The sequence below is a fragment of the Eriocheir sinensis genome, chromosome 26 (assembly GCF_024679095.1).
Source record: "Eriocheir sinensis breed Jianghai 21 chromosome 26, ASM2467909v1, whole genome shotgun sequence".
Classification (NCBI taxonomy): domain Eukaryota; kingdom Metazoa; phylum Arthropoda; class Malacostraca; order Decapoda; family Varunidae; genus Eriocheir; species Eriocheir sinensis.
Window position 1 is genome coordinate 6,816,214 of NC_066534.1, and position 117,500 is coordinate 6,933,713.

The following is a 117,500-nucleotide window of genomic DNA, read 5'->3' on the forward strand; positions in this document are numbered from 1 at the left end:
AGCAAAGAGTAAAATTTCGGGAATTGACTTGACGCGAAAATACAGAAAACAAACAAATGAAAATCAATCCCACAGATATCATCTTAACCAAAACACAATAAAGTATAAAAGAATCCCAAACACTTAACTTTCAAATATGATAATGTACAGAACGAGACGAGGTGTGCAGTAGGTTAACGAGAACAAGCGGGATAATTCAACGACTCGATATATGTAATTTTTTTTTTTAGGCCAGGACAATGACGACTGGTTTGTGTGTGTGTGTGTGTGTGGGGTGAGGCAAAGGAGATGGAGGGCGAGGGGCAGGAAAAGTTCGAAGAGGAGGAGGAGGAGAATAGGTGGACAAAAAAGGGAAGGGAAGTAGGAGAGTAGAAAGAAGATGATCTGTTAGGAATAAGGAGAACAAGGAAGGGGTTAGAGGGGAGATGAAGAAAAGTAAGCTTTGAACTGGAAGGGAAAAGGAGAGAGGAAGAGAAACTAGGAGAGGAGAAGAAGGCAGATAAGGAAGGGAGGTGAAAAGTGAAGACTTTTGGAGAGGAAGAAGGAAGGTAAAGATGAGATGGGAAAGGAGGGAAGGAATGAGCTTAAGGAAAAAATGAAAGAGTGAGAGTGACCAGGAATTTGGATATGGGAAACAGACATAGAGCTTTGAAAAGACATAGGGAGGAGAATGAAAAGGAGGAAGACATGATATACAAACGCGAGGGGCATTTCCACCTTAGATTCCTCTCCTCTGCTTTCTGCCTTTTCACTCCCTCTTAACGCCCAACCTTCATAATCAATCTTAGTGCGATTGCGGATTATGGATACCCGTCTTTAGGACTGCTCCCTCGCCAACTGCGGCTTAGGCGAGGCAGGGAAGGCAAGGTGGCAGCTGAACGAGCGACGGAGGGCAGGAAAGCGAAGGTAGCGAAGGTAAGGTAAGCAAATCGAGTGACGGCGACGGCAGGGAAGAATGGATAGAAATTAATTTGTGGTGGCAGCGCAACGGGATGGAGATAAGTAAGAGAAGAAGTCGAGACAATACGGATGAAGGATAATGAAGAGGACGACTATGAACGTTTTTTTTTTTACACAATGGAAGCAGCTCAGGCCAAAACATGAAGACAAAAAGCCCACAAATTACTGCTCCTATAAAAAGTATATATGAGTTGCCAAAATAGGTCATATTTAGAAGAGGTGACTTGATACTCCTCTCTTGAAGGATATAGTCGTAGGCAGGAGGATATACAGAAGAATGATGGCTGCTCCACAGATTACCAGTTAGGATGAAAGAATGAAGATACTGGTCAACTCTTGCAAAAGGATTTGGACAGTATAGTGATGAGCTAAAGCAGAAAGTCGTGTGCAACGGCCACGGGGGTGGTAGAAAATCTAGAAGAGCAGTCAGCATTAAAATTGAGGTAGAATATAGACAGATGTATTTCACTGCAGCGGAATTTAAGAGGTAGGAGACTGTCAGTAAGAGGAGAGACACTCCGTCCAAAAGGGCTGCGTGTGAAGCCCCCCCTGACATGAGACGCATACTCCAAAAGAGGGCGGACAAAGCCCATATATATGGATAGCATCTGGGAGGAGGAAAAAAGGAGGCGATACAGAACGCCCATACCTTATATATAAGCTGATATATATATAAGAGATATATATGTATATATTTTCCAATCAATATTTGAGTTTAGGACTAGGATGTTAAACTGCATGACCAGTGACAACTGAGTTTTGTCGAGGAACAGGGATACGAGTTTGGAAGATTGTGTTATTTGACGATATGTGGAGAATCATAGTGAGTCATTTGAGGCTGTGTGCGATGAGATTAATATAAAAGACAAATGAAGATGAAGACAGAAGACCACCTCAATGAAAGTCAGTGAAAGAAGAAAACAAAAACGGAAACGAAGAGCAAGGCGAAGAAAGAAGACAAGAGATAAAGATGAAGAGGACTAAGAGTACGATGAGAATGTGAATGAGGCAGTAGAGAAGACAGGGAGAAACCCAAAGAAGAAGGATGGGGAAGAAACGATGACTGGCACAATGAAGAACACGCTGAAGAACGTCAGCAGAATATTCATGGAGGAAAAGGAGGAGGAGGATAGGAATACATAGGAAGAACAGACACCAGAAGACTTATCGGTCAATGGCGAGGGTGTCTGTTTACTACCGCTACTACTAGTAATCTACATGTGGTAGGATAGGACAGAAAAGATGAAGGCTGCTCCCCACCTACCTCTCCCTCCGGCAACGTGCCGGCAGGAAATAGTTAGAAGAGAACACCATGTACCTTTAAGGAAGAAAGGGCCATGGAAATTTTACAGTAAAGAGAGAAATAAGAGGAAATTACTACCCATAACCTACACTACTGGTAACCTAAGCTGTGGGGGAAAATGACTTCATTACATAAGAACATAAGAACATAGAAATACAGGGAAACTGGAAGAGGACGAGTGGCCTACACAGGGCAGCCCCAAAATACCCCCTAATACCCACGATGGATGAGGTGTAGTTTCAGGGGCACAGGTGGAGGCTTGATCCTCGTTTTACCGGCGGTACTAGGCACGCACCAGTAACCTGTCACCTTACTGCACCCACACCTCACTCCACCTGTCATGCGGACATTAACTGTTGCTTTACTCTATTGTTACTTTCGCTACTTGCAATCTAGGTTGTGGGGGAGAATTATATGAATGTAGGTTGAGGTCTTGCTGCAATCTGTCTGAAAACATGCGAAAAATGGTCAGTATAATCTTATATCCCTGAAGTACTTATCCAAAGAAGACTTAAAGCTATTGATAGTCTGTGCGCTAACTACTGACGGTGGGAGTCTATTCCAGTGATCGACGACTCTGTTATTGAAAAAACTTCTGCGCACCAATGTGTTACATCGATTTCCCTTTAACTTCATACCGTTGCTGCGTGTTCTTGTGTTGGTGTCTCTCTGAAATAGACTATCTGGGTTAATGTTATCGAATCCATTAAGGATTTTGAACACTTCAATTAAGTCCCCTCTTATCCTTCGCTTTTTTAGGGAAAACATATCTAAACGCTTTAAACGCTCGTCATATGGCAAGTTTCGGAGCGCTGGAATTTGTTTGGTTGCTCGTCGCTGTATCTTTTCTAGCAAAACTTGATCTTTGATATAGTTCGGTGACCAGAACTGAACGCCGTATTCTAAGTGTGGTCTTACAAATGCTAAATATAATCTCTTCATAAGTTCGGGTGATTTATAATCAGAGTTTCTTGAGATTAATCCCAACATCATATTGGCTTTTTTACTCGCTGCAGAACATTGATCACTCATTTTAAGAGTGTTACTGATAATGATACAAGATCTTTTTTTTGTTTTACTTCGCTGAGCTCATGTCCTTGAATCTGATATTTAAAGTTAGGATTTTTTTCACCTATGTGCATTACTTTACATTTATCTATGTTAAAACTCATTTGCCATTTTTCGCTCCAGTCGGCAAGTCTTATTAAGTCTGATTGAATGTTTTCGCAACTTTGACTGTTCATTACCGTACCTCCTAATTTGGTGTCGTCGGCGAATTTGGCTACTTTTGATAGGATATCAGTTTCTAAGTCGTTCACGTATATTATGAATAGTGTTGGCCCCAGGACCGAACCTTGGGGAACGCCACTGGTGACGGGTTGCCAATCCGATGCTTCACCATTAAGAACTACATGTTGTTTTCTGTCGGTAAGCCAGTCATGAATCCACGCACATAGATGGTCGTTAATACCGTGGGAACGCAGTTTTGAAATAAACCTAACGTGAGGAACTTTATCAAACGCTTTCTGAAAATCTAGGTAAATTACGTCATATGGGCTTCGGGCGTCCCAACATGTATAAACATCGTTGAAAAAGGTTAATAGGTTGGTAAGGCAAGACCGATTACTACGAAATCCATGCTGACTATCAGTTATCAATTCATTTGTTTCAAGGAAAGTGGTCATTTTATCCCTGATTATTTTTTCGAATAGTTTAATTAGGACAGACGTAAGGCTGATAGGACGATAATTACTGGCTGGTTTTTTGTCTCCTTTTTTAAAGATCGGGGTAATATTGGCCTTTTTCCACTCGAGAGGCACACTGGCCTGTGATAATGACTTGTTGAATATTAATGTTATGGTTAATTCTAGCTGTTGACTACATTCTCTTAACACGCGAGGAGATAAATTATCGGGGCCCGGAGATTTATTTGGATCTATTCTCTGCAGGTACGCACGCACTTCGCTGATATCAATTTCGGTCAATGCAAGCTTATGTTCTTCAGGGCCTTGAAAAATTTTCTTCGGGGCTGGAATTGATGTCATGTTCTCTTTTGTAAATACGCTACTAAAGGTTGAATTTAGGACCGACGCCATGCCTTTATCATCACTAATCGTATTGCCACTTAATAGTAGTGGGCCGATATTATTTTTAACAGTTTTTTTGTTTCTTATGTAACTGAAAAATAACCTTGGATTTTTCTTGGCATCAAGTGATATTTTCATCTCATATTCGCGTTTCTGTTTTCTGATTTTCCTTTCGCACTCTCTCTTGACATTGATGTAATTAGTATGATCCTGTGAATTATGTGTCAGTTTATATTTCTTATAAAGTTTTCTTTTTTCGACGATGATTTTTTTTAGGTAATTATTCATCCACAACGGTTTTTTATTATCAGTCCTTCGTACCTTGAGTGGTGTGAATTTATTTACGTTCGCTGTAATTTTTGCAGTAAAACGATTATACATTTCTTGAACGCTGACGTTGTTGAGCAAATGATTCCAATTTACTGAAGCCAGTTCTCTTTTTAGGTCCGTAAAATTTGCTTTACTATAATTAGGTATTAAGAGTGAGTTTGCTCGTGCTTTTGTTTCAATATTCAAAGCACATCTTATTATGTTGTGGTCACTGCTTGCAAATGGCTCGCCTACCTCACAGGCAGTTATGAGATGACTATCGGTCGCGAAGATTAAATCAAGAATATTATTTCCGCGTGTCGGCATGGTAACAGTTTGATTAAGAAATGAATCTTGTGCAAAGTCAATTAATCTCTCTCCTTCTCTGTCGCCAGAAAGTGCATTCCAGTTAACGGAGGGGTTATTGATGTCACCGCAAATTATTGCATTTTTATTTCTGATAATTCTATTTATCTCTGCTTAGAGATTTCCATCAATATCTTCATTTGATTTAGGAGGTCGGTAAATTACGCCCAGAACATACTTTTCATTATTGATCGTTACTTGTACGGACAAAGAATCATAAGCCTCTCTTTTGGCTATGTTTAGCTGAATGACTTCTAAATTATTATTCGCATACATATTATTACACCTCCTCCTTTTTTGTTTAGACGACACTTAGCAAACGCATTGTAACCATTTATAGCTACTTCACCTAAGTGATGTTTATCGCGCATATTCAGCCATGTTTCCGTGATCAAAATGAAGTCGGGTTTTTCAGTAATTGCATGTATTATCAAGTGGCTACGCTTCTGAGTGATTTTTACATAGATTTACATAGAAAATCAGACCACACAGACCTTTGGTTCATTAGTGGTCTGTGTCCTTAAACTTAAACTTATTTGTTTTTTATATTAATCAGAAAGCTCCAAAGATGCTAGTTTCTATTAAGTTGAATAAGTGTGATTTGTTGAGCGAAGGTTTCTTGAGTTAAAGAGTAGGACGTGTTACCTGGACCACTGGGATTCTTATTCCATTCTACAGGAACATTCTCGCACAGTGAAAAATTTGAAAGAAAATTTGGTGCAGTCTGCCTTTGTTTAGAGTTTTTGTTCCTAGTTCGATTGTTCCTAGTTCGCAAAGTGTCACAATTTTATTTAAATCTGTATTCATTCGATTATTTTTCCTCCATTAGATTTTTTTCACTTCTCCTCCTTTTCCTCGAGAGAAAGAAGAACAAAAGAGAATGTTAGTGGTGGAAAGTACAATTTCGCGGCGTTGTGTTGGGATTTTTGAATGTCGAATGCAGACACCCGACAGTGAACACCTTCTAGTTTAGCAATGTCCGCAAATGGTGGGGAGACCAAGCGCAGTATTATACTAAGATTTTATAGAGCGGAAGTATTACATCTTTATTCTTATACAAAAGTTTTTATAATGGTATAAGTTTCTTTTGTGATTGCATGATTGTTCGCGCGATTTTGCTGCATCGATGAAGAACGATTTGAATTGGAGTTTGACGCGATTTTAATCCCCAGGTCCAGTAAGGTATGAGATGCTCATGTTTTCTAGGATATGCATAGATTTAAGATATTATCAGAGGATCACCATTTTTCAGGTGACAAAGTTGATGAAAATTTTGGAAATTTTTTTGAAATTAAATTTTTATAAAAAAAAAAAAAAAAATTTTTTTAAAAAATTTAAAAAAAAAATTTAAAGTTTAAAAAAGATAAATAAAAAGAGTTTACTGGGCTCAAAAATCAAAAGCAAAACTATTACTATTCTACTTTTTTATGTTTTTTTTTGTTTTTTTTTTTTTTGTTTTTTATTAGTTTATATTAGAAATTTTTATAAAATTTTTTGATGTAGCATTTATAGCTAATTTTTTTCTTTTTTCTGATTTTTCTTCTTCCTTTATGTTTGTGCTAGGGAAACGCTAGGTTAATCAAATTCAAATAAATAAATGATGAAATGAAAAGATCAAATAAAAAAACTAAAAGGCCTGATGTAAAAATTCGCCTCATTGTAAAATTCATTACACAATAGGGTAACTCTATTGCTGTTAACTTATTACAATGTAAAAATAAAATATTAAAAATAAAAATTGACTGCAACATACGACCATATTAGCACGCGTAAATGTATGGCAAGGTAAGTGACAATTTATATTATTTACTGTATGCTTGACGAAGTATTATTTAAAGGAAACAAAAGACCATTTGAAAAGTATCCCTGGTATGGTAACCCCATTGTATGAATTTCGAATTCAGAAAATTAAAAATAATTATAAAAATACCCCAATATTTCCCCAACAATTCAAGTATTCCCCTTCATTACTTTTGTTCCCTTGTGGTGTACCTCGTAATTACACTCTATCTTTTGCGCAACAATCTCCATGCATTTGATGTCTGCACGTGGATGTTTTGATCCATTTGTCCGCTTTGCCTGTCTTTTACTGTGAGAACCGAGTTACCTGTCTTTTGTCGATCGCTATTTTAACTATTAATTAAATGATCCACATCAGTGTGCAAGAGCATAATAATGAAGAGAGTCACCCAGCGAACCGAGCCCCTAGAGTGACCGGCACACTGGAGAGTTAAATCCGTCAATCACAACTCTTTGTTGTTACAACGGGTTGTTGCTACGGACATTTACATAAAAGATGTTTAATTAACTTATTCGTCGAGTGTGCGCCATCTATCAACTGTCGTATCACTGGAATAGGGCGTCAGACCTGACTATCCTCAATTACCCCTACCACACCAACCACCTGCGTGGCTGTTGACCTCACTGCTACCTCAGTACCCCTCACCTGTGGGTCTGGTGACCTGACATCCTGCGCAGTACTGTACACCTGCGGCCTGACCTCACTATCAGGGTGTGGTTTCCTCCTGGCTAAGCCGGGAGGAAACCACACCGGCTAAGCCGGAGAAAGACCTCTCGGCTTCCGCGTCGGAGACTGGAAGCGTCAAAAAAGTTTTCAAGAGAATGGCGAGATTGGGGAACATGCTGGTGCTGGCGTGTGCCTGGGCTTCTTTGATAGTTTGGAAGACCGGAACAGATAATGCCCAGCGCTCCGCTTCCGCCTTCACGAGTGTCAGGGATTCGATGTCAAGCTCGTAGAGCTTCGCCGCTTGAAGCACAGCCGCAACATCCGTTTCGGGGCCTTTGAGGAGTTGCTTGAGCTGAAGTGCGACAGGCACTGTGTCGTCGCCGAACCGACTCTTCAACTCAGCCAAGACGTGGTCCACGAACGGAATGTACACCGCCCGGCCGTAGTACTCCTCAGCATTCTCGCACGGAACATTTGATCGCTGGGTCTGTCGTCCACGGAGTCGTGGTGCAGGGATGGTGTCATGCGATGACCCCACCTCGACCAAAAGCTCTTCCGCTTTCATGAACACGTCGTGGAAATGATTCACCGCATCTGCTCTGAACTTGGCAAAAATGGTCTCGATGCCACGAATCGTGGCATAGGCTGACACCAGGTCGCCATCTTTTCTCTGAAGAGTTCGGCTCGGCTCGAGAGTATGCGCCAATATACACTCCACTACAACCAGTCCAACGAGAAAGCGGGGAACACGTATGGCGATGAGGAGCCCAGCGGTGGCGTCAAGTTCCTCCTCGAGAAAAACAGCGATGACAGGCAGAAATTCAACGAAAACCAGCACTGCGTCATGCCTCTCAATCCACCTGGTGGGGCACAGGGGAACAAGCTTTTCGCGCTTGGCCGAGGTAAGCTTGACAACCTCTGTGAAGCGGAGAGAGCGCATATTCGAAGAATGAACGAAGTTGTACACCTCGGTCAGTGTTTGAAGAGCGATCTTCACTTCCTTGACGTCACACGCCTTCGTCAGTACTAGATTCTGCCGGTGGTTAAAGCAATGGATTGGCTTGGCCAGGGTGTACTTCTTCATGAGTACTGCGGCACACCCTTTGAATATACCCATCATAGCACTTGCTCCATCGAAACCAAATCCCCTGCACTTGGCCATGTCCAATCCGAGGTCTTCAACGGTGCGCAAAAGGAGCCAGGCTAAACCTTTACCGGTGAGGTCTTGGGCGTGCACAAAGGCAAGGAAGTCTTCCCTTATTTCCTCTTCGAAGTGCCGAATGATGATAGTGGCCTCTACTGAAATTCTCTTTCTGCTTGCATGCGAGGAATGAGGTCATTAAGATTTTTTTTCCTGGGCCTTTAAATCTTACTCTATAATATTCAATATACGATTCCGTAACTTAAATACTGAAAATAAATAAAGAAAATCCTGAGTTCTCCAGAAATGCAACAGAAAGGTACCAGATTTCGTTTTGACTCTCTCAGAAAGTGGACACTTTAGCAGATAGGGGGGTCGTCCGACACCCCCGGCCCCTCCCCCCCATGGGTACGGCGCACTACGGCCCTGTACGAGTATATAGATTGTTAGAAGAGTGCGGGCCCCATAAGAGCGCGGGGCCCTGGGTACATGCCCGTTGTGCCCTGGCCCTGCAGGAGAGTGAAAAATTACATCAGACACCGAAAAAAAAAAAATCTTGCCTGAGCATCCCGTCCACTTCCGCATAGTAAAGCCCAAGGAATCTATAGCGGATAATTTTTTTAAAGTTTAGAGGACAGCGTCCAGAGCTATCTAGCGGCGGCCGGCTTCGCTCCCCAGCTCTCTAGCTTTTTAGGGATATCTTAAATATATTTTGTTTTCTCAATTTATGTGTATTTCAAATATTTTAATTATCCTAATATATTTTAGGGGGGACCCGGGCCATCTAGCTCCCCACCCCCCCCGTATCCGCGCCTGCATATGCCTACAGCAGGACGACACATTCCGTATTATAGTTGCAGCACATTATAAGCGAGTCAGCTCTGTACCCACTAAACGCATACACTCGAGATTTTCTGGGGGGGGGGGGAGATTTTTTTGGGGGGCCCGGGCCCCTTGGGCCCTCCCCCTGTATCCGCCCCTGCATGTATCCTTAGTCGTATAATCACACTCTGTACTGCCTGGGGGTTGGGATGGCATGCTCCTCCCTTCTCCTTTGTTGTTTTACTTGCAACAATAACTATCAATCAATCAATCAATCATGTAAACGTATAAGCTATCTACTTCTCAGTATGGAACAAAAGGCAGTTCCACTTTACTTAGCTTTAAAATTCAACCTATATTTTTTATAATGTCCTTATTCCAGAATTTCAGATTTTTAGTTTTGTTCTATTTTTATATATCTAAAAAACGGGTACACTTTTTTTTGTAAATTGAAAATAAAATACTTGAAATTATTGATCTTAAATTTCAGAATAAGGAAGTGTTAGGGACATGGCTCAATAATAGGTGTTGAGAAAATTGTACAGTTTGATAAAGAAATGAATTTCTGGTTAATTTTTAAAACCTCCAATAGTAGATTCCTGAGAAACTAGCGTTGAAAAAAAACATTACATATTACCCCATATCTCATAAAGTATTAGACTTATCTGGATGAAATTTGGTAGGTGTCATCTTTATCATGTGGTCATCTAACCCCGATAAAATGGTTGTAGCTGAATTATCTTTAAAAGTATGAGACTGATATATTTCTGGCCTTTCGCGGTAATGTTTTACTTTACCCTGGGGATCATCGGAACATATGTTTCATGAGGGTTTTTTGGTTTACCAGAGGTAGGCTGCTTTGCCACACTCCACCTAAGTTCCTGGCCAGTATTTATAAGCTTCCTGTAGCATAGTGAGCTGCAGATGCTTTCTTGAGCTGAGCCAGAGTGCATAGAAAAGTCTAAGGGAGTCATAGGATAAAAATCTACGTTTTTTCGTCTCCAGCTTGACAGAACACGTTCTCATGAAAAGGTGGACTAAATCAAACTAAAAGAAATCGAACAGACAGACGAAAAATCAGCAAATACCCATAATATTTCAGTCTCTTGCTCCTAGCGTCAAAATTAAAGGTCTAGTCACGTGCGGCTCGGCTTTTAAAAGTGGATTATAAACAACTTTTCATGAGCAGGATAGCTTTTTTTTCTTTTTTTTAGGCCTTTAACTTGATGAATCGCGAAAAAAACATGAAAAATGATTTTCTCAAAAATAATGCCATGAGAAATTCACCTTAACTAAGCCATATATTTTGAGATCAGCAGTGCTCTCAAGATCCATATAGATCTTGAGTGCTTGGTTATTTGGTTACCAAACACAGGTTTTTATACGGATATCTATTGATTGATTGAATGATAGTTTATTGCTGCAAGTAAACAACAAAGGAGAAGGGAGCAACATGCCATCCCAACCCTCAGGCAGTACGTAATGCGATTATACAACTAGTGAGACATGAGGAGGTACGTAGCACCAGGAAACTAAAAAGATACAATTAATGGTATGAACTAAAATCTAGGGGCAAATGCAGGATACTCACTGAGCACAGCTGAAAAAATATTATTGTTAATGAACCAGCCCACCAGGCCCAGCTCAGACAGATCCCAGTGGCCCTGTGGGCAGTAAGCACTAATAGCAGGACATTGCAGGACATTGTGATTGAGCGTACGTGTGACCCCCTGGCCTGGCACACAAGCTGCAAGGTATACAGGGTCAGCCCTACTGACCTCCCAGTAACAGCTGTAGCCCAGCCTCAGCCGCATCACCACCAGATCATAGGATGCACTAAGCTTGCCAGAAGTGTGGGTGCAGATAGGCTACTTGATACTTGGGCATAGTGAATGCTGGAGGGACGTACTATCCTGACACCTCAATGCAAGCTGATTGGTGACAGACTCACTAACAAGGGATCTAAGTCTACTCTTAACATAGGTGTACTCAACACCTGTCTAATGATGAGCTGTTCATATGAAATGCCCCGAGATTTGATTTTCTTTTTTCTACTATTCTCTCGGCCCCACACGTCCTCTGCGTGCATCGAAACACACGAAAAATTAATCAAGACAAGGAGAGGGTAGCATTCGCCGGCTACCCGGGATTGAACCCGCGATCAGCGTGACGGCAAAGCCACTCCTTACCGAGTCGGCCAAAGAGGTAGCCCACTCGCCAAATGGGTTATGGGAGGCTTCCTTATCAGGCCTAATCGCCGCACTACACGGCTTTCCCGCCTATGTAGATTAATATCTGTGTGTTGAGACCTTAGACAGTGACCACTATCGGTTCACTATTCCACAACGTCCCCGTAGAGACATACCTCTAACTCTCCCATTTTATATTACCCTCGGAGAGCATGGGCCATCCTACCTGTCGGGGAAACTCAACAGAATTGCAGGAGAGGATGCCCACCGCTATGCCACCAGTGAAATGCACCGTGATTTGATTTTCTCTTTTCTTTTATTCTCTCGGCCCCACACGTCCTCTGCGTGTATCGAAACACACGAGAAACTAATCAAGACAAGGAGAGCTAGGGTATTCGCCGGCTGCCCGAGACTGAACCCGCGACTAGCATGACGAGAGAGCCACTCCTTACCGAGTCGGCCATAGAGGTACCCCACTCGCCAAGTGGGTTATGGGAGGCTCCCTTATCAGGCCTAGTCGCCGCACTACACAGACTTCATTACCTCTTGCTACGGTCTTGCAGAAAGCGTATCTCTTGAAAAGAAGGAAGAAAAAAGTGAATGATATTTATTCTGGCGATTCAGTCTCATGGAGTTCACAACTTCACACGACAAATTGTGAAACATAATCTGAAAGTGAAACGTGGAATAATTACATAATACACAGGGTACAGTAACGGCTGGTTGCATTTTTAGCCCGTCCTCCCGCTTACATAATTGACCCTTGAGTTAAGTCTGGCTCATGCCGTTTCGCACCTTGATATTTTTCACAGCAGCACATAGTCTTCTAAATTTTGATAAACACAATCAGTTTTATATACGAGATACTCAAATCAACTAAGGAGATAATATAAATAATATTGATTTGTATATTTAAAATAGCAAATAAACTTATTTATAGATGTATTTAGCCTAATTGGGTGAAATAGTGTGAAGGCATGATGCTGTAGTGTTAAGCAAGATATGGAGTAAACAAAATAATTGAGGTATCAGCCATCAATGTAATGATATTATGCTTATTTTCAAAGCATAACTATGAAGGAAATGTATATTTCTGCCTAGTTTTACGGATCCCGGCTGCAATCGGCGCAGTGCTGGAACGGCCGTGTGGTACAGCAGCAGGCAGCAGGGAAGGATGTACCGGTGCGGGGGCCTCGTCTCGCGGGTCACTAAGTCCTCCAGAGCGGCGGACTGCGTCAGGAGGACTGGAGGGGCGACTGGTGAGCATCAGGGGAGGGCCTCGGTGTGGGTGTTGCTTGGTAGGGTGTTGTCCTGGCCTCCCCGCGGCGCCCTGCCCGTGCCGGCACGTACCCCAGGGCCGGGCAGCGGTGCACGGCGGCCAGGGCACAGGTGTCGTGGCAGGTGTTTCCAGGCTCACGATGTCTGGTGGGAAAAAAAAATTGGTATTAATTGGGAATCACTACTCATCTTTATCCCCACGAAAATAATTCCCTTAAAAGGAACTCATATTCTTGTTTTACCAACGCCTCATGCAGGGTTTACAAATTCATTTTAAATAAAGATATTATACCTCCACTCCAGTGAAGGGAAAACGCACGGTAGTGGGTTGGCTCTGAAGACCAGAGAAATTGAGGGGTTCAAGGAAGAGCTTGCTTCTTCTTCGTGGGTGTTTTATGGGGCTAGTTAGGCTGTGGGCCCACAGCCTCTAGAGCCCCGTCAGTGGTAGTTGTTATCAGGAGTCGTTGATTGTGTTGGCCGTCCTGTCACCAGGGCGGGAGTTAGATCCTGTCGAGTTGCCCCGACTTCTGCAGGAAGGTTTGCGTGCACTTGAGGGCGTGGAAGGCAGTGTTGGGGCTGAGGGCGTCGCTGCCCAGCAGGTCCTCTAGGGTTGGCCTGTGAATACGGAGACTGGTTAAGGATGCTTTGAGGGTGGTGCGGAGGGAGTGGAATCTTGGGCAGTGGAGGAGGAGGTGTTCTGGTGTGTCAGGTTGTGTGGGGCACCATGGGCAGTGTGGATCTCGGACTATGTTCAGTCTGTGCAGGTGGGCATTGAGGCGGGTGTGTCCAATCCTTAGATGGGTGATGGCTGTGTCCATGGGGCGACTGGGGGAGAAGGGGCGCCAGTGCTGGGCGGGGGAGTGTCTGTAGTGGCCGAGGGTGAGCTTGCTGCAGATTATGAAAAATTTAAAAGATTACATAAGTTTTGTGCTTTGGGAAGACTGTCAGGCCTAAATTTAGACATTCAGTGGCAGATTTTTCCTTCTTATTACGGAAATTGAAATTCGCATAGCTAGCAGGTATTTGAATAGCCACTGGGTGGGTGTGGTGCACCACGCACGGCAAGTAGTAATAGCTGCCATTGTCTAGTAGCTCTATTAATTTGTAATGTTTTCAACCCCAACATCACTCATCAGAAATTAATAGTAATATCTTGCTCTTGGTCAATATTGTGTGCTGGTTTCAATGATTGACAAAATCTCATGCTAATGCATTCATGTGAAAATGACAGTCATACTGGCGCCTTTGTGTGTTTCACTTATCTGGCGTTCAGGGTTCTAAAGGCTCGCTTACATGGCTAGTTCACAACTTGCCCGCCAAGTGTTTGTTGACACCTGAATGGTTTGGTGAAAAAATGTTTGCAGCCAGTAACATCAGCCGAGGTGACTTCAGACAAAAAGTGGGTAAAAAGTTGACATGTTGGTAACTCGTAGCCAGTTGCAACAAGCTAGATGATTTTAGTGTGAGAATTTGTCTTTTGCCTTATAGTTTTCGAATAAGAATGTTGTTTTCTTGAGACACGTTTCTGTTTTGAAAACAAGCACAATGTGTTTTTGAGATTTCGTAAAAATTTACCCCACTTGGAAAACTTCTCGTAGCAGGAACGATTTGTATTTCACACAACATCAAAACTAGAGAAAACAATCAGAAACATGGTTAACTAGAAAAGTTAGAATGATTCAGGGGTGCTTAACATATCCTACACACCTGTAAATGTCACTTGAATGGAGGCATGTCGAAAAATGGCTCAAAATGGGGTGACTTTGGACACCTAAATATAACTACATATTGTGGAGAGCTGTGAGATCGCTCAGCGTCAGACAGCCCTGGTCAGTGACGCCGCATCTCTTGTTTAACCGAGAAGAGAGATGGCGGATGTGTGGGCTCAAAACTCTGGCGGCCACGTCGCCTGCCCAACCCTCTTCGTGCACAAGTCAGCAGACTGGTGGGTGAGTTTCCGCGTGAGGCCTTGTCGAGGTACGAACGCACCACGGACACCAGCCCCAGCGCACCATCACCCGTCGTCGAAGCTGCGTCAGTGTGCACTTAAAAGAGCCCTAACACACTTGAATGTTGCCCTACCATTATAAAAATTTCTTGTGGTGATTATGTGATCATTAAGCTTCCCCCAAAAAACTAAAACTGTGCTCTACATCTTATAGTTTTTTTGTAGTAACATTTTTTTCAAAATTATTGACCATTTTTTACTTTTCTGCTACTACTGACCTGAAATGTGGGAACTTCTTTCCCAAGATTTTTTGCCATTTTTTTTTCCCGGTTCAACAGTGTCCGAAGTCACCTCCGGAATATGCAAACAGGCTCAGATACGTAAACCCAATGAAATATAGCCACTGTCTGAAGTCCCCCCAGACATGGGGTGACTTCGGACACCCATATTTTTTCACTTAGCACAAAAACTATTAAGTTTCGTGAAACTGTTGCACCATGTAATGTTAGCCATTAACAATACAGAGTAAATGCACACTCAGCATAGATCCTAGGCCTTGAAACAAAAATTTCATAAGCAAAAAACCTTGAAAACTGTCCGAAGTCACCCCGGTTGAGAGTAACCATCAAGCCTGCATTATATTTGGTTTATGGACAGGAAATCGAACAAAGTATGCCACAACAAACACTTGCCAAATTTGAGGCCGAAGCACCGTTCATGCACGACTGATTGTTATTCTTAGGAAGGTGCCAGCTCTCCTGAATCATGACAGTCAAGGATGATAAATGCCATCCAAGTCTGCTCCTCTATTCTTTGATTATTTTCAATTTTCATCACTTCCTGTCTATATACATTTTGATAACTAACCAATTTTCTAAGGGATTACTAATGAGAGGGTAGTCTACAAATTTTGAGGTACTGACTGCTTATTTCTGGGCAAAATAAAATGCAATTAATTATGGAGTCACTATTTTTTTCTGGAAATCACTAAATGATTGACTTTTCAATGCCTGTTGTTCACCCACCACCACCCGCTGCCAACCGTTACCACTGGCCCGCTTAGTGAACCACCCTCACTGCCGTCCTGTCCCATCCCGTGCCGCGTATTTCCATTTCCACTGTATTTCTGCCACCCTACACCGCATGCCGAATAAATTTAAACTAACCTAACAATGTGACATAACCTTCCTGACGGGGGTTTTGCCCTCCTATTTTCTGGAAGTCATTTGTTACTGCAATGGGTAAAGATTTGTTTTATTAACATTGCTCAAACTTGGATAAGAACATTTTTATTCTGGGTGTTTTTTGATGCTGTTTATCATGGAGATAGTATTTTTCTCTGGAAATCACTAAATGATTGACTTTTCAATGCCTTTTGGGGACCCACTGCCGCAGCCGCAAAATAGCTCACAGAGAGGTTCAACTTGGGGGACCTGTGGGAAATTGGGGTTTTTGGGTGGGGGAGCATATTTGAACTACTCCTACCGAACTTTACATAACCTAACCTCTAACTTTGCCCCCCTCGACCCCCCTCCAATCCAGGGGCGGCTGGACACCCCCACATGTATATGTGACTTATTTTTGCGAGGAGGTATTTCTCGCAACACCGGCTGGACCGCCGCCAGAAGAGGCTACGCTTTCGTGAATATTATCCCCTATTTTCAACAATAAAAAATGGTCCTTGATTTGTATTAAAAAGTGCTTCCATGATTGTTGAACGTTTGTAGAAAAGATATATGAAGAGCTAGTGATGTTTCATAAGGTAGGTAATGAAATACTGGCACACTAATTAAACGAATCTTAACCCTGCACTGCATTCAGGGACTTAAAAAGAATCCCTAATGTAAGCGTTAACTACGCAAGAGGTGGCTACCCTCTCATTAATATTAGCCATTTTCTGTCTCAAAAAATCAATAATCCTCGTAGATGTCCAAAAACTTTAAAATACTTTCAGTGTTCCACTTCTTATGCATGTTAGCATCTGGGTAATCTGATTTTACACGTGGACTGTTCTGTGATTGTGGCCGCTAAGAGTCATATGATTGACAAGTAGCTAGTAAAGTAGCCGGGACATCAACTCGTCGTACCACTATCCTGCCAAGTGGCAAGTTAACAAACTTTGTGTTGACATTGGGCAAGTATAAGGGCAGTTTATGGATCACTAGTACTAGCAGCTGGTAAACAAACACCATGTCAGCAAGGCTAAAGTGTACTGAAGTGTCATTTACGAATGAAGATAGGCTAAGATTTCTTTTATTCACCCTTCCAAATCTTGTTTCCCTACTTAACCAACTGCTCTCCTGTTGTCATATATGCCTTATACTAAAACCTTCAAACCTCCCAGAAAACATCAGAAAAGGGTGTAGAGAGCAAAAGTGTGAAATTTGTGTGGGAATGTGGGTGGTCGCGGATAGCGGAGTAGGCCTATGCGACGAAATGTGGAAACTCAGGGGGGGTTGAGTGGGGCAAAACCCTCCCCCCCCACATGCACTAGTAGGAGGTTCATGTAGGTTTACATGTCTTTATATACTTTTCATCTGTGCCCTGCCTCCTGAGTGCCTGCATGACAGCTGAAGTTTTGGGTGAAATGTTTGATCACAGTTCATGAAGGCACTGCAAAGCGGTTTATTGTACCCATCAAATTTTTCAACAACAGAAAATTAAAGGAGAGAGAGAGAGAGAGAGGAGAGAGAGAGAGAGAGAGAGAGAGAGGAGAGAGAGAGAGAGAGAGAGAGGAGAGAGAGAGAGGAGAGAGGAAAGGACAGGAAAGCCCCTCCCTTTCCTTTTGGCATCGCTGCAAGGAAAAAAACCGCCTCGGGCACCCGCCAGGATGGAGATAGGTCGATGAAGTGGATGTGGTCAGTTGTTGAGTATCCACTTGGTTCACTTGGCCGGCTTGAGTCTAGTGTTGCAGTTATTTTTTTATGATCTTTGTGAAGAGATTCTTGATTACTGAGAGAAGACTTGGTGATTAGTAGTACTTTGTCATTAAGGTCACATTTTTTTTGTGGATCTATATTTAGTATGAATTTATGAAATTTCCTGAATCTGATTATGTATATAAGTAGGTCATCTGTTTTACTCAATGCTTTCCAAATATCTTCTTTACTTCATCCATGGTTACACTGGAAACCTCAGAGCTCAACATATAATTCTTCTTACCACCATCTTCTCAACATTGTTATCCCAGATTAGATGGGGTTGCTGTTGTGTATAAACCTCCTCCATTTTGGTCTGTTTTGTGCTATTTGCTTATTGATGTTTTTGTCTTGCCTTCTGTAACAATATTTCATTCACAGCATCCTTAGGTTGGTATTATAAGACACTTTCGCTTCTCACATCAGCTATTTCTAAAGGTCAAAGAGGGGGTCAGTTCGGTTCTAATGAGTGTTTCTTCAGGTTCATGGTACAGAAGAAGGGGCAAACTACAATCAGGGTCATGACACTACTACTGTAAATACCCACAACTCCTATGAAAGCCTTGTCAAATATGTGTACTTGGGCGACGAAATGTTTAGTAATACGGCCCTTAGTCTCCCTCTCTTCCTTCTTCATTCTCATTGCTCGTCTTCTTACATAGTCCTCCTCTCTTCTCATCATAATTATGTCCACCAACAGTAGTCTTGCCTCTTGTACTTTCTTTGATGCTTTTGTAAATCTCTTACCACCATCCTTAGCTTTAATTCTTCAGCCAATTTGAAATTAATTTATTTAAGATGCTGATATAATTGAGGCTGGCAGTTTTATTCTACTTTTATTGTGCAAATATTTTTTCTTTAGATTACTTTATATTCTGTTAAGACTGGTAATATTGTATTTTTCAGTTCGCTCAAGCAGGGAATATGGCAATGTCCCATTCAAACCCCCCACCATGAATGACCTGCCCCAACCTCAAGGATCCTGGACTCAAAGATATGAACGCTTGCAAAGGAGGTACAACTTACAGCTGGCAGCCGGCATTGGAGTTGCTACTTTCACCCTCTTCTTTGTATGTATTGGTGCTTAGTGTAGTATTAGTACAGACTTTCGGTAGCTAGCTATTACCTTAATTTGGATTATTTTACCTTGATCACCTAGATCACACATTTCCTGTAGATTTTCATGCATTTCCAATAAATTTAACACTTGATAATTTCCATTTTCCCCTTTAAGCTTGGGCTGCGTTGTCAGCTGTGCTGTGGGTCACCTTTACTAACTAACTACCCCATGCCAGTTAATGAAACATAACTAGATATGTAATAACCTAGTCTCACTAAATTTGTAGCCAAGCTCCAAACAAATTAGCATGGCAACCTTGTCCCATTGTGTGAGTAACTTCACCTCAAGAAAATGGTGTGCATTCTTGCCAAACCAATTTGCACTCATCCCCAAAAATTTAATAACAAAGAATGGATTAGATGGCATTTCACTCCATAGGATTTCATCAGAATTTATTTGGTAATTCAAAATTTGTATACTTAATTTTTTAGAGTATTAGGGTCAAGATTTAAACTAATACCAAGCTAACTATGCATAAGTAGATTTCATAAGCTTATTGCTTTTAGTAATGATTATCACTGTGACAACATTTGCTGAAAGGCTATTAAGTGTTTGGTGTTGTCTGCCCTGTCTCATATGGAATGATGATTGCACTAATGTGAGCTGCCTTTTACTCTAGCCAGATTACCATATGCTAACTCTGAACCATTTACAAAGTGGTTCTATACTTTTCTTTGGAATCTCCATCTCACCACAAAATGTGACTTGCCAGAACTTTTGCACAGTTTGGCTTATCTTGAAAATGCTAATTGATTCTGTTTTTCTGTCAAGACAGGATTCACAACTGGAGTTAACCCTTTCATTGCGCGCAGTGTGGACGTGACTATCCCCTCAGGCGCAGTTGGGCAGCCCAATTGGGGGTCTCTTTTAACCTCTGTATCTCAAAAACTATTCATCACAGCTAAAAACCAAAAACACCACTGGAAAGAGGAGGTCCAGATCTATAGGAGTCGGTTATGTATGCCTCTCTTGCGAACGTACATGCACATTCAGGGAGTGTTGAATGTTAACACTTACGTCGGTGCGTGCATGATGATCAGCCATATTGAGGGAACTGCGGACATTTTTTTCTTCAGATTCTGGCAAGGGAGCATTGCCAACTGCAATATTTACAACTATATGGTCAAAGAATCAGTCGGTGATAGGTGAAGCTATGCAAAAATGCCGCTATATTGGGCAAGAACATCCACCAGTTACTCGTCCGTAGATTTGCCGCGCTGGGCTGATATGATTTTCCACCAAATTTAGTGAAGAATCCACTCAATTGGCAATCCTGTGTTGTGAGAATTAGTGTTGGAACACTCATACGCGGGAGATTTGAGTGCAGGTGGAGGTCGCAGCGGGCATTTAGCACCACCAGCAAATACGCCTAACGCCCGCTGCAAGCGTTTAGCAATGAAAGGGTTAAGGGGAATAAATCAGATGATTGAAAAGTTCAGATAGCTGTTCTTTTGTGTTGTATTCTAGTTGTTATGTGTCCTGTACAATGTATGCAATATATACATGTTGGGTCACTGACCATTATAGTGGCTGTTTCTTGGTATTGTAACAGTTTTGTAACAAGCGGGCATCCTAAAAGATGGTATCACTCCACATGGTAAAACCATTGAGTATATTTGAACCCATATATGAGCAGCAAAAGCTATGAATCTTAAGGTATTCAGGCTTAGCAATTCTAGGGTAGGCAGTGGTTGAGTGGTCAGTATGATGGTGCAGTGTTCTGGAGGACCCAGGTTCCAATCCTGCCTGCTGCCACAAGCTGACAATTTTCAGTTATCTCCGAGTGGCCTAAGACTTCCCACATGCTGTCCTGAGTACCACCTTTTAATGCAGACTCTAGTGCAACTCTGTAAAGAGGATCAAGTGGAGGTCTGGGAGGCAGCATGAGCTGAGCAAGAATGTCACCATTATAAAACACTTGCCTGAACCACTAACATGGGGGGGGGGGGCTGACCAACTGGCCACACCATGAAAGTTTACTGGCACTATAGACCAAAATGAAAAAAACAGGGAAAGGAAGAGAAATGGGTATTTGTGATAGGGCTGTAATAAATTGTCACAACACTCAGCCTTTGAGCAAACCACAACACTACATTTTATCTTTTACTGTACTTCACAAAAGATGGGCAAGGGGTAATGTTCTGAAGCAGGCTTGGGTCCAAGTACATGTACTCACTACTTGTACTTAACCTGTAAACTGCTACTGGGCCGTGGCGAGCTATCCTTGTGGTGCGGCAGTATTAAGGACGCAAGCCAGGATTTACTCTTGGTGGTGCAATCAAAATCATCCGATCATCTTGAATTGTGTCCACTCAATGACATAATAATTAATAGAGTACTTCTGACCGAAGTTCAGTTTCCTGCATAGAAAAATGATGACTTTATTAAAAGTATTATACTAAAAATATGTTAAAAATTGCAATATTTTGAAGCCTATCTTCTCAGTACCTATCATGTAATTTGATTTCATCTTTCTAGGACATGTTCTGTGGTCTTGTCCCTACAATATGCTTGGAGGAATTTATTCTAAATTGATTAGCTGATTTTTAACAAGCACGTATTCTCTCTGACATTTTTTAACTTTCTGAAATAGAAACTTGAATTTCAGGAAATATTTTGCAAGCTTACAATAAATATAGGATAAAGTCCCCCAAGTATTATTTAGTTTAGGATGTTATGTGTTCAAAAGAAAAATTTCAGTAAAAACTGATCATTATTAACAGAAGATAGCATTCAAAATTCAGTTTTTCTTTAAAAAAAAATTTTTGAGAAAACGTTTCCTTAAGATTAGGCATAGGTATACACATACCAGGTAGAACCATGACAAAATTTGTTACTTTCATTTTGAAGAGTAAGCAATGAGGATCAAATTAAGACCAGAACCAATGCAATTGGTCAATAAATAGTGAATGCATGGGCTATCAAGCATGACTATAACTGTGGCTTTTTTTTTTTTTTTTTTTTTTTCAGTCATGAGCACATAATTAGACTCAATATTGCTCATTGGGGTTATTTTGTGTGCATTTTGATGTGCCAACTTAAATATGAATATTTTTTTGGCTATATGATGAATAAAAAATAAGTTTTCCAGTTTTATAAAACCTCAAAGCTGGGGCATTACAGAATTTACGTGAGATGCACTAGACACATTGGGTGAAGCAACAGGTGTGGTAGGGGGTGGAGTAGTCAAAGGAAGTGGTGGGCAAGGTGGTGGGTGAGCTGCAAGTGGCAGAGAAGTGGTCAGTTAGTGGCAGGGAATTTTCAGTCTTTTTCCACCTTGCAGCCGAAAGCTTGTTCTTTTCTGTCTTCCCCTTATATCTCCTGTTCTTCTTAGGCATCTTGAATGTGCATAATATACACTAGAATGAAAAGCTCTTGAAAATGATAACACCGCGACGACTAGCTGTGTGTATGTTTGGTAGGAACACATGGTTGGGCCAGGCTGGCTCACCTTGAAGAGCACCTCATAGCAAGGCTAGAGGCTTGAGTTTCTAACGAGAACATAAACATCCCAATATTTCTAAATAAATAGCACAATAATAGCAAAAAATAGATATAAGAGGATTTAAAGTCCACTTGCGTGGCTCGCACATGATGTAAACAAATGCCCAACGGTGTGACATTTAAGTTTTAAATGGCCCATACAGTACGTAAATTTTGTGCTACGATGCTCAAATTTGGTGAAATGAGAGACCAAGGGTGATAGTGTATTTCATAATATTTTTTCCTGGTGTGCATCCTTAAAAAAAAAGGTCACAATAATAGTATCGATAAAGCAAGCATTCCAGTGTCTTAACCCCTTCGTGCTGGATGTTCAAAAAGCCCGCCTGGCTGATATACGGCGTGCTCGGCCGCGCGCGGGAAACCTGACCCAGCATGTATCTGCTTCAGTCAACATGTCACGGTCACGTCGAAAGGTAGATACCTCTCTCTTGGGAGAGAAGGTCGAGGTTCGGCTTCTCTCTCTCTCTCTCTCTCTCTCTCTCTCTCTCTCTCTCTCTCTCTCTCTCTCTCTCTCTCTCTCTCTCTCTCGAGAGAGAGAGAGAGAGAGAGAGAGAGAGAGAGAGAGAGGTGGGCGAGATGTGATGGTGTCGGCGCCTCGGTGTCTGAGAGAGAGAGAGAGAGAGAGAGAGACAGCCAATGAGACTTCCTAATTTTAGACACAAGGCGGGAAGAAGGCGGTGCATACTGTTGCTCATTTTTTGTGATTGGTGGGAACAAGGATGGTGGGAGGAGCAATAGGATTTCAAGGACAGCATACGGCATCTTTACTTTGTAACCAACACAAAGTACGGGACAACTCAATAGAAGAAGAAACAGAATAGAAATATGACGCCTACGTAGGCGTCATCGTATTGAAAGGGTTAAGAGGATGACACTGCATCTACTTGCAAAATAAAGTTGTAGTAGGTCTCTTTGTTTTCGTATAATTGCTTTTCAAAGTTGTATTTTGGTGCGTCTATATACTCTGTCTAGGTCTTTTTGCAGCTCCTCACAATCTTCCTCCGTCCTCACTTTTCTTATTAACTTTGCATCATCTGCAAAAAGGCTCATATAACTTTCTATACTCTTTGGCATATCATTTATATATATTATGAACATTATTGGTGCCAGAACTGAGCCTTGGGGGACTTGATTTCTCCTCTAATCACTGTCCTCATTTCTCTTCCCGTTAAGTAATCCTTCATCCACTCGATAACCTTTCCATCCATTCCTCCCCACTGCTGTAGTTTCCAGATTAAGCTTTTGTGCAGAACCTTGTCAAAAGCTTTTTTCAAATCGAGATATACACCCTTCTCTGCTTTTGAGTAGCAACATAGTAAGTTAGTGACACACGATTTCCCTTTTCTAAATCCAAACTTTCCTTCATTTATCATGTTTTCCTTTTCTAAATGTTCAACCCATTGTTTTTTTATTATACTTTCACAAATCTTGCACATCACACTCATCTAAAAAACTGGTCTATAATTTAGTGGTTCAGTTTTATCTCCACTTTTATAAATTGGTACAATGTTTCCTCTCTTCCATTATTAGGGCACTTTTCCTGTATTTATAGAGCATGTTATTATGTCATAAAGTGTCTCCAATAATTCGTTTCTACACTCTTTTAGCACTTGTCCTGAGATTCCATCTGGTCCCATAGCTTTCCTTCCATCTAAGGTTTTCATCAGCTATATCAGTTTTCCTTTATCAACCTTTACATTTTTTTTATTTACGTCTTCGCCTGTGGTGCCGGTAGGCATATTTTTTGGAGGCCCAGCTCGTTGTGGCGCAGGCCAGTGTTTATAGTGGCGCCATCTTGCATTGGCTCATGCTGCCCTCCCGGAGCTCATCTTCATCATTCATCATTTCATTGACGCCAACTTTCTCTATCCAGACACTCCCTCCTTGCCTGCTCAAAGTTTCTCAAAGATCTTTCCCCCCTCTCCCTAACGTACTCTTGCACCCTATCCCTCCATTTCACTGGAGGTTGTCCTCTAGCATTCCTTCTCTCTATCTCACTTACACCCTTCTGGTCATCTTTCTCTCCTCCATTCGCTCCATGTGGCCAAACCACTTTAAAGTCTGTCGCTTCACTTCTTCCACCACTCCACACTTCTTCCCTTCACCCCTGTGACACATTCCAAAATGCTCGTACACACTTTCATTACTCATTCCATCCATTCTACTCACACCACAAGCACTCCTCAAATAACTCATTTCCATTGCCTGCACTCTAGACCTCTGACTTTATTCCAGGCCCACGTTTCACTTGCATATGTGAGGGTTGATACTGTTATTGTATTTCTCAAATCCCTCTTTACCTCCATGCTCACACTTCTGCCATTCATGATTCGTCCCAAAGACCCTACCACCCTTCTTCCTTGCAATGCCCTTTCTCTTATCTCTCCCTCCATACCACCATGCTTACACATAAATGATCCAAGGTACTTAAAATCATTAACCTTCTCCATTTCTTCACCATTCAAAATTATTTTCCATTCTTTTTCACATTCAATTCCCACTCTATATGGGCATACAAAATCTACAACCTCACTTCTACTTCGCTCACAAACCATCACTTTATTTTTGTTGACATTTACTTTCAGCTTTCTCCTATTACAGACACTATCAAAAACACTGACCAAATTATGTAGGTCACTTTCATTTTCTGCAATGAGCACCGTGTCATCAGCAAACAGTATCGAATTCAGTACCCACTTCCTTCCCTCATCGAACAGTCTTACTCCAACTTCGCCCTTCATTTCTCTAATAACATCATCCATATAAATATTGAATAACCATGGTGTCTTAAGCCCACTTTTATCTCAAAATGTTCACTTGTTTCTCCAGTAATTTTGACACATGCAGATGCATCCTCATAGAAAGACTTTATTGCACTAAGCAGTTTTCCTCCCACACCATATATCTTTAAAACATCCCACAATGCAATCCAATCGACTCTGTCATAAGCTTTTTCCAAATCCATGAAGGCAGCGTTTTGCTATTATTTTTTCTACTTCCATCCTGAAGGCAAATATCTGATCCACACCCCCCCTTCCCTTCCTGAAGCCTCCTTGTTCTTCACTTGTTCACAGCTCATCTTTAATCGTAGAATCTAGAGTCTGGGTTGATAGGTGGTCTTCTGGACAGCATGTGGGTAGTTTTAAGCCACTCGGCAGCGGCTGAAAAATCCCAGCTTGGTGGCACCGGGCGGGGATTGAACTCGCGTCGTCCTGAACGCGGCGCTGTCATACTATCCACTCAGCCACCGCCTCTTTGATTCAGTTTTCCCTCATTCCAATTTTTGAGACCCCAGTCAAAGTCGGTTTCTTTTGTAAACACTTTATGAAAATGATTATTTAATATTTCTGCAATTTCGTTGTCCTTTTCGTAGATTACATTTTTTTCCTTTAGCCTTACCACTCCTTCATTTCTTTTTAACTTTCCATTTACGAATTTATAAAACATTTTTTGGTTCTTTACATTTAAAAACTACGTATTCTTCTTTCAAATTTAGCTTCCTCCTCTCTCCTTATTTTCACATCATCATTTCTTGCTTCTTTATATTTGTCCCTATTGTTCTTATTTGTTTTTTCTTTAAATACCTCCATGCCTTATTTCTATTTCTTCTTGCTGTCTCACACCTCCATCCAAACCATGTTTTCTCTCTTTCAGTTTTTACTGTATAGAGTGGAACATATATCTCTTTTCCTCCATTGTAAGTATTCATCAAAGTGTCATATTTCTCTTGAATATTATTACTCCTTTTCATATCAGTCCAGTCTACTCCACCGAAGAAAGTCTTGAGTCCAACGTAATCTGCTTTAGCGTAGTTTTTCCTTTTTTCCTTAGAAGCCTCTTCTCAATATTCACTTCCTTCCAAAGTTTTCATTTCCAATAGTTCATGGTCGCTCTTTCCTAAGGGGCACTCATGACTGACTCCTTTATCCAACTCTATGTTTTTAGTGAAAATTAGGTGTGTGTATTTACCTAATTGTGAAATAGTGTGTGTGTGTGTGTGATTCACCATGGCCAGATCATAAGCTGGACTAGACATTGTGTGTGATTGTGATTTTTTTTTTCCTCAAGTATGTTAGACAAGGTCTCTTAGCATCTGCTCTAAATCTGTCAATTTTGTCAACAGGTTAAGCAGAGTGGCCTGCTACCCCTGGCAACTGGACCAGGCAAACCAAAGTTTCCCAAGGCAGCACCTGTAGTTGCTGAAGAGGAAGAAGAAACTTCTGTAGAGGAATCTGTTGAGCCTGTTGAATCTCCTGCTGAAGAAGCTGCACCTGCCCCAGTTGAGGAAGCTGTACCTGCCCCAACTGAAGAAGCTGCACCTGCCCCAGTTGAGGAAGCTGCACCTGCCCCAGTTGAGGAAGCTGCACCTGCCCCAGTTGAGGAAGCTGCACCTGCCCCAGTTGAAGCTTCTGCTGCTGCTGTGGAAGAAGCCCCTAGTGCTCCTCCTTCCCAGGAACCTCTTGTACCAGAGCCATCTGCACCGGCAGCTACTGTTGAGGAAACTTCTGCTGCTCCAGGTGAGAATACTCCAACAGCAGAGACAGCACCTACTGCTGCACCTGAGGCAGAACCAACAACTTCTTCTGAAGGTAGTTAGGTACTTATAACATGCTCAAATAATTTGCTCAAATATTACCTCAAAAACATTCAGGGCTTCCAGAATCTTGTTTTTTATACTTGCCATAGTAAAAGAAGTGAGTACTATTTATATAGTAGGTTAGATAGTAAAGCTGAGTTTTATAGGGACTCTGTAACCCTGGTATAGTTAATGGCCTCTTACTGGAAATATCCTTAGTATTGCCATTGTTGTTTAAAATAGAGTAGTTTTTTCTCTTGAAATATTAATGTTTACATTAATGTTCTTTACTGAAATGTAACATTAAAGTATGCTAGTTGCCATATATTCAAGGTATTAACTTTATAAGTGTAATACCTTGAATTTATTATTGCATGCCCATGATAATGTGATCATCAGAGTTGTCTGTTATTGCTATTGATAACTTCTATATTTCAAAGAGTTTTATATTGATACAGATATTCTGAAGGATCTCAGCTTAGAAAATTGAGTGCAATAACAATTGTAAATATATACTGCACAATAAATGTGCAAGTTTGTTGATTGTTTCATTATTCACTCAGGGCTTTGTCCAGTAAAAGGCCATTACATATCCAGGAAAATAGGATAGAAGGCCATTGGATGAGACTGGCAGTGACAAGGTAGTACAAAGCTAAGTGTCAGTTAATCAGAGCAGGGCACTGCAAACAAGTGCAGGTCAAAGCACCAGGCTGTTTTGGATACCATGAGATGATTTTTTACAACACTATTCCTAAACTTCTCCCACCACTCCATACATGCAAGTTTACCAAGTTTGTATTATTCTAATAGGCGCACCTAACATCACCAAAATGTGGGGTACAAACTTGGCGCGGGGACTGTTTTGGGGGGCCATTGAAAGTAACGGACTAAAGAGTTGTGTATCCGGATATTTTTATTTATTTATTAATGATCCATGAGACATCCTAGAGTTAAATCAAAGTATGTGCTTATCTTTGTATTTATTCATACACACACTGGTAATATTTCTGTGGGGTCTGATTCACTTATTAGAGTGAAATTCTATTGTGATAAACAGTCACAAATTTGTGTCACTTGTAAAAATGAAACTAGTAATTTAAGTTTTGCCACCATGAAATATACACAAATAAATAAATATGAAAGCTCACGAAGTCACAATAAGTGACATCACCTGCTTTGCGCAGTACAAGTATGCTATTTCAGGTATCTGATACCCGGTAAATGGCGTGCACGCTGCCTCGGGCCTCGGAGCTACAGCCTCAACGTTGCCAGATTGTCGTACTCAGCCCATTATATTTCCCGACTTCCTACCTCAAAACTGTCTTCTGGGCTCCAATAATGAAACTAATTTATAGTTATCGTTAAAAGAGTTAGATTCTGATGTTTCTTGGCAATAGTTAGGCGTCAGAAACCGGTAAGTAGTACTATGCTCTGAGTACGACAATCTGGCAACGATGGCTATACATATTTTCATATTATAGTTCTGTTGTTTATTCAATGTTGTGTTCAAGAAAAAGAATACTCATAATTTTAGTTAGTTTTTGGTTATAAGGATTCTTTACGACATACAATTATAATGTTACCTCCTCTACCTTAGGAAATGTCCTGAATCCTGGATCGGCTAAGGTGATGTTAGGTGCGCCTATTAAGGTTTCACAATGGGTGGAAGTTTGGAAAAGTATGCAAATCCTGAGGCATTTATACTAGGTAGTTTCTGTGTGTGGAGTGGTAAATGTTGCATTGCCCCCCCAAAAAATAGTAAATATTAGTATTTATAAAAAAGTTTACACTACTTAGGCACATTATTTTATTTATTTATTTATTTATTTATTATTATTTTTTAAGAAGTTAGTGGTATATTAATCATTGTAGTAATATATGTAGTTTTGACAGAATCAAAAAGCCCATCCCATGAAGAAACCATACAGCCTTTATCAGTTGAGGAAACTAATGAAAATGTGGTTGAACTGACTGAAACACCAGAGACTGAAAATGCAGTTGTGTCTCTGCAGTCCATGTCCAATATTGAAGCAGAATCTGGCATAAAAGATGAAAGGTCTGCAGATCAACAAGATAGTGAGGGTGTAGTCTGTGTTGTCCCTCCAGCCAGTTCTCCTGATGAAGTGCCTTCCTCAGTAGATCCTATTTCTCCTGTTGAATCTGCTTCCTCCCCTGAATTGGCTTCAACCCCTGAATCAACACTGGCATGTTCAGCACCAGAACTAATTGAAGGGGATGAAACTGTAAACAAAATTGACCCCTCCCCGGAAGCTAAAGGTTTGGATAGTGGTTAAAGATATTCTTGACATTCCTGCTTGTTCCATTACACCAAGTAATTTAAAAAAACATGTTTTAAATTGTCACAACAGCATGGCAAACTTACAATGGTCAGACTCAGCTATCAAGTCCCTTTGGGCAGGGCTGGCACAGGGCCTCCCCTCTCCACTGCACTGCCAAACCTAGCCTTAGTTATTGAATTATTTGCCACCCCCACCCACATATTTTTCTCTCTCTCTCTCTCTCTCTCTCTCTCTCTCTCTCTCTCTCTCTCTCTCTCTCTCTCTCTCTCTCTCTCTCTCTCTCTCTCTCTCTCTCTCTCTCTCTCTCTCTCTCTCTCTCTCTCTCTCTCTCTCTCTCTCTCTCTCTCTCTCTCTCTCTCTCTCTCTCTCTCTCTCTCTCTCATATATATTCCCTGTTCCTCTTTTGGGCAGACAGTAGGTTATATTACTGATGATTCTAATTACCAGTTGGAAATTATAACCTCCAGTGATGACTGTGTGTAAAAATAACCACTTTGATGTCAGGGAGGTCAGGTCAGGCCAGGAAGGAACTGACATTGTGTCCTTGACCACTGATGTCAGAAACATCATGTTATGTAATTATACAATTCATTACTATTTTCCAAAAAAGCGACATGTTCATAGCACTATATAGCCTTATATATATGGAATATTTAATACACAATTTCATACAGTAAATAGCCGACAAATGAGGGAGAGAGAGAGATGCATTGGAGGTGATGCGGCAGTGCTGTGGAGAGGGGCTGCTCCATGCAAACCCTGCCCAAACAGGCCACATTTGAATGAGTATAGTAATGTGTGAATGGGAACTTATTGTTATTTTGTATCTTCTTGATGTTTTAGTATTGTACTTAGTCAGAAACCACCAGAAAAAGCATGATGCACAAGTCATTCCAAATGCTTCTAATTTATTTTGGAGGAGAATTATTCAAAAGCAGTTGTGATCATAACACAATTTTTTTGTTTCTTTTTGCTCTGTTGCATTGCTACATAATTACATTTACTTTTGATACTGTACTGTTTTGTAAGAGATTTTACCTTACTTCTGCTCTTACATGTCTGCACACCAGAATGTGGAATTATTAGGAGCGGGTAACGTTAAAGTACTGTCACTATGGATGTGGAACTGATGGACTGAAAAGGGGATGTGTCTGCCCAGTTTTAAAGTTTATTGATGTTGCTCACAGTCCAGTTAACAATTCACTTTTTGGTTCACATCACTGGAAAAATTCACAGCAAAAGCATTAAATGAGTGATTGTGCAATAAATTCATAATATATATGAACAAAATGAAATTATAGTTCTGGAGGCATACACAATATGAGGGATCATCTGACTTAAGATTTACTGCATACTTTACCATGAAAGAATGCATTGCTATATTACTGTGAGGAGGGGAAGGGTATTTCTTGTGAAAAAATTGATGGGTGTAACAGATAAATGGATGCCACTGATGACATGATTTTGACCACCTCAAGACAGGGAAGCATGGGAGGAGCCTGTCATGGCCTGAGGTTAAGCCACCAGGGAATTTTAGAGGCCTGGATGCCTATATGGGTTTGCAAGAATAAATTGAAGGACATAAATGCTTACTCTTCTATAATGCAAATGGGTGATCAATACAAGTTTGATTGACTGTTCACTCAAGAAAAAAAAGTTAGCATACAGAGGTGATGGGAAGGGGAGGAAAGACAGGTCACGGTATCTGCATGAACAAGTTCGAGGGCAGATTTTTATTTATTTTTTTATTACTTATTTCAGTATAGGAAGCAGCTCAAGGGAAAAACAAAATAACGAAAAAAAGCTCCCTGGTCACTGCCCCTAGAATAGGTTAAGAAGAGTGGCCAAAAGTGAGGTCAATTTCGGTAGGAGAGGTGTCTTGATACTCTCCTCTTGAAAGAGTTCAAGTCGTTGGCAGGAGGAAATACAGACGAAGGAAGATTGTTAAAGAATTTACCAGGATTTGGACAGTATTGGGATGAGCTACAGTAGAAAGTCAAGTGGAGCGGAGCCACGGGGGAGGCGGAGGCATGCAGTTAGCAAGTTCTGAAAAGCAGTCAGCATGAAAGTATCAATAAAAATAGAAAGAGGCAACATGGTGGCGAAATTTAAGAGGTAAAAGACTGTCAGTAAGAGGAAGGGAGTTGATGAGACGAAGAGCCTGTTATAATTCCTGTTATGGCACAGGCAAATGTTTATAATGACCCTATATTGCCATCTATAGGGCTAATTGGTTCTTCCATCCCAGGACTTTCACCCATTTTCTCATTTGAAACCCTCCTATTAATACCCTTTTTTAGCTGAAATAATAAGATCCCTAAATGTATCACCATGAGTAATAGGAAAGTCACAATAAAGGAGTTAATGAGGTGTTTGGTATGATGGTAGTTCTGAAGCTTCCTTGTGATGGCTATGTTGGAGTACCATTCACTCAATCCTCATCCTGGTTCCTCCCACCTGGCTTACCCACTTCCAGTAACACATCATGAACCTTGTCAAAGGCAACCCTTAAAACTACTGCATACAGAGGCAAAGCTTCCTCAGCAGCACACACACCGCTTTAACCCTTTCATTGCTAATCGCTCGCAGCGAGACTATCCCCCCAGGCACACTCGGGCATCCCAGCGTGGGGAGGGGGGTCTCTTTTAACCACTGAATCTTAAAAACTATTTGTCACAGCTAAAAAGCAAAAACATAATTGGAAAGAGGAGTCCAAGATCTATAAGATTCAGTCATGTAAGGCTCTCCTGCGAACATACAGGCACGTTCAGGGGGTGTTGCCTGTGAGTGCGATGGGACCGAGCTTTTAGCACCACTAGCAAGTGACGCTTGTGCTTGCTCTTTTAACCTCTGTATCTCAAAAACTATTCATCACAGCTAAAAAACAAAAACACCATTGGGGATAGGTGAAGCTTTGCAAAAATGCCGCTATATTGGACAACAACATCCACCAGTTACTCGTCCGTAGATTTTCCGCGCTTTTCTGCACTAGGCTGATATGATTTTCCACCATATTTAGTGGAAAACCCACTGAATTGGCAATGCTGTGGGGTGAGAAATAGTGTTGGAACACTCATATGCGGGAAATTTGAGTGGGAATGGCGCTCACAGCGAGCATTTAGCACCACCGGCAAGTTCCGCTGGTCCTCGCTGTGAGCATTTAGCAACGAAAGGGTTAAACCATAGAGTGTGAGAACTTTTGAGCTAGTGGGTTGCCTGGCCACACTTAAGAAGAGGCAATAACACCATGCATCAAGAGTCATCTGTGACTCCTGTCTGACATGTAAACAGCAACAAACACCAAAAACACTGCAGGAATGGTCATATTATGCAGATTAATGCAGTAAATATTTGGATGCCACTCAACACTTTACCTTGTATTTGGATTAGGAGTCACAGACGACACATACATTGTGGGTGAAACAAGGCTTGGTGAAATATTCTTATTGTCTATGGTTGTGACAAGGTCACCCATAGCTCAGGTTTTCTGGCTGTGTGGTTTAAAGTGGAGTCTGTAGTACTGTGTAATAGTTTTGCCTCTAAAACTAGTAGTTGTAAGAGTTGGCTGTTATGGGTAAGATGATGGATGTGTTGATGGAAGTGTGCAAGCCAGGTGTGAGAGGCCTGAGTGGGGTCCCCATCATTGGTACAGTGGTATGCCACATAACCTACATTTCCAAAGCTCAGATCAATCATCATGCCAAATACCTCTTAACTTTTTAAAAATGGGTTTTATATTACTCATGTTGATTTAATATTGAGTCATGTCATTTCCACTGTAAAAAAGTAGTAATAGGAGGGGTTCAAATGGGCAGTACTGGTGGCAGACCAAAAAATCCCTGTATACACATGACCACGGTGCAAGTCTGACTGCTGTGTCAAGATAGTGGCAACCAAACACCATCCAAGATGCCCAGATGCCTCCGTCTAACAAATAATCTGTTATTTGAAAGGATCCAACTTTGATCTCACCTGACATAAAATTATGATAAGAAATGGCATTTTAGAAATCTTAGGCAAGATCCTACTTAGGCCATATTAAGCCATTATTCCATTGCTAACAAGGTGTCTTCTGATAACATGATATTTTCTGCTGCCTTGTCAAGGATAAATTAAAGTCCCAGCCTCCATGATGAGGTTGGATGGTAGATACCGTATTTCCCACCATATAAAACGCACCGGCGTATAAGACACACCTGTAATTTGGCAAGATATATTTAGAAAAAAAAAAAACCTCCACAGTTTCCCTGAGCTTAATGTGTGTGCAGTATTACATTTGGTCACCTTATTTACAATTATGACTATGATACCGTATGTTGCTTTTGTGCCCTTCTCTGTGTTCAAAGTGTTCCACTGTTGTTTGAAGAATTGCAGTGCTCTTCCCCCGAGCAGCTGTGAGTTTGAAATGGTAAACAAAAGGGTTGGTTGGTAGATTCACTCACTGTGCAGTGTGCAGGCAGTAACTTTTGCCGAGCTACTGAGAGAACTAATCACATGGGGCAACAAAAAGATGTAGAAAAAAAAAGCCCGCTAACTGTTGCTCTCATATAGCAATAAGTATAGAATCGCCAAAAGAGAGGTGTCTTGATACACTCTTCTTGAAAGAGGTCAAGTCATAGGCAGGAGGAAATACAGATGAAGGAAGACTGTTCCAGAGTTTACTAGTGAAGGGGATGAAAGAATGGAGATGCTGGTTAACTCTTGCATAAGGGGTTTGGACAGTATAGGGATGAGCATGAGTAGAAAGTTGTGTGCAGGTGGGCTGCAGGATGGGTGGAGGCATGCAGTCATATTATGTTTTAATATAGTTATCTTTAAATGAGAAGAAAAAAAGCATTTACAATAAACACTTTAGTCATCCACGTATATCCCGTTCTTTTGAACATGTATCACAGAAAACGTCAGCTGAGCGGGCCGCTGCACAGCAGAAATACCTCCAGACTAATCCGCCCAAGTCCACCCCACGATCGCTGAACAGTCATGTCAGGCAGCACCCTGCTCCACCAATATTGTTCTCGTGTAATAACGCTTTACCCATCACCACCAAGGTGCCCGGCACACTGGTGACTGGTGTGCTGCGGCGGTGTTGTGTGTTGTTTCATGTTCACACCGCGCCTCGGCTCCCACGTGTGGCGCGTCTTATTCTTGTGACCTGTATGGTCATGTCCTCCTCCTCTCTTCTGCTTATTCATATTTTCCTTTTCTATTGCATCACACTATTCATTATTTAATTAAATGAATCAAAATTTGTACCTTTGTTGTATACTGCGCAGGGGTAACTTTTTGGCATTTTCTGAGTGAAAAAAAGTGCGTGTTACACACCGCAAAATACGGTATATTTCATTCTGGGGATATCTGGGAACTATTGTGTCAAATGGTTGCGTTTCAGGTGTTGGTCTCTTACCAGTAACAATAACCCCTTGGCCTACCAAAACCTAACCATCGGTGTATAAGATGCAGGGTGATTTTTCGAATCTTCTTTTTTGAAAAAAAGTGCGTCTTATATGGCGGGAAATACAGTATATGTGAGTCACTTTTAACCTCTGTGTGGGGGTTGGCTGAAGACATTGTGTTAGTGGGCTGAATATTGGCTGGGTTATTTCAACTTCTCTTAACCCTTTCATTGCTAAACGCTCGCAGTGAGCGGTAGCGCATTTCCTGGTATTGCTAAACGCTCGCTGCGAGCTCCAGTTGCACTCAAATCTCCCGCGTATGAGAGTGTTCCAACACTATTTCTCACAACACAGGATTGCCAATTCAGTGGGTTTTCCACTAAATTTGATGAAAAATCGTATCAGCCTAGCACGGAAAATCTACGGACGAGTAACTGGTGAATGTTCTTGTGCAATATAGCGGCATTTTTGCATAGCTTCACTTATCACGTGATTGATTCTTTGACCAGATACATAGTTGTAAATTTTGCAGTTGGCAATACTACCTTGCCAGCACCTCATGGAGAGATGTCCACAGTTGCCTCAATATAGCTGACCGCCGCGCACAAACTGACGTAAGTGTTCACAGGCAACACCCCCCGAACATGCATGTACATTCGCAGGAGAGGCATACATAACCGAATCCTATAGATCTTGGCCTCCTCTTTCCAATGGTGTTTTTGTTTTTTAGCTGTGATGAATAATTTTTGAGATACAGAGGTTAAAAGAGACCCCCCTCCCCCTGTTGGGCTGCCGGAGTGCGCCTGGGGGGAAGTCGCTTCCTCACCATGCGCAGCGATTGGGTTAATATGGCCTGTGTGTCATCAAACCCTGGGCTGAGATAGATTAAAGTCACAGCTGAATGCCACATTATGAGGTTTGGTGGGATGCAGGGTGAGTCTCCCACTTTTTACCTATGTCTGGATGAGGCAGCAGAAGACACCACATTAGTGGATCAAATACTGACAGATATCTCAACTTATCGTAATATGGCCCATTATTATTTTTTTTTATTATTATTATTAATATTATTATTTTATTATATATGTGCATTATGTGTCTAAGGTTGTAGAGCAAATGTATGTAGAATATGCTTTCATCAGGTGATAGGATGTCTTAGTATTACTGAAATATAGAATCCAAAGTGGATTGTCCGTGTGCAATCAAAACTTTCTTAAGTAAATACTACCCTCAGAATTTGCAGATATGTTCTGAGTTATATAATGCACAAGCAGAATAATTAAACTGACATATAGGGTGTTTACTTGCATCAACTGACATGACAGCACCTGTAGTATATTTAGAAATCTAGCTGGACTGTGTAGAATGCATTAATAACTTGCTCTTACTGTTAATGAACACTCAAGTATTTGCACACACACATAATTTTAAGTTAAGCATGTAAAATGTACTCCTTTATTTGTTTGGCTCATTTTGGGTAAATTTATATGATTTACAGCTTTAATTATAATTTTGGCTTGATTGTCTCTTGGTTGCTATATCTCGGTTCCATCAAGGGCATAGCCATGGTAAAGTCTTCATTTCTCCTGTTCATACTCATAATCCATTCACTTTGTTTCCCCTTCTCTAAAGTATTTTACAGCTCTGGCCTCCCATTTTACTACTCTAGGATAACATGTAAGTGTAGGAAGTTTGATAACCCCTTCATTACTGCGCGATCTGCCCCAAGCACTCCCGCTCACCCTGCGTCAAACTGAATTCAAGTTTGCGATTCACCGAGTTTGCGATAGGGACCCAAAAACTTAGATTTTTATTGAAAACTGAAATTGCGATATGACCTGAACTTTGTGGGTGGCGCGCGTGAGAAAGTGATGGTTTCCGCTCTAGTTAACAGGGTGGAGGGGGTCATGACGTCAGGGCGCACTGTGGCGTCACCACCACAACATTGCCATTGTTCAGCTCACCCCTGCGGTCCCACCCAACTAAGGATAGTTCAGTGAAACGTCATCAACTCAGCCATGACGTCACATGTTCTATAACGTCATGGCGGCGACGCGCGCTGGAGACCCTCGCCAGCAAGAGTCTCATTTGAATCTTTGTTTTATTCAAGGATTTACTCATCATATTATGAAGTGTGGTGTTCTCTGAAACTTCAATCCAGTGGTGCCGCGGCCACACGTGTGGGTCTCCAGTGACGTCTCTGTTTACATGTGATGTCACGAGTGCGGTGCGTTGTGGGAGAAACAAATGCTTAGCGAGCTATCCTTTATATGTCTCTCATCCTTGGTCCCACCCACACTTCTACCCCCATGTCATTTGGGCCCTCAAAGCCCCAGCATGGCACTCTCCGTTCGCTCACGGTCCTCCTCCGGCGTCCGCGCTAAAGCTGGCGCGGCGGGACAGCGGCAGGGATCCACCGCAGGGCTCATGCAGCGCTGGTCTCAGGCGGGACACGCTCATGCGGAGTGGGGCCAATGGCCTGGTGTGCTGTGGCTCGCATTTTGCGGTGGCAGTCAAGCCCTCTCGCCACTCGTGCCGAGAGCTCGGACCGGCGTGTCTTTGGCCCTTCCGTGGAATGCGCTAGGCTGTGTGGGCATGGGGGCCCCGGCTCGCTCTATCGCTGGCTTTCGGGTCGGCATTTCAGATGAGATGTCGACGGTTTTCAATTTTCCCCACAAGAATAATGGTTCAAAGTTTGCGATTTCAACGTTTGCGACCTGCAATGTCGACCTATTTATTGCAAACTTGGAAACAGTTGTTTTTTTCATTTTATATTAATTAATCCCCATCAACAGTTGTAGGCAAATAAACACGTTCGTATCACCCGGGGTAACATTACGCCATTTCAGTCCCATGAATTTGTGAGTTTTTATATTTTTTTATGGATTTTCCCTGAAATACTTCTGTGCCCGCTCATTGGTCCACAAACAGAGAGAGTCAATGAAATCATTGGTAATGAAAAGCTGAAAACAGTCCATATCACTCAAAGGTTTCTCTTTGTGGCATAAATATACTTCAGAATGTACGTCAGGAAAGTCCAGGTGAAGTGTAGGTAGTGGATATGGCCTTTGGTCAGCAAGCGGATCTGACAAGATTGTGAAGGCAGGCCACATGTCACCTGGCAACAATGGCAAGGTTACTAGGCTAGAATCTGAGACGGTCATCTCGCTCTCACCACTCGTAGTGTATGTATTACTCATTTTCTGGGATATAGTAATCGTCTGACTCACTCACTGATATGTCTGACTGAGTTTCATCGTCATTAGACCCTTCTAATTCGCTAGCAAACTGTGAATCTGACGAAGCCATTATAATAAGAAAAACACTCCATGACGCCACGCGACCTCACACACGTAGACTTAGGGGAGGCCAGTGGCCTTGAGGAGGTTGTGGGTGGCATGCATTGTGCTAAGATACCTAATGAAACTATTGTTTTCTACTTATTTTTATCATGTAGGCCTATATATATATATATATATATATATATATATATATATATATATATATATATATATATATATATATATATATATATATATATATATATATATATATATATATATATATATATATATATATATATATATATATATATATATATATATATATATATATATATATATATATATATATATATATATATATATATATATATATATATATATATATATATATATATATATATATATATATATATATATATATACAAATCATCCAAAATACCCAGTTGACTTCAATAAACTTTTATATGGCTGGGGCATGGCCATTACAAAGGAAATGATGTCAGAATCAAGGCTGCCAGTTCTCACTTGTATCTCAAATAATGCACAAACCAACACTCCTATCCTCTTATAACTTCCAATAATAATCAGGTTTACCCCCCGTAAACCTAACAATTTGCAGTTCCTTGCCCAAAGTTTTTTTAGGTTTACTAGAATAAACCTTATCGATTTCAGTAATGAAGGGCTTAACAGTTCAAGTCATTGTGGTGTTTGAAAGGGAAATGAGAAAGTTGATGTATTGCAACATAGGTTAATAAGTGTAGGAAGCTTGTTAACAGTTTAAGTCACTGTGGTGTTTGAAAGGGAAATGAGGAAGTTGATGTAGTGCAACATAGCTTAATATTTGATAACTGTGATACATATATCTTAAGTAAACAGCTTGTTGGACATGAAATGGATGTGTTTTAGGAAAATTGAACATATAGGGAAGTTGGGCTAAATATGAAATGGTTAATGATGCCTACCATGATCTAGAGTATATGAACTTGGGTTCAGTAAAAAGATCTGTATGAAGGAAGTTTATATTCTCTGAATGAGAGGTACATTGTGATAGGGAAAGAAGTGATAACATGTGAGGCACAGCTTTGCTTAGGAAAGAGGAGTAATATGATTTTGGGGAACTGGGGTTGTATGGAAGGAGATACATATAGATAGAAGTATTTGTCTTGTGTCCACCTAGAATTTTCCTGAAGTAATTAGGTGTCAATTGATATTCAGATTGAAGGATGCTCTTAATCAGGAAGTTTTGTAATGTGTGGGCATTGAATGTGTTGTTGGTGTAATGGTTTGCATTGATATTTTATTGATGATTTGTGAATGTTTCAGCTTTGCATATATTGAGTAGTAATGGAGGGTCATTTTTCACAGATTTGGGTGATATGATTTGCCAGAATAGATTCAGAAATTTTTATGTTACTGCAGATTGACAATGATTTATTTCTAGCTATTTTTTGGATACTTTGACTTTTGGTTTCATTCATATCTAGACTTAAGAAAAAAATTACCATAAAATCTCATTTTAATATAATTTCAAATGCTCTAGTATTATAAGATATTAGTATATTTTCATGCCTAAGTTTGATTTACCTTGTCATGTCAGGTGCAGCAAAGGCAGTACCAGAACATGTGACTTACCTCATCGTGGGTGCCGGCACATCCTCTGTAGCAGCTTTCAGGGCCATAAAGAGCAGGGATGCTAAAGCAAAGGTGAGTCCTTTGATTTTTTCCATAAACTCATGGAATACATTTCTTCAGAGATTAAGATATCTGAAGTTTCAAGACTATCTTTGATGAAAAAAAATTTTGATTTGTATTTACCTATATTTCCTGTGGTTTTAGGATACATTATTATCAGAAAAGTATATGTGAAGATAGGAAAAAAAAAAAAAAAAAAAAAAATCAGGCAAGCATGTGGCAGGGCTCCACCACAATCATGACTTACACTGGCTGCTTGAGGAGCCAAATCATAGGTGGCTGTGGCCCCTACTGCACATGTGTATGTGTCTGCATTTCATTGATCTGCCGCTCCTCATCAACTGACAACGTAAATAAAGAAAAGATGGACTCAGAGATTGACACAGAGAATAGCACACTCCCATAAACACACCACATCCTTGCTCCTGCATACACCACCAAACCACTCCCGTTCTGCTTCACAAACCATTATTTCTGCTGCACACACCACCATGCCACTATCTTGCTTCTATCTTTGAGGTAGTAAGTTTGTGTGTATGGCAGAGTGGTGATGTGTAGCCATGTGTGTGGATGTGCTGGTTTGTGTAATAACACATTACTCTTTGTGTCTCTCTAAATCTATCTTTGCATACTTCTATGAGGACATGAAAGTAGCAGTGAAGAAACATAAAACCAAGTTTTCAGTGATTATGGGATCTTTCAGTGCCAGAGTAGGGATAAAAAAAAAAGATGAATTAGTAACTGGCCATTTTCCAAAAGGTACGAGTAATGGGAGATCAACTTTTTGAATTTGCAAAGAGAAACAGAGATGTAGTTATGAACACATTTTTCATGAGAAGTACGAACAACAAGTGGACCTGGGAAAGCCCTAATGACAAGATGAATAAAATTGACATTATTTTTACTAGAAGTATGGATGTAGTGAAGGATGTAATTGTACTAAATATTGTATGATTGGTAAGATATGCCTTCATTGCACAGTGGTTAGTGTGACTAGCTATGAATCTGTGGACCCACGTTCAAATCCCAGTCTGGACAGTTGGTATTCGGTTCACCCAGCTGTTCATTCTCCCTATTGAGCTGGTTGATAAATTGGTACCTGGGAAAACATGGGTAAGGTAAACTGGCAAGCTGGATATCACACTGGAGTTTGTCTTGGGATAAAGGGATCTTAGCTTCTTACCTACTACAGACTCCAGGGCCACTCTGATGGAGATGAGCACTACGGCCATGCGCAGTTATAGTGTGTACCCCCAACTTTACCTTTACTTTAAGATGTAAAGCAGGCTTTAAGCTAAGTTAAGAGGAGAGGGAAAAATTATTGAATAAGAAACACCCAATGTCTTTGCAATTAGAGAGAAGGCTAAAGAATTTTGTTTAAAACTAAAGAACAAATTCCCAAATCTACTTATTGTAAATTGTGATGTACAAGTTGACTTTTTGACCCTAAAAAAATCCCCCAAAAAACTAGGGATCGATTTATACAGCTAGGATAAAATGTGAACCTTTATCACTGAGTGGTAACTGTGGTTGCCCGTACGCCCATTCGGGAGCAAGTTGCCGGTCATCCATATGGTGGAAAATGATTGTGGGTACAAGCAACCGCATGGCTGTATGTAAACAGACGACAGAAGTAGTTGAGTAGCAGTGGAAGATGGCCTAACAAGAGACTCGTAAAGTGGACTGGCAAAGCTCTTTGTTTACTATTTAATTGACAAGATAAGACAACACCCTGTGCTGTGGGACAACAGGCATGAAAACTTTGCCAAAAATAATTTAAAAAGAAGTGTATGATTCGTGCTTTGTTTACGTTGTGGATACGGGTAACCAATCTTGGTTGTGTGTGACGCACACCCGCAAAAATTGGAGTTGCCGGTTGTCCCTACCGCCATTGCGGTTAGAGGAAAAAGACCCGGTGTGACACCAGCTTGATATGTTTTTGTGACAGGTTACCGAGTACTGTACCATAGCCTATCCACATTTAAGTTTTGGCCTACCAGTAGTCTACCGTATTTTTGGGGCAGACTTATACGGCAAGTATAGGCCTAACCCATAATTTTGAGCTAATAATCTTGAGGTTGACTTGTACGCCACAATTTTCGGTAATGAGGTTAAAGGAGATGTACAGGCAGCAAATTACAAATTAACTAAGATTGTAATAAAAGCAGCACTAGGATTAGGAGAAAAGGCACCAATGAAAAATGTCAGTAAATTATCAAAGGAAATGAAAGACCTTAAAAATACACAATGATATGAAATTCAGAACTAGAATGAATGAGATAGCGTTGGCAGAACTTACTGACAGCAGGAATGTTAGTAATGTCTTAATTTAGCATGGATAGGATCAAAGAAAATCTTGTGAATTGCAGAAATTTGAAAACAACAGAGAAAGCTGGTCATTGGCAGACATCAGTTGTTATCTCTAAAAGCAAATGGCAATGTCACAAATAATATAAAAAAGTTAGAGTTGTGTGTCTCAACATAAGTTTCTTGGTAGTTGTATTAAAATATATCAAGTAACAGGGCATCATGTCATATTATAGTTTTTGTTCTGAAATCCGGAGACAGGATATCATGTCTCAAGTTATTCTTGTTTCTCAGATCCTAGTGGTGTCTGGGGAGGGCGAGAGTCCTTACATGAGACCACCACTTAGTAAGGAGTTATGGTATACTGAGGATCTTGAGGCAGCAAAGTTGCTTCGCTTTAAGCAATGGAATGGGAAAGAGAGAAGGTAAGCTCATGCGTGTCAAATGATCATGAATTAAAGGAGTTATGGTATTTTTTAATTCTTGATCCTTGGTGCTCATGTTGAATAAGAATTTTGCTTCCGTACAATAAAGATGACACCAAAATTTCTTTATTGTTAGTCATTGCTGTTCATGTCAATCTTTCCTTGATGAATAGGCATGTAGAAGCTTCAACAACTTTCATTCTTTGCAGTAATCTGTGCTCCTCAACAACACATGTACCTCTCTCAGATATTTGCTGTTACTAAGGCAATCTTGACATTCGTAGTATCTTATTATATTGAGAGGTGTCAGAATATTGGGATGGTGAGACTTAATATTCATAAACATGTATAGGATAATTTGTGAGATTTCCATAGTAACAGGGGTGTTGAATTACAGCATTTTCTTTGAGCATGAAGACTACTACACTCCAGTGACTGAATTGGATTCAAGAGAAAATGGCGGCATCTCTGTGCTGCGAGGACGACAGGTGGTCAAGCTGGATCCACACAAAAAACGAGTGTATTTGGATGATGGAAGTGAAATATCTTATGACAAATGTCTTCTTGCAACAGGTAGGTATCAAGATGTAACCATCTTCCCCACAAGTTAGAAAGCAAATAGGTCAGTGAAGATAATAACAATGTTCTGGGCTGCCAGGGTGGGGAAGGCAGGGGTATACAGTTATTATCTGTTGTGAACCACAACCTTTTACAGTCTTCCCTACCTTCGAACAGGTTTGATTCTGAGTGGTTGTTCATAAGTCCATTTGTTTGTAAGTCCATTTTGATGGCTTTGCACTTCTTACCACTACAACGTGCATCACCACTACTTTTAGCCTTAACGCCTGACCTATTGGGGGCTTAGTTATCACAAATAACATTGAATTTCTGGAGAGAGCACAAACACATGTATGAATGCTGCTGCTAGAGTAATGCACTACAGTGGAGACTCAATACTCAAACTTAATTCGTTCCAAATGGCTGTTCGAGTATCAAAAAGTTTGACTACCGATACCTATAAATCAGGTATAATTCGTTCTAACCTTAGCAAAACCTTAAGTTTACAAAAATTTCAATGTAAATTTTTTTATGATTTTGATTTGTACTTACTGTAAGTGAAGGCTGGTGATGGATAACGTAGAAGGGTGGGGAGGAGGAGGGAGGTTGTTCATTGGAGGACGAGTCACCGTCTGGTAACTCGTCTCCTGGTGTGATTCCTGTGAACCCACTAGTGGAGGGCTGTGGCTCACTAACACTTGCACTCTCACTAGATACCTTTTTCAACAAGAATCTGTCTAATGTGATCTGCCTTTGCCTTTTTTTCAAAACGTCTCTGAAATGCTGCATCAAATTTTCATCAAACTGGTTTATGTTTCTGTGTACGGCAGCAATATCAGGGTGGCACCTCTCCAAAAAGTTTCCCAACTCTGTCCACTGCCGCAAATATTTCTTGATCTCTGCAGTGAAGACTCTTTTCTTGCTGTACCCCTCCTCCTCCCCTGAAGACAGCTCCTCAGTTACCTCCTGCAGCTGTTCCTGGTGAAGTTGATGCAGTTCGTCAGTGGTGAGGTCTTCAGAGTGTGCTTGCATCAGCTCCACATCATCACTGTCCACCTTAATGCCTATGGCCCTCCCCAGAGACACAATGTCCTCCACCACAGCAGACTCCTGGACTGAAGGCTCGAATCCCTCAAAATCCTTGGCTGTCACACAGGTCGGCCACAGATTTTTCCAGGCAGACTGCAAGGACCTCACAGAAACTTGACCCCAGGCTTTATCTATAAGCCTTAGGCAGTGGAGGATATTGAAGTGATTCTTCCAAAACTCCCTCAGAGTGAGCTCTGTTTCAGAAGTCACCTCAAAGCACCTCTCAAAAAGTGCTTTTGTGTACAGCTGCTTCTTAAAGCTGGCGATGACATTCTGGTCCATGGGTTGGATCAGTGGCGTGGTGTTTGGGGTGAGGAACATCAATTCGATGAATTTATACCCCTTACCCAATTCTTCTTCCATGCCTGGAGGGTGTGCAGGGGCATTGTCCATCAACAGGAGGGCCTTGAGTGGTAGATTCTTCTCTATTAGGTATGTCTTCACTGCAGGTGCAAACACCTCCACAAACCACTCCGTGAAGAACTGCCTGGTTGTCCAGGCTTTCTTGTTTGCCCTCCACATCACACTGAGTTTGCTCTTTTGCACACCGTTCTTCTTGAATTGCCTGGGGTTTTCCGAATGGTACACCAGCAGCGGTTTAATTTTGCAGTCGCCGCTAGCATTGGCGCACAGAAGCAGGGTTGCCTGTCTTTCATGGGCTTGTGTCCTGGCAAACACTTCTCTTCCTTTGTTATATAGGTTCTGTTTGGTAGTTTTTCCAAAACAGGCCTGTCTTATCACAATTAAAGACCTGTTGTAGGCTTAAGCGCTCCTTATCCACAAATTTCTTAAATTCAGGCACAAACTCCTTGGCGGCAACTTTGTCAACACTTGCGGTCTCGCAGTGTCTCACAACAGAATGAATTCCAGTTCTCTTCTTGAAATTCCCAAACCACCCCTTACTAGCTTTAAAATCTTCACTGGAGTCAGAGGTAGTATCACAAATAAGATCACCATGGAGCCGCCTAGCCTTCGCACAAATTATGCCTTCTGACATAGAATCACCAGCCATCTGCCTTTCGTTTATCCACACCATCAACAATTTTTCCATTTCTTCCACTGCCGCAGGTCGCTTGAGTTGCTTTTTCACACCCATCGCCACATCAGCTCCCTTAATGGCCTCCTTGTTCTTCAGTATGGTGGCTACTGTAGATTTCGCCATACAATACTCAGCTGCAAGATCGGTGATTCTTGCTCCTGTCTCATATTTATCAATAATCTCCTTTTTCCGTTCAATGGTCGTCACTACATTCTTCCTTTTAGGCTTATTTTCACCACTAATAAGCCTCTTTGGTGCCATTGTAAGTTTCTAAATGAAAAACCACAGACAGAACGCAGGAGAATGTTGTTGTTCTCACGACCGTGGTGGGACAACTGGCGGCGGCGGGGAGGGAGAGGCCAGGAGCCTTTGTTTACAACCACGTGTGTGGACGTTCGAGTACCAGATATTTTTTTGAGTACCAAGTCGAGCTTCTGCGATTGAGTATCGAAAAGTTCAACTTCCAAGACGTTCAAGTATTGAGTCTTCACTGTATTGGTTAAATTGCAGTGCTTCCCTGAAGTTCCATCGCTACATTGCCACCACCAAGCAGTAGGCTTTAAAAACTAAACCTTATGGCCAAAATTTTAACCTCAGGGCAAATTATTCGTACCGTCAACAGCGTGCAACGTGAATATTCGTATATAGGAGAGTCTTTGTACTTGGCTACTGGTTTGAATTAGTAATTTTTAAAAATCTTTTACAATGAAAATTATTCTTTTGTCTGCTAATTTCCATAAGTTGAGTCTTCTTATTTAGGCATCTGCCTGTAAGTTTGTTTGTCTATCGTTTACCAAGATATTAAAAGTAGATTGATGTATAGTCACCAAATACAGTAAACCCTCGATATAACGAACCTGCTTATAATGGATTTCGGATGTAACGGACAAGGTCAGAGGGTCAGAAATATACGAGGACCGACCGAGAAAAGTTTTTGACTAAACTGCGCCCGGTAACTACAAAAGTGTCTGCTAGCCACCTTGCCCTTCTCCCTTTATCTGCTGTCCCATCCTTTGGTTTCTGTAGTCTTTTCAGCCCACCTGAAATATTTTCCTCCTTGTGGTTTCCATTCAAACGAAGAACGTATTTACACCACAAGAAAGTCTTATGCGTCAATCCAGGGGACATAAATGTTATGGAAACTAGTCAAGTGTTTGTGAGTGTCGGTACTGACACAGCTTAACCCATGAACTGTGGTATGCCTCTCAGGCGGCTTCTTCAGGAACATGCTGTACGCCTCTTGGAAGCGCGATTTTTACTTTGCTTACATAAAACTGCTGAGCCTTGTACACCCTCAAATCTTTTTTTCCTAGTTAGCATAGCATCTCATATTTCATTTTTCATCTTAGTTATGCAGATCTTGTCATTAGTTTGTCGTCTGTCACGAGTGATAAAGACATTTGTATGGGAAGCCTATAGAGTCACTGAATTCACGATCCTACTCACTGTCTCTTCTCTGTTACATTGTAAATATAGTTATAAACACAATGACATCAAAGTTCAGGCATAAAAAGAAACATGAGAAAAATTACAATTTGTAATGAATTCAGAAGGGAGGCGTTCTGTATGTTGGTAACACTGCCTCTCGCACACAATGAGTCACACGTGCCGCTCAGCCCAGCTAGTAGCTGGCAGCTACCCGCAGTCTCTCACCGCCAGGTATGATGGGAGGCAGTGCACTGCATCTCTCTCTAATGACATGAATGATGAATGCCCCCCTTCCTGTCAGAAAGAAAGTAGCTTTTTTCATAGTTATTTTTTATCACTCAATCTATTGCATATGGATGAATATTATATTGGCTTATCAAGAAAGCATTTTCTTTTATATGGATTAATGTCGTAGGCTAAGCATAAAAGAGGCATTTTCTTTGATATTGATCAGTTACATAGGCTAAGCATGAGAAGCGATCTATTTTATTTCCAATGAATTAGAATAAAGTAACCTAATAAAGAAAAATAATCTCACAGTGAAGCCCTAGCTGCGGCAGTTCAGAATACCTTGTGCAAGCTCATTTATATGTATATGTATATATATATATATATGACAAAGTCAAAAAGCTTAAAGCCATCTTGACAATAATGCGATTTTGTGGTATAACACTATTTTGACCCTTCCTTTATAAGCGAGGAATGTCGGTTTGTACAAAACTGCAGTGGAAATAGGCCTGGGAGTCCTTCAAAATAACCCTACATTATCACCTACGCAGTTGAAAGTGAGATAAGAAAGCAGTCGCGAGCGAAAATGTACAGAGCGCCAATAGCATCACTGCAAACGTGCAAGCTTTTCCGTCTAGCGCGTAGTGCAAACTCTTAGCATTTATTGTTTATTAGTATATTTTACGTTTTGTAACTTCCTTCATGTTCCGGATTATTATGAATATCATGAACTGTGTATGACATATTAAAAAGTTAATTAATATTGCACATCATGGATGTTTTGAAAACCTACTTTTTGGACCTATTTATTTATTTTTTTATAACTGAGTACATGCCAATATTCTACATACCTTAACCGTCATTTTGGTCTTTGAGTGAAGTGTCCACCTTAAAAACCAATGAAGTTATGAGAATTTACACAATGCAAAACTATAAACGCGATTTCTCGCATATAAAAAAATGGCGCTGTGTCCGTTTTTGCGCGCACGGCCTCATATATATATATATATATATATATATATATATATATATATATATATATATATATATATATATATATATATATATATATATATATATATATACATATATATATATATATATATATATATCTATATATATATATATATGTATATAGTGTGTGTGTCTGTGTGTACACACACACATATACACACACACACGTAAATACACACACGCGCGCGTTTGCATGACGTCAATTACCGCACCGTCGCTTTGTGATGCTGGCGCTGACAACGCTGCTGTCTGTCACGTCTCCATGGCAACAAGTCCCCCCACCCGTCCCTCCTTATTCACTTCCCCTCCCTCCCGCGCTGACAGAGGAGCTTTCATTCGCTCCAAAATACAACTTTGGAAAGCAATTATATGAAAACAAAGAGAGCAACTACAACTTACTTTTGCAAGTAGATGCAGTGTCATCCTCCAAAGACACTGGAATGCTATCTCTACCTATACTGTAATCACGACCTTTTTTTAACACTGCCGCATCACAAGGATAGCTCACCACAGCCCAGTAGTAGTTTACGGGTTAAAGGGGTCCCCCGTTATGTAGGTTAGGTTAGGTTTAAGTTAGGTTTCTTTAGTTTAAATTATTCGGCACGTGGGATGGGGCGGCAGAAATGCGACGCGCAAGATGGGACAGGGTGGCAGCGGAGGTGGCCTATTATGCCGGCCGGTGTTGCGAGAAATACTGCCTCGCAGAAATAAGTCGCTCTACTGTCCACCATGCATGCGCACTGGGGAAATACACAGCAGGAAAAACATTAATTTGCCTGGTTTTGTTCTAGTCTGTCCACTTGTGATCTTTGTTAGCGGTGAGTAAGATATAGAAACAATAAGCTAGTTGAACCTCTCTCTGCGAGCTATTTTGCAGCTGCGGCGACGGGCGGTGGTGTGTGCACAACAGGCATTGAAAAGTCAATCATTTAGTGATTTAATGATTTGCGACAGAAACAGTTTGCAGATTATTTCATAACACACCGAAAACTGGAAAAAAAAAAAAAGTTCTGTCTGCCAGTGCATGATAGGCGAACTTGTAAAATTATATCCATATCCATAAAAAATATGCCCTCCCCCCCCTCCCATAGGGCCCCACTGCCAACTTGGCAGCCTAAGTGCGTTGCCAAGTTTGATGTGTGGCTATGCAGACAACATGCATACAACATACACAATAAAAAGAAATATATACCTACGTTTATTAGGTTCGTCGGTATTATTATACGTGTTTTTAATTTGCCGCCGATTATAACGGACTTTCGGCATTAACGGCATTAACATCTCTCACTAAATCAGCTTCCTCGAGGTTGGGCATTCTGTATTGTCTCCACCAGTTATTTTGCCCTGCACAGTTGCTATCCTTCTACAGGGGCCTTGTCCGCCCTCGTATGGAGTATGCATCTCGTGTGGGGGGGCTCCACTCACACAGCTCTCTTGGATAGAGTGGAGTCTAATGCTCTTCATCTCATCAGCTCGCCTCCTCTAACTGATAGTCTCCTACCTCTTAAATTCCGCCGCAGTGTTGCCTCTCTGAGTCTCTTTCTATTTTCTATTGATATATTTCTTGCTTACAACTTTTCTGAACTTGCTAACTGCATGCCTCCCCTCCTCCCGTGGCCCCGCTGCACATGAGCTTACAACTTTTCTGAACTTGCTAACTGCATGCCTCCCCTCCTCCCGTGGCCCCGCTGCACATGACTTTCTACTCAAGCTCATCCCTATACTGTCCAAATCCCCTCTGCAAGAGATAACCAGCATCTTCACTCTTTCATTCCTCACGCTGGTAAACTCTGGAACAATATTCCATCATCTGTATTTCCTCCTGCCTACGACTTGAACTCTTTCAAGAGGAGAGTAGCAGGACACCTCTCTTCCTGGAATTGACCTCTCAGCCACTCTGGACCTTTTTTATTTATTTATTTATTTTTTTTTTTTATAGGAGCAGCAGGCTTTTTTTTTTTCATTGTTCCCCCCCCTTTTTTTTAAGCTGTTTCCTTTACTGAAAAAAAAAAAAAAAAAAAAACTGGCAGGATATTTGAAATGTCAACTTGTTACTTAAACAAGTATTACTAATATTATTGGCCTGGTCGTAAGTGTGAGCAGTTATAAGTTGCATACGAGGACTACATGTAAAAAAAAATTCTATGCTTTAAGGGAGGACCATGAGTATTTCCAGAGGGAACCTTGGGTAGTTTGACCCAGACTGTGGATAACCAGAGGGGGCTTGGGAGGTGGCATAGGCCAGATCATGAATTTTTGGTTTCCTGCTTCCAGTAGTGATCACATCTCATAAAATCCAATAAGAAATAACAGAATGCTGGTGCCCTTCTTCAAAATAAAATTTTGTTTAATATGGCAGGTGATGTGTATCCTTTGGAATATGCTGGTTAATTGAAATTTATATAATCTCATGCAAGTCTGTTTACTTTAATGTTGATTTATACTTTTTTCCTATTCTTTCTCCCTTTGACTTTTGGATAGAAATATTGTTAATTTTTTATTTATTTATTTATTTTTTTTTTTCTCAGCTGGAGTTGGAGGTGAGATGTGGAAATTTTGATGCCTTGGGTTATTAGTGTAGTCTATTTTTGTATGTGTGTGTGGAGGGATGCATTTATTTTGTGCAGATAATATTAATTTTGCGCCTCCATGGTGCAGTGGTTAATGTCCCTAACTACGAATCTGTGGGCCTGGGTTTGAATCTTGGCCTGGGCAGTTGGCACTCAGCCCACCCAGGTGTTCATCCATCCTTTAGGGCTGGTCAATAATTAGGTACCTGTGGAAGGTAAACTGAGGTAGCCTGGATGTTACACTGGCCCTGTGTCAGGTTAATGGGCTCAATGGGCCAACGGGACAGAAATGAGCACTGTCACCACGCGCAGCTGTAGTGTTTGCTCCCAATTTTATCTTTATAATTGTTTACATTGGGTTTGGTTGAAAAAATAATAAATACCCCTTGCAGGTGGGTCTCCAAAAACATTGTCAGTGTTTGAGAAGGCTGGAGAAGACATCAGCAAGAATGTTACTCTGTTCCGCACCATTGCTGACTACAGGCAGCTGAATGAAGTGGCCCAACAAGGCAAACACATCACTATTATTGGAGGAGGATTTCTGGGTTCAGAACTTGCCTGTGCACTTGGGCACAAATGTAAGAATATTAGCTTAATGAGCATTAAAACCTTTACTCAACCTTTCATCCTCTGGAAAAGTTTCCTCAGCTTATTTAGATCTAAATGTTTTACATTGCATGTAAACTTTTGCCCCCATAAAGTAGCTTTCTTAACTGACTTGACTTGGTCTTTCCTGTGAATACCTCCCATTATGAATGCATCAAGCTGTTATACTAATCACATTTTATCTCATGAGGCTTTACATTTATAAGTCATCAGTATCAGTCAGTAGAGATTTGTAAATTTTTAATGAAGGTACATCAAGATCAAAAATAATGTTACCACATCAAACTTGTATTTATAAATATAGCTTAATGAAAGAATTAACTTAGTGTATCTGACAACTTACTTTTCACGGTTCTTAACAATAGCCAAAACCACGAAGGGGTCAGTGACGCAAGTGTACCCTGAATCCGGGAACATGGGAAGGATCTTACCAGAGTACCTCTCCAAGTGGACCACTGAAAAAGTCAAATCTGAAGGTGTCAGTGTCATCACAGATTCTGCTGTTCAAGATATAAAAAAAACTGAAGATGGCAAGCTTTCATTGTCACTCAACACTGGCAAAGAGGTTGGTCCTATTGATTTGTTAAAATATATAATCTATTGTAGGAAAGCAATATTCTGAATAAAAGCATATATATCTTTTCATATAGAAAAATTATGTATCACTTTTGTTAACTGTTTAGTCATACCATGCTCCTTAGCTCAAAACACGTAAAATTTGATATTGGTAGAATTAATATAATCTTGATGGTAAACCAAATGCTATGCCATACTATTTTTTAAGCAGTATATGCCCTACCTCAGAAAATTATTCTTTGCTGGAAGAAGTCACACCATGAAGCCAGGCCAGAAAACAAGCGCTGTAGCATTGATTTTGGTTTTGATGGAAACAAGAATTACAAACATCTCTGGTGAGGTGGTTAGCATGCCTAGCTATGAATCCACAAGCCTGATTTCAAATCCTGGCCTAAGCTCTTGGTGTGCAGTCTACCCAACCATTCATCCTCCATTTTGGGCTGGTGGATAAAGTGCCTGGGGACACCTAGGGAATGTAAAATCGGTAATGTGTAACCCAGATGTTACGCTGGTGCTCAACTTTTACCTCACCTTTATATATGTAGTATGTATTAGGAGTGTATGAAGAAATGTGTGCCCCATTATCTAATCTGCTTCTTTTAAAGTTTTGTATAATGCGAGAAATTGTCTTTTGGTGAGAAATTGTCTTTTGCTGCTCCTGATGATAATATTAATAATGGTATTGACTGTAAAGAAGTTAAAAAAGTAATTTTTAAACTACTTTTTTTACTGTGAAGAAGTTATAAAAGTAATTTTTTAACTTTTTTTTACTGTAAAGAAGTTATAAAAGTAATTTTTAAACAACTTTTTTAAACAGATTGTGACCGACCATGTGGTTTTGGCTGTGGGTCTGGAGCCTAATGTGGAGCTGGCACATTCCTCAGGCCTGGAGTTGGATGACACCCATGGAGGTTTCAGAGTTAATGCAGAGTTAGAAGCTCGATCAAACTTGTGGGTGGTGAGTATGAAACCAGACTTATTAAAATTAAAAGGAAAGTCCAGTAAACAAAGCAAAACACTTCATTTTGGATTGGTTGCATTAAAAACAAATTGTGATATAAACAAAATTTTGTAGGCTCATGAGCAGTTGTTCTTGACATTAGTCTCTGTTTACATAAGAGAAATCATCATCATCATTTCGTTTAAAGTCCATTTTCACTCTTCCTGAGCGGTTGGACGCTTTATGGCTCTCCTCCATTCTATTCTGTCTTCTGCCCGATGCTCATCCAATCCCATCAATGCAAAGTCTTCCTGTATACACCTCCACATTTTTCTAGGTCTACCAACTGGTCTCCTTCCTTCTACCTCCAGTCTCTCCAAAACTCCCAGCACTGTATCCTCCCCTGCTCTCTTTACATTTCCAAACCATCAGAGTCTTTCCCTTCTGAGCACTGTTCTTTCCCTTCTGAGCACTGTTTACATAAGAGAAGTATTACAGTATAATTTGTCATGGTCCCATAGCTTTGTGCAGTGGACACTGCTCAACACTAAGCATTGGATTATTGAGACTAGGTCTAGGACTGCTATATACATTACTTATGGTATTTTAGTCCCTGCTTTCACAAAGTGACCTTGTACATCACATCTCTTACTCCTCTATTTTATGTTTTCTTCATGTTTTATCTTATTGTATCAGAACCAGTGGGGAGGGTAGGTACTGTTTATTGCTTGAACGATGATGGTAGTACTTGCAGTTTCTTGACAAGCTGATGTCATGTCCCTCCAGGAATGAGCTCAGCACTGGCCCTGCCAGCTGCCAGTGCCCTCTTAGGGGGTGAATGGAAAATGGCTGTAAATGGAAGGGATTTCCATTTTTCCCTGGGAAGGGGAGGAGGAGAATAAGGGAAGAAACAAATAGGGAAATCTGCAAGGTTCATTTAGTGTCTGTATGCTCAAAGAAATTAATGGTGTCTAGAAAGGAGCCAGGCACATTCTACTCTGTCCTGCTTGTCGAACTGCCCCACTGGGATTTGTTGGTGGGGGGAGATCATGAAGTAATGAATTGGGAGCCTGGATTACCATAGCTTTTTCTGTAGTACCTGTATGTATGTTTTATTGGATTTGTGTTAGGTATGGGTTTGGAAGTGGTTGACCATGTTTGTGAGTGTTATGATGGGGAAGGGGATTAGTGATGTGGATGGGGTGATCTTGAAGGGCTTTGGAATAATACTGTTCTGATCATGTTTATGTGATATTTAATGGGCAGTACATTTGTTTTGGAATGCAATTTTTTTTTTTTTTTTTTTTTTTTTTTTTTTTGTGTGTGTGTGTGTGTGTGTGTGTGTGTGTGTGTGTGTGTATGTGTGCGGTTTGAGTAAAGCCTTTGATGATTCTAAGGCTGCCTGCACATGGGCCACTTTTCAGTGGTAAGTGGTGGTCACAAAAAATGGTCAGAATGAAACTCGTTTCTATGGGAGTCCACACATGGATACTTTCTGATGGCAGCCACTGAAAAGTGAGAGTGCGAGTGGTCACTGGATCCACTTTCCCTGTCATGCCACTGTGGCAAGTGATAGATGCAGATGTTTCAAATGAGAGGTGCCAAAAACACTACATTTTGCTCATTACTTGACTGACTGGGAGGGTTAGCAGATATCCTCTTTTTTTTCTGCTGTGAAAGTAAAACCAAAATATGGCTTTTGAGATGCTGTTTGACTGTGAACATTTAATTGCACAGGTGGAGAAAAGACCAGCACTATGATTTTCAATTGACAAATGTTAACCCAGTAGCAGCGGGGATCATGTTTCTTAATGGTCCCTCCAAGCGAGAAAAATGAGAAAAAATCACCCCTCGCACAAACTATCTCATTATATATCACAAAGCATTTGTGATCAGATTATGTATCATCTATTTTGGGGGGTTTAAATCATGGCACAAATTTGGCCCGTCGCTGCTACTGGGTTAAGGAGAAATTGTGGATTGAAGTGTGGGAGGCTGTTGTCAGTGATTTAATAGTCTCTGACTAATTATTGGACATACCTAGTATTTCTTTGTCTGCTTCTTTTTCTATCACCTTAGTGAGAGAGCACAGATGGCTGCTCCATCCATGACATCAGTGATGACACTGTAGGCTGGTTCATCTGTTGCCACTGCTGAGTGTCTTGCGTGCCAGTGTCCTTATAGCCTAAGGGCCATATTTTGAATGGTCTGGAGATCATGGCTGTTAGTGTTACATGTAGTAGGATATGATGAGACAGAGGTAGAGTTCAAGGAACTGTAAATTAATTACATTTATTCAACAAAACAGAAAACCTAAAGTACTTCATGGTAAAGATAAAATGTACACAGTCACACATATTTACACAGAAAATAGGTTAGACAAAAACTCAGTAAATTTATTTCCAGGCTGGTGATGCAGCTTGCTTCTATGACATTAAGTTGGGACGTCGACGAGTGGAGCACCATGATCATGCTATTGTCTCAGGCAGACTAGCTGGGGAGAACATGACTGGAGCTGGTAAGTGGGAATAATCTTAACTACATATGTATACTGACTCATTTTGACTTATATGTGAATCATCCACCACTACAGCTGTTAGTATCCTCATTATCATCATTGCAATTCAGTCTTACAGGAGGAAGCAAAAAAATTGGAATATATTAAAGGAGGAAAGATTACTTACGAACAAAACCATGCTACCATCTCTGCATCATGGAAGTAGTACTGTCACTTAATAACTGTTGGAGATGTGGGTTTGTAAAGTTAAATCATGACTCAAATATTATTCCTTAGAACCTTTTTCTCTTTAGCCTGTCATTCTTCAGCTCTTGCATCTACCCTTTTCATTCCATTTCTCTCTATACAACCATCGTCTTGACCACGCCCCATTAGTTACCCCTGCTGACACTGACATTTTTTAACCTTTAAACCTCCAATATTTCACTGGCCAAACTTCTTTTTGATTGGTGTGGTTTCCTCTTCTAAAATTTCATTCATCATAATTATAAGAATATGAGGAGTCTTGAAGAGGTGGCTGGAAGGCTGACATAAATTAAGTGGGGGCATATACTATAGCTACGCATGGCCTTGGTGCTCATCTCCGTTGCAGTGGCCCTTATTAGGTAAGAACCCATTACCCCAGGACACAGGGCAAGTGTGACATCCAGATTGCCACAGTTCACCTTTCCACGGGTTTCTCCTGGTATCCATTTATTAACCATGTCGAAAGGGAGGATAAACAGCCGGGTGAGCTGCACACAGACTGCCATGGCCAGGATTCAAACCTGGGCCTGTAGATTCATTGCTAGGCATCCTAACCACAACACAGAAACAATACGCCATTTGGACGGCCCCAGCCCGTTAGTGGCGCAGGCTAATTTTATTTATAGTGGCTGCCTTGATGTATGACACTTGCTTGGCCCATGCTGCCCCCTGGTGCAATTCTTGACCTAAGTCGCTGAAGTTAAGGTTGATTGAAGATCCAGACAGCATGTGGGTAATCTTCCGTCACTTGGCGATGACTTGAAAAATCAGCATATATCGGTGGTGACTCGAAACTAGTCCACGCTAGGTCCTCTGGCTCACCATGCTCGTACACTAACCACTCGGCCACCGCCACCCCAATTGAACTCCTTTCACTACCTATCCTTCCTATCCATGAATTTATCTAATCTTTTCATATAGGTCTTTATCTTATTAGCACCCAACACATGACTGCCAAACTTGATCCATTCTACCAACATATTAGTAAACAAATTCTTGGGGTTGTTTATGTTGAATCTGAATTTACTCACCTTCAGTGTAATACTATTTGAAAACCCTATAGCCACAAGGTATGAATTGCTGTTTTTCAAAAAGGGAGAATAACGCATTCAAAGTTTGGTGAACTTTGCAGTCAATGAAGATTATTTTTTTTTTTAATGTAGCTCAAAATACTGTCTTTTCACAGAATTAATACAACCAATAAAGATTTATGTATTATGCTGTCAGATTGAACATTGAAAAATTATTTTGGTTAGTGATTGAATAATAAGACACAGAAACTGTCCAGAATGTAGAAAGTTTTATGAGAAAGTACAAGAAAATATTATGAAAGAACACTTTAGATCTTTCACCAACAAAAATAATGAAAAGATTTCTGTAGGAGAGAGAGAGAGAGAGAGAGAGAGAGAGAGAGAGAGAGAGAGAGAGAGAGACTGCCACGTAGAAGTAAAACAAAATAAACATGTCAGATTATATGGTACGGAGCACGCAAGGATGCAGTATACGCGTCCACGTGTTGAAGGGGTTAATAGCACAAAAACTGTGCTAGATCAGCGTCGCATGACCATCCAACACGCCCCCAACAATTTATATTATGCAACTAGGGGTCTAAAATGAAAATGCTAAACAGTAAAGATGGCACCTCTATAAACACTTGCCTGCACCTCGGGGGCTACGTGGTGCAGTCGTTGGCACACTTGGCTCACAACCGAGTGAGCCCAGGTTCGATTCCCAGGCAAAGTGGAAAAATTTGGGCAGCTTTTCCGATACCCTACACCCCTGTCCACCCAGCAGTGAATGGGTACCAGGTATTAATTGGGGGTTGTGTCCCGTCTCCTGATCCTGACCACAGATGTTGCGGCGACTAAATGAAACTTTCCAATTTGCCTGCACCACAACGGGCTGGGGCCGACCATCAGGCCCTACTATGAAGGCCTACTAGCGCCACAGGCCAAGATATATATAAAAAAAAAAAGGACTTTGTTTATAATGCCATGTTGTAGGGTTCATCGGGGCTGACAAATGTTATTATACAATGTAATGTCTACAATGCATGGGTAACCCAGGAAAACAACTTGAAGAGAACAACAACAACAAGATGGACAGTCCGTTGATCGGCGTCTGCGATGCCGATAAAAATATCAAGAAATGCATATGAATAGCTAAGTTTACTGACCCCGAAAAAAACATTGATTAAAGATAAATAAGAAATGCTTACGTTCACCACCTCGTAGCTCGAAACGTCCAGAGTCGACTTTTTATGATTTATATGCCAATAAAAGGGGATTTTTATGAGGATTCCAACGCTACATTGGAATTTTCATAAACCAGTAGTTCTTGAGGAAATGGAGGAAAACTATTTTTCTATCTATTCTGTTCTATTCAGTACAAGAAACAGCTCAAGGGCAGCAAACAAAACGCAACGGCCAGGTCAAGGCGGTCAAAATAGAAGTCAGTTTTTGGCTGGAATAGAGTTTTGATAATAATAACAAATATGACTTATTAGCACACCTATTTTCTGTCTGGAAGAACTTCACCAGACAAAATAATAATCATAATAATTACCACTTAGTCTCTCTCCCTAACACTCTCTGCTGGAGTTTTTTTTTTTCACTTTTTCCATCATCACCATCACTTTCATGAGAATCATTATCATGCTCCGTACAAATGGGTCTCAAAATCTCTTCACTTGATAATTTCTTAGTAGGGATGTACTGATACCAAAATTTTGACCGATACTGATACCCCAATATTTGACCGATACCGATACTGATACCTGTGCACTGATTTTTTTTATACAACAATTCCAGCAGCTGAAGGGCAATATCAAATGTTAAGAAAAAAAAGACCCACTACTTGATGTTCCACCATAGAAGAAAGAAAAAGTAATCAGTACTTGCCTGAAAAAAAAGATGTCCATTGTCATGAATTTATTTTTATCAAGTTTGTTATTAATAAACTTAGATCCCTTAAAGACATGGGTAAAAAAAATCAAATGAAAAAAAATAGTAATATAAAGTGGTACTATTTATTTGATTATACATGGAGTATGGTTGTTTGTGAAAGGCAAATACTGTAATTTCTATAGTTATGATACTTTAACTTCCAAAAAGCACAATTCGTTTGGTTAACTTCCAAAAAGCACAATTCGTTTGGTCAGTGTTAAAATAAATCCGTTCACTGAACGTAGCCAAAGGGCGCTGGCTAAATTCTGACAGGCTGACAGATACGTAGAAAGGCTAACTCAGAAGACGGAGCAGAACGTGAATGGTATGTGTATCTGACCAGTATTTGCGTCACCCACACACTTCGTGCTCAGCAGCTAAGAGAGAAAAATGTTTAAATTGAATAATCAAACTATTTTACATCTCCATTGAATTATTGTAAAAATTCCGGGATTATCGTATTATCGTACAGGCGTTATTGTAGATCGTACAAATGGTCGGATTTCCGTATATGTGCGATAATTATTGTACTGGCAACACTGATGAGGCAAGTGGAGGGGCTCCACCAATCCCACGCCGAAGCTACTAAACCTGTATCTGCAGTACCAAAGGCTGAAGTATATTCTAAGTATTATATATTTGTATTCAAAGTAATGTGCATCTTATCGCTTAAAGCTATGAAAATTAAATCGTGGGAAATTCCAAACTATGTAGTATCATGATACTAGATAATTACACTTTTCTAATATTTTTTCAAAAATTTAGAAAATCCAATTTCTGTTCAACAAAATTATTTGCAACGAGTGGCATGCGACGAACAAAACTCCTGCAAGTATTGGTAGCATCGGCAGAAAATCAGCCGATACCACCAATACCGATACATCGATACACCCCTATTTCTTAGTCATATTTTCTAATAGTAACAGAAGTAAGAATAAATTTCACCAATTTTGTCTGACAACTGTTAGCCAGGCTCACCAGGCTCCGGACATGATTTAATGGTCTGTGCTCATAGGCTGTTTATTCTGCTGAGAGGCAACTAAGCCACCAGCAATTATCACTTCAAATCCAACAGCACGAGAGAGTTGACGATTTGTTTATTTTATAGGTCTAGCTTGGATCTTTCATGTAAAAAAATTTGGCGCGATTCTGAAAGATACTTTATTTTTGGCAAAGCTCAGATGTAGACGATTCTGTTTTGACGTGAATCGCGTCATGGTGTGCGAAAGGGTTAAGTGTTGAAGCTCATCTGTATATATAGTAAGTTTTTCAACCCTTTAATCTTTTTTGTCATCTTGCTCTGCACATTCTAACATATTAATGTCTATTCTTTTAAAAGATCAGACCAGATTAAGTCTAACTAAAGCTAATAAGAACTTGAGGATTACTTCAGCACTTCTATTGCTAGCACTCCTTGACATGAAACCAAGTACATTCAACCCTTTGTTATTCAACTTTTTGGAATGCCTCCAGAGATGAGTGGCAACAAAATGCTTGGCTTAGTGATGCCCCCAGCTTTATTTTACTTTTATAAAATGTGCTAATGATAATTTTTTTACAGGTAAGCCCTATTGGCATCAGTCTATGTTCTGGTCAGACTTGGGACCTGAAGTTGGCTATGAAGCCATTGGCATTGTTGACTCCTCCTTACCTACTGTGGGCGTCTTTGCTAAGGCTACCACCAAGGACACGCCAAAGGCTGTGGTTGAGGCAACTGGAGAGGGCTTGAGATCTGAAACTGAACAGGTATGTTGAGATCAAAATAAGTGAAACCCCTTAAAGTAAGGGTACAAAAAGTCTTGATATTGAAGATTTGCATGAATCACTTGTGGTCTGTGTTCTTTTGTTATATGTTTATCTTGTGCCAAAGCCACTACTGGATGTTTAAAGTTATGATGCTGACCCTGTTAAGCCTTTTGCACACATTCACAGTCACAGTCCCAATCATTCCTGATCTGCTGGCATCAGAAATTTTCCCTGATCGGCAGTGAGATCAGGGATGGTTGGCAGCAAACTGCCATGCATCATGTCAATTTTGATGACCATAGATGCTGCCGACCACTGCTGGTCAACTTCAAGATGTTAATAAATATCGGGGATGCTCTCGGTCGACCAGCAGTTTAAAAAAAATACTGTGACTGACCGGCGGTACACCTGCGATTGCCACCAGTCAACCGCTGGCAACCAGGGGCAAACCACAGGCAAGCCTGAGGTCTACTACCGGTTATTGGTTGAAATTCATACACCTTATATGCCAGCCAGTCACTGTAGGGTTGACTGCTGGCCACAAACGGCAGGCTGCAGGTCAACTGTAGGTCAGCCAGTGGTAGACATGTGACCTGACCTGAAATGACAGTTCGTATCACTGGCGGTTTACCTCAGGCAGACTGTACATGATCGTTAGGAAACTGACATATGGTCTGTGGGCAGGCAGCAGCAGGTTGGCGGTAGATCACAGGTTAGCTGCTTCAACACCTGTATGACCTGGGGATTACCAGGGTGTGGCCTGCGATTAGGTGGCCGGTGCACCTGATGGCAATGTGTTTGCCATCTAGGGCAGCAAGGCAGTGATGGAATTGCCACCTGTTGGAGTAATGATTGGCTATTGGTCTCCATCCTCCTGGTGTTGAGGGACACTGTACCACTGCTTGAAAATCTTCGATGATTGCCTCATGTTTCAGGAATTATCTTGTTGATTGTGTTGTTTGCAATGCTAAATGTGTACTGGAGACTGAGGTAATGGTCATCTGTAGCAAGGAACCTCAGGGTGATGGCGAGCTGAATAGCGTTTGAGATAGATTCACACCAAAAGGTGACCTTCTTGACAATACGTGGTGCCACTCTGTTCCATGGAACATGTCCCTGTCCATGCACATTAGGTTTTTGAAGCCTGCTGGGTCCTCAGCCACAAATTCATAAGGGTATCGAACTTACTGATGACCTCTTCTCTGCATCCATGTTTTCATCCACATTGCCCAACTTGTTTTATGTATTCTTTTCAGTGGTCTGTTTTCCAGTAGTATACAAGAAACAAAAAAATTTGGTCTCTGTCCACATCCAATCCAAGGAGTTCAATCTCACATCCATAAGAACTGAGGAAAGCAAGAACAGGAATGATCAAAAACACCTGAAGTGGCATTAAATATATATACCCTACCCACCACATGAAGCGACGACCATGTTTGATTGCTGATGGACCACAGGCTTTATGCAGGTCTGCCAAATATCTGCCTATGGTACACAGAAGGCTTATTGCAGGCTGACTTCCACTTGTCATAGATCAATCGCCAGTTGAAGATATAAAAAAATTGTACATAGTCTACAGTTTACCGGAGATACGCAGCCAGTCTGCCTGCAGTACACAGGCGGAAAACTGCAGGTGTGACGCCGGTCAAACCACCAACTGTGCTTATTGCCAATTTTGCGAGCAGTCTGGTCACGATTTGCTGATCATAAGTGATCGGGGAGGATTGGGACCTTGACTGTGAATGTGTGTGAGGGGCTTTACAGCTTTTGCCGAGATATAACAGACCATATTTTTTCATTCCATCAGCAATTAAGTTTATTTTGTTTTGATTAGTTGTACCAGACTCTATTTTTTGTGTTTTTCAATAACTTAAAATATTCTGAATTAACTTGTTAAATTTAGCCTGTTCTGATCATAACTATATTTTCCCCTTTTTCATCTCTTAGGAGTGATTAGCTACTGTTCTGATAAATGAAGTTAACAAATGGTATTCAATAATTCAGTGGTAGGATGTCTTCTGTTTGTGGGAACAATGGTTTGCATGCTTTTTTTTCCCCCCTTGAAGCTGCCTCCTTTTATATATAAAAGCAACAACCAAAACACTGTTTTCAGACTGCAGATACTAGTTCTCTGGTCCACTCCAGTGCTCCTCATGCTCCATTAAAGGGGGAAGACTATGGCAAGGGAATAATCTTTTACCTCAGAGACAACATTGTGGTGGGCATCGTCCTCTGGAATGTCTTCAACCGTATGCCAATTGCAAGAAAGGTAATGTACATAATTATTAAGTTTTACTTCATGGAAATATTTAATAGAGATCATGTATTTCTAGTATTATTTAATATACATTTAATCATTCTCTCTCTCTCTCTCGAAACGTCTTCTCCAAGGAAAACTGATCGAATGTTTTAAAATACTTAATGGTTTCACGAATGTAGACAGATCAAAATTGTTTATGATCGATGACACTTTGCGAACGAGGAACAATGGCATAAAACTCAAATGTAGACAAGTAAATTCAGACTGCACCAAATTTTTCTTCACCAACGTTGTAGTGCGAGAATGGAATAAGCTCTCACCTTCAGTGGTCCAGTGTACAGGTAACTCTCGATTTACGCGAGTTTGTTTTACGTGTTTTTTAAATAACGCGGGGTCCAAAATCCAAATAAATGTTTAATTTACATGTTTTTTCCACTTATACACGATATTTTATGGAGTGTCCACCATATGTCTCACGCAACTGGACTCACACGGCGCAGCGGCCACACAGCTGAACTCAGTTCTTCCCGCGCGCCACTTGAACAATAATACAGTACCCACGCTGCCACGCTACTTAACGATAGGGATGGGCAGGTAACGGTACCAGCTATACGGTGCGGTACCGATACCGATACTAGCCAGGCGCTCATGCACTGTCCCTCATTTCTTTCTCAGACGAGTGAGGCTGAGACTGAGTGCCTGATTGGATATCTCGGTGAAATGGATATTCTCTCTCTCTCTCTCTCTCCACTGAATATGTAACGCGCACCTTTTTCACATAAAAAATGCCTGAAAGTTTAGCCCTGCGCGTTATACGCCGAATGCACAAATTTTTAATGATTTTTTCTTCTTTGGAGTGTTTTTAAGGGTCTGTGTTTCATCTTATCCAATAACAACTGCAAACATACCTTTATTATTGTTAATGATCCTTCATAGTCCATGGCTGTCTTATAATATGTTACCATAGAATACAGGGCGATCAAATAACTACTATACAAAAATGAAATCGATGGAGCATCACCCATGCCTTGCTGTTATCCCGTTTTCCCGTCGGGCGCCATTTGTATGATCTTGATCTTGATGTCACAGCTGGCTTACGAATGTATGACAAAGGAGCAGTACAAGCTACATAAAAGAATCATATTGGAAAAAAATATCCATGTGTTCATTATTAATTATTAATATTAGTGAGAATAATGGGGTAAATATGATATCAGAAACTGTACATCATTAGTCTTGTACGAGGAGTTATTTCACGCCCGGCCGCCATTTGCATTGTTTACAAACCACACAACCACACCCACAACAAACAGCTGCATGCCGCGTGTCACCAGAACTGCGTGAATTGTGTCTTGCCTAGTTGTCTGTCATAACCTACGAGTGACTGTGAGAATAATATGCTTATTATGGTCTCAGAAGCTGTACATAATCAGTATGTACGGGGATATATTTCTCGCAACACCAGCCCGGCCGCCATTTGCATTGTTTGAAAACCACACAACCACACCCAAACAACAAACAGCTGCATGCCGCGTGTCACCAGAACCGTGTGAATTGTCTTGCCTAGTTGTCTGTCATAACCTACGAGTGATGGTGGGAATAATATGCTTATTATGATATCAGAAGCTGTGCATCATCAGTATGTTTACGGGGATGTATTTCTCACAACACCAGCCCGGCCGCCATTTTGTTGCTTTACTCAAGGACACTTGTCAATTCAAGCAGGGTAGGCGGTGGCCAAAGTGATAGCGTACTGGACCCACATTCGCCGCGTGATTGACGACGCGGGTTCGAATCCTCACGCTACCACTCGGATTTTTCGGTCACCGCCGAGTGGCTTAAAACTACCCACATGCTGTCCTGAAGACCACCCATCAACCCGGACTCTAGAGGAAGCCGTCCAGCGAATCAAGTACGAGTTCCGGGGGGCAGCATGAGCCAATGCAAGATGGCGCCACTATAAACACTCGCCTGCGCCAGAACGGGCTGGGCTGACCATCAGGCCCCACCTGGAAGAAGCCTTGGGCCGACCATCAGGCCCCACCGGGAAGATGCCTACCGGCGCAATAGGCAACAACGTAAAAAAATAAAAAAATATATAAAAAAATAAATAAAAAATTACACCAAAAATATATAAATTTCGGGAAACTGTACATTGTCAATGTTCTTTAACCCGTACATATTTCTGAGGATTTTAAGAACCTTTTTTTTCAAAATTGTTGTCTTAAAGTTTGGGGTGCGCGATATACGCCGGTGCGCGCTATACGCCGCAAAATACGGTATTTATTTTTCAACAGAAATCTACCTCTTGGTTGATTTCCATTGTTTTTGATTTACGCAGTGACCTCTTCACGGACGCAATACTCGCGTAAATCGAGAGTTACCTGTACCATGATTGACTCCTTTAAAAACAAGCTCGACCGTCACTTCCTTGAACTTAATATTAACTACACCTTTTCACCCTCAAATAAAAAAAGTTGAATTTCAAATAAAAAAAGGTTGACATTCTAATAAAAAAAGGTTGACGTTCAATTAAAAAAGGTTGATGTTCAATTAATAGATGAAGTGCAAGTCATAGAAATATATATGTGCATGCCTACATACATAAATACATCCACAAACTTTTATATATATATATATATATATATATATATATATATATATATATATATATATATATATATATATATATATATATATATATATATAATATAGTGCTGAAAACACAAAGATCGCACACTAGAGCACAAAAGTACAGGTAACTCTCAATTTACGTGAGTTTGGTTTACGCGTTTTTGAAATAATGCGGGGTCCAAAATCCAAATAAATGTTTAATTTACACGTGTTTTCCACTTATATGCGATATTTTATGGAGTGGCCACCGGATGTCTCACACAACTGGACTCACACGGCGCCGCGGCCACACAGCTAAGCTCAGTTCTTCCTGCGCGCCACTTGAACAACAATACAGTACCCACGCTGCCACGTTACTCAACAATAGGGGTGGGCAGGTACTGGTACCAGTATCGGTACTAACAGTACCAGCTATACGGTACGGTACCGGTACCAGACTGCTCGGTACCGGTACCAATACTAGCCAGTTGCTCATGGTGTCCCTCATTTCTTCCTCACACGAGTGAGGCTGAGACACACACACACACACACACACACACTCTCTCTCTCTCTCTCTCTCTCTCTCTCTCTCTCTCTCTCTCTCTCTCTCTCTCTCTCTCTCTCTCTCTCTCTCTCTCTCTCTCTCTCTCTCTCTCTCTCTCTCTCTCTCTCTCTCTCTCTCTCTCTCTCTCTCTCTCCTGAATGAAGTGAATATTTATTTTTCGATAGAAACCTACCTCTTGTTTGATTTACATTGTTTTTGATTTACGCGACCTCTTCAAGGACACAATACTCGCGTAAATCGAGAGTTACCTGTACACGGACACGAGCGTGTGGTGCTACCTCTGCAAGTGTGCAAAGCTGGCTAAGGCGGTGTCACACTGGGCATTTTCCTTTAACCACTGGAGCAAGAAGCAACTGTGGTTGCCTGTACGGCCAAACAGGAGCGAGCTGTTGGTTTGGGTAAATACTCCTGTCAGTGGCGTATATAGATCCATGGAGAGGGGGGGGCCACAGTCACCCGGCCCATAGGAATAAATCTAGGATTTTTCAATGTGTGAGCAGCGACCAAAACGAGCCTCTAGAGTTGGGGGTTTGGTGAATATTTTTTAAAATGAAGCATTTTAAGGGTTACTTTGTAGTCTCAAGATCGGTATATTGCACAATTAATATATATTAATGGTAAACCAATTTAAAGAAGCTTACGTATACCTATACATACCGGGTAAAATAAGAATTACAGTTTTTGAACAATGACCGGGGTTTGATCACTGTCTGTCTGCCCGCCAATGATCACTGGTTATTACATGATATGATGGTATACACAACACAAGGCTATCACTCGTATTTCACCCAGATAGCGAAAAATACAGACCAGTCACCGTCACCACTCACGCGGCGGCTTCACCCAGTACACGCCATTCAAACTCAACTTAGCAGTGTTGCCACGCCTTGGTGACTGTGGCTACCTACATCCACAGAATTTTCCCCTACATTCCCCTACGGAAAAAAATAATAATATAAAAATTGTGCATCATATATATATATATATATATATATATATATATATATATATATATATATATATATATATATATATATATATATATATATATATAGAGAGAGAGAGAGAGAGACGTTTCAATATTTAACTACATTATGGTAGAAATGTATGAAAGACTGACAGTTGATAAAATAAATAGTATATATATATATATATATATATATATATATATATATATATAGATATATATATATATATATATATATATATATATATATATATATATATATATATATATATATATATATATATATTGTGTGTGTGTGTGTGTGTGTGTAAAAGTAGAGTCTATAGAATTATATACTACAATATAATGAACAAAGTTATTAAATTATACTTACATTCACGATACTGCCACTGGACTTTCTAGAAGGATGTTTGGGTCTAATCTATGAGAACATCATTTCTTTCATTTTCTGAGTATTTGGCAAAGTATCTTGACCTTGCACAAGAATAATGTTTAACCAAAGACGATGTCACATCAAAGGTTGAGGAAAGCTTTCAGAAGTTTTGATAATTGATTCCAATGTCTTTACAGGCGTCAATGGTCAGCCGTCTGTCTGTCTGTCTGTCTCTGAATTTTTCCCTCGTTCCCCTCTAAAAGGCGATTTTCACCGTGGGTGCCCCTACTCCTACAAAGCCCTGAAATCCCCTACCGTAGGGATTTTCCCTACAGCGTGGCAACACTGACTTAGCTCCTCCGGCCCGCTCCTGAAACCGACCAGCCAATAGGAACATGAAAATCTGGTAATCTCTGAATTCTGATTGGCTCGTGCTCCTCCCAGGCCTTCCATTCCTAGAAACTAGAGCTTTCATAAAGTCAGCCGATGTCAGCAAACTGTCATCGGATCCCACCTCTTCGCTCTTCTCTTCACTCATTTTTAGATCAGGAAAACACATTTCTCCAGTCTATTATTATTTTCTTCTATCAGTTTAAGAACGGAATTAACTAATGTAGTATGTAATGAGAACACTGTTTTATGGGCTGGTTTTCTTATGATAGAAAACGTATGGAGAAGTAATGCAGGAACGAGAACGGAAAATTGTAGGGGCTCTATGGGGATCTATTCTATTTATAATAGCTAAATAATTTAGCTATTATAAATAGGTCCCCATCAGCCTAAATATGAGTTTAATGTAAGAAGGGGGCTCTGAAGGGCACATTACTGATGTTGAAGACTTGGAGAACTAATAATCAATATCAATAAAAAAAAAAAAAAATCGCCAAATTTTAACAGGATAAAAAAAAAAAAAAAACTGAACCAAAGGGGGGGGCCATGGCCGAGTGGCCCCCCCCCTATATACGCCGGTGACTCCTGTCCTTCCATCTTTGAAGCCATGATCGTACCCACAACGGCTTCTTCCTTCCAATAAACTGTAGCAACAAGTTCATAATTTGAGTAACAGCAGCACAAGCCACAACAGCCCTTACTTTTGCAAACAGTGCCATGAAGTAGTGATACAAAGCATTACAGGTCAAAAGAAGAAGAAAAAGATGTAAATACAGGGCGACTGGTTTGTTTACGTTGTGGATATGGGCAACCGATCTTGGTCGTGTGTGATGCATGTCATCTGGCGATCAAGAATTACCCCCCTTTCTTGAGACTGTTTTCCATCTCCCCCCTATGATCCACCAGAGCGCTCTTTCTTGTCCATATGACTAGATAAACCAACAGGACAGCAGCTTAAAAAAATTCCAGCGCAGGAAGCAATGTAGCCAGCACTCCCAAACTGCTTGACTTGTAGGCCTGCCTTTGTTCTGCCAAGCCCACCTCCCTTCATTCCCTTCCCTTGACCCAAGCCACGGTGCCTGGACAGAGTCAGTTGACCTGTGACCGTCATGTAGGAGCCATGTTGCGCGTGCTATTTGAATATGAGTGTCCTCAATAGTGTTTTAAGTCATAAATGGAATAATTTTATAAACTAAAAGATTTCATAACTGCACAAGCCATTCTGTCATGGAAAATGTCAACTTAAGTACACAAAATGCACATATTTATTGTTTCTATAGCTCCCCCCCCCCAAAAAAAAAAAATAAATAAATAAATAAATAAATTGCCTGACACCAGGAGGTTGGCAGGCGTCATTGCCTCTGGCACTGATTGGGTTAACTAGACCACATTGTCAGGCTGTGAGCCACTGACCCTGCCGAGCACTGCCACCCATGTTATCATATTGCACTCAACTGTCCTCCTTATGTCCTCTCTATCTAGTCTAAACCATTTCACCAGCTATGAGTCTCTAATTATTCAGGACATCACGCCGAGTACAAAAATTCCTCCATAGATGCCCTCAATCTGCTGCCATTCCCACTGTAGTACTGTTTATGTTGTCAAAACTTTACTCTATGCCACTAAAATACCCTCCAGAGCACTTTTACCTCGATGTGATTTAACCCGGTAGCAGCGCCGCGCTAAATTTGTGGCTTTACCGTGTACCAGCAACAGGCCAAATTTTTGCCGTGATATAAACCCCTCAAAAAAGATGATGCATAAACTGATCACAAATGTGTTGATATATATTATGAAATGGTTTGCGTGAGTGATGATTTTTTCTCATTTTTCTCGCTTAGAGGGCCTTTAAGAAACATGATCCCCGCAGCTACTGGATTAAAAGCTAACTTACAAGTAAATTCCTGATTCTGTGAGTGAGCTTCAGAGAGAGGAACTAAGTTGAGAGGAAATTTTCCTTTGAGAGGAAAACTTTACTCTCAGACCTGTTTATTATATGATCCCTGCCATCTTAAAAATTGATGAGAGTTCTAGTTGAAATACAGGGCCGTATTCTTAAATCAAACTTCTGTAACCACAGACCCCACACATCCGACAATGATATTCTTAAACAACCATCGTGCCCGTGGCTACCACAGTTCCGACAGTCACGAAGGGTGTATTCTTATATGCCACCTCTGGGACCGTGGTACCGATCAAAGCACCAAATTGTCGGGAGACTTTGTTGGGTCCGTCACCCCTTCTCACAAATATTGTGGGGCGTGTTATTTTGTCCGATTTGCATGTTCACAACGTCTTTGAGGATACTAGACGTTCAGAACACTTCTGCTACTCTCCCCGAAGTGTTAAGAGCAAGTTGAGTAAAAAGCAGTGCCTCATATTCATCAAAACAAGCAAAGAAGAGAGATCGTCTTCGCTGCCCCTCCAGTGGGCGCAAGCCCTCCTGGACCCCCCACGGATCCCAACGTGATACTATAAATATAATCATCTATGCTCCGCCGGTAAGACTAGACAAGTACAACAATATATGAGACCTTACAAAGAAAATTATTCTCTTGGGGTTAAAACTAAATAAATAGTGATGAGTTGAAGTTGAATAATCATTCCGTAATGTTTATAACACATTTTACATATAGCTACCATTTGCAGTGGCTATGAAATGAGTACTAAAATAAACAATTCCATCTTATAGAGAAAAGCCTCCTGAACACGATGGTGTACACAGATTTTTCATAAAACGCCAAATAAGTGAAGCACGGAACTATTTATAAAAACATTTCACATCATCCTCGTTTGCTCCAACGCACAGACGGGAGTGGGTCAGGGGGTGGGTGCGAAGCTATATACTGGTTTGCAGCAGTTTGTGGGCCTCGTTGCCATGACAACCCTCGCCTTGCCTTGCTTTTCGTGTGGTCACAAACTCCCTTTGCCGCTCTTGCTCTCGCTAGCTTTCTCGCTCCCTGTGTGGCCGCGGCCTCAGTGAGAGCCAGTGGCATTGTAGAGTATGTGATGCTATAGTTTCCCAAGCCTCCTTTTTCTGTTTTATCATTGCATAATCCATTCTTCTGTCAAGTACTACTGCTCGGTGTCTCTACAAGCTCCAGAAATAGAGCAACTTCATTTTGGGATGAATATCGCTTACTTTCCTCCATTGTTGACTTGAACACAGCGCGCAGGGTATCAGGTGCAGTCGGTGTTTTGATCGTCAGAACGTTGAGATGGACCAAACAACAAGGGACATTGTTACCGATTAAATTTTCTCGCGCCGCCAGTGTTACCAAATCCCACCCGACAAATCTGAGCGTTTAAGAAAATGCAAAGTGTGACAACCCGAACATTAGTGTGCGTGGGGACTGTCGTTGTCGTTGCCGATTTCGTGAGATTTAAGAATACGGCCCACAAAGTCAACTTACTACATGTTGGAGCAAGTTGAGAATGGACCAATGAGTGCATGAGAATATCGTGCCTGCAATGATACCAATTCCAATAACTACCCTAGCTTATATTTTTACGCCAGGTTTCATGACACTGACTCAGATTTACTGTAATCTTAATTTGAAGTTTGCAAAGTACTGTATTTGATGGCTTATAAGACGCACTATTTTCCAAAAAAATGTCCCTGATAATCACCCTGCATCTTATAAGAACAAGGTTCAGCTTTGGGTCACTGGCTATTGAAGTTTTAGTGTAGCAATGGCACTTAAATTACAAACCTCTGTAAATGTAAACAAGGTGGCAATCGCTTTTACAGCAACAACGGCAACTGTTTTCTAAAGTAACAGTGTATAACAGTAGTACATACCACTACTTCATATAAAATGACACCTCTCAGGAAGAAAATATAGTGACTTAATGCTTGTACCTAAACAAACTAGTGGACGGCTGTACACCAAACCTGACAACACACGCAAGACACGCTACGTTTCCTTAGTAGACAGGGATCATTGGGGTAACACAGACCTTTTTCATGAAACTGTTTAACTTTGATTGACAACACAAACAACATATGGATAATATTAATGAGATATTAAGAAGATAGGTTATTATTGGATATTTACAAATGCCTGTTTCTCCATTTTGCGCTTATCTTTTATCTTTTAACATTCTTACTTTACATACGTGTTCAACAAACACTGAAGCACATTCAAGTTTGAGATTTCACACTTTCTTATGTTTTAAGAATGTACTAGAATGTTACAACTAGGCATGATGTAGAATAATGATAAAGAAATGAGATAATGTTGGTGTTTCTGCCATGTTTGTTTACATCCCAAAGCAGTGCCCTGAAGTCTATAAATTCTGATAGGTCCCAGCAATATTAAGGGTTTTAAAATTTAATGTAAAGTATTGAGATTTGATAAGGATCTGAATTCATGTGAAACTTTAATGATGACCTGATAGTGGGAAGGGTTACGAATGTCGGGTGAAAAATCTTCACCTGACACTCTTGGTTCAAGCCCGTTTATTACATATATCTTTTTCAAATACCTGCTGAAATTGGGGTTGCATCTTATAGGCCTTCAAATACAGTATTCTTAATTATTTTACCCCTGTAATTGCCTCATGCCTGTGCATGAAGCAATAAATTGGTCTGAGATAAATGTAGGTTATAGAATAGCCTAGATAGGGATTGAAAGGTGGCAGTTTGGAAGCATAAACAATTTACATTGTAAGGAATGTATTTTAATATCTAAATTCTAATCTATTTGCAGATTATCAAGGATGGCAAAAGTTATGATGACTTAAATGAAGTTGCCAAGCTTTTCAGTTTACATTCAGAATAAAGAAATTACGTAAGTATGCTCAAGGGTCGTAGATATTTTATGCTTGGGCTTGTACCTGCGTAAACAAAGAAGAAAAAGAAAAGTGATACTTGCAGGGCTGGTGCCATACTTTATTCTAATGGAAGTCAAATTAAAATGTTCAGTACTGTTGAAAATTGTTTCCTAGAAAAAGCTTAGCCTGTGTTAGGTCAGTGTTCAGCTACTTTTGAATATTAGTCTTGCTGGTGATGGTTATAGTTGTCATAGTTTTATTTATCACAACTTCCACAGTGTATGAAATTTTTCTTTGACTGTCAGATTGAAGGTTCTTGAATGTACTGTAATAAGTTGTTGTGGCATCTGAAATTGTTTTTGGTGATTTACTATGAATGATGATGTTTGCACTCTCTAAGAAATTCCTGAACTCATATTTAGAATTAATAGGGGTGTATCACTGCACTATATGGCACTAGTGTGGCCTTCAACTTTTGTAACCCTTTTGGATGCAACATCAGAATTTTGGGCAAAGAAACTTAATCTTTCAAATGTGATGAATTTGAGTGCTGAGTAATCCTAGATGTTTACTAGCTGCTGAAACTTTAGGAGTTACAGAGCATTAAATTTGAATTTGTGGACTATCGTGGTAGTGGGGAATAAGGCCTGAACATGACATACAATATTATGCTCTTCACTAATTTGTTGGAAAGACATCCAAGACATTGTTAAAGATGGGCCCATATACTTATAAGGAAATTGGGTCTTTGACTTAAGTTGCATCATAACCAACATGTCTTTATCCTAGCTGGGATGAAGTCTCGTGTGTTGATCTCAGTCATTCACTTAAGTGGGAGAAAGCACCGTTGCCAGCAAAGGCAAGTTACCTCAAGAGATCAGTTTTCTAATATTAAAATTTATGGGTAAGAATACCTGACAGCGGTAAAAATATTGAGGAAAAATAAACCACGTTCATTATAAAATTGTTTGATGAGGCTACAATAAGTTTTTGACTCATTTGCAAGTTATAACAATTAATAGTTTCAAAACCTTATCAGGAGGACACATGGGGCTGCATATTTTGGAAAATATGAAATTTGCTGTATATACGTAAAGGACCTAATACATATTGGTTCTGCCCCCCATAGAAATGTTCCTGCTGACTTCCCTAGCTGTTTTTACATTCTTTCTCATGGTTTTTTTTTTTTGGAGGTTTGAAGGAAAATGAGATATCGGCCTGACCTATCATGACAAAAAGACCCTGGGCAATGCAGCCACTGCCGCTGCTCCAGCCGTGTTGTCATCTGCAGGACGAGTCTGAAGCGAAGACCCAGGCCTTATTCCACCTCTCACCCAACTTTATCTAAGGAACAAATCTCGGGCTCGCTATGATGTCATAGGAGAAACACCACGGGATTTAGGATGATGCGTGGCCATTTTGATTGCTTAACCCCTTCGTCACTGGGACTCGCCCCCGCTCCCGCATTAACGCCCTCCCGCCGAACCGGATTTTTCTATCTGTGCAACTCGAAAATTACGAACTCTGTAGCAGCACCTGCAAGCTGTAATGGAGGTGCTGGCACTGCTTTGGCAGCCATGTCTCACTCATCAACCCCACTCTCCTCGCTGCTGCTCACATCAGGATCATTTTCCGGCAAGTACTCCTCATCACTATCGCTAACAGTAATATCTGTGTACCGTCATTGTCCGAGCCCTCAAACTCCGTTCCTACACCATTGTCTGAATCACAGGCAGGAGACACCATAGGGGACATAGCCTCAGGCAGTAATGCGAGTGTGACGAGTACTGAGAGGCAATTGAGAGGGGCTGGCAAGGCCGCTGCTCAAGGCTGCATGGCTTAGGTGCCAATAGCAGTTTTTACTTCCAACATAGTATATTCTATATGATACAGACAAAGGTATGTATATAGAAACATAAAAAAAAGTTAAAATACCCCAAATAAACAAATGGATGTAGTTGGCATTTATTAGTGCCTCTTTAGAGTGCCATACGGGATGGCATGAAGTCATTGCATGGATGCCATAGGCCACAATATGAGGGCTTGCCTATACATGCCAAACCGAGTTTTGGTAAGGCTCCATACACCCTCAACTTATGATGATGTACGCATGTACAACATCGGTTCCTCAGTCAAACTTCAGTTATGTTGTACGCGTGTACAACATTTCGGAAATCCGGTAATGAAGGGGTTAAGGGGAGCGTCCGCCACATCTTTAATTATTAACGTATGATCCTGATTATATTCATGTGAAATGTATGCTTATGGAGAAGTAATATACGCTTACTTTCAAATCTATCTATAAGTCGATACATAATAGGAAAAAATAAAATTTAAACAAAACTCAACTCAAAATTCCTCTCTCATCTAATGACCTACGCTGCTGAAAAAAAATACCACTTCACTCTGCCTGCATGTGTCGCGCACCGTGATGGTTGCGGCGAGTGACATGTTGCTATAAATAACTGTTTTCAATATGTGGAGCTTTATCTGCATTCTGATTACATTATTGTGTTCACGAGAGATTTTCCTATGTAACGTAATAATATATTTCTGCAGTCAATGAACAACTGTTGAAAACAGCGAGCATAATTAAAACTATAACATGTTATAAATATTTTTTTAACATCTTCACAGTTCAACTAGTCGTAATACCATTTTCTTTTTTGTTTTGTCAAGTTTTTACAATACATCTTGATTATACAGTCACTGCTGAGTCTACTGGTGTCAACCAAAACTGGCTATCTTGTATATGAGGTGAGCTATGGCATATAATAAACAAACATGTCCCACTAGACTGACTAGAGCATGCAAGATGTGGTCCGACATGAATGTTAGCGAGAGAGCGGTGCAGCCAATCAGCTGCAACCTTTCCAACTTGCCTAGGCACCAGGAATCTAGCTCAAGTGAACAAGATATAGTTTGCCTCAAGATGCCATGCAAATATTCTTTTAGGCTATTTTCTACGCAGAAACATGATGATGTATGCACCTGTGTATGAAAATAGCTTTTTTTTTTTTTTTTATTATATTTTTATTTATTTATTTATGTCTATAGCACCAGTAGACTTTCTTGAGGGGCCATAATGGTAGTCGGCCCCAGCCCGTCATGGCGCAGGCAAGTGTGTTATAGTGACGTAAGTGATGAGCGGAAGAGGGTGGATGGGTGGGGGGGATTCACCCTTAACTCTGTCATTTTTGGTTATTTCTTCATAATATTTTGCCACAAGCTAGCCGAGGCATGTACGAAGACGTGAATTTTTACAATTTTGTCGATTTTTATTTATTTATTTATTTTTTTATTATCCACTGCGGAAGGTCACCTTAAGATGAGCCTAACATGGAGTGTTAGCTTCATAAGTATGAGCCCTGAATGATAAAACTTTGCTCAAGAACTTGATGGAGCATCTCAGCAGGTTACGTAATTATATATAAACATTGCAGGGGTGCTTATACTTTTCTGTTTTGATCTTACAATCAAGCTTCACCTATTTTTTCAATGTACCTTTATGGTGTATTCCAGCAGTGAAAGTATGTTATGAATGGCAAATTGAACATAATTGCCACATTTTGCCATCCACAACTAGCTGACCAGCCAGGATAAGCCCCAAATGTGCCATTAACTTGAGACACCCAAGGTTTACAATTATAACTCGGTGTCATTAATACAGTTCTGGAAAGTAAGCCTGAAACAGTTTGCAGTGAGAGGTGACAGTCGGTTCCCTGCACTAATAAAGTACTCTTGATTTGGATGGATGCAAGTGGGGTTGTTACTAATTCTTATACCCATTTCCACACTTACTACTGTAGTTAAAAATTGGTGCCAAATTTATCAAAAGGCCTTGCTATTAGAATGAGGACTAATGAAATCCATAAAGATCTGTTGGAGGTTAAGTCTGGTGCCTGCACATGTTATGGGTATTGTGTTCAGCAATGTACATGTTAGGTGGAGGAAGCTACCATCACAGGTACTTCATTGTCATATAATTTACTGGCAAAAATAGAATGGTATATACAGCTAAATAACATAATATTATCTTTCTGTATCTGCTACTGGCACCAGGTTCTTTCTGGGAAATGTTACCACTGAGGCCAAGGTAAATTTTTTTTGCTTTTAGTGTCTAGGCAAAGGTTTCATACATTCCACAGAGGGCATTCCCATATAGGGGAGTTCCCAGAGGGAACAGGGCACCAAAGCTGTAGACAGATTGATGGATATTAGAGGACATCATGGCAAGTTAAGACTGGTATTTGAATAAGATGTAAGCATAACAGAAACATTGTTGCCTCAGAGTCAAGCTCACTGGGAACTGACACCAGGTGATTGTTATCTTGACTTTAAATTTTGTCCACTGTGAACTTGTTTCTTGGGGGAAGTGTAGGGAATATGTATGCTAGGCACCAAATCTCTCAGAATGGCATTTGTATTGTCACATACTTTGAATTGCTAAATTTTTGCATTTGATGCTAATTATCAAATGTTGCCCTATGCTCAGATGTGTGTCCAAAGGGTTGAGGAATGAGTGTCCACATTCTGATGGTCTTACCCTTGTACTGCTGCCTGTATGTCTCTTAACATCTCAGTATGTAGGAGATTCCAGAACAAAGTTTTTAACACTCATCCATAACTGACCTTGTGCTATTGTATATAAAGTCAGCCAGCCAGCACTAGGTCAATAGAATTCACATATTATTTTTTGGTATGATTTGGTCAGGTCAAACACCAATTTCTATTTTTACCAGTGTTCACATTAATGGTTGTATTGTATATTAATGGTATTGTCATATGGTATATTTTTATACAGTTTGCCTTTTCCTGTATATGCAAGGTGGCCTTCAAGAAAGAAACAGGAAAATGAATAATTACAATAACTGTAATTAAAGTGTTTAGCTATCTGTTTCTTTTGTTATGTAGAATTTTAATATTCCCAGGAAAGGGACTTCCAGCTCAAAACTTTTTCTCTTCATTTACCCATTATGATGACATGGTGAAAGTACCTCAGTGGTATTGAAATTAGTTATGGTCTCCATGAGTTACAACAATTTCAAGCTTTAGCAATCATCTGTAATCATTACATTGACAGAAAAGACCAGCAACTCAAAACTGCTTGATATGCTTAGTTACCTCAGTCCAATAATAGGGCATAAGAGTGTTTGCATGTATGAAGCATCGAGCTCATACAAGCAGCAGTCAAAGGGCTTTCAGAAATATTCCAGTTTAATTTTCAATACACAAAACTTTAATTTATTATTTAAAAAAAAAATATATATAGGGTTCAATTAAAAATTTATGTATGCACCATACCAAGGAGAATAAGTTCTTTCTTTAGAGAGTTAATGGTTGTAGTGTGTTGTGGATCAGAAGATTGTTGAATGTGTAAATATACACTGTAAACTGTGTACAACCTGTATATACTGTTAGTGGTATAAGAGTATATGAAAGTGAGATTAAAAGTATGTATTTTAGTAACTGTAGTGTCCTTACATCCACAAATGTTTAATTGGAGGTTATTAGATGTAATTTGTTTTTCCTGGAATACATTAATTTATTTCTTTACTTATATATTGAGAGAAATACATAATGAATACAGTGGCACCTCAACAATTAAAGTCATGTAATGCTCAGCAAAATAAATGACAGACAAACCTCATAAAGAAAACCTCTCTTTATGAATGGGTTACCCTCCTGAGAAACTGTTTGCCATCTGAAAATTTGTTATGTGAAGCAATTATAACGAGGGTTCATTGGATGGAGTATGGTTCCAGAACCCCGATTTTCCATCTTTTTATGCTACATCTTTGCATATTTTAACTCCCTAATCAATAATATACAAATGTGGACCCTTGTTATCCACATGGATTTTATACTGAAGCACAATAATGCAGTTATACTTCCTCTCACTTGGCCTTGTAGGTGAGTGTAGAAGGGAAGGGGAAAAAAAGGATGAAAGAGGAATTCCTATCTCCTATACACATGCGTGCACACACATGTACACACACACACACAGGAGAGAGGAGGAAGCTAAATTTGAACGAAGTGAATAATCATTTTGGGGGCAAAGCTAAATGATTTTTCTCTTTGATATATTGATTTTTTGAGTAAAAAAAAAAAAAAAAAAAAAAAAAAAATCTCAGCTCAGCAAAATAAATGACAGACAAACCTCATAAAGAAAACCTCTCTTTATGAATGGGTTACCCTCCTGAGAAACTGTTTGCCATCTGAAAATTTGTTATGTGAAGCAATTATAACGAGGGTTCATTGGATGGAGTATGGTTCCAGAACCCCGATTTTCCATCTTTTTATGCTACATCTTTGCATATTTTAACTCCCTAATCAATAATATACAAATGTGGACCCTTGTTATCCACATGGATTTTATACTGAAGCACAATAATGCAGTTATACTTCCTCTCACTTGGCCTTGTAGGTGAGTGTAGAAGGGAAGGGGAAAAAAAGGATGAAAGAGGAATTCCTATCTCCTATACACATGCGTGCACACACATGTACACACACACACACAGGAGAGAGGAGGAAGCTAAATTTGAACGAAGTGAATAATCATTTTGGGGGCAAAGCTAAATGATTTTTCTCTTTGATATATTGATTTTTTGGGTAAAAAAAAAAAAAAAAAAAAAAATCTAGTGTCTAAATGTTGATCTAAGTATGAAATTTCTTCACCGATGAAATTTCATACCCCGAAGTTTTTTTCATACAACACCGGACCACGCATGCGCAGTAGGGAGACAACGTTTTTTTTCTGAGGCAGAAAAAAGTAGCGATTATCGCTAGTTTGGTTACAAAAGTAACGAAGATAGCGATATATATATATATTTAAATAAGTAGCGGATGGCCGATAACCCGATTTTGTTATCAGCGATAAAGTATCGCGATAACTTATCGCGATAACGTCCAGCTATGGATATGCCAAAAAGTATTAAAAGTTATATGAGCCTTTTTGCGGATGATGCAAAGTCAATAAGAAAAGTGAGGACGGAGGAAGATTGTGAGGAGCTGCAAAAGGACCTGGACAGAGTGTATAGATGGACCAGTTATGGGAGATGAAATTTAATGCAAACAAATGCCATGTTATGGAAATGGGGAAAAGTAAAAAAAGACCAAGGAAAACATACAGGATGGGAGAAGAAAACTTAGTGGTACTAGAAGAAAAAGATTTGGGAGTAACGATGCAAGACACACTATCCCCAGAAAAGCACATAAACAAGCTGTTTGGAGAAACCTACAGGATGATGCAAATTATAAGGGTATCATTCCATTTTATGGACAAAGAAATGATGAAGAAAATAATAACAACATTGATAAGACCAAAACTTGAATATGCTGCAGCTGTGTGGTCGCCTCGCAAAAAGAAGGACATCAGAAAGCTGGAAAGGATGCAGAGAATTGCAAATAAAATGGTCCCAAAACTCTCAAATATCATGTATGAAGACAGATTGAAGGAGATGGAATTGACGACACTGGAACAAAGAAGGGAGAGAGATCTGATCACGCTGTATAAGTTGGTAAATAAGTTTGATGAGGTGAATAGAGATGATCTATTCTCTACTGCGAGAACGCAGGGGCTGAGAGGACATGGAAAGAAACTTAATAAAGGAACCTGCTTGAGTGACTTGAAAAAGTTTAATTTTCCACATAGAAGTGTTAACACATGGAACAGCTTGCGGGAAGAGGTGGTGGAGGCGAGCAGTGTACTGTGGTGTAGATACCTGTTCTGGGTGAGTATATCTTTTTTCTTTTTTTTTTCTTTTTAGCTTTAAAACATATGGTAAAATGAACTAGTAGATAAACATTCATTTATGCATTTTTATAATAATGATAACTAGCGGGCATTCGTGCAAATTGCACGGAATTGCACGGATTCTGCTCCGCGCGTCGTGATTGGGTTTGTAGTGAAGCCCTCTACAATACTTCCCCCTCAGCAAAAACGTCCCTCTCACCCGAAATTGGAAAATAAATTAAAGTTTTCACGGTAAATAGGGGTTATATCGCTTAACAAACAAACTGAATAAACTTCGGCCAAATCCGCGGCAATAGGTCAACATTTGGTGTTGCTACGATGGATTTAAGTGCCTCAAATTTCACTTACAAACCCTCAGCCCTTAGCATTTTCTTTTTTACAGCAGAGGAGACAGCACAAGGGCACAAAAAAAGGAAACAATGATAAAAAAAAAAGCCCGCTACTTGCTGCTCCTGTAAAGAATACGAAGAGGTGGCTGAAAGAGGGGTCAATTACAGGAGGAGAGGTGTCCTGATACCTTCCTCTTGAAAGAATTCAAGTCATAGGCAGGAGGAAATACAGATGAAGGAAGATTGTTCCAGAGTTTACCAGTGTGAGGGATGAAAGAGTGAAGATGCTGGTTAACTCGTGCGTAAGGGATTTGGACAGTGAAGGGATGAGCTGTAGTAGAAAGTCGAGTGCGGCGGGTCCGCGGGACGGTGGGAGGCATGCAGTTAGCAAGTTCAGAAGAGCAGTCAGCGTGAAAATATCGATAGAAGATAGAAAGAGAGGCAAAATGGCGGCGGAATTTAAGAGGTAGAAGACTATCAGAAAGGGGAGGTGAGCTGATGAGACGAAGAGCCTTACACTCCACTCTGTCCAGGAGAGCTGTGAGTGGAGCCCCCCCACACGTGAGATGCATACTCCATACGAGGGCGGACAAGGCCCATGTATATGGATAGCAACTGTGCGGGGGAGAAGAACTGGCGGAGACAATACAGAACGCCCAACCTCGAGGAAGCTGATTTAGTGAGAGAGGAGATGTGAAGTTTCCAGTTAAGATTTTGAGTTAAGGATAGACCGAGGATGTTTAGTGTTGAAGATGGTGACAGCTGAGTGTTGTCGAAGAATAGGGGATAAGTGTTTGGAAGATTGTGTCGAGTTGATTGGTGGATTAGCGTATTAATGTTATAGATAATAATAATAATAATAATAATAATAATAATAATAATAATAATAATAATAATAATAATAATAATAATAATAATAATAATAATAATAACAATTATTATTATTATTATTATTATTATTAATTCTGTTAACATTTTTTTTTGGGGGGGGACACCCCCCCTCCATGGATCCGCCACTGGACTCGTGAGCCCGTACACCCACCCACCCGCACCCACAAAGAAAAATTGCAGAGATGCGTAACTGTGTTCGTGTATGTGTGGGTAGGAGGGAGGGGGGCTGCAAAATCTTCCAATACAGTACTCTTTCAAAACATTTTCTCCTCCATGACGACACCACCCCGCCTCTTCTCCTCCTCCTTGCTGAAGCTGCTAACCCCATCCTTAATATTTCTCTCTCTCTCTCTCTCTCTCTCTCTCTCTCTCTCTCTCTCTCTCTCTCTCTCTCTCTCTCTCTCTCTCTCTCTCTCTCTCTCTCTCTCTCTCTCTCTCTCTCTCTCTCTCTCAGATGTAGACAAGTAAATTCAGACTGCACCAAATTTTTCTTCACCAACGTTGCAGTGCGAGAATGGAATAAGCTCCCATCATCAGTGGTCCAGTGTAACACGATTGACTCCTTCAAAAATAAGCTCGACCGTCACTTCCTTCAACTTAATATCAACTAGAGTAGAAATGCAACGTTTTGGAGTCTTCTGATTAATGTAAAATCACTTAGGTTTAAGGACAGACCACCAAGTCTGGACCATGGGGTCTGTGTGGTCTGATTTTCTATGTAAATCTATGTAAATCTCTCTCTCTCTCTCTCTCTCTCTCTCTCTCTCTCTCTCTCTCTCTCTCTCTCTCTCTCTCTCTCTCTCTCTCTCTCTCTCTCTCTCTCTCTCTCTCTCTCTCTCTCTCTCTCTCTCTCTCTCTCTCTCTCTCTCTCTCTCTCTCTCTCTCTTTCTCTCTCTCTCTCTCTCTCTCTCTCTCTCTCTCTCTCTCTCTCTCTCTCTCTCTCTCTCTCTCTCTCTCTCTCTCTCTAGCGACTTCTACAGTAAGGCCTTCAGCCTCAACAACCGCCTGCAGACTCTCTGCGGAGAGCTTGACGTCGAGTTCTTTAACGCCTGGAACGATTTCTACGGCCAGAGTAAACTTTTCCAAAGGGACGGCATACACCTGTCCCCCATCGGGGCAGCCAGATTCGGAAGGCTCCTCAACAACGACGTACGTAACGCCCGAACAACAAAAAACGACTCTCAGCCACGTCCTTCCATCCCGCCCGTGTAAATAGACACCATACACCGCAACAGACTCGTAACATTGAACCCTCCAGTACCACCACCTCTATTACCAAGCTTCAAGATAACCTAAGAGTCCTTAGTTTCAATGCGCGTAGCCTAAGAAACAAGTTTGATGAACTGCGATGTCTTGCTCTGACAGAAAACTTTGACGTAATTGCTATAACCGAAAGATTTATCGACACCACTAATATTGATTTAAGTTCCGAATACAACATAGATGGCTTCAGATTCTTCAACAATGATCGTGTAAACCGTAGAGGGGGTGGTGTCGCCCTTTTTGTCAAAAGCTACTTGCAACCCACTGACAAAACACCAAGAAACAGTAACGTTGAACATTTGTGCGTGCGAGTAAACACTGCAAAAGTCAATTTAAATATATCTGTCACTTACAGGCCTCCGGGGCAATCACTCGATGCCGATCTTGAAATGTACAGCGTCTTAAGGCAGTCACTTAATAACAGCGACTCACTGATACTAGGAGACTTTAACCTCCCCCATATCGACTGGGCGAAATGGTTTCTGAACCAACTCGACAAAATAACATAATTGACCTTGTTATAGCGACCCAAGATAACCTAGTCAGTAATGTCACGGTAGGAGAACACCTCGGTTCCTGCGATCATAAACTAGTGCGCGTTGACATTAGAGCTCAAACATCGGTGACTGAAAATAAAGTAAAGGTGCCCAATTTCAAAAGAGCCAACTTCGCAGAAATCCGACGAAAACTAATAGATATGCAACTATCAGATGACGGCAATGTAGAGGACGCCTGGCTAAGCTTTAAAGATCACTTACTCACTCAGCAGGACACATTTATCCCCTTGTGCGAGAAGCGAATTAACACTAATAAAAGTCCACCTTGGTTTAATAGCGAAATTAAACACTCAGTCAAGGAGAGAAAATTGTCTTACAGGTTAAAGAAAGAGCAAAGCACGCCCGAAAACATTAGACTTTACAATGATGCCAGGCGACGAGTAAACAGATTAGTGCGTCAGGCAAAGCGTAGATATGAAGAAAATATTGCAGCCAACTGTAAAAATAATCCGAAATCCTTCTTCAGTTACATAAACAACAGAAAGGCGATCAGAAGTGGAATTGGACCTTTAACAAACAGCGACGTTGCACTAGTGACTGACAGCCAACACTTTGCAAACCTATTAAACAATTACTATAAACAACAGAAAGGCGATCAGAAGTGGAATTGGACCTTTAACAAACAGCGACGTTGCACTAGTGACTGACAGCCAACACTTTGCAAACCTATTAAACAATTACTTTTCCTCGGTGTTTAATAATAACAGTCCTCCCGCCACCACCACCAACACCAGTACTAATGTAAATCCCGAGCATGCATTGTCTAACTTTGAAATAAAATCCGATGAAGTCCTTAAAGCCCTCAAATCACTTAAAACAAATAAAAGTCCTGGACCTGACAAAGTATATCCTACTCTGCTGAAAGAAACAAAGAGCGAAATACTCTCCTCCCTCACAACCGTATTCAATATGTCCTTGCGACAAGGCATCGTCCCTTCAGATTGGAAAAAGGCTAACGTGACACCGATTTTTAAGAAAGGAGACAAAAAAGTACCAGGTAATTACAGGCCCATTAGTCTAACTTCGGTTGTAGGTAAGCTACTTGAGGGCATAATTAGAGACAAAATTGTGAGTTACCTTGAAAGCCACTCATTGATTGGGGACTCACAACATGGCTTCCGAAACAAAAGATCCTGCCTATCAAACCTATTAACCTTTTATAACGACCTCTTCACTGTTTATGACGTAACCAAATCACTGGACGTAGTCTATCTTGATTTCCAGAAAGCGTTTGATAAAGTCCCGCATCATAAATTACTTTACAAATTAAAGCAAATAGGTATTGACGGTCAAGTAAACCAATGGATCGCGAATTGGTTGTGCAACAGACAACAAAGAGTAGTGATTGACGGATTTAACTCAGAGTGGGCGCCTGTCACTAGTGGCGTCCCTCAGGGCTCGGTTCTTGGCCCAGTGCTCTTCATTATTTACATCAACGACGTGGATGTTGGACTCAATAACCGCATTAGTAAATTTGCAGACGACACAAAGATTGGTAACTCGGTTCTGACTGACGAAGACAGGCAAAGCCTCCAAGAGGATTTGCACAAAATTTCAACTTGGTCGGATAGATGGGAGATGCCCTTTAACGTAGACAAGTGCCAGGTCCTTCAAGTTGGAACGAGGAATAAGAAGTTCGAATACGAAATGCGCGGCGTTAAACTCAAAAGCGTTCAATGCGTCAAGGACTTGGGGGTCAAAATCGCGTCAAACCTCAAATTCTCACAGCAATGCATCGATGCAGCAAATAAAGCGAACAGAATGTTGGGCTTCATTAAAAGAAATTTTGTATTCAAGAATAAAGATGTAATACTCGCTCTACAACAGTTTAGTCAGACCCACTTGGAATATGCGGTACAGTTTTGGTCTCCCCACCATGCAAAGGATATTGCTAAATTAGAAGGTGTTCAGCGTCGGGCAACGAAAATGATCCCTTCCTTGCGCAACAAATCCTACGAAGAAAGGCTTTCTACCCTTAACATGTTCTCTCTTGAGAAACGTCGCCTCCGAGGAAAACTGATCGAATGTTTTAAAATACTAATGGTTTCACGAATGTAGACAGATCAACATTGTTTATGATCGATGACACTTTGCGCACGAGGAACAATGGCGTAAAACTCAGATGTAGACAAGTAAATTCAGACTGCACCAAATTTTTCTTCACCAACGTTGTAGTGCGAGAATGGAATAAACTTCCACCATCAGTGGTCCAGTGTAACACGATTGACTCCTTCAAAAATAAGCTCGACCGTCACTTCCTTCAACTTAATATCAACTAGAGTAGAAATGCAACGTTTTGGAGTCTTCTGATTAATGTAAAATCACTTAGGTTTAAGGACAGACCACCAAGTCTGGACCATGGGGTCTGTGTGGTCTGATTTTCTATGTAAGTCTCTCTCTCTCTCTCTCTCTCTCTCTCTCTCTCTCTCTCTCTCTCTCTCTCTCTCTCTCTCTCTCTCTCTCTCTCTCTCTCTCAGGACAGGCCACCTAGTCTGGACCATGGAGTCTGTGTAGTCTGATTTTCTATGTAAATCTCTCTCTCTCTCTCTCTCTCTCTCTCTCTCTCTCTCTCTCTCTCTCTCTCTCTCTCTCTCTCTCTCAGGACAGGCCACCTAGACTGGACCATGGAGTCTGTGTGGTCTGATTTTCTATGTAAACTCTCTCTCTCTCTCTCTCTCTCTCTCTCTCTCTCTCTCTCTCTCTCTCTCTCTCTCTCTCTCTCTCTCTCTCTCTCTCTCTCTCTCTCTCTCTCTCTCTCTCTCTCTCTCGTTTTAAGAAATTCCGTCGCATATAGTGACGCTAAGCAGCAAGGGAAATATCTTAATGAACTATAGATCTCGTAATACTGACTAAACTAACGCGTGTTGTCCTTGGTGAGTGAAAAAATGAGAAATAATGTTGATTCATCCAGGCATATGAGCAAGAAAGAGTGCTCTGGCGAATCACGGGCGGGAGGTGAAAAAGTCTCAAGAATGGGGCGGGATAACACCAGATATCACCAGATGACGCCTTTAGAAAAGTGTTATTAACAAATTTCAGTAATTGTTCTAGTTATTCTCTTGAACGTTTTTCGTCGCCGGCGACAGAGCATCCATTTATGGTGAGAACTGAACGTCTCGATCAGAACACAACTCTGACAGAACTTGACCACACAATACACGATCAATGAAAGCGCACCCATCCATCCAAAATTGCCATGCTGTCAGTAAACCAATAATCACCAGCACGGGGCTGTCAGGCTCCAGGTGGATCCTTCTAAAACGGGGGAACTCTCGCCACTTATTATACATTCCTGCTGCTGCTGTTGTGTACCCGTCAGCACCCTTGTGTGAGCCGGAAACGCGCTCTTTTCAGCGCAGTTATAACCTCCATGTGTCCTTCACATGCAACAGCTTCTCCACTCCTCGCCACTACCCCGCCCCCCCCCCCCCCCGCAACACACACACACACACACACACCTTCCCATTTTCCCCGTATTTTGCCCCAGGGACCGTGGCTGACGGACCGGTCCCTCTGCACCCGCCACCCAGTGACCTAACAACTCGACACAGACTCTGGTTAACCTTCACTGTAGTTGAGTCATCTTTCTTAGTCTTCCTAATGTCATAATAATAATAATAATAATAATATTACTACTACTACTAATAATAATAAGAACGATAGTTATGCAACTACTACCACTACTACTACTAATAATAATAATAATGATGTTTTCACCAGCTCAGTTCTATTGTTAGGTCGAGTTTGTCACGGACTTCCTGTTGACTTGTTTTCATCGTGAGTCGTTTGTGTGCTTCTCTCTCTTTCCTCTTTATTATTTTACAGTCCAAAGCTCATTTACTGTATGTTTGCTTCTTCAATAAGCTTATTATTAGAGGGAAGGAGGATCACGGGTGTGTGTGTGTGTGTGTGTGTGTAAAATTCACCACGGCCTGATCACATGTTGGACTCGTAATCGCCAACAGGTAGGGGAGAGCGGTGATGATTAGGCCACTTTTTAAAAAAATATTTTTAGAAAAAAAAGTGCTATGGCCGGACCATCCCACTGTCCGAATCATCACCGCTCTCCCCTACCCTCCCGACATGAGCAAGTGCTCTTTATCGTCGATCTATGGGTACTGCCAGGATCTCACACACCACACACCCCATCCCCCTTGCTCAAGGGGGGACAGTAACCACTCCAAGTCAACGGAAAGAATCCAGCATGAACGGGCTCGAACCGACGCCCTGTCAGACCGTGAAGTCTGGCAGCGCAGCGCTCTAACCAGTTGCGCCACGGAATGGTGTGTGTGTGTGTGTGTGTGTGTGTGTGTGTGTGTGTGTGTGTGTGTGTGTGTGTATCTCTCTCTCTCTCTCTCTCTCTCTCACACACACACACACACACACACACACACCATGGCTCTTTTGTAATTTGTTCTTTAAGACATTACTGTATATCATATATGCACCATGTTGGGTGCTATTATAGCGTGAGGTCTACCTCAATATGTCGTCTACTCAGGTGCAGCGCGGAGGTCTACCGTGCCCCTCCCATAACGTGGCCATCAGGTCAGGTGAGGTCTAACATGGATATTTATATATATAGCGTGAGCTCAGACTGTCGGTACTTTTGGGTGGAACGGCGTGATCGAAACACTCTAATCCCTATTATTGAAAGGGAATGTGCACATGGTTCGGTGATAAATTCAGATGAGTGGCCTGCTTATAGTAATCTAAATGCCATGGGTTTCCAACATTCAACAGTGAATCACCAGCGACATTTTGTGGATCCAGCGACAGGAGCACACACTCAGGGAATTGAGCGATCGTGGTTGGATGCTAAAACGACGATTCTCAAGAAAATGCGAGGTGTTGGTAGTCAGCTGTTCCAGTCACATCTTGACCATTTTTGCTGGAAGATGATGAGAAAAATTCCAATGATCTATTCGTGTCATTCCTAGAAGATATACCAAGTGTTTATCGCTAAAATAAATGTATGTAATGTATTTGATAGCGTGTTTATTTTTGCCTCTCTGCTTTTATCGCTAAAATAAATATATGTATTGTATTTGATAGCGTGTTTATTTTTTCCTCTGCCTTAAATATAAATAGTATATAGATATATAAATGATAATATAAGGTTTACATAAATATGCATACACATACAATATTATATTATAGTTCGATGCTGCGGTAGACCTCACACTATAGTCGAAACGGGAGGTAGACCTCACACTATATTGAGGTAGACCTCACACTATATTGAGGTAGACCTCACACTATAGTCGAAACGGGAGGTAGACCTCACACTATATTGAGGTAGACCTCACACTATAGTCGAAACGGGAGGTAGACCTCACACTATATTGAGGTAGACCTCACACTATAGTCGAAACGGGAGGTAGACCTCACACTATATTGAGGTAGACCTCACACTATAGCAGCACCGTATGTTGTTTCCTCAAAACAGTTTCTTTGAGAGAGAGAGAGAGAGAAAATGTATGTATGTGTGTGTGTGTATCACCATGATCATGCATGACTCACGGCCTCGGTTTACGCCAGGCAGGGCATCAGTGGCGGGACCATTATATACATTCCTCTTTATTTCTTGCTCTTTTCAAATTAATTATCGTTCGCATTCTCCTGTTCTCATTATTCCTCCACGCATGGAAAGCTGGACAAGGAAGGAGATAATGGTTCATGTAGTCGTATCAGCTTAACTAAACACTATCTCTGTCTGCCAATCTGAAGGACACAAACAGCCAAGCCGACAAGACTCCCACGGGACGATTTAATCAGACTTTCTCCCCATTCTCTCTCTCTCTCTCTCTATCTCTCTCTCTCTCTCTCTCTCTCTCTCTCTCTCTCTCTCTCTCCTTGTTGTGCTTTCCTTCCTACCATTGTATCTTTTTAGTTTCATGGTGCTACCTACACATGTATTAATAGTTGTATAATCACACTCTGTACTGCCTGGGGGTTGGGATGGCATGTTCCTCCTACCTACAACAATAAACTATCAATCAATCAATCTCTCTCTCTCTCTCTCTCTCTCTCTCTCTCTCTCTCTCTCTCTCTCTCATTTCATAATTATTATTTATTTATGTCCCTGATCCCACCGTTTCTTTCTTATAAAAAAGAAACAAAGAGAGAAAGAGAAGAAAGCAAGAAAGACAGAGGGAAGGAAACGGAAAGACAGAAAGCAAAATAAAGAGAGAAAGACGAAAGAAAGATTTAAATATATATATATATATATATATATATATATATATATATATATATATATATATATATATATATATATATATATATATATATATATATATAAAGGAGAAACAAGAAAAAAGAAAGAAAGGTAGAAAAGTAAAATGAAAGAGAAAAGGTTGAAAGATAAAAGGAGAAGGATGAAAAGAAGAGAAAGAATGAATGAAGGAGAAAGAGAGGAAGAATGAAAGAGAAAGAAAGGAGAAAGAAAGAAAGTAAGAAGGAAAGAAGAAAGACAGGAAGAGAGGAGGAAGACAATTATCTCTGCTAATCCTCCCCAAACGGAGAACACCTGTGTTTTCCCCCTCTTCATTCATTACTTCCTCCCTCCCTCCCAAATCACGCTGCTACTTCTGAGATGCTAACGTGTGAATTTTGTCTTCACTTCTCCCCGGCTCCGGCAGTACGGGGTTCAAACCATGCCCGCCCATAGCACTTGAGACCTCTTCTATTTCACGTCAGCCTTCCGTGCCGTACACATGGGATTGGCTATGGGTGGGTGCGGCGTGGCCAATGGGAAGGCATGAGGAAGACAGTCATTTTCCCTACTCTGGCTGTGGGTTATAATCCCTATTCCCGCTGGTATTGTGGTTTCCTTGCTCACCCTTGTTACTCTGATCTCTCTCTCTCTCTCTCTCTCTCTCTCTCTCTCTCTCTCTCTCTCGTACACCCACCCACCCGCACCGACGCCCACAAAGAAAAATTGCAGAGATGCGTATAACGTGTGTCCGTGTGTGTGTGGGTAGGAGGGAGGGGGGCTGCAAAATCTTCCAATACAGTCAGTACTTTCAAAACATGCTCTCCTCCATGACGACACCACCCCACCTCTCCTCCTCCTCGATAACCCCACCCTTAATTCTCTCTCTCTCTCTCTCTCTCTCTCTCTCTCTCTCTCTCTCTCTCTCACACACACACACACACATATACACGTTTTTTGTTGACATTTAAGGTTTATAGTTTATACGCATCCGTTTAACTGGGAAATGTCTTTGAAATAGACTGTTGAAAGATTGGAAAAAAGATTTATACGATGCATTATAATCAATCCAGGAGGAACTGGCGGATTGGGGGGTGAGAGGTGTGGGTCAGCCCCGTACCGCACCTTGCCACACACTCTCAACACTCCTCGCTTCCTCTCATATGTCAGCTTTTTACTACCTTTAAATGAATTTAATTAAATAATTGGATAATCCAATAAGGTCATATAGCGTTAAGATTGTTTCGTTTTTAAGATAATAACAAATATTGTGTATAAATACCACGACACTTGACACAGTTGTATTACAATGTTGTCAATCTACACATCCAGAGCCCAGGTCACTTCTCTCAAGGTCATAGAAGGGTCAGCAGGTGGGCCCATGGGTGGGCCGCTCCCGCCTCTGCCTCTCCCCTCCCTCCCTCTTCCTGCCTCTCCACGTCGTTGGCTGCACAGCCGCGAGAAAGAACTCATTTGCAATGTAAGCAAGTACTTTTTAGACGAAAACAACAACAAAGGATTTATCATACCACTCACAAGAGTAACTGCAAGAACAGCAAGAGCCACTAATGTTAGTGAAAGAACTATTGAAAGAGTCTGCGCCAAACTGGATTATGAGTGCATGACGAACAGGTCACCAAGACAGCCTGTATTCTCGTCCCCGAAGGAGAGAGAGAGAGAGAGAGAGAGAGAGAGAGAGAGAGAGAGAGAGAGAGAGAGAGAGAGAGAGAGAGAGAGAGAGAGAGAGAGAGAAAGGAGGAGGAAATGAAGGGAGGAATGGTGGTCCACTTACCACCTTGACTCTAATCCCACAATTGGAGACAAGAGATGTGGCAGCGTGGTACGGGAGGAGAGACCCCCGCAGAAACCCCCCAATCCGCCAGTTCTTCGTGGATTCACTATAGGACAAACAGATTCAAGAACAGGGGACCAGTCCAACTGAGGAACTTCATTACTAAAACTTTCACAAGCGCAGTTTGTGAAACATCTTTCATAGATAAATTCTGGAGCAGTATTCGTCACATTTTGAATCCTGAATTGTGAAAGTACGGGGAAGTGGTCTGTTGTATCGTTGTTTATTATGTAATTGTGAGTGTTCATCTCAGCTTGAGTTGACCATATTTGGTCAATTAGTGTGGCTGTTGTGTTTGTGACTCGCGTTGGCTTTGTTACTAGAGGAAGCAGTGAAAAAGAATACATAATGTTAATAAATTCACATACATGAATATTATTGGCGTACTTCAGTAGATCTAAATTGAAATCTCCTATTATGTAAATACCATAATAATTTAAGTTGCTTGCTAATGATAGAAGTACAGTTGGTTTATCAAGAAAATCACTGATGTTACCGCTAGGGGGTCTATAAACACAAATAACTAGAATGGTCTTATCACTAATCTTGACATTAACACTTAGGTATTCAATGAATGAGTCGAGATAAGAGAAATCAATACACATAGAGGATTCATGGATATTAGATACAAACAGTGCTACACCACCTCCATGTCCGTTGCGGTTCATGGTGTACAGGTTGTAACCCGGCATCTGGTACACCGACGAGAGGTCCGAATCAAGACGTGTTTCGGAAAAAAAACAATCACGTCGCATTTAATACATGGGTGTGTTAAAACAGAGTCAGCAGAATACTGAAGGTTAGTGGGCACAGAACGCATATTAAGACTAAGTATTGTAAAGTTAGTATTGCTATCTGGTGCTTAATGAGAATCCAAAAATACGTATTCAGACTGAGGGATATTCAAGTGTCTTGTTTGTACACAGAAATTATTGACGTCAAGTTCATTGTTATATTTGTCATCTAATATAGTAACTGGATCATGGTTCATGTTATAAAGATAAACATCAGAATTTGATCAATCAACAAATAAAGCAAGTAAATTTGCGTCATCTATCGAGGCAAATGGTAACTTATTGAAAATCACTATATATTATGTTATGTGTAGGCTTACTCACTGACGTATGAATATTTTACTTCTTAGTATTCTTACGATCTCGCAGTCGCTGATTGTTGTGTGAGGCTTCACTCACCCGTGCATGTCCGCTGCTCCCAGCACTGTTCGCGCCAGCACTGTCCTCTCCAGTATCATGGTCCTCCCTAGATGTCCCGGCCGCCCCACGCACACCACCGGAGTATGAGCGACCACCAGTGACGACAGCGGGTGTCGTGAAGAGCGCTACCATCGAGACGCAGGGACGGTTCGCTCAGGACTCGCTGAAGGAGTGGCGGTTGATGGATGACTCGTCGAAACAGTGTTGTTGGTTTGGTGCACGGGACGATCCTTGATGACGAGCCTCGTATACTTGAAAAAGGCTATCTTTCCTTTCTTGCTTGTTTCAGCTGAGGTAGGTGGCTAGTTCGAAGTGCTTGAGAGGCTGCACACAGGTCTTCATTGATGAATATTCCACTTCCTTTCAATTTCCTTGCATTTCGAAGAACTGTTTCTCGATCGGCATACTTCTCGAACCGGGCCACGATTGTTCGAGGACGCGAGGGATCAACCGGTCCTACGCGGGGGGCGTGTTCAAGATTCATGGAAGGAAGCTGTAGCTTGTCTTCAATTGTTTTCTGCACCAGTGTCGCTGTTTCCTCCCATGACTCACCTGCACTCTGTTCGCGAACTCCACTAAAGCGCAGGTTCAAGCGACGATTGTAGTCCTCCTGATTGTTAAGTCGTTGCTCCAGATCTTCCACTCGAGCCTTGTATCCGTCAATCAAGGTTCTGTTTTCACGGTCGGATTTTTGTAGAGTTTTATTTTCGGTTTTCAGGTCATGAACTTCTGCCTGGGCAAACTCGAAGCTCTTGACCAGTTCACCGACTCTACATTCCAGTGTAGCGATTCTTGCCTTCATCTGGTCAGTAATTATGTCCATGGCTGCTCGAAACGCTTTTTCTTGCGAGTTGAGAAGCACTTTCAAGGTATCGGGATCCATGGTTGGTTGCTTCCCATAGAGGAAGGGTCTCATGGTTCGCCGCCATAATGTGGTGTGTGCTCATCTCCGGCTTGGATACCGCCGAGTGTGGCAGATGGCCGAGGCGGGGGACGCGCCTCACTTCTCCTCCTGCAAGCTGTGTAACGCGCCCAGTGTTAATACCCTTGAACACTATTGCTTGGAGTGTCCACGTGTTGCTGACTTAATACCGCAAGGAATCTCACTTGTGGAGACATGTAAATATTTATTGTCTGGAAACAATCTAGATGTTATCCTCACTCGACATCCACATTTTGGGGGATGCTAAATATTTTTTTCCTAATGTTGACTCCGTATCACAGCGTGCCCTGTGAGGCATGAGTCGCCTGTATCAAAGTCAGAATCTTGAACATAAGAGCAGAAGAACATAGGGAAACTGCAAGAGGCCGGGTGGCCTACACAGGGCAGCTCCAGAATCACCCCCACTACTCACGATGGGTGAGGTGTGGTTACAGGGATTACAGGTAGAGGCTTGATCCTCGTTATACCGGCGGTACTAGGCACGCATCCAGTACCCCGTCACCTTACTGCACCCACACCTCACTGCCACCTGTCGTCCTCGTCCATGTAGCTATCCAGTCTACTCTTAAAACAATCTATCGTCCCTGCACTAACTATGTGATTGCTGAGTCTATTCCATTCCCCCACCACCCTATTACTAAACCAATGCTTGCCTATATCTCTCCTAAATCTATACTTTTCTAATTTCAATCCATTACTGCGAGTTCTATCCTGCTGGCTAATTCTCAGTACTTTACTTATATCGCCTTTGTTGTAACCCTTGACCCATTTGAATACTTCTATCAGATCTCCTCGCACTCTTCGTCTCTCTAGTGAATGTAAGTTTAGATGTTTCAGCCTATTTTGATATGGGAGGTTCGTCAGCCCCTGAATCATCTTGGTCATCCTCCTCTGAACTGATTCTAGCAAGTTGATGTCCATTCTGAAGTGTGGGCACCAAAACTGGACAGCATAATCTAAGTGTGGCCTAACTACGCTAAATAAAGTCTGAGGATGACCTCTGAACTCCTGTTGGTTACCGTCCTGTTTATAAAGCCTAATACCCTGTTAGCCCTATTCCTCGCACTAATACATTGCTGCCTTAGTTTTAGGTCAGGGTTCACTAACACTCCCAAATCCCTTTCACACTCAGACCTGCCTATCGCTGTGGAGTCTAAATTATACCCATGTAATGGGTTGCGTGTTCCTACACTTAGTACGCTACACTTGGTGATGTTAAAATTCATCTGCCATTTCTCTGACCAAGCTGACAGTTTGTTGAGATCCTCCTGCAGTGCTCTAGCATCCTCCCCTGTACGTCCTATTTTGGTGTCATCTGCAAATTTACCTATGTCACTAGTTATCCCATTGTCTATGTCATTGATGTAGATAATGAATAGAAGCGGGCCCAAAACTGAACCTTGAGGAACCCCACTGGTAACATGTACTAGGCTTGGCACCCTTGGATGTAATAAATTAATCAAAACAAAAAACAATCCCAGAGGAGCTAGGGATGGGACGTGTTGCCTGTCACTGCCAAGCTGTGTGTCCACACACACACACACACACACACACACACACACACACACACACACACACACCTTCACTATTTTTTTCCTCCTCCTCCTTTGCTGCTGCTCTAATTAACCTTCACCCACTTTTAATCCCTCCGTTAAGCCTCAGGTCAAGTCATTACCGGCTTAGGTTTGACCTTCCGAAGGGTGACGGGAACTGTCTCGTGACATCTCTGACTCGGGCAACAGTGTTAGAAAAGTGTTTACTAATACATTGTAGTAGATGTTCTAGTTATTCTCTTGAATGTTTTTCATCGCAGGCGACAGAGCACCCAATTATGGTGAGGAATGAACGTCTCAGAACACAACTCTGACAGTACTTGACCACATAATACATGATCAATTAAAGCGCACCCATCCATCCCAAACTGCAAAGCTGACAGTAAACCTGGAGCCTGACCAGCGTGGGGCGGTCAGGTTCCAGGTGGATCCTCCCAAAATGGAGGGGACTCTCGCCACGGAAGGCCGACATAAGAACATAAGAACGTTGGAGTCTGCAAGAGGCTGGTAAGCCTATACAAGGCAGCTCCTTTGACCCTAAGCTCCTGTGTATCTAACCTCACCTAATATCGCTGTCCATGAATTTATCTAATCTATTTTTGAATGTGACAATTGTATTGTCGTGTATACAAGGGTCCGTTTTAGATCACTGATCTGGCTGGAGAATCCGTGTTCTAGTTGCCACTGAGATCTGGATTCTCGTGATCTGGGGGATCCTGATCCTGTCTGCCTGATCCAGGGCCGAGGTGGGTTGAAGAAGACGACACCCGCGTCCGATCTCACGCGGTTGCACTCAGCATCTCCTCCGACTTTATTTCGAGTATACAACCCAAGAGCGCCGCCCATAATGAGTGAGGAGCATATAATAAGATAAGATGATGTTGCAGAAATGGTTTTATAGGCAGTAAAGATGTCAAATAGAAGTATTACACAACGGAATTGTGGGAGATATACCTACAGGAAACACCGACGCGAGCAAGTGCTCATTATCGTGTATCTCTGGGTACTGCCAGGACCTCACACACCACACACCCCGTCCTCCTTGCTCAAGGGGGGACAGTAACCACTCCTACTCAACGGAAAGAATCCGGCCTGAACGGGGTTCGAACCGCCGCCTGTTTGGCCGTGAAGCCTTGCACCGCGGAGCTCTAACCAATTGAGCTACCGGAGCGGTGTGTGTATGTGCGCGCGCGCGCACTTTGTTTTGATCTGTTGCTCTGCGTTCTATTTACCCAGAGCGAATCCAGATCAAATTCAGATCCGGTGTGGTGTTATGAGACATCCGGCTATAATAAGACATCCCATCCTAATCTGCGCATGCGCGGAACCCAATGTTTACAAACACAGTGTTGATATCATCGTTTGTCCCAGGCAAGATGGCGGCAAGACACCGTGGCAACTATTGTGGGAAAATGGCCAAATTCAAGGATGACATGGACCCTATTATTCAGATACTACTACATGGAGAGTATCCAAGAAACATGGCGGTCAATGAGAAGAGAACTCTGAGGAGACAGCGGGAGAATATTTACTGAAATACAAGGGTGCAGGTTATCTCGTTTATCACATTTACCGACATACAAGGGGTGTAGGTTACCTCATTTATCACTTTCAAAAAGATAAAAAGTAACTTAGGTGGGACGTTTCATGATAGGCAGTCGACAAAAGACACGGTACCGTGTCATAGCTCTCCCACCCTCTGTTTGTAAACAAAGCCCGCGCATGCGCAGATCAGGATGGGATGTCTTATTATAGAGGCTGTCTCATGACACCACACCGGGCCAGTGATCTAGAGCTGATCAGTGTTCTTTTAATAGAAGACGTCTTTAAAGGGTTAAACCCAAGTCATTCTACAGATTCTACATTAATCAGATGGCTCCAAAACTTTGCATGTCTACTTTAGTTAATATTAAATTGAAGGAAGTATCGATCGAGCTTGTTTTTAAAGAAGTCAATCGTGTTACACTGGACCACTGAACGTGGGCACTGCACCACTGAAGGTGGTCCAGAGAAAAATATAATATATATATATATATATATATATATATATATATATATATATATATATATATATATATATATATATATATATATATATATATATATATATATATATATATATATATATATATATATATATATATATATAATATATAAAACATTTTTTCCCATTTATTTTTGCCCTTGAGATGCTTCCTTTACCGAAAAAGTGTGTGTGTGTGTGTGTGTGTGTGTGTGTGTGTGTGTGTGTGTGTGTGTGTGTGTGTGTGTGTGTGTGTGTGTGTGTGTGTGTGTGTGTATGCATCTTTCAATTTACCGATCTAATTTAATACTCGATTCAGTAGCGAAAAAAAAAAAAAAAAAAAAAAAGTTTCGGCATGAAATGAGATAAACACAAGAGGGGATCAGCTGGAAAAGACGAAAGGATACGACCCGATGTTGCAGAATGTAAAGTCTTCTATACCTTTGGTGAGCTCGCCGCTTTATGCTTCCCATCAAGTGTTACATACCGCACAATAACTCATCATATCAGTAACATGAATAGCGGCTAAAATTTTCAGGTGTCTGCGAAGAACATAAGAACATAGAGAGACTGCAAGAGGCCGAGTGACCTACACAGGGCAGCTCCAGAATCCCACCCACTACTTACGATGGGTGAGATGTAACCCTTGACCCATTTGAATACTTCTATCAGATCTCCCCGCACTCTTCGTCTTTCTAGTGAATGTAAGTTGAGTTGAGATGTTTCAGCCTATCTTGATATGGGAGGTTCCTCAGCCCCTGAATCATCTTGGTCATCCTCCTCTGAACTGATTCTAGCAAGTTGATGTCCATTCTGTAGAGTTGGCACCAAAACTGGACAGTATAATCTAAGTGTGGCCTAACTAATGCTAAACAGAGTCTGAGGATGACCTCAGAACTCCTGTTGGTTACCGTCCTGTTAATAAAGCCTAATACCCTGTTAGCCCTATTCCTCGCACTAATACATTGCTTCCTCAGTTTTAGGTCAGAGTTCAGTAACACTCCCAAATCCCTTTCACACTCAGACCTGCCTATCGCTGTGGAGTCCAAACTATACCCGTGTAATGGGTTGCGAGTTCCTACACTTAGTACGCTACACTTGGTAATGTTAAAATTCACCTGCCATTTCTCTGACCAAGCTGACAGTTTGTTAAGATCCTCCTGCAGTGCTCTAGCATCCTCCCTTGCCCTAATAGTGCGTCCTATTTTGGTGTCATCTGCAGATTTACCTATGTCACTAGTTATCCCATTGTCTATGTCATTGATGTAGATAATGAATAAAAGCGGGCCTGAAACTGAACCTTGAGGAACCCCACTGGTAACATTACCCCATTCGGATTTTTTCCCGTTAATGGTAACCCTCTGTTTCCTGTCGTTAATCCACACCTTAATCCAATCAAATACCTTCCCTCTTATCCCATGAGCCCTGACTCTGGTGAGGTACCTTATCGAAGGCCTTACTAAAATCAAGATAAACTACATCATAGCTCTCATCATTGTCAGCTGCCTCGTATACTCTATTGTAAAAGGATAAAAGATTAGTGAGGCACGACTTTCCTTTAATAAACCCATGCTCAGGCTGTGAGTCGTGAATTAAATTATGTTTGTCAATATGGTCCCTAATACTATCTGCTATTATTGACTCAAGCATGATGTTGTTCATGATGGCGTCATGATGATATGACATAATGACGTCATCATACTTTAAAATATACAGGTGTTGCAAAACTTTAAACGCCCGTATCTTAAAATTTTTGTTTTTCATATTCAAATATTCATAAAAACTCTAAAAACATTATGGATTTACTTCAAATTTGGTATACTTATTTCCGATGGTTGTAGGCACATGACAACATTTCGATATTTGAAATAAATTGAAAATTGACAACGTCAGAGGAAAACAAACACGAAAAATGGCTGAAAAACGCGCGCCAGTCGAGACGTCCATCTTTTGATCATAGTATTTATTACAAAAGAAGAATTTAAGAAAAAACGAAATGTTACAATATTTGTATTATATTAGACTATATACAATTCAAAGCTCAAGTTCCAATTACATAAAATGGGGTCTCAAGGACATTTTAAATTATGATGACGTCATTGTCATATCATCATGACGCCATCATGAACAGCATTCGCTTGCTCAGATAATGTGTGTATTCATGTTTTGAATATATCCTGAAAGTTTCAAGTCGAAAGACCTGAAACTTTTTTTCTATTAATATTTTTGTGTTAGGGGTTGTGTTCCCCCTTAAGCGGCCCTATCTTATCCCTAACCTTGGTCTTATAAAGCTGAAAGAAGCCCTTTGGATTGGTCTTTGCTTCCCTGGCAATTCTAATCTCATAATTACGTTTTGCTGTACGGGTGTTTTTCTTAACTGTTCTAGCTAAATCGTTGTAACTGTCCCTTAGGTGAGTTTCCCCCCCTCTTGATTCTATCATACAGTCCTCTTTTCCTTCCTATTTCAGTTTTTAGCCTGTCTGTCATACATCACGGGTAATTACCTGTTGACCTGACTTCCCTGTGAGGTATAAACTGTTGCTGACCTAGTTATTTAATCTCCCTGACCAGACTATTGTACTCACCCTCCAAGCTACTGACCTGACTAGTGACCTCACCAGATATTAACGCCACTCCCTGCTCTGGTTCCTGACCTACTTCTGATCTCACTCCCCTAAGCCTCTGCAGCTGCTTTCTTAACCCCTCATAGTCTGCCTTCCTGAAGTCAGGTATTAATGCGTTGTTACTGCTGACTCTTTCCTCCCATTTAATATTAAATCTAATTTCCTTATGATCACTGTTACCTAATGAATTCCCAACCTCAATGTTGCTTATTATGTCCTCTCTATTAGTTAACAACAAATTCAAAATATTTTCTTCCCTCGTTGGTGTTCTAATTACCTGCTTAAGGAAACTATCCTGTATCACATCTAACAAATCCTGTGCCTCCTGGTCGCCTGATAAAGTATCCCACTCTGTTCCTATAATTAAACTCCCCAATTACACACACATTCCTATATCTTGACGCCCTGCTAATTTACTGTAAAAAGGGTTGGCTACTATCACTGTTAAGGTTGGGTGGTCTGTAAAGTACTCCTATTACAAGCTTCTCCTTCCTACCTACTGTTTCTACCTAAAGGGATTCTGTATTACTATCTACCTTGATTGAGTTGTTAATGACACACTTAAGATTGTCCCTGACGAAGAGTGCGACCCCACCCACGTAAAAACATAAGAACATAGGGAAACTGCAAGAGGCCGAGTGGCCTACACAGGGCAGCTTCAGAAGGCCCCCACTACTCAGGATGGGTGAGGTGCAGGGTTGGATCAAATACTGATTTTTTATGTCAAATACAAATACAAATACTTTTGTTCGGGATTCCAAAAATACAAATACAAATACAAATACTTTTGTTCGGGATTCCAAAAATACAAATACTTTTATTCCTGAATCTAAAAATACAAATACAAATACTTCTATTCCTGAATCTAAAAATACAAATACAAATACAAATACTTCTATTCCTGAATCTAAAATTACAAATACAAATGCAAATACTTATATTCCTGAATCTAAAAATACAAATACAAATACTTTTATTCCTGAATCTAAAAATACAAATACAAATACTTCTATTCCTGAATCTAAAAATACAAATAAAATACAAATACTCCTATTCCAGATTTCAAAGATACAAATAAAAATACTCCTGAAATTATACAAAAAATATAAAGATACTTTTTTCACAAGTTTACACTTCACATCATAATTGCATTTTACCATCATTAATGCCTGGAAGGTTTCCGGGCCGAGTTTTGCTCGCTCAGGAGTGTAAAAATTGCCGGCCTTACTAAACACCCTCTGAGATGGTGCCGGTAACTAACAGGATCTTGCCTACCACAAGCTCAAAGGGTCAACGGTGCGGAGATGAGTACCTACCGCAGCCACACACAGCTATTTTTTTTCTTTACAGCAAAGGAGACAGCACAAGGGCACACAAAAAGGAAACAACAATAAAAAAAAAGCCCGCTACTCGCTTCTCCTGTAAAGAATCCGAAGAGGTGGCCGAAAGAGCAGTCAACTACGTGAGAAGATAGCGTAAGAAGAATAGCGTATGCACCCGCCTTTAACTTTACCTTCAGTTTTCTTCCTTTGGTGTCGTGGCTAAGTGCAATGGTTAACACACATATACTCTCTCTCTCTCTCTCCGCCAAGGTCCTGCAGCGCTTGGAGACCCGAGTCAAGTGATCACTGAAACTGGTCGTCAGTTGTTCTCTGTTTTGGTTCATTTTTTTTTCTTCAACGTCTTCTGCGTAGTCATCGAAATCGCCGCCTCTGTGTTAAGGCTGAACTTGACTGAAAAAAAAGGTTGTTTTTTTTCAAGGACACACACACACACACACACACACACTTAATCAGGACTGAAACGCGTATTCCCACTCTTTCCTCACCCCTGCTGTTCTCTCTCTCTCTCTCTCTCTCTCTCTCTCTCTCTCTCTGTAAAGTACGTAACAATAGAGAGCGGAGAATGAGTTTTAGGGGTAGGCGGTGGCTGAGTGGTAGCGTGCTGGGCCCACATTCACCGCGTGATGGACGACGCGGGTTCGAATCCCCATGCTACCACCTCGGATTTTTCAGTCACCGCCGAGTGGCTTAAAACTACCCACATGCTGTCCTGAAGACCACCCATCAACCCGGACTCTAAAGGAAACCGTCCAAGTGAATCAAGAACGAGTTCCGGGGAGCAGCATGAGCCAAGAGAAGATGGCGCCACTATAAACACTTGCCTGCGCCATGACGGGCTGGGGCCGAACACCATCCAGGCCCCTCAAGCAAGCCTACCGGCGCTATAGGCGTAGACGTAAAAAAAAAAAAAAAAAAAAAAAAACGCTCGACGAAGTTTAAGAAATGTGCCGTAAGGTTGTGACGGAAACTGAAGTGCTAAAAGGTGCCGCCTCGCTAGCTACTGCGTACTACTTGCTGCTATACTGTTATCATCATTATTGAGCACCGTGAATGGGGTATACCCGGAAGAGTACAAATATCAGTAGTTATACAAAGTCTCTTATTCTGCCACATTCAAGACACAGATAATCAAAAGGATAAAGATTGGGGAGCAGCGACGTAGCGATCTTTTTTTTTCTGTATCCTTTTATTTTGACCCTTGAGCTTTCCGTCTTCTGTGTTGAAAAAAAAAGAAAGAAAGACAAGAAAACTGCCAAGTCTTTACCTCATCGATTTCCTTTTTTTTTTTTAGCAAACTCTTTATCATTGTTAGCTACCATTTATTATTATTTTTTTTTTTTACTTGGCGCTTTTCTTCGTTTTATTTTTTGGCTGCAGAGGGGGACGGGGGGGAACCATCATAATCCAAATTCTTCCTATTACTCTGTCCTACCTCCCCCCTCCCTCCCTCCCTCTTCTTGCCTCCCTGTCCCCGTCCTTCCCTTCCAGCTCGAGGTTGGACCGGAACTAAGGACTACAAATTGAAAAAAAAATTGTGGCAGGAAAACGTGTAGGTAGAACTGACCATGACTGATGACGGGCTAGATGAGTAAACAAATAAATAAGATGAACAAATAAGATAAACAAATAAACAAATAAAAGATATAGAGATAGTAGAGATAGAACTTATTTTTATTTATGCGGATTTTTTATTTATTTATCTACTTTTGCCCTTGAGCTGCTTCCTTAACTGCAAAAAGAAAAGAAAAAGATGGATAGATAAACATAATGATAGATAGCCATGCAGAGAAATAGATAAAGAATCAGACAAATACATGTTCGATCGTTAGATGATTTGATAGTTAGTTAGTTAATAGGTCGTCCAATAGTACCCTTAGTTAGATAGGTAGTTTAACAGTTAGACAGTTTGAATTAGTTCGTTAATTTTACTGTATTCTGTATTTGTTTATTTATTTATTTATTTGGATAATTTTTTTATTTTTGTTTTATTTTATTTTGGTGTTTTTCTTTTTCTTTGTTTCTTTTTCCTTTTCTTTTCTTTGTCTTTTTCTCTGTTTTCTTGCTGTTGTTTTCTTTTTTGATGTTCTTTTAGTTCATATCATCCTCTTGTTGATGTTCATTGGTCTGGGTGAGCCGCTTTCCTCCCAGAAGAGACCCACCCATAATTTTGGTGATGTTAGTTAGGGGCCGAAAGGTGGATGATGTTTCTTATATTTTTCTTCTCTTGATGTGTTTTTCTTCTTGTTTTTCTTTTCCGATGTTTTTTTCTGTTCTTTTTCTTCTAATTTCTTTTCTTCGTGTTTTTTAATGTTCTTTTATTTCATATCATCCTCTTGTTGATGTTCTTCGTTGGTCTGGGTGAGCCGCTTTCCTCCCAGAAGAGACCCACCCATAATTTAGGTGATGTTAGTTTGGGGCCGAATGGTGAATGATGTTTCTTTGTATGTTACTTTTCTTGATGTTGTTCTGTTATTGCTGTTACTTTTCTTTTGCGATGTTTTTTTTGCTTTTTTTCCCCTATTTTTTGGTGTTCTTTTCTATATCATCCTTCTTTGATGTTCTTTGGTCTGGATGAGCCTCTTTCTCCCCAGAAAAGACCCACCCATAATTTTGATGTTAGTTTGGGGCCGAATGGTGGATGATGTTTCTCTGTATGTTACTTTTCTTGACGTTGTTCTGTTATTGTTGTTACTTTTCTTTTGCGGTTTTTTTATCTTTTTCCCATTTTTTGGTGTTCTTTTCTATATCATCCCTTTTTGATGTTCTTTGGTCTGGATGAGCCTCTTTCTCCCCAGAAAAGACTTACCCATAATTTTGGAGATGTTAGGGCCTGAAGGTGGATGATCTGTGTTTTTTATTTTATTTTCTTGATGTTTTGTTACTATATTTTCCTTTTTCTGGTGTTCCTTTTTATTTTCCTTTTCTTTGGTGTTCCCATCACGTGGATTGTCTACGACATCTAACGAGCACCACAAGCCCCGGTTTATTGTTCGGAGTTTGCTCTCCTAGGCAGACTGCCTACCACGGCTGACGAGCTCCACCTGCCCGGGTTTATTGTTCGGAGTTTGCTCTCCTAGGCAGACTGCCTACCACGGCTGACGAGCTCCACCTGCCCGGGTTTATTGTTCGGAGTTTGCTCTCCTAGGCAGATTGCCTACCACGGCTGACGAGCTCCACCTGCCCGGGTTTTATGTATGGAGTTTGCTCTCCTAGGTGTATTACCTATGACGGCTCACGAGCCCAACCTGCCCGGGTTTTATGATCGGAGTTTGCTCTCCTAGGTGTATTACCTATGACGGCTCACGAGCCCAACCTGCCCGGGTTTATTGTTCGGAGTTTGCTCTCCTAGGTGTATTACCTATGACGGCTCACGAGCCCAACCTGCCCGGGTTTATTGTTCGGAGTTTGCTCTCCTAGGTGTATTACCTATGACGGCTCACGAGCCCAACCTGCCCGGGTTTATTGTTCGGAGTTTGCTCTCCTAGGTGAATTGCCTACCACGGCTCACGACCCAAACCTGCCCGGGTTTGTCATCGGAGTTTGCTCTCCAGGTGAACTGCTTTCCACGGCTGACGAGCTCCACCTGCCCGGGTTTATAATCGGAGTTTGCTCTCCTAGGTGAACTGCTTTCGCTAACGACCTCCACCTGCCCGGGTTTGTAATCGGAGTTTGCTCTCCTAGGTGAACTGCTTTCGCTAACGACCTCCACCTGCCCGGGTTTATAATCGGAGTTTGCTCTCCTAGATGAACTGCTTTCGCTAACGACCTCCACCGGCCCGGTTTTGTAATCGGAGTTTGCTCTCCTAGATGAACTGCTTTCGCTAACGACCTCCACCTGCCCGGGTTTGTAATCGGAGTTTGCTCTCCTAGATGAACTGCTTTCGCTAACGACCTCCACCGGCCCGGTTTTGTAATCGGAGTTTGCTCTCCTAGATGAACTGCTTTCGCTAACGACCTCCACCTGCCCGGGTTTATTGTTCGGAGTTTGCTCTCCTAGGTGTATTACCTATGACGGCTCACGAGCCCAACCTGCCCGGGTTTATTGTTCGGAGTTTGCTCTCCTAGGTGAATTGCCTACTACGGCTAACGAACCTCACCTGCCCGGGTTTGTTGTTCGGAGTTTGCTCTCCTAGGCAGATTGCCTACCACGGCTAACGAGCCCCACCTGCCCGGCGTTGTAGCCGAAAGATCTCCGGCACCTCCGTCGGGGTCCCGATGGACGCCGAGGCGCCCTGCCGGGAGCCCTCCAGTCCTGCCATGCTCGCCTGGGAGACCTTGGGCTCGCTGGCGCTCCACCGCCCCGCCGATTCGAATAGGGCGGATGCAAGAACTCGCTTCTTAAAACTACCAGACTGGATTATAAAATTAATCATAAATGCCGTGAAGGCGCCGGTCACCGCGTTTATCGGTTCTTGGATGAAGGACCGATGGGCCTCGGGGACGCGCACAAGCATCACAAGGAATCCTCGCCGCGGCTTCCGGCGCAGCATCCTTTTCCCTTTTCTTTCTTACTTCCAATTTTTCTTTTTAATTATATTTTCTTTCTCTGATTGACTGATTGATTGATTTTACATAGTTAGAATTGGTTCACCAATTAACGTCTTTCAGGTATATTGCATTCACACACCTGCTGAGTGAGCGTTTTGACTCACGAGGACGGCCCACTAAAGTTTCCTAACATTTGTATTGGGCTGCCACTTCTCTTTAGTCTTTATTTCATTCTATTTCTCCCTTTCTTTCATCCTTGCTCTCTATACATATATTTCTTTCAGACTTCTTCATCAGCCCCCTTTCCTTTCCATTCTCCCTCCCTTTCATCTCCCTCCATCCCTTTCATCCCCCTCGCCTCCCGCCCTTTGCTCTTTTTCTGTTATCATCACGACAGCTGTTTTATTTCTCTGCGGGGACATTTTTTTATGTTCGTGGATGTGACATGCTTCCCGGGGCGTCCATGTTGTTTCACAGCACCCTAGAATATTCTTGGCAAAGTGCTTCAAAATTTTGAAGCTTTTTGCATCACGCCAGTACGTCAGTGGACTGACATCAAAAGGCAAAACACCTTCTAGGTACGTTTCAAGTTCTGCCTTCACCACTGTAGTGTCATTTGTTGATGCACTTGCCATCATTTGCCCAGCTGGAGACATGTAGGCAAAAAGACGAGGTCGTGTTGCACTCATGACAGCCGAATAGACGAAAGGCTCTTGAAAAATGTTTTCTTCTTCAAGGTCGACTGAGTTGACTCGGAAATAATTAGGTCCACAATCTTGGAAACTTTTTCCTTTTGCATTTTCTTACATAGTATCCATGCCAGCTTAAACCTGGGGCCCATGACAGCTGCGGCAATGGCATCAGTCCGCTCAAGAAATGGATGCAGCCTCTTGTTGATAGGTGACTGTAGTGCATTTGCCAAGTTAAAGCAGTAGATCGGTTTACTGTCTCTCTCGTCGTCTTCACTCACATCTCATCCCATATGCCTCCCATTTCCGTGACGTCACACATTTTTGCGGGCGGATCCTTCTTCCGAGCCACCCATCCAGGGGGGGGCATGGAGTCTCGCGGTTTGAAGCCACTAAACTGTCAGTCGGCCATATTGTTCAAGCCGGAGAGGAGTGGCCAACATTGATGTACATCCATGAGCGGCCGGCCAGACCACGCAGACTGGCAGCACATGCTTGCCGCTTACAATTTTCTAACTTGTATTTGTAAAGGAGACCGCACATCTTGGTGATGAATTGTCCTCACCGCATTTCTTGGTGATCATGAATACATTACAGCGCTTCTTGGATATCATGTACAGTACTTTCTTACCTGTTACAGTATAATTACAGTAATAAATCACGAAATTATTTTAATTTCATCCGCCTGCATGTTAAAGTGCTGGAAAACAATAAGAAGAGAAAATAAAAACATTACGGTACTCCATGGATGCGGTACTCTAACTCTAAGGGCAAGCGCCCTCCATGTTAGGCGCGTTTCACCCTCGTATTCGTACCTCTCGGCTTGAACAATATGGCGGCCGATTTGACAGCTGAGACTCCGAAAACTGGCTTCACTCACCAGTACAGCGCGCTCGGGGCTGTGGGCCTCTCCACCCTTAATACCTCCATGCACCCATCCCTCAGTAACTCCCTAAATCCTCTCCTACTCCTCCTCCATGTGACCTGAGGTTAATTTCCTCTTTACTCCCCACCCTTAATTTTTTTCCTCCTCCGCCTTCAACCTTAATGTTCTCCTTACTCCGCTTTCTCCGTGGTCTGACGTTAATCCTTTCCTTCTTCGCCTTCAACCTTCATCTGTTTCCTCCTCCGCCTTAACGCGGCTTAACATTATTTCTTTTTCTATTTCCTTAACAGTATTTATCCTCCTCAAATGGTTTTGACTCGAAATACAAATACAAACACAAAATACTTTTTTTCTGGGTGCCAAAATACAAATACAAATACAAAATACTTTTTTCTGGGTGCCAAAATACAAATACAAATACAAAATACTTTTTTCTCTGGATGTCAAAATACAAATACAAATACAAATACATTAAAATTGTATTTAAATACAATTCAAATACAAATACAATTGTATTTGATCCACCATTGGTGAGGTGTAGTTTCAGGGGTTACAGGTAGAGGCTTGATCCTCGTTTACTTTCGGTACGGGGGTACGCTCCAGTACCCTGTCTCCTTACTGCACCCACACCTCACTGCCACCTGTCATCCTCGTCCATGTAGCTATCCAGTCTACTCTTAAAACAAGCTATCGTCCCTGCACTAACTATGTGACTGCTGAGTCTATTCCATTCCCCCACCACCCTATTACTAAACCAATGCTTGCCTATCTCTCTCCTAAATCTATACTTTTCTAATTTAAATCCATTACTGCGTGTTCTATCCTGCTGGCTAAGTCTCAGTACTTTACTTATATCGCCTTTGTTATAACCCTTGACCCATTTGAATACTTCTATCAGATCTCCCCGCACTCTTCGTCTTTCTAGTGAATGTAAGTTTAGATGTTTCAGCCTATTTTGATATGGGAGGTTCGTCAGCCCCTGAATCATCTTGGTCATCCTCCTTCCTGCCTATTCGATCTTGGTGGAATAACCTATACCCCTCAATCTCTAATTCTGGGAGAAAGTGTCTGTCTGCAGTATTTATCCATGACTCTGTGTTCACTATCATATCAAATTTCTCTACGCACGCCTTTCCCCGCAATAAATCTATCTTATTCCTAATACTTCTACTGTTTGTAAAGTACACATTTAGACCTACCCCTTGATTTACCCTGCGATTGCTATCATTATTATTACATTTAATGTTAAGGACACCTTCTTCACCTATTTATTACATGTATTTTCTAATTCTTATATCTCTTTTACTTTTTCCCCAATGATCATGGTTTTACAGCATTCAGTGTTTCAATCCTTTCCTAATAACGTGACGGTCTCGGTTTTTCCATATAGGTCATACTTTTTTTCTTTAATAAAAAAATATATTCATCATACCAAAAAAAAAAAAGAAAAAAAAAAAGAAAAAAAAAGATCGTCAGTTTGTTGCTATTACTATGACTTTGAAAAGGAAGTTTGTTTCATAAAGATCCATTCATAAATAAAGGCACTATTATTTTTTTGTTAGCAAAATCTAATTTTTTCAGGAGCCAAAAAAAGGATGTTTGTTTATTTAGTAATAATTCTGTTTCTTTTTACCCTACAACTTTGATTTTTGGCATGAAAGTACTTCAGTGCGTCCCTAAACAATGAAACTAGATCAGAATAACCACTGTAACCTAAGCCATGCTCAAGACAGTACAACACTAAAGCATTAGTACCAGCCACTGACTCCTCAGCCCTGTTATCAAACTGCACATTGTCACAAACACGACACTTCACTTCAACACCTGTGTCACAAGAAGATGATAGAACCAGTTCAAGTAGACCAAAACATGTGTTACACACAGGCTCTGCTGCAGCAAATGCGTTTTGAATGGTCTTGAAAGATATAACTATGTTGTGGTCATCACTTACCTGATGTGAGACCACGCCTCTGACCTCGAATCAGTGCCTCCCTTTTCTCAAGAGTTGATTGCTCTGAAACTTCTTCGATAAATTCTTGGTCTACAGAGGCAACAGGTGCACAGGCTGCAGGTGTGAAACCAGACGTCGACGCTACAGGATCCATCTGAGCTTCCTGATGCCTGTACACTCTCTCTCTCTCTCTCTCTCTCTCTCTCTCTCTCTCTTTACTCTTCCTCCTAGGCATCTTCAATTCTTGATAGAAAATGCTCTCTCTCTCTCTCTCTCTCTCTCTCTCTCTCTCTCTCTCTCTCTCTCTCTCTCTCTCTCTCTCTCTCTCTCTCTCTCTCTCTCTCTCTCTCCTTTCCTCTCTCTCTCTCTCTCTCTCTCTCTCCATTTCCGTGTAAAGCTTCTTAGCCTGCCTGGGACTCAGGCAGTTCCCTACTCGGACCATTGTCAACTCGGACCGGATCGGCACCAACTCGGACCACAAGATACCAACTCGGACCACAATAGTGGACCAACTCGGACCATATCTAAATATCAATAAATAGAACAAAAGGTGAAAACAAAAGCTTTAAAACAATAAAACTCACGCATCCAAGAATTTTGTTTGCAACTCATTATTAACAAACCTAAAATTACAGAAAACTGAAAACAACAAGGTTATGAAATTAAAAATTAAAATGTAATAGTTGAAAAACAAAGTCTAAAAGCCTTGAAGCAATAAAATTCACGCATAACATTAAGACAATAACATTCACGGCAATGTAATGAGAAACTGCTTTTAGTCCTGCAAATATATATATATATATATATATATATATATATATATATATATATATATATATATATATATATATATATATATATATGTATATATATATATATATATATATATATATATATATATATATATATATATATATATATATATATATATATATATATATATATATAGAGAGAGAGAGAGTGGGGGGGGGGGAGGGGGGTTAATCTATACCATTATCGCCTTATCAAGCGGCGTCTCGCGATCCACAAGACCTTTTCCACCTCAGTCTTGAATTCTTCCTGACAAATGTATCTTTGATGATACGACATGGAAAACAATGGAAGGTTTTAATTTTTATACACATGACATCTGACATATCAAGAGATGTATACATGTAATTTACTTATATATCTGGATGGAAATCATTTGAAAGCTGGATGAGCTATATAGGCTCCTTCAGTGTGTCGGTCACTGTACAGACAGAGCACGAGATAACGATTCGTCGACCATACCAACTCATGGTCCTTGTCATACCCTCTCCGTCTTACCATCCAAAATAGCCGGATACAAATCGTGTGTATACTTACGGTCAAGGAAATTTCCTTCCAGAATCTCAAAGCAAACACAGCTTATCAGCAATGTCCTGTCGACACGTCTGATACTCGATCACTTCCTCAGTCATTATGATGGTAGATCGCAGACGATGGCGGCAGGACCAGGAAGTGAGCTTATCTCGTCTGCTGGAAATGAGGAGAGACAAAATTATAATAATAAATAACTAGGTGAGGTTTCATGCACACCAAGTTCACGAAAGTCCTCAAAATTTTACGCATATGGCCATCCGAGATTATTTTTTCCCCTCATAATCGTCACTAGAATAGTCCTCAGCTTTAGTCTGCCCTCCGATCTATGACGCTCGTTTTGGATGTCAGACAAAAGTCCGCCCAATTTTTAAACAAGAACCCCTTTTTATTGTTATCACTTTCAATGGACTAGCTACTACTACTATTATACTACCACAACTACTACTACTACTACTACTACTACTACTACTACTACTAATGCTGCTGCTACTAATTTTGCTGCTGCTACTGCTGCTACCACCACTGATGCAATCACACAGTACATAATTTATATTCTAAACTATACAACTGCCACTGATTTTAGGATCTAAAACATGCTTGGGGAGGATACGAGGTCCAAGATTCCCTTTTAGTATTTTATTTTGTTGGCATAGGAGGCAGGCAAGGACAAAACAAAATTTTATAAGAAAAATCCCCGAAATGAAACAATCTTAACACTATATGATCTTATTGGATTATCCAGTTATTTAATTAAATTCACTTAAAGGCAGTAAATAGCTGACATATGAGAGGAAGCGAGAGGTGTTGAGCGTGTGGCAAGGTGCGGGGCTTAGCTGACCCGCAGCTTTCAAATAGATTGACTATAGTGTCACCCTGTGCCCCTTTTTGTATACTTTTGTTTAAATAAAGAGAGAGAGAGAGAGAGAGAGAGAGAGAGAGAGAGAGAGAGAGAGAGAGAGAGAGAGAGAGAGGTGGAGGGGGAGGGTACTCTATACCATTATCGCCTTATCAAGCGGCGTCTCGTAATCCACAACGAATAGTTAATAGAGGTAGGCAATTTTGACATTTAATAACACTGGGAATATATTTTGTCGGCTTATAGGTGGGAGCGGAAGGTTGCTCTTCTTTGTAACCAAATAATAATCTCTCATACCTTAACCTCTTCTCTTTGATTCATATTCCCTTGCGATATAACATATATTCACGTCCCACACCCCACATTTAGAGCTTGTGTCTTGTTTCGTATTTTGTGACCAGACATCTTGGCACTTGTATAGAGTTATGGTAATGACTCACTCTTTGTTCCTCTGAGTCACGGAGTTGTATGGACTTATGGTAATGTCTGTCATCCATTCATTCTGAGGGAACAAATCTTCTGCACTGCCGCGGGATACAGAATTTCTATCAGGCATATCTATATCTTTATCTATCGATGTTATTTCAAACAACACTTTTCCGCAGTATTTATTATGTTTGCTTGTGTTTCCATTTTAACCGATCTACAAAATGTTACACACACACACACACACACACACACACACACACAGAGCTTTGTAATATAGTGAAGGATTTGGGTGCAGTGGTTAGCAGGCTCGCCTCACAACCGAGAGGTTCGATTCCCGAGCAGATTGGAGACGGATGGGCAGTCTCCTTTGCCCCCTTTCCATCCAGCAGCGAATGTCATCCCTGAGTTGTGTTCCCCCTCCCGGGTGTAATGTCATGTTCCAACCGTTCCCACAGATCCGTCACCAGACTCTTTGCTCCATAGCTCATTCGGGGAGGGAATTGGCTGGGGACTGCGAGTTCAGAGCGTTGTCAGATCATGAAAGTTCCAGTCACACTCAGACCACTACTTTACATAGAGGTCTTCCCATGACAGAAGCGGTTACTGTTCCCCCTTGAGCAAGTGGAAAGGGGAGGAAAGTTGTGTGAGGTCCACGTAAGCTCAAAAGATAACTTTCCGAGAGGCATATGCCAAAATATGTCTTGAAATCTTAGGAGTAACGTTGTAATCAAGAGTAAGTATTTGAAACTACTGTTAGACTATAACACAATCACTGATAGTCTTGAGTGTGCCGGAACCGGTTCTGACCAGCATGGCTGGTATAGGGCGCTCGTCCATTAGGGTCGTGGTTCCCTCGTGGGGGCAGTGGTTTTGTTATTGTGAATGTTTCTTGAAGAGACAGTTGAAACAGCAGACAAAATAGCACCCAATATCAAACCCTTTGCGAAGTCACCTTAATGGATGGGTCGCCTGGATGCCTTGCGTGACCCGTCCCGTGAGTCACCATCACCTGGGATCCCTGGACAGGTAGCACGCACAGCCTCACGCTGCCACACTCAAGACTCACGATAAAACTATTTAACTGATTTAACACTAACTCTTTGAATCTAATCTGGTACGGTAATGTTTTTTTTAAAGAATCATCGCAGGTACATCAGCACATTTCTCTATCTGAATGAAAATGAAAACCGAAGAAGAAAATAGGGCGAATATAAATTTAGGCATCTCGGTAATCCTCCAAACACAGGACATTTACTATAAATTAAGGTGAATGCCTGCCGAGCCTCTACATCAAGCAAGGCACTGTGTCACCCCAACACAAACGAGGTGAGTGCAGCAACGGGGACGCCTCAAGGCCTTGGGGACGCCTAATGAGTTTGAGAAACGTTGTTGAAACGTCACGTCTGAGTAAATTTGTTTTTATCAGTTAACTTGGCGCGTTCTGCTGATGTCTCATGTGTGGTGGTCAATCTTTGGACATCTCAGTTGTTGTTTGTATAGTTCATCATTATGAGCCCGGATATGTTAACAAGCTATTACCAAGGTATGCGACTCGGACTGTGACAGTTTTTAGTTGCCTTATTTTCACTACAAGTGGAAGCTGAAACATAATGCCACGCTGAAAGGGTGTGATCCATAAGTTTTTACCATGGCACCACACAAGCACACGGTGCTGGTAAATGCCCAAGAAATTAATGAAACGCATTTGGGTCATTCGGGTTTATTCTTGGAAGCACAGGAGATAATAAATAGCTACTTACCTTGATGTAAATATTATAAAGTGTGTATTCGTTACAACAACACTGATGAAAAGAAAGTTAAAATAAGTAGCGGGTAGAATTCAAAGTAACAGTGTAAAATATTACATGTTAACGTTTTTTTTCTACGTCCCTGATGAAGTGGTTCGTAGGCGTGATCATGGCGGCGCTGGTGGCCTCAACGTCGGCCGTGTCGTTCTTCTCTGTGTTGCACACCGAGTGGGTGGCCTTCAAGGGGTATTCATAGTTAAAATGAAAAAGCACTTTCTAGTCAAACATATCCTTATGCTGTCTAGCTTCCTTAGACAATTTTTAACCAGTATCTTCGTTCTTTCACTCTTTTCACTGGTAAGCTATAGAGAACCCCGTTCCTTTGTCTGTATTCCTCCATTCCGTATCAAAACAGCTCAAGGAAAATCAGTCAATGTTATCTATTTATTTGTAAGGGAAGCGTGTTGCATGTTTAACCCGCTTCCAATGCCGTAAAAACAAATATATAAAAAACAAATGATTAAACAGTGAAATAAAACAAAAGATTGTCATGTATGGCACTTCTCTCCGGTCCCAGCTGCAACATGGAAAGGCCTACAAAAATTATATGGAAGAAAACTTTCGCATGAAGATCTTCCTGGAGAACAAGAAACTCATAGCGGAACACAACCAACAATACGCCCTCGGCAAGACATCTTTTAGAGTTGCTATGAACCACTTCGGCGACATGGTAAGCTTAAGTCTGTGTATAGGCGTGCAACTTTCAAATAAAAATATACCTTGGAATTCTTACTAACGTACTCAGTTATCTTGTGCAATATACGTAGATTAAAATCATTTCAGCTGCCGAGTGTATTCGAGAGCATCATGAACGGTTTACGGTGGAACAGCACCGCCAAGGTCTCTGGGCAGAGTGAGAACCTTGCCACAGCCACCTACATCGGCACCGACGACGACGTGCTGCTGCCCGACACCGTTAACTGGATCGAGAAGGGCGCGGTGACCCCGATTAAGGACCAGAGAGGGTGTGGCTCCTGCCGGTTAAGATTTCGAAAAGATGCATATTAGTCAGTATTTAAGGCTTTTTTTTTAAGGGGGGCGGGGGAGGAGATATATATTCTCGCTATGTCTTGGCAACCCCTCAAAGCGTTGCACCTTCTCTTAATGCACTGCTGTAGTACTACAATGAAGAGTTTGGTCTTCCGTACTCACTGATCACTGATGACTTATTGTGGATTCAAATAAATGACACAAGCTCTAAATCCGATATATCGATAAATAATCAGTATTCGTTTTATTCTATTATATTATAATGATTAACGAATTTATTCATCTGTTTCTTTGCATTTATTTTTTTATCTATTTATTCGCTCACACGCATCTTCCATCCATAGACCGGGGCGCTGTAGGGGCTAGCACTTCAGGAAGACAGGGAAGCTGGTGGGCCTCTCCGAACAGAACCTGTTTGACTGTTCACGCAGAGAGGGTAACCTGGGCTGAATGGAGGCCCGATGGACTGGGCCTTCAAGTACGTTCAAGAGAACGGCGGCATTGAGCCAGAAGAGTCTTACCCTTATGAGGCCAAGGTAAATACAAAATTTGTACACACACACACACACACACACATATATATATATATATATATATATATATATATATATATATATATATATATATATATATATATATATATATATATATATATATATATATATATGTGTGTGTGTGTGTGTGTGTGTGTGTATATATATATATATATATATATATATATATATATATATATATATATATATATATATATATATATATATATATATATATATATATATATATATATATATATATATATATATATATATATATATATATATATATATATATATATATATATATATATATATATATATATATATATATATATATATATATATATATATATATATATATATATATATATATATATATATATATATATATATATATATATATATATATATATATATATATATATATATATATATATATATATATAGCCTATCAACAGCGGTGTTCTACAGGGCTCTGTCCTATCACCCACTCTCTTCCTGTTATTCATCAATGATCTTCTTTCCATAGCAAACTGTCCTATCCACTCATACGCTGATGACTCCACTTTTCATTATTCAATTTCTTTCAACATAATACCCTCTCAACAGGAATTACAAGATTCCAAACTAGAAGCTGCAGAACGCTTAACCTCAGACCTTGCTATCATTTCCGATTGGGGTAAAAGGAACCTTGTGTCTTTATTTATTTATTTTTTTTTTTTTATACGTCTTGGCCAATTGCGCCGGTAGGCTTCTTGTCGGTGGATCCTAATGGTCGGTCCAAGGCTTCTTCCCGGCGGGTCCTGATGGTCGGTCCAGCCCGTTCTGGCGCAGGCGAGTGTTTATAGTGGCGCCATCATGCGTTGGCTTATACTGCCCTCCCGGAGCTCATCTTTAATCCTAGAATCTAGAGTCCGGGTTGATAGGTGGTCTTCTGGACAGCATGTGGGTAGTTTTTGAGTCACTCGGCGGCGGCTGAAAAATCCCAGCTTGGTGGCACCGGTCGGGGATTGAACTCGCGTCCTCCTGAACGCGAGGCCGTCTTGCTATCCGTGCAGCCACCGCCTCAAAAGCCCAGTTTCTTCACCTATCAACTTGACACAATCTTCCAAACACCTATCCCCTATTCTTCGACAATACTCAGCTGTCACCTTCTTCAACACTAAATATCCTCGGTCTATCCTTAACTCAAAATCTCAACTGGAAACTTCACATCTCCTCTCTTACTAAATCAGCTTCCTCGAGGTTGGGCGTTCTGTATCGTCTCCGCCGGTTCTTCCCCGCACAGATGCTTTCCATATAGAGGGGCCTTGTCCGCCCTCGTATGGAGTATGCATCTCACGTGTGGGGGGGCTCCACTCACACAGCTCTTCTGGACAGAGTGGAGTCTAATTACGGCCATACCATACATATCCCTCAAAACCTTACTCCTTCCTCCTTCCTTAAACAGTGTCCCCTTTCTGCTGGATACTTTAATATGATCTGGACCCCTTCCTTCGCTAGAGCTTCTTCCGAGTTGGGTTGGTAGCCTCTGCAAACACCTCTACATGGAAATCTTGATAATTAAAGCATTTTACATATACTGGTGTGAGTATAATATATAGTAGGATTATACTTTGGTGCTTATACCAAATTAAATGGTTAATTGAATGGTAAATATATAGGTATAATTGCGTACATAGCGATCGGTTTGTTTGCATTACTGCTTGTTTGGCCGAAGCCGGGTTTGGGGATCCGGGTTTGCACCTTTGAGTTACCCGCCATTGCAGGAGCCGGACCACCACCCGGGATGTGTGACACAACTCCTGCCCGACTCCCGGTACCCACTCACTGCTGGGTGGACAGGGGCACGGGTCAAGGGCTCAAGGCCCTCAAGGGAGACTGCCCATGTATCTCCGCTCCTCAAGTGATAGGTTGGCATCCCTGCGCGGCCCGTGTTTCCACCTCTCTGCTCTCTCCACGCACTAAGTCAAAAGTCCACAATCCACATGCGCCCGGCGCTATCACTTTTCTGCCCCTCGCTACCATCTCGTCAAGCAAGGAGCCGTTAGAAAAGTGATCGAGCCCCATCGGACCTATAGGAAAAGACTACCTGCTCGAGTTAATTAAAGCAGGTGTGTTGACACGGCAAGGGTTAAAAACCATGATACAACCCTACAGTCTTAAACAACATTTTAAATCATTTATTAAAAAAAACTTTTGTCGATTCATATTAGATCAAATACGTTTTATTATAATTCCTGGATCATTTACTACTATATTAATGAGAGAAATGCAGAACTGACGCATTAAATATGGGAAGATGCTGACGTGGATGTACCTATCTCGACCCCTTGCCAGATTCCAACAATTTCGCCCTTCAACACCTTTCCTTCCGTTCCGGAGGAAACCCTTCGAGTATTATGGTAGGAGAAAATGGCCGAAAAGGTTCAACAGTCGAAGAGGTTTACTTATGGTACGGCCGTAACGGCCATACCATAAGGCAGCCTTCTCGAATGTAGAAGCTCTTCGGCCATTTTCTCATACCATAATCTTCGAGGGGCCCTCTCCGTAAGCGAAGGAAAGGTGTTCAACGGCGAAATTGCTGGAATCTGGCAAGGGTTCGCGATAGGTACTTCTTCGTGAGCCCCTTCGCATATTTTAAGCGTCAGTTCTGCATTTCTCTCATTAATATAGTAATAAATGATCCAATAATTATGATAAAACGTATTTGATCTAATATGAATCTGCAAAAGTTTTTTTTAAATAAATGATTGAAAATATTGTTTAAGACTTTAGGGTTGCATCATGATTTTTAACCCTTGCCGTGTCAACACGCTTACTTGATTAACTCAAGGAGGTAGTCTTTTCCTATAGCTCCAATGGGGCTCAATCACTTTTCTAACGGCTCCTTGCTTGACGGGATGATATATATGGTAGCGAGGGGCAGAGAAGTGATAGCGCCGGGTACACGTGGACTCCTGTGCGTGAAGAGAGGTGGAAACATGGGCCGCCCAGGGATGCCAATCATATCACTCACGTTATATTCCCAATTATACCTATATTTGCCTTTCAATCAACCATTTTACTCGTGATTATACATTGAAAAATATGAGTGATTACACTAATATATGTAAAATGCT

General features: G+C 41.1%; 1 protein-coding gene, 2 long non-coding RNA genes and 1 pseudogene across 8 annotated transcripts; 3 read left to right on the plus strand and 1 right to left on the minus strand.

The window, feature by feature from the left end:
* The first annotated feature begins 12,642 nt into the window (after window positions 1–12,642).
* On the plus strand, window positions 12,643–77,301 carry LOC127003725 (apoptosis-inducing factor 1, mitochondrial-like). 2 transcript variants are annotated; one of them, XM_050870684.1, is made up of 14 exons: window positions 12,643–12,903; window positions 18,695–18,858; window positions 26,536–26,929; window positions 28,882–29,265; window positions 39,563–39,669; window positions 42,259–42,389; window positions 42,787–42,962; window positions 50,708–50,893; window positions 51,287–51,486; window positions 52,315–52,455; window positions 54,844–54,955; window positions 59,708–59,892; window positions 62,006–62,161; window positions 71,773–77,301. In XM_050870684.1, exons 1-14 carry the CDS (start codon window positions 12,819–12,821, stop codon window positions 71,842–71,844), a joined length of 2,493 nt encoding a protein of 830 aa, XP_050726641.1. In that variant the 5' UTR covers window positions 12,643–12,818; the 3' UTR covers window positions 71,845–77,301. The 2 variants fall into 2 exon arrangements, with proteins under 2 accessions (XP_050726641.1, XP_050726642.1); XM_050870685.1 differs by lacking the exon at window positions 28,882–29,265 and having other exon boundaries at window positions 12,648–12,903.
* A 25,157-nt stretch (window positions 77,302–102,458) lies between these two features.
* Window positions 102,459–104,464, plus strand: LOC127003727 (uncharacterized). 3 transcript variants are annotated; one of them, XR_007757371.1, is made up of 5 exons: window positions 102,459–102,571; window positions 102,802–103,614; window positions 103,683–103,818; window positions 104,020–104,082; window positions 104,335–104,464. It is a non-coding gene; the product is annotated as an uncharacterized LOC127003727 (long non-coding RNA). The 3 variants fall into 3 exon arrangements; XR_007757370.1 differs by lacking the exon at window positions 102,459–102,571 and having other exon boundaries at window positions 103,516–103,614; window positions 103,683–103,886; XR_007757369.1 differs by lacking the exon at window positions 102,459–102,571 and having other exon boundaries at window positions 103,516–103,614; window positions 103,751–103,886.
* On the minus strand, window positions 103,397–104,634 carry LOC127003726 (uncharacterized). Of its 3 annotated transcripts, XR_007757366.1 has the most exons (3): window positions 104,499–104,611; window positions 103,715–103,850; window positions 103,397–103,578 (listed from the first exon to the last, which is right to left on the minus strand). It is a non-coding gene; the product is annotated as an uncharacterized LOC127003726 (long non-coding RNA). The 3 variants fall into 3 exon arrangements; XR_007757367.1 differs by lacking the exon at window positions 103,715–103,850 and having other exon boundaries at window positions 104,499–104,634; XR_007757368.1 differs by lacking the exons at window positions 103,715–103,850; window positions 104,499–104,611 and adding an exon at window positions 103,851–103,914.
* An 8,327-nt stretch (window positions 104,635–112,961) lies between these two features.
* On the plus strand, window positions 112,962–116,288 carry LOC127003897 (cathepsin L-like; annotated as a pseudogene).
* Window positions 116,289–117,500: the final 1,212 nt, after the last annotated feature.

Coding starts and splice junctions, on each gene's coding strand:
- LOC127003725 (XM_050870684.1), top strand. CDS start 12,819: ATGTACCGGTGCGGGGGCCTCGTCTCGCGGGTCACTAAGTCCTCCAGA. Junction 12,904..18,694: donor GAGGACTGGAGGGGCGACTG/GTGAGCATCAGG, acceptor TGTATTTTTCAG/TTCGCTCAAGCAGGGAATAT. Junction 51,487..52,314: donor CACTCAACACTGGCAAAGAG/GTTGGTCCTATT, acceptor TTTTTTAAACAG/ATTGTGACCGACCATGTGGT.